The sequence below is a fragment of the Eurosta solidaginis genome, chromosome 1 (genome assembly GCF_040869045.1).
Source record: "Eurosta solidaginis isolate ZX-2024a chromosome 1, ASM4086904v1, whole genome shotgun sequence".
In the NCBI taxonomy this organism is placed as follows: domain Eukaryota; kingdom Metazoa; phylum Arthropoda; class Insecta; order Diptera; family Tephritidae; genus Eurosta; species Eurosta solidaginis.
In genome coordinates this window covers 60,761,715-60,883,610 of record NC_090319.1, presented here as the reverse complement: position 1 = coordinate 60,883,610, position 121,896 = coordinate 60,761,715, and the positions used below count along the sequence as shown (strand labels likewise).

General features: G+C 38.5%; 3 protein-coding genes across 5 annotated transcripts; 1 reads left to right on the top strand and 2 right to left on the bottom strand.

Moving 5' to 3' along the window:
* Positions 1-14,194: 14,194 nt before the first annotated feature.
* beag (IC cytokine homolog beag) lies at positions 14,195-17,003 on the top strand. Its single transcript, XM_067792292.1, has 2 exons — positions 14,195-16,346; positions 16,436-17,003. The coding sequence occupies exons 1-2, from the start codon at positions 14,841-14,843 to the stop codon at positions 16,505-16,507; spliced, it is 1,578 nt and encodes a 525-aa protein (XP_067648393.1). The 5' UTR covers positions 14,195-14,840; the 3' UTR covers positions 16,508-17,003.
* Positions 17,004-20,927: 3,924 nt separating this feature from the next.
* LOC137254533 (uncharacterized) lies at positions 20,928-94,754 on the bottom strand. 2 transcript variants are annotated; one of them, XM_067792274.1, is made up of 8 exons: positions 94,078-94,754; positions 83,992-84,208; positions 83,427-83,934; positions 44,555-46,226; positions 34,869-34,958; positions 28,897-29,364; positions 21,195-21,341; positions 20,928-21,129 (listed from the first exon to the last, which is right to left on the bottom strand). In XM_067792274.1, exons 1-8 carry the CDS (start codon positions 94,727-94,729, stop codon positions 21,098-21,100), a joined length of 3,786 nt encoding a protein of 1,261 aa, XP_067648375.1. In that variant the 5' UTR covers positions 94,730-94,754; the 3' UTR covers positions 20,928-21,097. The 2 variants fall into 2 exon arrangements, with proteins under 2 accessions (XP_067648375.1, XP_067648381.1); XM_067792280.1 differs by lacking the exon at positions 34,869-34,958.
* A 23,337-nt stretch (positions 94,755-118,091) lies between these two features.
* LOC137242200 (uncharacterized) lies at positions 118,092-119,373 on the bottom strand. Of its 2 annotated transcripts, none has more exons than XR_010950178.1 (5): positions 119,249-119,373; positions 119,064-119,199; positions 118,809-118,993; positions 118,578-118,731; positions 118,092-118,508 (listed from the first exon to the last, which is right to left on the bottom strand). XR_010950178.1 is itself a non-coding variant. In XM_067769600.1 (5 exons), exons 2-5 carry the CDS (start codon positions 119,119-119,121, stop codon positions 118,273-118,275), a joined length of 585 nt encoding a protein of 194 aa, XP_067625701.1. In that variant the 5' UTR covers positions 119,122-119,199; positions 119,249-119,373; the 3' UTR covers positions 118,092-118,272. The 2 variants fall into 2 exon arrangements, 1 of the variants encoding a protein (XP_067625701.1); XM_067769600.1 differs by having other exon boundaries at positions 118,857-118,993.
* Between the last annotated feature and the right edge of the window lie 2,523 nt (positions 119,374-121,896).

Below are 121,896 nucleotides of genomic sequence, written 5' to 3'. Positions count from 1 at the left end.
CGTACTATTGTCCTTTGTTCGACTATCGTATCGACAAGGAAATTCAAAGCTGGGAAAAAAAGTAGTTAGTAAAATATACAATATAGGTGGTGATGGGAATGCTGACATCCCATCATTAGAAGGCAGCAGGGCTACAGAAAAAAAAAACACAGATACATTCATGCATGTCCCTAGTGCTCCCAACCGCAATGCGGGGGGTCTTAAGGCCCCCATCCTAGACTGGTTGGGGCCACTAAGGTCCGCTCCAGGCACACACGGGTCGGTCTCAACACGCCCAGCCGCAACGCAGGGGCAGTCTCCAGGGGCTCGCCCCTGGGACTGGTTGGGGGTGTTGAGGCCGCTCGTCCATTCTTACCGGACACCCCTCCTGCCTCCGCCGCAATGGGTGGAGCGGTTTCGGAGCCGCTCCCCCAGTCTGGTGGGCCAGGAAAGGGTGCCGCTGTGGATCCCAGCTCACCCCGTCATAATCCAGGTGGTATTCGGTGCTACCACCTGAGACGTAGGATGAGCTGGGGTCCATGCAATTCAAACACACACCATTCATACTAACGACACAAATTCGGCAAAAAAAAAAAATTTTTAAACATTAAAAAAAAAACCCAATTAGCGGACAAAATTATTCCTAGCCGACTAACGGACCACATTCCGGAAGAAAAAAAACCCCACTTACAAACAAAAAAAATAAAGCGCGTGCAGGACTGCCTCATCGGGTGAATACAAAATCCCGATAACTGACGTTAAGTCACGTGGCTCCGTCAGCCACTGCCCCCGATGACCAGCCCGGACAACCTGATCCGTCTAACCATCCCACCGCAACGTAGGTGGCAGCTTCTGTGGCTGCTCACTCGGACTGGTGGGATGGTCAACTTCACAGGTTGACCCGACTGACCCTCGCGGCCAGCGCCTCAGGCGCCACGTTGGGCGCCATCTGTTATGGCGCCCTCAGCAACTGTCATCGATGATCATTCTGGACAACCTGATCCGTCCAACCATCCCACCGCAACGCAGGTGGCTGCTCCTGCGGCTGCACACCTCGGACTGATGGGATGGTCAACTTCACAAGTTGACCAAAATGACCAGCGCGACAGCGCCTCGGGCACCAAATCACGTTGGGCGCCATCTGTTATTGAGACGCATTTACCGTGGAAGCAGTAAGGAAGGCGGTCGGCATGATGTTGTGGTCCACTGTGCACCACAACATCATGCTGGGGCGGGTCCTTGCCAACCTTACTGTTCCTGCGCCATAAACAGAAAAAAGGTCATATCATGCCTATCAAAACGAGCAGCTGTCAAATTCAAAACAAACTGACAGAAGCGCAGAGACCGACTCAAAACGCTTATAATTCAAACTAAAACAACATCCGGCTGAACCGGATGTCACGGACAGACCGTTAACATTCAAAAAAAATTCAAAAATCTAAAATTCAAAAAAAACTGGCGCAAAAAAAAATTACCGAACCGGGCATGACCGGTTACGAACTCTAAAAACCAAACTCAAAAAAACCTGCTGAAATTAAAATAAAATAACCAAAGGGAAAATAAACATAAAGGGCCGAATATATATAGGGGGCGCCGCGGGTGGTGTTGCGACGCCCGGTGCTTGTCCCACCCTCAATAACCATGGCCACCGACGCACCTGTATTTCGGTGGCCCCTTACCTGTGTGCCCTAAGTGCCTTCTAAACAAGTAAGGAAGTCAGCATTCCCATATTGTCAACAAATTTATTCAATGTTCATTATTACTAAAGCTTTCTTTTTCTGTTCTTACTACAAGGTTTTTGAATATGTTTATGTTTATAAATTCATTGAAAGTAATAATAATCGGTTTGTTTTATAATCTAATATACTATATATGTAATAAAAAAAAATCTTTTTTTTTGTAGAACTTTGGTCAAATGCCCTTTTCTCTTTTTTTTCACAGATCTATCTTAGGGCTGTACAGTTTGGATACAACTTCTGATAATTGGGCCCCCTTACAAAATTAATAGGTTGTTGTATTAGACTTACTTTGAGTTTAACAGAACATCAATTTGGTATTACAGTATATAGTCTGATGACACTAATATGTACTATGCACTAAGAAATTTGTTATAAATGCAACTAGGACTAAACTTGGGGTAAATCCTACCCCTCAAAAAATATTGTTTCACAAGTTCAAGTAAAACGTAAGCTTTAAATTTATTGTAAACTCAACGAAATTGTTTTACAGGTTCAGGTAAAGCATGAACTTTTTAAACTTATAGTACAATTACTGAAATCGTTTTACTTGTTCAAGTGAAACGTAAACTGTTTTACATGTAACAGTCAGGGTTGGTATTGTGTCGGGTTTAGTTCAACTCAGTCACCAAAAAAAAAATGTATTCAAAAGAAAGTCTTGTTTTGATAATGCAAGCTGACCCGCATTACTTGTTATTTGCGTCTCTTAATATAGATTTAATGCATTTTAACTGATAATGCAACGGAACTTGAATTACCAATAAAACTTTATTCCTTACCGGAACAATATCAACACTTTTGCTCATTCCAAAATCTTATTCGCAACGATTGCATCAATAAAAAAAATGTAATAGTAAGATTCTACCGTAACGCAAAGCAAATTTTAATAACTGAAACACTTTTTTTTGTTTCACAGGCCGTATAAATTGCACACCTATGACCATTAAAATATGCTTTGGGTTTTTGTTGGGTAATTTTTCTTTTTTTCAACTATGCAACAATTTTGAACGTACAACAAGAATTGCTTTTTTTCTTTTTAACTTATATCATTTCCTTCGGTCAATGTGCATATTGCATTCGTATTCACATTCGCTTTAATTCTACACTAGGGTGATAGCCTTAAATTGGAGTATGTTGGTATATTAACATTGTATAATGTTGCGGAGTCAAACATATAATTTTAAAAGAAAAGGTTAAGGCTACAAATACATAATTTTAGTTCAGTAGTGGAACGAACTCACCGCTTTTATCGCGATTGGAATGGCCACAGGCCTATATTCGCTGTCCTGTGATTGTCATTGTAGCAAGTTTATTGTAGCCCAATCTGGTCGTAGTTGATAAGGGTTGCGCTAGTATTGTTATAGCCGGTATGGACGCAGCCAATAAGGATAGGCTAGTAGTGTTATTGCCGGTATGGACGCAGCTAATAAGGATGCGCTAGTAGTATTATTGCCGGTATGAACGCAGCTAATGAAGATGCGCTAGTGGTATTATTGCCGGTATGAACGCAGCTAGATCAGATGCGCTAGTATTGGGGTCGGTGGTACCGCCTGTTGTTGGTGTTAACATTAGTGGCCGCAAGCCTATGTACGTGGCCCCGCTACGTGCGTTGCAACTGGTGGGGCGGTACGTCTGGTGGTTGTTGCGCTCGTGGATGGCGCTTATGAAGGAGTTGGGGGAGGTATTGCCGATGGTGATGCCCGTAGTAATAGTAGGTACCGTTGGTGGTGGTTGGCGCTGTGGTCCGAGGTAACCAAATGACCCGGGTGGCGATAAAGCTTCGTACTGGCGTTTACGCCGGTGGTAGTGTCCGTAGTAAACGTAGGGGAAGAGGTTTAACTCGCTAAGTATGCCGCAAACGCCGACCTACTTCCACTGGATCTTGTGTCCACTCAACATAACCTGTATACGTTTATTATCATATTTATTTATATTAATAGCCTTGCACAGCGAGATTTGTCGCAAAGAACTGTTTCGGTACTTTGCGCTACTGACTCTTTCCTCGCTTTTTTTACCGATCCTCGGGTAAATGCGCCGCCGGCGAGGATGTTTCCCGATTTTTCTTAAAAATTTTACGTACCTCCACCTGTTCTGCCGGAAACTTAATTGCTTTTTTTTTTTTTCTCTAGTGATGGCCGGTCTGTCTTTTTCTTGTTTTCGATAATTTTTTATCGCAACTTTCGCCACATCGCTAGGTGTGTTCACGTGAACACGCTCCCAAGTGGGTCGTAGCCGTAGACCGTAGCAGCCGACCGTAACAAAGGATGAACGAGCATCTGAAATATATTAAGAACATCGAACCAAAAAGTGGAATAGCCGAACATGCGCTTGAGAAGAAACATGCCATAAGTGAAGACAATTTCAAATTAATTAAATCGGAAACAAACATTAATAAACTAAATATTTTAGAATCCTTGCATATTTATGTAAATAAAAATGTTGCTGTTAATAGGGATATTGGTCCACTGTACTCTAGCCTTTTTACCGCTTTCCAACAAACTTAAAATTTATTTTGTTATCACAATTATTATTATTGCAAATTCTCTTATTGGTTTTGTTATTGTATTGTTGTGTTATTATTTGTTGTATTGTTTTATGACAGACAGCGGCTAGTTGAACGCTATCGACTGAGGAAGGCACAACGATAGTGCCGAAACAATTGTATTATTTGTTTATTATTTTGAATAATAAAATATAAAAAATATAAGTGACTAATAAGGTGTTTGCGTTTTATTTATTACTATGGTATGGTTGGTTGTTTTTTATAATAAAAAGTAGAAAGTAATAAAAGAAGAGAAAAGCTGTAATTTATTATTTCATTATAAATAATTATTCATTGTAAGTACATACCTATATATATGTATCTAAGGATTCGATTTCCGGGTAAGAAAATTATCATTTCGGTTGAATTCGAGTGTATAAGGTATTCGATTCCCGAGCTCAGTATTCGAGTACCTGACTCTATTATTTTTTTAATGAGTACTGAAGTACTCGAATACCAAAAATTACCGACCCGGCACATCACTAGTTTCGAAACGAGTAACAACTACTCGAGTACTTTGCTCAAGTACACAGTAGCCGTGTTGTTTTTTATTTATTTATATACATCTACATTTGCGGATAAAAAACACACTTATCATCACTTAGATAATGATTAGGAATTTCATCTAGCGGAAATTATTAAAGACTCGCGGCAGTGGTTAAAAACTCGCTTTAAAACGAGTTGTGCTTGATAGCGGGGACACGAACATATAATGTCATAGTGTATAACCATGTAACATATAGCTGAATCGGTTGCGATGAATCGTGGACACACACACTTTTCGGCCTTACAGTGGAGAATAGTTTAGAGATGAAATCATTGTAAATTTTACCAAGTAGCGCAACTAAAGCCGTGGTTACTCACGAACGTACGTAGAAAAAACGTGTCAGCTGACACGACCTATCTTATGAGTGTGCAATGTAAACGAAAACTCACCGACGTGCAACGCCCGTACGTACGTAGCCCGGAACGTAGAAATCAAAACAATTTTGATTTTTTCCGTAAGAACGTGTCAGCTGATCGCTCTCTCACTAGACAGAGTTGCCTAGTAAACTTTTGTACGCTAATTTTTGACGGTTTGCAATTTTATGCAAAAACGCCTAATTAAAGTTTGAAAAATTGTGAAAACAAATCGAAATAATTATGTAAAAGTGCTGATTATAAATATTTTATCTATTTATACTTATTTAATATGTATTCCGGCCTTTTACAATATCAAAAATTTAATTGGAAGAAGTTGATGTTTCCATAAGCATACATGCAAAATGGTCAATGGCAACAGTGCTTATTTGTAAACAATACACACACAAATATGTTATGTACATGTACACAGACGCACACATTGATTCCTACGGGCTTGAGAGTTCAGTCAAACGTGCTTGGTACGACAAACGTCCGTACGTACGGCACACGTCGGTGGGTAACTGCCGCATAACAGCTGATCGGTGAAAATTCGCACATTCACACGCACAGTTCTCGACTCAGTTTCAAAAAAAAACTTTAGATTATTTAATTCAAATTTTAAGGTGAGATAATCCTTACAAATTTATGTATACAGAATATATATGGCGTGTTTGTTGTTATTAAAACAATAGTTTTATTTATATTAAAGCTTTTTTCATTTTTTTTTTTTAACTTTGAAAAAACTCCGAACACCATTCCTTCATTATATGACATTCGACTGCCTAGTCCACTGCCTTCCACTCTATTCGCAACATAACCTCTACTTAAGCTGCCAAACTATATAGTAAACAATGGATGAAATGGAGAGCCACATTTAAGTTGCAACGAAGTATAATGCATACTGAAATGTAGTAGTACTAATAATTTTCTGTGTTCGACAGTCCATATAAAGTTTAGCTGCATTTGTGTATTCATGTAAAAACATACAGTAAGTAGTTTTTTTTTAAACTCGATTACATCGGTCAAGTACATTATTATATATCGAGTACGTGGGCACAGTACCGAGGCATCGATTAGTCATATCAAATAACTTCTCCTACATTTTTATAACTCTGAAAACTCTCATTAAATTTTAATTCTTAACTGCTAATACGCGACCAAAAATATCGAAGGAGGTATCAAACGACGCACCTTGACCTCAGAATTAATTAAAAATTTGAGTCATTCAGAAGATATTAAAGAAAAGCCCAAAAATTACCCCGGGTTCCTCTAAAACCGGGGTGGGATCCATAGAATTTTTGCGCAGACTACCTTAAATCCATTCAAAATCTCCTTGTACACAATTTTTACCCCTATGTACAATAACATTACAACAACCAGATGAAAATTGCCAACTTCAAGAGCAGCGCTGCCAACTGAAGACAGTATATAGTCTAATGACACTAATATGGACTATGCACTAAGAAATTTGTTATAAATGCAACTAGGACTAAACTTGGGGTAAATCCTACCCCTCAAAAAATATTGTTTCACAAGTTCAAGTAAAACGTAAGCTTTAAATTTATTGTAAACTTAACGAAATTGTTTTACAGGTTCAGGTAAAGCATGAACTTTTTAAACTTATAGTACAATTACTGAAATCGTTTTACTTGTTCAAGTGAAACGTAAACTGTTTTACATGTAACAGTCAGGGTTGGTATTGTGTCGGGTTTAGTTCAACTCAGTCACCAAAAAAAAATGTATTCAAAAGAAAGTCTTGTTTTGATAATGCAAGCTGACCCGCATAACTTGTTATTTGCGTCTCTTAATATAGATTTAATGCATTTTAACTGATAATGCAACGGAACTTGAATTACCAATAAAACTTTATTCCTTACCGGAACAATATCAACACTTTTGCTCATTCCAAAATCTTATTCGCAACGATTGCATCAATAAAAAAAATGTAATAGTAAGATTCTACCGTAACGCAAAGCAAATTTTAATAACTGAAACACTTTTTTTTGTTTCACAGGCCGTATAAATTGCACACCTATGACCATTAAAATATGCTTTGGGTTTTTGTTGGGTAATTTTTCTTTATTTCCAGTATGCAACAATTTTGAACGTACAACAAGAATTGCTTTTTTTCTTTTTAACTTATATCATTTCCTTCGGTCAATGTGCATATTGCATTCGTATTCACATTCGCTTTAATTCTACACTAGGGTGATAGCCTTAAATTGGAGTATGTTGGTATATTAACATTGTATAATGTTGCGGAGTCAAACATATAATTTTAAAAGAAAAGGTTAAGGCTACAAATACATAATTTTAGTTCAGTAGTGGAACGAACTCACCGCTTTAACCGCTGATGTTCGTTATCGCGATTGGAATGGCCACAGGCCTATATTCGCTGCCCTGTGATTGTCATTGTAGCAAGTTTATTGTAGCCCAATCTGGTCGTAGTTGATAAGGGTTGCGCTAGTATTGTTACAGCCGGTATGGACGCAGCCAATAAGGATGCGCTAGTAGTGTTATTGCCGGTATGGACGCAGCTAATAAGGATGCGCTAGTAGTATTATTGCCGGTATGAACGCAGCTAATGAAGATGCGCTAGTGGTATTATTGCCGGTATGAACGCAGCTAGATCAGATGCGCTAGTATTGGGGTCGGTGGTACCGCCTGTTGTTGGTGTTAACATTAGTGGCCGCAAGCCTATGTACGTAGCCCCGCTACGTGCGTTGCAACTGGTGGGGCGGTACGTCTGGTGGTTGTTGCGCTCGTGGATGGCGCTTATGAAGGAGTTGGGGGAGGTATTGCCGATGGTGATGCCCGTAGTAATAGTAGGTACCGTTGGTGGTGGTTGGCGCTGTGGTCCGAGGTAACCAAATGACCCGGGTGGCGATAAAGCTTCGTACTGGCGTTTACGCCGGTGGTAGTGTCCGTAGTAAACGTAGGGGAAGAGGTTTAACTCGCTAAGTATGCCGCAAACGCCGACCTACTTCCACTGGATCTTGTGTCCACTCAACATAACCTGTATACGTTTATTATCACCCCAAAATAGCCTTGCACAGCGAGATTTGTCGCAAAGAACTGTTTCGGTACTTTGCGCTACTGACTCTTTCCTCGCTTTTTTTACCGATCCTCGGGTAAATGCACCGCCGGCGAGGATGTTTCCCGATTTTTCTTAAAAATTTTACGTACCTCCACCTGTTCTGCCGGAAACTTAATTGCTTTTTTTTTTTCTCTAGTGATGGCCGGTCTGTCTTTTTCTTGTTTTCGATAATTTTTTATCGCAACTTTCGCCACATCGCTAGGTGTGTTCACGTGAACACGCTCCCAAGTGGGTCGTAGCCGTAGACCGTAGCAGCAGACCGTAACAAAGGATGAACGAGCATCTGAAATATATTAAGAACATCGAACCAAAAAGTGGAATAGCCGAACATGCGCTTGAGAAGAAACATGCCATAAGTGAAGACAATTTCAAATTAATTAAATCGGAAACAAACATTAATAAACTAAATATTTTAGAATCCTTGCATATTTATGTAAATAAAAATGTTGCTGTTAATAGGGATATTGGTCCACTGTACTCTAGCCTTTTTACCGCTTTCCAACAAACTTAAAATTTATTTTGTTATCACAATTATTATTATTGCAAATTCTCTTATTGGTTTTGTTATTGTATTGTTGTGTTATTATTTGTTGTATTGTTTTATGACAGACAGCGGCTAGTTGAACGCTATCGACTGAGGAAGGCACAACGATAGTGCCGAAACAATTGTATTATTTTTTTATTATTTTGAATAATAAAATATAAAAAATATAAGTGACTAATAAGGTGTTTGCGTTTTATTTATTACTATGGTATGGTTGGTTGTTTTTTATAATAAAAAGTAGAAAGTAATAAAAGAAGAGAAAAGCTGTAATTTATTATTTCATCATAAATAATTATTCATTGTAAGTACATACCTATATATATGTATCTAAGGATTCGATTTCCGGGTAAGAAAATTATCATTTCGGTTGAATTCGAGTGTATAAGGTATTCGATTCCCGAGCTCAGTATTCGAGTACCTGACTCTATTATTTTTTTAATGAGTACTAAAGTACTCGAATACCAAAAATTACCGACCCGGCACATCACTAGTTTCGAAACGAGTAACAACTACTCGAGTACTTTGCTCAAGTACACAGTAGCCGTGTTGTTTTTTATTTATTTATATACATCTACATTTGCGGATAAAAAACACACTTATCATCACTTAGATAATGTTTAGGAATTTCATCTAGCGGAAATTATTAAAGACTCGCGGCAGTGGTTAAAAACTCGCTTTAAAACGAGTTGTGCTTGATAGCGGGGACACGAACATATAATGTCATAGTGTATAACCATGTAACATATAGCTGAATCGGTTGCGATGAATCGTGGACACACACACTTTTCGGCCTTACAGTGGAGAATAGTTTAGAGATGAAATCATTGTAAATTTTACCAAGTAGCGCAACTAAAGCCGTGGTTACTCACGAACGTACGTAGAAAAAACGTGTCAGCTGACACGACCTATCTTATGAGTGTGCAATGTAAACGAAAACTCACCGACGTGCAACGCCCGTACGTACGTAGCCCGGAACGTAGAAATCAAAACAATTTTGATTTTTTTCGTAAGAACGTGTCAGCTGATCGCTCTCTCACTAGACAGAGTTGCCTAGTAAACTTTTGTACGCAAATTTTTGACGGTTTGCAATTTTATGCAAAAACGCCTAATTAAAGTTTGAAAAATTGTGAAAACAATTCGAAATAATTATGTAAAAGTGCTGATTATAAATATTTTATCTATTTATACTTATTTAATATGTATTCCGGCCTTTTACAATATCAAAAATTTAATTGGAAAAAGTTGATGTTTCCATAAGCATACATGCAAAATGGTCAATGGCAACAGTGCTTATTTGTAAACAATACACACACAAATATGTTATGTACATGTACACAGACGCACACATTGATTCCTACGGGCTTGAGAGTTCGGTCAAACGTGCTTGGTACGACAAACGTCCGTACGTACGGCACACGTCGGTGGGTAACTGCCGCATAACAGCTGATCGGTGAAAATTCGCACATTCACACGCACAGTTCTCGACTCAGTTTCAAAAAAAAACTTTAGATTATTTAATTCAAATTTTAAAGTGAGATAATCCTTACAAATTTATGTATACAGAATATATATGGCGTGTTTGTTGTTATTAAAACAATAGTTTTATTTATATTAAAACTTTTTTCATTTTTTTTTTTTTAACTTTGAAAAAACTCCGAACACCATTCCTTCATTATATGACATTCGACTGCCTAGTCCACTGCCTTCCACTCTATTCGCAACATAACCTCTACTTAAGCTGCCAAACTATATAGTAAACAATGGATGAAATGGAGAGCCACATTTAAGTTGCAACGAAGTATAATGCATACTGAAATGTAGTAGTACTAATAATTTTCTGTGCAAGTTAGATAAAGTTATGCATTCGGCAGTCCATATAAAGTTTAGCTGCATTTGTGTATTCATGTAAAAACATACAGCAAGTAGTTTTTTTTTAAACTCGATTACATCGGTCAAGTACATTATTATATATCGAGTACGTGGGCACAGTACCGAGGCATCGATTAGTCATATCAAATAACTTCTACATTTTTATAACTCTGAAAACTCTCTTTAAATTTTAATTCTTAACTGCTAATACGCGACCAAAAATATCGAAGGAGGTATCAAACGACGCACCTTGACCTCAGAATTAATTAAAAATTTGAGTCATTCAGAAGATATTAAAGAAAAGCCCAAAAATTACCCCGCGTTCCTCTAAAACCGGGGTGGGATCCATAGAATTTTTGCGCAGACTACCTTCAAAATCTCCTTGTACACAATTTTTACCCCTATGTACAATAACATTACAACAACCAGATGAAAATTGCCAACTTCAAGAGCAGCGCTGCCAAACTAAAGACATGAAATTAACAAATTATCTGACTCACAAATTGAACCAGAGTTCTATCTGGAATTATCTGGCTCTGAACGTTGTTGTTGTATTTAAATGCGAAGTTATTTATTTGGCTGAGATCTTTGAGGCCGAATGATGCTATTGTGGCAATTCGTCGTTCCTATTAACATTTTAACGGTCCGAACCTGAGAGAAAGTAATCGGGGAGCTATCAAAACCGATGAATTACGTGTTGAAGCGATAAATATTTGACATTCTCAAGTATAAGATAATGTTGGCCGATCCCGTGATTTTTGAGGTACAACGTTATATGTGATTGTGACCTCACAGTCACAGCGGTTTTTACTCGTGACTGTGAAACAAAACAAAAATCACAAAGGAAAATTAATGCGAGAGTCTTTGGTCGTATCCCTAACGCAATCAGCTGTTTATCGTTACAACGATAAACCAAAAGCTGGAGACATTGGTGCTTAATCGGTAACCGTACCGGTAACCTTATGACAGCTGATTCGACCAACCTTATGGGAATCAATGCAATCGATTATTGGTGCCGCTAAGGTCGTAACCGTATCGTAGCCAACCAATTGGGTTTTGGTTACCGTCGTAACGATAAACAGCTGATTACGTTGGGGATACGGATACAGCGATACGACATACGGCACCAATGACTCCGGCTAAAAACCAATTGGTTGGCTACGATACGGTTACGACCTTAGCGGGTTACAGATAAGGCACCAATGTCTCCAGCTTAATTTATATTTTTCCCTACAGATTGTTTTGCGAATAAGTAGTAGACGTCGCAGAAAAACTCTATGGAATAGCCTCTACCAACGCACTCACTGGTAGCATATATATTCATACCTAACATTACTATTACTGCGACCATCGATTTAACAGTGGATATACTCTGTTACCGAGGGTGTTTCTATAGCCGCCTCTGTATTATTTTCCGGGACATGTACTGTATTCAGTTGCAGCTTAAATAATACGCTCATTGTATTGGTTCATAGCATAGAAGCGATTTGTTCCTGTGATCATATCTTTATTTTAGTCTATGAGTAAATTTATTGGTAAAGGGCAAATTAATGGTGCTTTATAACCATATAACCGTAACCTGATGAAACAGCTGATCGAACCTACCTTATGGAAATCAATGTAATCGTGATTAATGGTGCCATACCACAACGCTAACGCCATAACCATACCAAAGCCAACCAATTGGTGTTTGGTTTCTCGCCATATCCATAACCTAAAAATATTTGAGTTGGTGAAGTTAATAACTTGTTGTAGATTTTATTAATTTTTTTTGGATACGTTATGACTAATAGCTCTGGCACATAAGCAGTTTTACATATAGATGAGTTTAACATAAGCTTATGCATTATGAGTAGATTGCACGTATTTTTATGGAGAACGGTAGAATGAGCGACACTGGCGCCATCAGATATTGAAAAGTAGCCAACTCCCAAATTTTGTTCCAAGCAAATCATAAGAAGAAGAATTTGACATTTGCTTTGGCTAAGGGTGTTGGCACACTTTGCAAGTGAAATTATTTTTCCCACTGGTTGGTAAAATTTCTAACATTTTTCGCAATTGAAAACTGCAATATAACAATCGAATACGATACAAAATATGTTAGCAAGTATTTTTGTTGTATAGGGAGAATGTTTACAACAATGATTCGCGAAATTTTGTATGTGAATGGGCAAGGCGTAATAAACTTCAATTGCTAAGTCTGAAGTTCCTTCATATTTACAAACGCAACATCCTCGTTGATTGTGGCGATATTATTGGAATGCATAGGCAACGTGCACCCGAGGCTACGCGTCATAGACGCGTACAAGATATTTCATATAGCTACAATTTCTCTACGCCTGAAGATCTGCACACGAAGCTACTTTCGAGCGTCGCTGCAAAAAGCAAACAATTATTGAAAAAAAAATAAAAAATTTAATTTCTTCAGCTATATCCGCCCCCGAAGGAAAATAGGTATTTAACGTTGTTTGCATCCCCGTGCCTTTGTAAAATATGAAAGGCAATTTTAAAGCACCGCGGACTAGAGAAAAGGGTGATTTCTAGTTTCCAACACTTTTTAGCCTTTTAAACGCTTCAACAATGTCTAACAAAGCTGTTGTGGTGTTTAATACTCTTTTTCGCTTTGGTAATATACCTTTCACGCACTTTTATTAACTAAAATAACATTTTTTTTTAACTAATTACACAAATTTGCATACAAAAAATGTAAACAAACATCTTGTTCTTCCTTTTTTTCAAGCGTACATACGCTTAGCGACCAACATTGCTGTACGCTTAGCTACACGAAAATTTCATGCTTTGTCGCTTTCATGCAGCTGACGCCTCGTATGCAGTTCTCCATTCAAATACATGTATTCGGCATCAAAGCGTACAAATTTCGCGTGCAGCGTCTATGACGTGTAGCCTCGTGTGCACCTTGCCATAACGTTTGTCGTATCGCTGTAGTCGTATCCCTAACGTAATCAGCTGTTTATCGTTACGACGGTAACCAAAAACCAATTGGTTGGCTACGATACGGTTACGACCCTAGCGGCACTAATAATCGATTGCATTGAATCTCATAAGGTTGGTCGAATCAGCTGTTAAAAGGTTAGCGATACGATGTCTCCAGCTTATCGGTAAACTTTTAACAGCTGATTCGACCAACCTTATGAGAATCAATGCAATCGATTATTGGTGCCGCTAAGGTCGTGACCGTATCGTAGCCAACCAATTGGTTTTTGGTTTACCGTCGTAACGATAAACAGCTGATTACGTTAGGGATACGGATACAGCGATACGACATACGGCACCAATGACTCCGACTTTAAGGAAGTTTAATTGGCCCTGAAATGTGGTTGGTGAAGGGAAATAAATGCTGTCAGAGGCAATCTGTCACGGTTAATCCTTCTAAGCTGTCGCTGAAATGAACTGTGATATTTCAGTAGCTGTGACAAAATCACAGGTACACAGATATTTGCCAACTCTAGTAGAAGAAGCAATTTCTTTTGGCTTTGTTTTGTATTACTCTCTTAATTTGATTATAATTAATTTTCTGCATAATGCTGGTCTTGCTAATTCACTTTAAAGCTTAAAAAAAAAAAAAAAAACTATAATAATAAACATTAGATGTAAGATTCCTAGGTAGTAGAATATTTGCCCTAATATAAATAAAAACTTTTGACAAAAAGGAGTAAAGATATATGTATATATATATATAGATATGTACAAATCGTAATGTTAAGTAAGAAATGTTAAACAGTAGTAATGAACTTTTAAAAAAAATATATATATCAATCAAAATAACTTGCAAAAATGTATACTTAACTTGTTATTAAAATTATAATAAGTAGGATAAAGGGATGAGATACTTATTATATGCTTATATGTACACAACTTATCAAAATGTAATAAATTTGTAAGCCTACCACCATTTTTTTTTTGAATTAAAAAGTAAAAACAATATAAAATTGAGATAATTAGTACAACTCTGTGAACATGGGAGTAAATGACAGAACGCACAGCTGTCATCTGAGGTTCACATTTCCACATCGCCAAAAATTGTCAAAGAAAGTCATATAAATAAAAACCATTACATTATCAACCTGGTGTATAGAGGAACAGATATAACTCTCACCATTTTAGCTGTATGTGCGACAGCATCAAAGCGCAAAAAAAAATAATTTGATTATGTCCGAATCTGTGCGCTTAACAAATGATGACTTCCGTAAACTGTTGGCAACACCACGGCATCCACCATTATCAGGTGCTACAACGTCGCTAAATGCTACACCAATTGTTTCCTCGTCGACGGAAAAGAAAAAAACTCCAGGTTCAAATAGTGAGCGCACAGATTTACGCCGTAAGAAGAAAAACTTTTATGCCGCACTTAAGAAGCAAGAAGATGGCAAATTGCAACAACTTTCGGAAAAATATCGCGATCGAGCACGTGAACGTCGTGATGGAGCCAATCCAGATTACCAAAATGTTAGTACACCAGGTCATGGCAGCACCAATGCTTATCGTGCTGTTGCACCGGACTTAAAATCTGGTATTGATGCAGCCGAACGTCGTCGTCGTATTATACAAGAATCGAAATTCTTGGGTGGTGATATGCGGCATACTCATTTGGTGAAAGGTCTTGATTATGCGCTCTTGCAAAAAGTACGCTCGGAATTGCAAACAAAAGAGTCGGAGGAACAAGCCATAGCAGCTGCTGAAGCAACTGAGAAGTTAGCTGAAACTGCTGCTGCTGAACAAGCTGAAGCTGAAGCTAGAGATTTTGATGATCAAATGGCAATTAAAGGTGCAATGGCGCGTAATATTTATAGCTTAGTACAAGCACGTCGCTCTAAAGAGATACCACGCGTTGAACTTTTCGCTCCCGGTAGAATGGCTTATGTCATCGATTTAGAAGATGATCTCGGAGGAGAAACCGATATTCCAACAACGTTGATACGTTCAAAATTTGAAGTGCCTGTCAATCGGGATGACATCGCTACATTAACGACCAATGATATTGTTATAAATAAACTTTCACAGATACTATCTTACTTACGCGCGGGTGGCCGTAATAAGAAAAACAAGAAACGTGACAAGGATAAGCCACTGTTCTATGAAAAAGAAGCGGAGCATTCAATGAATATGGATGAAGCAAACGGGAATGATGGTATTGGAGCATCAGATGGAAAACCTTTAGGTGATAGCATATACGATGATATTGGGGATTATAAACCCAGCACCAAAATTGATAACATAAATATCGATAAAAATAACCAAAAAGCATTGCCTGGGTCTTATTTCGGTAGTGGTAAAGGGGTTGAAAGTGTTGAACCATTAATAACAAATATACCACCACCACCTAAAATTACAAAAGCATTAGCTTCGAGATTTACCAACGAACCGGAGGGCTATGCGGAATGCTATCCAGGATTAGAGGAAATGAATGATGCCATCGATGATTCGGATGATGAAGTTGATTATACAAAAATGGATTTGGGTAATAAGAAGGGACCGATTGGACGTTGGGACTTTGATACACAAGAAGAATATTCTGATTATATGAGCACAAAAGAAGCTTTACCAAAAGCCGCCTTTCAGTATGGTGTTAAAATGCAAGATGGAAGACGTACACGCAAGAACAAAACTGAAAAAAGCGAAAAAGCTGAATTGGACCGTGAGTGGCAGAAAATTCAGGTGTGTTTCGAATTAAATTATTTTTACTTTCACAATAATTAAATATGTTGTAATAATAATTTTATTAAATAATTTTTTTTTTTTTACAGAACATCATTCAAAAACGCAAGTTCCCTAAGGGGGGTGCAGATGAACCTGATTATAAAACTGCTAAATATTAAGACACCGTAACAGGATGTATTTATAAATGTTTTCGCCACATCTTATATCAACAATGGGAGTTTTCTGGATTTATTTGTATACTTGTGCGCAAACAAGTCATTTTGGTGTCAATAATAAGTTTTAAAATACCTACATACATATACATATGTATAGAAAGTAGTTGCACATTTAACACCCTGTCGTTAATTTAAAAAGTACATAACATAATATATGTTGTAATGTAGTTAACGAAAGTATGAAAACTCAAATATTTCGCAGGTATGTAGCTAGAATTAAAATGAGGTATCTTTCCATCACATTTAAGGTTCACAATTTTTTTTCCTAAGGCATCTGAATTTAAAATTCATGACCTGATCAATATGATGCTCCTTTACGTATTAAAAACTTGTCTCATCCTATTTTTTTGAGCGTATTTAAAATGACTCGTTCGGATGTTCATAGCTGGAAAATAAATGGCAGAGTGCAAAAGCACACATAGACATATAAAACGTAAAATATTTTTTGGAATATTCAGTTGCACTTCAGAAATATTTCACTGTACTTTTTAAACTGTAACATATTTTTCAATAGACTGGGTCGATTTATTAACCGATATCGCGCCATCGATTTTTCGATAGGATTTGGGCTCAGAAAAAAAAATAATTTTCGAGCCTGCGAAAAAAAAATGGCGAAGGGAATCCTGTTACAAATATGAATGTATCATACACATATTTAGCAGGCGAGGCTCTGGCGACACCAAGTCCCTCATGGAATTAGGGGGTGGGGAGGGCGAAATAGCCTAGAAGGTTTAATGTGGTCATATTAATTGTTCCCGAGAAGGTCGGGCTAATTACTTTAATGGTGCTTTGTTACCGGATCTATATCCGGCAAAAGACCATCAACATCGATAACACTCCCCAAGACCCTCGGGGAGTGTCTGTATCGGTAATACAACAACAACAAGAACGACTACCTTTTCTCGATTCCCAACGCCGGCGGTTCTATGTTCCGGAGCGACTCGGGATTTTTCCCGACCAAGGACTGCCATTTCAGTGTAACCCCATTTAATTTGTTGGGTCCCTCCCACAAATTGTCATCCTCCCAGCAGCTCCTTGCAGCGGGACTGCTCCATATTCTCTTGCTCCGGGAAGGTATCGAACCCAATCCGGGTCCGTCTCCTGACCCTGGTCCTGAGAAATGTTTTTGCTGCATCTGCCAGAAAAGAATCTTTTTTGGACGGTCATACTCTTGTTGTTGTTGTTGTTGTTGTTGTTGTTGTAGCGATTAGTTACTCCCCGAAGGCTTTGGGGAGTGTTATCGATGTGATGGTCCTTTGTCGGATACAGATCCGATACGCTCCGGTAGCACAGCACCATTAAGGTGCTGGCCCGACCATCTCGGGAACGATTTATATGGCCACATTAAACCTTCAGGCCATTCCTCCCTCCCCACCCCCAAGTTCCATGAGGAGCTTGGGGTCGCCAGAGCCTCGTCTGTTAGTGAAACGGGATTCGCCGCTCGAAGGTGAGGTTGACAATTGGGTTGGAGAAGCTATATATTGCGCTACACAACCCCTTGAATCCCCTCTTGTCAGTGTGTCTAGTGTAAGGGATGGTTGCATCGGACAGGTTCTGGGATAGATCCCAAAACCAGACGTCGACGTAACTTCTATAAATCTTTTGTGACTCCTTGCTGTTCACGCCCGTAGTCTGCGCCTTAGCGCTCCCACGCTACCTTCCAGCAGCCCCGCTGCTCAGCAAGCCACAACAAGTACCCGCTGCTGCTCGCGCCCCACGGCGCCACCAACTCATACGGCTGCTCCCATTCATTACTACAACCTCCGTAGTAGAGTTGGGAACAATGCCGAGCATCAGGCCCTGCCCCCGCAGGGACAGTGTCTTAGAACGTCAAGACTTATCTGTCCGATCAGGCGATGCAAACCTAGAAATCATCAACATCTACATCCCTCCTGCCATCTGTTGCCCCAGTGGATACCGCCCTAATATCAGCGCCTTACTCACTGGCAACAATCGCATTATCTTAGGCGATTTCAATGCCCATCACGATCCATGGCATTTAAACTTGTGGTCGGACAGTAGGGGTGAGATGTTGGCGGATCAAATAGAAGAAACGACGTTCTGCACAATAAACGGAGACGCCCCCACACGTATGATAGGAAGCTGTCACAGTTCGTTCGTAAACTGCGTGAACTGGCAGCCGATGGTAACATTGGCATCCGACCACCTGGCTATACTTATTTCGCTCGAGCGTACCGCCGATTTCATCGTCACAGAACAACGAACTTTCATAAATTTTAAAAAAGGAAAGTGGGACGAATACAAATCCTTTACAGACAACCGCTTTGCTGCCCTCCCTATCCCGACTGATGCCCGCCAAGAGGAGCGTGTTTTCCGCAAGGTCATTGAATCCGCCTCGGTACGTTTCATTCCCGCCGGTAGAATTCCCGAAATTCGGCCCCACTTCCCGGCGGAGGCTGCATATTAAGCGAGAGAATGTGACCTTATAAGACAGCTCGATCCGGGCGACCCCCAAATAAGGGATATAAACCAACGCATCAGATTGCTTGTGGATGAACACAAGCGGGCGAAATGGGAGGAGCACCTAAGCGGTTGTAACCTCTTTGCCGGTGTAGGTAAACTTTGGTCCACCGTAAAGTCCCTATCGAATCCGTCTAGGCACAATGACAAAGTTTTCATCGCCTTTGGCGATAAAGTGTTGTCGGATGCCAAAAAAATGCGCGAGCGCTTTCTGCCGACAATATATTATACATTCTACGGTCGACAAAGATAGACGGAGGGCCAACAGACACGCACATAAACATAAATTCAGCGCGTCGGCAATTACCATCACCGCCAAAGAGGTTGAGGATGCCATCGGTCATGCTAAACCATCCAAAGCAGTGGGCCCAAACGGCATAGCCATGCCGATGCTTAAAAGCCTAGGGAAAGAGGGTTTCAAATATTTAGCACATGTCTTCAACCTGTCTCTTTCCACCTTTGTGATACCCGAAAAATGGAAAATGGCCAAGGTGGTCCCGCTACTAAAGCCTGGGATACCAGCTAACATAGGCTAGTCGTATCGCCCGATATCGCTCCTATCGCCAGTAGCCAAGACGCTTGAAGCCATTTTGCTCCCCTACTTCAAAGCAAATTTTCAGCTAGTCTGTCATCAGCATGGCTTCAGAAAACTTCATAGCACAACCAACTCGCTAAATACCATCAACACCCAGCTAAATTGCGATTTAAATCAAAGCCCCAACCATAGAACAGTACTCGTTGCGCTAGACCTATCAAAAGCTTTTGATACGGTCAACCATGGCACGTTACTGCAAGACCTGGAAAGGTATACCCTTACCCATGTCTTAAGAGGTGGACCGCAAATTATCTGGGTGGTTGGCAGGCATCGGCGCAATTTAGAAATGAAACATCAAAACCAAGAAGAATTAAACAAGGGGTGCCACAGGGTGGTGTCCTATCCCCACTTTTGTTTAATTTCTACATATCTAAGCTACCTCCGTCACCAGAAGGAGTTACTATCGTTTCCTACGCCGATGACTGCACAATAATGGCCACAGGCCCAGGCCCACAGATCGACGATTTTTGCAACAGAATAAACGGCTACCTCCCTGATCTCCAGTTTTTTCGCCTCGCGAAACCTGGCATTATCACCGACTAAATCCTCCGCGACCTTATTTACAACATGGACGTCCCAAATATCCGAAAATCCAGAGCCGTAATATAATCCTCAAATCCCTTGCAATTGGCCAGCCGATTGCGTGATACGCGTCCTCTATATGGTCGCCAAGCCTAAAAATTACCCACTGGAAGAAGCTACAGGCCTGCCAAAACACTGCTCTCAGACTCGCCACGGGCTGTCTTCTTATGTCCCCAGAACAATAAAAAAACACAAGCAGGTCGTTGGTGAACTCCACAAACAGGCGTCGGACCTTTATGCCAGGAATTGCCCGGTGAATCCAGTACTCAAAGAACAGTACCCAAAACTTGCGGGAGATGAACGCATACTCCCCAGGGAAACGCGAGTCACTAGCTCAATTTCGTTCTGGGTACTGCAACAGGTTTACCTATCCAGAATCAACCCCGACATACAAAATGTATGCCCCGCTTGCAAGGTGTCCCCACATGACACCAACCATCTTACACCAACCATCTCTTTAATTGTAATGTGGAATCAACGCCTCTAACACCACTTTCATTATGGGCCACCCCTGTTGAAACAGCAAGTATCCTTGGATTCCCATTAGAGGATATTGAAGACAATTTGTGATCGGTCGCAGCTGTTAGGTGGGGCGAAGCACTGCTACTACAACAACAACAGCTACATTTTCTACTCTTTAAAAAGCTGTTGGCATAAATTATGATGCACAATTTTCAAGATAAAGTTTTAATAAATAAATTCAAGTTAAACCTTAAAGATAGAAACTGCATTCGAAATACAGTTAAGCAATATTTATTTTGTATACCTACACGTATACACATGTATCTACATACATGATTTCTAGTAATAATACATATAATATACAAAAATTTCAGCAAATAACTGTACATGCTTCTAGTTATTCTTCCTCGGCATCACTGTATTTGATGATAACGATTTTTGTGTGCTGTTAAAAATAGGTAATTATTTAAAATTATATGTAGGTAAAACCATTGTTCATACACTACTTACTTTTCAATTGCGTTAAGCGTATGTACGATTTATTACAAATATCACAGCTATGACGCATTGTTTTGTGTGATATACGGTGTAAATTCAATGATTTCTCAAATTTGAAACGTTGATCACATTCTGGACAGCGAAAGTTTCTACCCTTGACTAGAAATGAAAAAGAGTAGTAAGAATGTATACATATGTATATGTGTGTGTCGGCCTAAGGGCGACTATCCCGACTGGCACTTCGAAACACTCTACCCAGCCAGCATTTTTTGAAAATTTTGTTAAAAAAATATTTAAATATCATACCCCAAGATGATTAAAAACGTTCAAATTTAAAAGCATTTTCTGTTCGAAAATTAACGTATCGTCGGGAGAAAAATGTACCATAAATGTGATTATTCATAAATAATCATTTATGATTCCTATTTGGAAACGCTTTTTATTCTTATTTGATATCATTATAAAATTGAGCTTTAATAATTTTAGAGTAATATTTGACTGCTTTTCGCAGTCATTTTCTGATCATATTCGTGAATATATTTCAATCGTTTTGGTGAAGATTTTTGAATGCCATTATATGCATTTATTCTTCATATCTCATCCAAAATGGGATACTACATAATAATCTTATTTCATCAGGGGAGGAAAGCATGCGAAAGTGAGCTATTCGAACCACAGCTAACTCGCAAACAAACTTGACCGATATACACCTCGACTACAACATCCAACATCAGCATTATCGTCTGCATCTTAAAATACGGATACGATACGGGATGTTGAAGCCGTATCCAGGTATGTCACGATAGTTTCACTTACCTGAGGTTCAAATAGCTCACAACCTATGTATTGTCCAATCATTATGTATTTTCTGGGAAGCTGAAGGGGAGAAATGGTTGGGAAAATCTTCGTTCACCAGCAGCATTACATTATTTTTGTCTTGAAGAATATCTTTTGCATAAATAATAAAATTTGTATATATTTTTTCTTAGCTTCATGATTGAAAAAATATGTGTATGTGAAAAAAATAAAATTTTTAATGAAAAGTAAAATTTCAACAAGTATAAAATTCATTATTCAGTCAACAAATATATTCATAAAAGATTCAGAAAGCTGAATGAAAAATGATTATAAATTTTTGATCACCTAAAGTAAACACATTTGATTCAAATATGATTCCAAAATGTGATTGAAAACCTATATTCAGTTTTTGATCATCAAAGGTAAGCATATTTGATTATTCTTTTTGTTGGATTTTATGAAATATTAAAATTTAGTCATTAAAGGACTTCAAAAATGATTCCAAAAAGTGATCGAAAAATGCTTTTTAGTTTTTCATCATCAAAAGTATTCATATTTGATTATTTCTATTGTTCAATTGTATGATAACTCATTATTTAGTCAGAAAGAGTAATAAAATTGTATTGATATGTAGGGAAATTCAAAATTGAATCACCTAAATGCTGAGTGGGTTCGATCACGAGCAGCATTGGCATTATACTGTCTTGAATAATATTTTAATCATAAAATTTTTATATACATATTTTTTCTGAACTTCAGATTGAAAAAATGTGTGTATGTGAAGAAAATAAGATTTTCAATGAAAAGTAAAATTTTAGCAAGTATGAAATTCATTATTCAGTCAACAGATATAGTCACAAAAGATTCTGAAAGCTGAATTAAAAATGATTATAAATTTTTGATCACGTAAGTTACACATTTTGATTCCGTAACACCACAAGCCTATGACAGGCCTCTTAGTATTTATTATGAAAATTCATCGGGGCTTAGAACTAAATCTAAGAAGCTTTATGAATTCACTTCTGATTTGAACTACGATGCTCTAGTTTTTGTGGAAACCTGGCTTAATAGTACATTTTATGACTCCGAATTTTTTGATCCTAACCTCTACAATGTCTATCGCAAAGACCGCGACTCGATAAAAACTGGCGCTACTCGGGGTGGTGGAATTTTAATCGCCGTTCAAAGGAAATATGGTTCGTCAATTATATCGCTGCAGAATGGAGACTCACTGTTAGATCAACTATGTGTTTGCATATATGGCTCTTTGCCTCTCTTTGTATGTGCCTCATATATTCCACCAGGAAGTGAAGATCATGTGTACATGGCACATGTAGATAATATTGTAGATTTAGTATCTAAGCGACATGAGAATAATGTTTGTATTTTAGGTGATTTCAACTTAGGGAATGTAGGCTGGGCAGCCGTGGATGATAGTTTAGTTTTGTATCCGAATAACGTTAATAGTGTTTCTGAAACATATGTCGTTGATAACTTACTGAACGCGAATCTTGCCCAGGTAAACACCTTTATTAATAACTTGTCTAGGACGTTGGATCTAATTTTTATTACTGATACCATGACTTTTTCACTTTCCGAATGTCTTGATCCTCTCTCTTGCCCTGGCTTACATCATGTTCCATTAGTTTTGGAATTAGAATCTTATGAGTTTAAACAAATTCGATTAGATATGAACTCAGGAAACTATAATTTTAGAAACTGTGATTTTGATGATATCAACGCCAAAATCAGCATAATTGATTGGGATAGTATATTCTCAGGTGTTGGTGTTAGTGAATGCTTTGATATTTTAGTTTGATCCCTCGAATGCGGAAAAATTGCCATAAAATTCCTTGGTATACGAAGGAGTTAAAAAAACTTAAGAATTTACGAAACAAATTCTTTAAAAAGTACAAATTGTCTAACTCGCCTGCTTTTAAGGAAAAATATGTATATTATTCAAAGCAATTTAAATCCCTAAGAAATCGGCTTCATAAAAAATATGTTGAGAAATTTGAATGCGACATTAAGTCGAATCCGAAATCTTTCTGGCGCTACGTTAGAGCTAAAAAGTCATGCTCTAGCATCCCATCTTATGTTTTTTATAATGAAACCTCTGCATACTCTCTTACTGATGCCGTCAATCTTTTTGCAGATTTCTTCAGCTCTAACTTTGTGTCTGATACTGTTTTGCCTGATGTGGTTGAGCATACTGATGTTAATACTCAAATAAATTTTGGTGAACTTTCCATATCACTTGATGATGTTATTCGGGGAATTTCGGTGTTAAAGTCCTCAAAACAATCTGATGTGGATGGACTGTGTTCATTTTTGCTTAAAAATACTGTTGCAATTGCTTATCCGATGTTATTAATTTTCAATAAATCTCTAAAGCGGGGAGATTTTATTAATGCCTGGAAAGTAACTTCCATTACTCCTATTTTCAAAAGTGGCAATAAGAGCAATATTGCCAACTACCGCCCAATATCAAAACTTTCCACAATATCGAAACTTTTCGAGATTATAATTAAGGAAAAGATATCGTTTGCGGTAAAAAGTATTATTTCACCCAACCAGCATGGTTTTATGTCCGGTAGGTCGACTGTGACTAATCTTGCTGTTTTTACTGAATATTGTCTCTCTGTCTTTAATAATAGAGCACAAGTAGATACCATATACACTGATTTTTCTAAGGCTTTCGATAAAGTTAGCCATAAATTACTACTTTTAAAACTTGCTGATCTGGGATTTCACTCCAATATTCTATCATGGGTGAAGACTTACCTGGCGGATCGGAGTTGTACTGTTGTGGTTGATGGTGTCAGTTCTCGTTCTTTTACCGCGACCTCTGGTGTTCCTCAAGGAAGTGTCCTAGGACCTCTCCTATTCGTAATTTATATTAATGACATACGTCATTGCTTCATTTACTCGAATTTTTTGTTGTACGCAGATGATTTGAAAATTTTTACATCAGTCACAAATCAGGCAGATTCCCTACGGCTGCAGTCAGATTTTGACAGAGTAATAGATTGGTGTAGTAGGAATTGCTTACATTTAAATATTAATAAGTGCTTTCACATCTCATTTTCAAAAACCCGTAATGGTATTAACACCTCGTATCACATCGGTCTTTCTGTTTTGAAAACTGTTGATGAAATATTAGATCTTGGAGTTGTCTTCGATGCTAAATTTCAATGCTTGCGTTCATTCGCCGCTTTAGCTCGGACTTCCATGTTCCCTATACGTTAAAGCTACTATATACATCGCTTGTACGGTCTAAACTGGAATATGCTTCCTTCGTTTGGAGACCATACCACGCTTGTCATATACAGCGACTTGAAATGATCCAGAAAAAATGTTTGCGTTTTGGGCTCCGGTCATTACGTTTTCAGGATCCTTTACCATCTTACTACTCTAGATGTCTACTTATAAGACTAAAGCCTCTGGATAGTAGAAGATCTAATTTAGCGCTGATATTTATTTATGATTTGATAGGGGGCACGATTGACTCACCGTTTCTTTTGGAGCGTATTCGCTTCAATATACCATCTAGAACACTTCGAAATCATGATATTTTTTTATTGGATAGGGCCAGAACGACATATGTCGCTAATTCGCCTATTGCTAGGGCATTGAAGGAATTCAATCTTCTTACTAATGCCAGGGAAATTGATTTTTCAGTAAATAAATCAAAGTTTAAACTTATACTAAATGACTTATATGGTAGATAATATTAAAGCTAATAATGCTTTTCAGTTTTTGATCATCAAAAGTATTCATATTTGATTATTTCTTTTGTTCAATTGTATGATAACTCACTATTTAGTCAGAAAGAGTAATCAAATTGTATTGATATGTAGGGAAATTTAAAATTTAATCGCCTAAATTCTGAGTGGGTATCTTAGCAAACACATTTTATCAATTTCCTTCTTTCATACATTTTTGATAGAATATAATTTAATGAATTCTACAGCAAAAAAATACAAATTTTCGAAAAAATGGGATATTTGAGAAATATTTGAGAATGTCTAAGAAAACTTTTACTTGGTATTGAAAAAAAAGTCGTTTTCGAAAACACGCCAAAGATCTGTGTTTTTGAGAAAGCAATTTCTTAGTCTACCAATTTTACTCACAAATCCCAAACTTGACGATTCCGAAATGTGCATAATTCTATATTTTATATGGAAGATAATCGAAAAAAAATCAAAAGTAAACTCGTTGATGTTGTTGTAGTAACGATAAAGACGCTCCTCGAAGGCTTTGGGGAGTGTTATCGATGTGATGGTCCTTTGCCGGATACAGATACGGTACGCTCCTGTAACACTGCACCATTAAGGTGTTAGCCCGACCATCTCGGGAACGATTTATATGACCACATTAAACCTTCTAGGCCACAATGCCCTCCCCACCTCCTAGTTCCATGAGCAACTTGGGGTGGCCAGAGCCTCGGCTGCTAATGAAACAGGATTCGTCACGGGTAGGTGAGGTTGACAATTGGATTGAGGAAGCTATATATTGCGCTACACAACCCCTTGAATCAATTTGGTATTTTAGTCACCTCTTACGACAGGCCAAGGCTAATCCATACCAGGGGGTGACAAAGCGAATTCAACCAACTCGCTGTGCAGAAGAATGTCAAGTCAAAAGAAAGTTTTCATTGATTTCGATTCACTGACATATTGCAGTACAAGGCGTTGTATTGACAATAATCAATCGATGGCACTACGCTACCGACTGTCCTACACCTCAAAATCTTGGGTGTGACTTTGATCGGGATCTACATTTTGGTGAGCATGCAGCCGCAATTGTACTGAAAAATCCAGAGCTGTAATAAAATCCTCAAATCTCTTGCTGTCAGTACTTTGGGAAAAGACAAAGAAACGTTCATTACCACTTACAAAGCAATTGGCCAGCCGATTGCATGCTTGTTGTTGTTGTTGTTGTAGCGATAAGGTTGCTCCCCGAAGGCTTTGGGGAGTGTTATCGATGTGATGGTCCTTTGCCGGATATAGATCCGGTACGCTCCGGTACCACATCACCATTAAGGTGCTAGCCCGACCATCTCGGGTCCGATTTATGTGGCCACATTAAACCTTCAGGCCATTCCCTCCCTCCCCACCCCCAAGTTCCATGAGGAGCTTGGGGTCGCCAGAGCCTCGTCTGTTAGTGAAACAGGATTCGCCGCGGATAGGTGAGGTTGACAATTGGGTTTGGAGAAGCTATATATTGCGCTGGCAACCTGAAGGGTTGCGCTACACAGCCCCTTGAATCTGTTATTTTAGTCGCCTCTTACGACAGGCATACCTACCGCGGGTATATTCTGATCCCCTAACCCGCGATTGCATGCTACGCGTCCCCTATATATTCGCCAAGCCTAAAAACTACTCACTGGAAGAAGCTACAGGCTGCCAAAATACTGCCCTCAGAACCGCACGGGCTGTCTTCTTATGTCCCCAGAACACCACCTACATAATGAGGCGAGAATACTCCCCATCAGGGGGAGAAATGAGATGCTAACCAAACAGTTCCTGTTGAATACTCAGAAACCTGGGCATCCCAAAAGACATCTGATTGTTGACAATTTGTGATCGGTCGCACCTATTGGATGTGGCGAAGCGCTGCTATAACAACAACAACAACATGAGCCAACACCGCCCAGGGGCTTAAGGAGTAATCTCCGTAAGCATTACGAGGCAATACGGCACCTGAGAACTCAGCCGTATGAAGCCAAAAAGCAGAAGCAGGTCCTAAGTGAACTCCACAAACAGGTGTCGGATCTTTGTGCCAGGAATTGCCCGGTGAATCCAGTACTCAAAGAACAATACCCAAAACTTGCGGAAGAGGAACGCACACTCCCCAGGGAAACGCGAGTCACTCTAGGTCAATTTCGATCTGGATATTGTAACAGGTTAAACTCTTACCTACCCAGAATCAACCCCGACATACAAAATATATGCCCTGCGTGCAATGTGTCCCCACATGACACCAACCATCTCTTTAATTGTAATGTGGAACCAACGCCTCTAACACCACTCTCATTATGGTCTAACCCTGTTGAAACAGCAAGTTTCCTTGGACTCCCGTTAGAGGATATTGATGCCAATTTGTGATCGGTCGCACCTATTGGATGGGGCGAAGCACTGATACAACAACAACAACAAGGTACTAGCCCGACCATCTCGGGAAAGGTTTATCCATACCAGGTGGTGGCAAAGCGAATTCAACCAATTCGCTGTGCAGAAGAATGTCAAGTCAAAAGAAAGTTTTCATTGGTTTCGATTCACTGATATATTGCAATACAAGATGTTGTATTGGAAATAATCAAAAAGAAGCAATCAGCAGTTGGGATAACAACACCTGGTACTGAATTCGCTTTGCGACAGGCATGATGAGGTGGAATCACCAAATCGCTTTATGCTCCATTGCCCAGCTTTTGTCAGAACTAGGCGAAAGTACTTCGGTCGCGACTCACTTGGATCTCCCGTGGATTTATCCAAAGTTGAGATCGGTATCATTCGGAGCTTTATCGTTGCTACCCAAAGATTCTCTAAGTAGCTAGATCTAAGTCACCGTTATTTTTGGTGTATGTGGTATCACAACGGACCTTCGTGTTGTCCAAGTGAGCTATTCTTATCAGGGCAGCTACCACCTAACCTAACCTAACCCGCTGGGGGGAAAGTAAACGCGTACTTTGAGAGAGTAAAAATGATAGAAGTAAACAATGTCATACTCAAGAAGTAAGGAACAAAATCTTTGTCGAAATTCTCTAAAAAAATATTAAATGAAAAAATTGGAAAATTTCTAAAATTGGAAAACTTTTACAATTTTCGAATTTTTTTTTCGAAAATGTTGGTTCGAAAGAAAGTAACTGATAAAATTTATACATAATTTTACAGATATTTGACACAATATTTACCTTCATGTATTTGTCGATGAATTTTAAGTGCTGTTCTTGTAGAGAATCTTTTGGAACATTCATCGCATTTGTACGGACGCACTGTAGCGTGATGTTGTAAATCATGACGATCCAATTCGGAAAAATGTTTAAAATGCATAAAACAATCTGGACATGAATATGGCTTATCTGGCATTTTGGTGTGCACACGTAAATGTTTGATGAGCGCATATTTCGAACGATATTTACGCGGGCAATGCGCGCACATAAAACCTTCATATTGTGGTGTTGCTGAAGCGGCGGCCACTTTCTTCATTAAAACATCAAAGCTACCCTCATTATGATGTTTTTTTATATGTCTTTGAAGATTTACTTCCGTAGAGAATTGTTTATCACATTTTGTGCATGGCACAGTGGTGCGCTTACTTTGTGGCTCATTGGGATGATAGCGCTCTAAATGTGCACGTTTTTGGATATGTTGTGTGAATTCTTTGAAAATATAAAAGAAAAATATATTAGGCATAGTTAAATTTTATATAACCAGTGGTGCTAGCACTCGTTTATTAGCAATTTTTTAACATTAAATGACTGAAACTCAACGGAGTGGAGATTTTGCAGTAGTCCTCGAGAAGGTGTAAAGCGGAAGGATTAAAGGAAACCCGCATATTTTCACAGCTCTTCAGCTCTAATTACTCCACTATACTCTTTTTATACTCAGCTGAGCAGAGCTCACAGAGTATTTTAACTTTGTTCGCATAACGGTCATCCGTAACGGCATAAACTAATCGAGATGATATAGACTTCTATATATCAAAATGATCTGGGCGAAAAAAGAAATTCATTTAGCCATGTCCGTCCGTCCGTCCGTCCGTAAACACGATAACTGGAGTAAATTTTAAGGTATCTTGATGAAATTTAGTATGTAGGTCTTTGGACGCTCATCTCAGACCGCTATTTAAAATGAACAAATTCGGACTACAACCACGCCCACTTTTTCGATATCGAAAATTTCGAAAAACCAAAAAAGTGCGATAATTCATTACCAAAGACGGATAAAGCGATGAATCTTGGGAAGGAGTTGACCTTATCACGCAGAATAGAAAATTAGTAAATTTTTGGACAATGGGCGTGGCACCGCCCACTTTTAAAAGAAGGTAATTTAAAAGTTTTGCAAGCTGTAATTTGGCAGTCGTTGAAGATATCATGATGACTTTTGGCAGAAACGTTACTCCTATTACTATATGTGTGCTAAATAAAAATTAGCAAAATCGGATGACGAACACGCCCACTTAAACATTTTTTTTTTAAGTCAAATTTTAACAAAAAATTGAATATCTTTACAGTATATAGGAAATTATGCCAACCTTCAACTCCAGTATTGATATGGTGCAACAAAATGCAAAAATAAAAGAAATTTTCAAAATGGGCGTGGCTCCGCCCTTTTTCATTTAGTTTGTCTAGAATACTTTTAATGCCATAAGTCGAACAAAAATTTACCAATCCTTGTGAAATTTGGTAAGGGCATATATTCTATGACGATAACTGTTTTCTGTGAAAATGGGCGAAATCGGTTGAAGCCACGCCCAGTTTTTATACACAGTCAACCGTCTGTCCTTCCACATGGCCGTTAACACGATAACTTAAGCACAAATCGATATATCTTTACTTAACTTAGTTCACGTACTTATCTGAACTCACTTTATCTTGGTATAAAAAATGGCCGAAATCGGACTATGACCACGCCCACTTTTTCGATATCGAAAATTACGAAAAATGAAAAAAAAAATGCCATAATTCTATACCAAATACGAAAAAAGGGGTGAAACATGGTAATTGGATTGGTTTATTGACGCAAAATATAACTTTATAAAAAACTTTGTAAAATGGGTTTGACACCTACCATATTAAGTAGAAGAAAATGAAAAAGTTCTACAGGGCGAAATCAAAAGCCCTTGGAATCATGACAGGAATACTGTTCGTGGTATTACATACATATATAAACAAATTAGTGGTACCAGACAGATGATGTTCTGGGTCACCCTGGTTCACATTTTAGTCGAACTATGGCCCACTCCCTTTAAAAATACTCATTAATATCTTTCATTTGATACCCATGTCATACAAACACATTCCAGGGATACCTAGGTTCATTTTCCTACATGGTGATTTTCCCTTATTTTCTCTCCAAAGCTCTCAGCTAAGTATGTAATGTTCGGTTACACCCGAACTTAGCCTTCCCTACTTGTTTTCTTAGAGATTGGCCGCCCAAAAACAAAATATAATATCCCGCTTACCTTTAAAAATTTTGTTTAAGCTGCTCTTTATGCTTTCGTTTCGCTTTCGGTTCCCGTTTATTCTATTACAGTCTAGGGTATGTTTCTGTTTCGGCTTGGGATGTGATTCAGCTCATCATGATACCGAAAAAATCGTGACAACACTCCTAACGTTCTACTAGCTGAAGTCTAATAAATCCGAAGCTATTCTCAAATCTCTCCCATGTAGTCCCGAAATGTGCGAAAGAACTCCGAACACGACCTGCAAAAATTACGAACATGGCCGTGAGTGCGAATGTTCGGACCACATATCGACGGATGAATGGATGATAATTCATCTCGATGTCGGCTAGAAGACGTAATATGTGAGAGTTGTTAAACCACACCCGGTTGTTGTAGCGATAAGGACACTCCCCGAAGGCCTTGGGGAAAGTTGTCGATGTTGACGGTCCTTTTCCGGATGCAGATCCGGTACGTTCCGGTAACAAGCACCATTAAGGTACTACCCCGACCATCTCGGGAACGATTTGGTATACCATATGAAACCTTCTACGCCATACCGCACGCCCACCCTTTATATCCATAAGGATCTTGAGGTTTTCAGAGCCTCGGCGAGCCTACTAAAGGCGGGGAAGATCGGTCACGTGTATCCCAAAGACTATAGACCCATTAGCTTAACATAATTTCTGCTCAAAACCTTTGAGAGGCTGATAGATGTGTACATAAATTAAAACCTGGATGAAAAGCTGCTCTCTACAACACAGCATGCGTACACCAAAGGCAATTCCGTAGACACCACATTGCATAGGGTGGTAATAAGCATAGAGAAAGCCCTGGAATATAAGGAATATGCTCTAGGAGTCTTCTTAGACATTGCCGGGGCTTTCAATAATGTTTCTAAATCGGCGATTATGGGTGGTCTTAATTGCATTAAAGTACATCCAGCCTTAACGAGATGGATCGGCTGCATGTTAAATTGCAGGAAGATTACATCACAATAGGGATTGTACGAGGCCACGAAATCAGGGGACAGGGGCACGCCGCAGGAAGGGGTGCTATCACCTCTGCTGTGGACGCTGGTTATCAACCAACTGCTCAGGCGATTCGATGAGGGGCCCGTAAAACTTACGGCTTACGCCGATGATGTAGCAATTTCGCATATGTGGAAAGTGCTTTCCAACGATTATCTCTGTGATGGATCGGGCGCTTCGGGATATTCATACCTGGGCATCAAATGTCGGGTTGAAAGTCAACGCGGAGAAGACGGATATGGTCTTGTTTACAAAGAGGTACAAGGTCCCGAAGTGGATCAGGCCTAAGTTAGGAGGGGTGACTACAGGAGAAACCTTGCACAAAATATCTTGGAATCATCCTAGACAGTAAGCTTTCATGGAAGGTCAACGTGGAGGAGAGGGTGAAGAAGGCTTCAACGGCACTTTATGCATGTAAAAGAATGCTGGGGTGTACGTGGGGCTTATCGCCCTCTCTTTCTCATTGGGTTTTTACAGTGATTGTAAGCCCTAGTCTATACTATGGAGTTATTGTTTGGGGGAAAGCCAAAAAAAAAACATCCTACCTCAAAAAATTAGAGGGGTATGCAGACTATCAATGCTTAGCATTACGGGAGGCTTGAAAACAACCCCGACGGCTGCACTGTATGCCATTCTGCACATTCCACCTGTAGACCTGGTAGCAAAGAACATAGCGTTAACAACTGCAACAAGGCTAGGCGCCTCGGGTCAGCTTGAACGCCGACAATACGGCCATAGTAGTATAGCGTCATCAACCACAAGGTAGTCTGATTCCCTATCTGCGCTTCGAGGGCGATCTTAAGGCCACAATAGAGGTGGACTGTTGGCGCAAGGGTGCTCAAATGGCGGACGAGGCGATACATGTGTACACAGATGGTTCCAAAGTAGTGGAAGGAGTAGGGTCTGCGGTATACTATGCTGACCCGGAAATAAACAGATCCTACAGGCTGCCGGATTACTGTAGCGTTTTCCATGCGGAAATAGTAGCAGTAACCAAAGCGGTAGAAACCCTGGAAGAGAATAGCTTAAGGTGAACCGTGTTAACTTTTAAATTGACAGTCAAGCAGCAATTAAGGCAATAATCTCGCATAGCACAGCATATAAATGCGTGTTAGAGTGTAAACCGTCCCTGGAGGGAATCGGTACAGGGAGAAGCATACAACTATATTGGCTCCCAGGGCATATGGGAATAGATGGGAATGAAAAAGCGGATGAACTAGCTAAAAAGGGCGCATCCCTTGAAGCTTGCTCCGTAGACGTCTCAATTAGACTGGGCGAGATTAAGCGAAGGCGAGAGGTGCACATGATCGACCAAGCAGGAAAGGCGTGGGTTCAAGCGCGGGGCTGTAAAGTGTCGAAGATTATGTGTAGGTCTTACAACCTAGGACTAACAAAGTGGCTTTTATCATTAAAAAGAGAGGACTGTACACTCATGACGGGTATTCTGACTCGACACTGCCTTCTGGCGTCACATGCCTTTAAATTAGGCTTGGTAAGTGATATCAGATGTATGAAGTGCGGGCAGGAGGGGGAAACGATCGAGCACGTTCTGCGCTCGTGCCTTGCGCTTGCCAGGCTAAGACACCAGCTATTAGGAGTGCTACACCTGTCAGATCTAGAAGCAGCAAGTGGCTTAAATCCTAGGAAGCTTCTAGTATTTGCCAAGAGGACGGAGTTATTTTATAACATAGGTCCTGGTTATTGATAGGGTTTTTCAGTTTGGTCGTTAAAACAAACTTCTGGTAACACTACGGACTCATTCAGTCTATGTGAGGTCCTCATGGACCGGCCTGTGCAACCTAACCTAACCTATACCAAATACAAAACAAGGGATGGGAAATGGTGATTGGATTGGTTTTTTGACGCAAAATGTACATAACTTTAGAAAAAACTTTGTAAATCGGGTGTGACACCTACCATATTAAGTAGAAGAAAATGAAAAAGTTCTGCAAGGCGAAGTCAAAAGCCCTTGGAATCATGACAGGCATACTGTTCGTGGTATTACATATATAAATAAATTTGCGATACCCGACAGATGATGTTCTCGGTCATCCTGGTCCACATTTTAGTCGATATCTCGAAAACGCCTTCACATATACAACTAACGGCCACTCCCTTTTAAAACCCTCGTTAATACCTTTATTTGATACCCATAACGTACAAACACATTCTGGAGTCACCCCTGGTCAACCTTTATAGCGATATTTCGAAAGGCGTCCACCTATAGAACTATGGCCCACTCCCTTCTAAAATACTCTTTAATACCTTTCATTTGATAGCCATGTCATACAAACACATTCCAGGGTTACCCTAGGTTCATTTTCCTACGTGGTGATTTTCCCTTATATGACAAAGGATGAAGGAAAATCGTTTCAAAAAACGTGACCCTTGGTCTACAATTTGGTCGATATTTCCGAAACGTATGTGATATGGAATTAAAAACCACTTATAAACCATCTACGAAACCCTACGAAACCAACGCAGCTAAGCTCTCAGCTGAGTATGTAATGTTCGGTTACACCCGAACTTAGCCTTCCTTATTTGTTTTTTTTTTAAGTTTTCTGAGATTATATGATCCTCCATTCCGTTCATATACAAACACTTTAGTACTGCAGCAATTTTCAATTTTACCAATATAAAGATTTGTTCCTGCCTTTAATTAAGACTTTAAAACTGTTTTCACACTTACTCTCATCACAATAGTTACACTGAAGTGGCGCATCGCCCTCGCCGTGTATGGCATAGAGATGTGTGCGTAACTCCCATTTGCTGCGAGTACCTATAGGAAATAAATTAAGATTACTAATGCGTAATATTTTGTTATTTCTTAAGTAGTTGACCCCTAACTCAGTATCGCTATACGAATGAAATTTTTCGCATTTGGGAAAGAAAAATTAAGTAATTTCGCAGTTTTCAAATCCAGATTTCTTTCACATTGCGATACAGTGTAAGACCTCTGTTGTCACAGGATTTCTAGGCATGTGTCGGCATACCGGGGTTTTGGGATTCAAGATCTAAGCATAGAATAAATTAAAGATCTAAGGACAGAATAAAAGTCAAAAGTAATAATTACAATTTGACTTTTACTGTAAGTGTCGAAAATAATAGTTAAAATTTGCCTTTGTTTATTAGTCAAAACGGGTTTTTAATTTTTCTTTTTATAATAAGAGATAACTCGGGAACGAACGAATATACTCGCATAACATACTGCATAGTTGTTATGCGAGTATATTCGTTTTCTCATACAAAATTACATATTGTAACAAATTTTGGGGAACTCCGCGTATTCTAAACCTTCTGCTAACGTTCGAATCGCTAAACTGTTGACTAAATCACTCCAATATTCAATAATGCGAAATGGTCTTTATTAGACTACTTTGAGGTACTTAACAATAAAACTTATACTTCACTACCAATAGCGTGCTTAAATAAAAACTGATTACTGATTACTCAGCTTCTTTTATACTCTCAGTCGCTTCATTCGCATATTTCTACTAAAGTCTAGACGTTTCGCCTTCTGCTGTATCTCCTGCTTGGTAATTGAGTTACATATATGCGTGTGCATGTGTGAGAACCAACTTCGGCTGATGACTACATGTGTTTGTGAGTATCTCTTCGTTGCCTTGATGTACACAAGAGTGGCTGCTTCATGTTTTTTTTTTATTGTTGTGTATTTACTTAATAACAACTTAGTGATTTTTCGGAATCACTTCATAATCGTTTAGGGATTATCCTAGGCCCGTTTGGATTGTTTTCGGAACATGTTGAAATCAATTCGCCATTTTGCGACTTCTTCTGTATAACTTCCGTTATCGACATCTTTAAATCGGTCTTTAACGCTCAAATTTTAATGTATTAAGTCTGCACAGGGTAGCCTGAACTTGAACCTTTTTCTATGCGCTCGAACATTTGAATTATAAGATATTACCTAATAAGTATAATCTAATCATTGAAAATCAACATGGGTTCATGTCCGGTAGATCAACTGTGATGAATCTAGCAATTTTCTCTGATTTTTGGCTGTCTACTTTTTGTAACCGCCTTCAAGTTTATACTGCTTATACGGATTTCTCAAAAGCATTTGATAATGCAAGTCATTCAGTTCTGCTTTCTTAATTAATTAAAATCACTCAAAACTTTTATGTTGGATAAAAACATATATTATACCAGCGGAATTGTGTTGTTATAATATAACTCAATCAAATTCGTTTACGGCCACCTTGGGCCACAAAGTAGCCATTACTTTTTGTAGTTTTCAATACATTACAATTGCATCTGCTTCCAGCACCATATGACCTAAGAATAGTTTTGATTCGATATTTTCTTTCTCGACTAATTTAAAACACTACCATTGTCAAGTCTTAATCGTTCTGGCTTTTATCCGACGGTCTACCTCAGATTTTCCTCATCCGTAGCCCCTTAAGGTATTGTTCACGGCGCTCGTTCGTTCGAAGCTTGAATGTGCTTACTTTATTTGGAGATCGTACCATGAGCAGGGCCGGCGAAACGAGCAAAATCTGGGTGGGTAGTTTGGATTGGCGATAGGGATTATATTTTTCTACAAATTAGGCATTATCAGTAATTAGTCGACAATGTTGTTTCTATTGTAGTTTTTATCGACTATTTAAGATAATTTTTATCTACTATTTGACATTAAAGCTTGATAATTTTAATTCTGAGCTTTTTTGCAATAAATATGTTGTTTATCGGTGTGATCGTACTTCCAGAGCAGGTGGTGTCCTTATTGCCATGGAATCAAGTATATCATCGGAGTTGTTGTCGTGTGGTAACTCGTCCGATATTGAATTTGTAGCCGTGAAGCTTTCACTGCGTAGCCTCTTTTTATTTATTTGTTGTTGTTATATACCGCCTCGGTCGGATATGAATGTTTATAACAGCCATATTTTAGCTATTCATAGCTTGCATTCTCAAATGCGTGATAATGATCGACTTGTTGTTCTTGGTGACTTTAATTTACCCTTAGTAAAATGGATTAATTCTAGCGAGTCGATATTCTTGACTCCCACCGTTCATCATGATTTTGTTCATTCACTGCTTGATACGTCTCTCTTACAGATAAAGAATGTGGCAAACTGTAACAACAAGTTGTTGAATTTAGTTCTGGTTGGCGAACTTAAGTGTTTTTCCATAAGTCGGGTTTCCCCATTATCTCTTCCTGAGGATTCTCATCACCCTACACTTGAGATAGCATGTGACATTGTTCAGCCTAAGATGCCTGCTAAAGCTAGAAGAATAACTCGTATTCGCTCAAGGTGCTTTCATAAGACCAATTTCATTTTGCTGAATGAATTGATTACTTCTCATGACTGGTCTGAGTTACATGCGTGTAATGACATCGAGTCTGCAACGTCTATTTTCTACAGATCGCTCAACAGCTTCTTTACACATTGTGTTCCGGTTCACTATGCTAGCGTGGAAACTAATAAGCCACCTTGGTTCTCAGGGAACCTTGTGAGACTAAAAAACATTAAATGTAGAGTTTTGGTAAAATCAACCGAAATACGGGTCAATTCAACCGAATTTTCTGTCAATTTTTACCCATCGCAACAAGATGTTGAATCAACTGCGCACAAATCATTGATTCGTAATTGACCGTTTTAGTAGTCAAATGAACAAAAAAAGTTCATGGCAGAAATACACTCGGAGTGCTTGCCGAACAGTGCCGAGGGGCGACCCCGTTAAGAAATTTTTTTTCTAATTGAAAAACCTTATTTTTATTGTTGCTTTGCCCAGGGTCTTCGGTGTGGTAGGCGGAGCACGCTACCATCCTTATGTCCGTTGAATTTAAGTCATATCCTCATAAAACTATTTTACTGTCATCGATCCTTGATACGTGCACAACGTTAATATTGATCTTATGGCCATTTTAGTGGTCATAAGGTCAATTGACCTTGTATCCATTGACCTTATGTCACCTCACCATCAAATTATTGCATTGTCATCGGCCTTTGATAAGTGTACAAAGTTTGAATAAAATTTATGGCCCGTAGTCATAGTCGAAATAAAATAGAGTTTTATTGGTTTAAACATGGTTCTAAATTAAGTATCATTTCAAGTCTGTTATAATCCACTTAAACGCTATTTTATCTCTAAAAAAGTATTTTAAATTTAAAATGACATGAGCGCGATTTTAATTTTTTAAAATAGGTTTTAAGTTGGCAGTCGCTGTCAAAAGTTGCGAGAAATTAAACAATTTGCTATTTAAACGCGATGAACTTAAATGGAAGTGAAAAAAGGCTTCCCCGATTAGCAAATATACGTCAGGAACTAATTTATTATCGGTAGAATGCGTATTAATATGTTTGTTGACGAAAATCACACAATTTTAAAATGTGCGATGGTTACTTGGATTCACATATGCGAAATCTTTAATTAAGATTATTCCGAACTTATAGCTATTTGTGAGTTTTGATATTTTAGTATCTTTTGAGGAAAAAGTAGCATGTCCAAAAATGTCGGGAGAGGTGTCAGATGACGCGTTTTAATTTCGGAAGCAATAATCCGAAGGCGGCAAAGTAATACTTTTATTTTGTCAAGAGATTTTCGCAAAAAAAAAGTTTAAGACTTTCACGTGGTTGATGTAATTTTGGTGATATTTTTGTTCACAGAAAAGAATTAACTAAAAAGGCGTTTTGTGCGGTTACAATTTTCACCAGTTTCGCAGCCGTTTGCGGGTAATTTTTTTAGTTTTTTGCGAATATCTACTAATAAAAGTACAATTTCTTATTTCCGATTTCAATTACTAGAGTGAGATCTCAATTTTAAATAGACGGCTGAATTTTACAAAACATTTGCTAATAACTCTTAAATAGAATTGTATGATAATTATCAGCCACCGGATTATGATTCCTGGGATCAAAACGCGTCTTCAGGTATTCCTTTGACAATTTTTGTGGTATTTTAAGAGTTCTTGGAGTCAAGTAACCACGGTTGTAAGGAACAGGGTGAACTTTTAAAACTTCTAAAAATTTCTTCATAGCGCCAATCAATACCTTTTTCAAGCGGATACCCTGTCCATGCTTATTTTAGCTGAAAACTGTGTTTAATATGACTATGACAGATCAAAATTTTAAATCCCAGTTTTAATTTAGGCAAGATTTTAACTAAACAGCATTTTAGTCAGCGAGTATGATTACGGGCCTATATGTTTAAAGTGTGTCAAAATCGCGTCCAAACTCGTCGGTTAAATACAAACATACAGGTGAAGCTAATATACACACAAACATATGTAAGTGTGTTAAAAAAGGGTAAATATAAAATTTCAGCGAAATCGAGAGACGTTTGCATGTTTTTTCACCGCTGATATCGGGAAGTGGGAGTATGCGGATCTTACATTTTTTTTTTGAAAAACAAAGCAAAAAGCTAAGCATAGAGCTTAATACCGAATTCACACAGAAACCTAATGGAGTCATAATTTCGTATAATGAAATAGTTTATTTTGCCTTTTCACACTGGGCCTCTTGATTCTTTAATGAACATCTGTCAGCAGCCCGAAAACAAATATTATGCTTTTAACAAAAAAAAAAAATGGATAGCAGCTCCTTCCTCTTTAACTTTAAAGCCGACCTGTTAAATTTGAATTAGCATTAGTAATCAATTAATTAGATGTCTATTTTAATGGCCAATAATTATTTCAATTGTTTTCCGAAACAAGCAATTACTAATTGATTACCATTAGAAAAAAAATCATGATTTTTTCCGATTATTGAAAAAAATCAGAAATAATCAAAAGTAATTAGCACTTTTGATTATTTTAGATTTTTGATTACTTTAAATTATTTTCAATAATCGTAAAAAATGATGATTATTTTTTTAATCAATTGAAAAGTAATTTTTAAAAATAGAAAATAATGACAAGTAATCACTAAATGGCGTTTAAAGAAAATAATCAATGGAAGGGCTAATCTTTACCATTAGTAATCATTATTTAACAGGTCTGCTTTAAAGGCGACCAAAATAAAAGGCATGCGTAACAGTTCATAGATGATACTCCTAACCTATGACTGGGAACCCAGTATAGGTGTATGGTCCGGTCTGAGCGAAGTGTTTTCCAATGCTTCTTTGCATTCCTGAAAACTTCTTGATGAAGTACTGTGTGAGATTATTGCCTTTATCGCCGCCTGACTATCAATACATACATATGTATATATATTAACGCGACTGCAGCTTAAGCACCTGTCTGCAAGACGCTGCAGTAATCTGGCAGCCTGTAGGATCTACTTATTTCAGTATCGACACAGTAAACAGCAGACTCGACCCCTTTCATTAATTTGGAAGCATCCGTATACACATGTATAGTATTTTCTGCCATTTCTGCACCCTGGCACCAACCCTCCAACTCAATTGTGGCCCGAATAAATGAAAATAAATAAAAAGATCTCTTTCGAAGCTCAGACACGGGACCATATATTCCGTTTGCCCGATATTAGATGGCGCTACACTGCTTTGGCCATTCGTCTGCACTAAAGCTGCCCCGAGGCCTTAAGCCTTGTTGCAGTTGCTAACGCGATGTTTTAGGTCATTAGGTCTGCAGGCGGGATGTGTAGAATGGCATGCAATGCTGCTGTCGGGGTAGTTTCTAGGGCTCCCGTTATGCTAATTATTGATACTCTACAACTGACTTAGTGACATCGAAAAATATTATGCCAATTTCAGACAGAAATAATTCGTCAGGCTTTCTACATTAAAGCCCTTATTTAAATCGATCTTCCATACAATATTCAAATTTTTAGTTATCTCATTATTACTTTATTGAATGCCTAATAGAGTGGAAATTCTAGTCGGTTTTGTTTGGTGCTCGGATTCTATTATCGATGTAACAAATGACAATCAAAAATAAGTTATTTTCAATAAATTACGAAAAATACAAAATTATTAGAAAAGTGCAAATTTTTATTTTTTCAGCATTTGCTGCAAAAGGTAATATGACTATTTAAAAAAAAGGCCGATGAGTTAACAAAGTCGTCCCAATCCGTTTAAATTAAAAGAAGACAAGAGCTGTATATGATCCATCAAGCAGGAAAGGCGTGGACAAAAGCGCGGAGCTGCAAAAATTCTAAGATCATGTGCGAAGCCTCTCTCCGAGTGGCTCATATATCTGAAAAGAGGAGACTTAAGGCTCACGATGGGCATACTAACTATACACTGCCTTCTGGCGCCAAATGCTTATAAGTTACGTCTCGTTAGTAACGGCAGGTGTAGGAAGTGCGAGCTGCAGAAAGAAAAGGTTGAGCACATTCTGTGTTCGTGTCCTGCGCTCGGCATATCAATCCTCCAATTATTAGGGGCGGCAGAGTTACTAGATATCGAGGCAGCAATTAAGTTAGGTCCTAGAAAACTTCTAGTAAATGCCAAGAAGGCGGAGTTATTCTATAACATAAGTCCTGGTCGTCAAACAAATTCTGGTAACACTGGATACATTCAGTCGATGTAAAGTCTTTATTGACCGGCCAGTTCAACCTAACTCAGTTTTAGAGATATAAAAATAATATATGTATAGTGTGGGTATAAAAGTGGACCCATTCTTCCCATTGAGCTGTCTTACGCATTAAAGGAGCATCAACCCTTGATCCCTTTTTGCACGTAAGTCCTCAATTGTTATCTAGTTTGTATGGTTTGAAATACCGTAGTAGAGGTAGAAAACTATCGATAGTATGTACTATCGATATACGCCAATAGTATCGAAGGGCACTATCGAGATATCGATACTATCGAGAAATTTTCGTAGCGGCAGAGAATCTCTTTGGAGACACCTTAGTTTTACAAAAAGACAAAAGTGAAGATATTTGGGAATTGATGCTGTTATTTTTGTAGTTATCGTCGACTAAAACAAAAAGACAAAAGTGAAGATATTTGGGAATTGATGCTGTTATTTTTGTAGTTATCGTCGACTAAAACAAGAATTCTAAATTTCAAAACAATTCCAAAGTTTCGAGTTACCTGTAAAAATATGTTTTTATATTCAAAAAGATTGACGCAAAGAAATGGGGCGGTTGCAAAAAAAACTTGAAACAAAATGGCATATAGTTGTGTGGACACAAATGTACATACATACGTATTAATTTTTTCAAATATGAAATTCAAGTCATTGCAGGTGTGTGGTCTTTTGGAGGAGTTTGGAAAATTAAGGTTCCTGTTCTAGTCGACGATACCTTCAGAGAAAGCAGTATCATCTTTCCAAAACCGAAAAATAACCATGCGCCCACCGAAACCGGTGGTGGGATCCAGAACACTTTCTGCATTAGCGGTTTTTGTCCGAGCTTATAAAAAATTACACTTGGTTGGACACTTGCCGGTCCAACACCTTTTTGGGATTTAAATTAAATACGTGCAAAACCTTTTTCTACACCAATTTTCTTTCTATGTACAACAACCACATGAAAACTATTAAATTCAACTATAAAAATATCTCCACACAGAGCTTACATCTTGGTGTCAAGACGCGTCGTTTGATACCCATGCCGATATTTTCGGACGCGTATTAGCAGTCGAGCGCTGTTCTAGATTTGTACTAAATTTTTTTGGACGTGTATTAGCACACTTGCTAAAAAGCCAGTCCAGCTTTTGAGGCAGAAGCTTCTTTCCGCCATCATGTTTCTCTTTTGAGCTTGAGTACAAAGCACATCGTGCAGATGATCCCACAAATTGCTTGTGTTGCCGCTTGATTTGAATTCCTTTTTTCAATAGGAAAAAATCGCCGTGGGTTTATTTTTATTCGATTTGGAAAAATTATTCCAAATAGGCATCTTTACTTTCGGTTTGGGGGACATCCGACATTTTGTTCAGAATGTGCAAAAGTTGACGATTTATATAAAGAATCGTGAACTTCTTCTATATAATATTAAATTTATAAGAGTATAACAATACGAAAACTCGTTCCAATTTATACGCGTGTTTTACACGCTTCTATCGCTTCTGAAATTTCCGCTCATATGAAAAAGTCAAAATAAGTGCTACCAAAATGCCAGCATAACATGAATTACCAATGCGTTTTATACCCAGCGTGCTTTGCACACAGAGTATATTAACTTTGATTGGATAACGGTTGGTTGTACATTTATAAAGGAATCGAGATAAATATAGAAATATATCAAAATCATCAGTATCGAAAAAAAGTTTGATTGAGCCATGTCCGTCCGTCCCTCCGTCTGTCCGTTAACACGATAATTTGAGTGAATATTGAGATATCTTCACCAAATTTGGTATACAAGCTTATCTGGATCCAGAATATATTGGTATTGAAAATGAGCGAAATCGGATGATAACCTCGCCCACTTTTTATATATATAACATTTTGGAAAACACAAAAAACTTGATTTTTTAGTAAATAATACACCTAGAATGTTGAAATTTGACATTGAGACTATTTAAAAAAATTTGAAAAAAACTTTTTAAATGGGCGTGGCACCGCCCACTTGTGATAACATCAATTTTACAAATATTATTAATCATAAATCAAAAATCGTTAAACCTGTCGTAGCAAAATTTGGCAGAGATGTTGCCTTTATTATAAGGAATGCTTTGAAGAAAAATTAATGAAATCGGTTAAAGACCACGCCCGCTTTTATATAAATGATTTTTAAAATGGTCGTAGACGAAAGTAATAAGCAATATATTAGCGAAAAAGAGCTTTGTATCAATAGAATTTTACTTTCTAAATTGAGTTATAACATTAAATTGGAAAACAGTAACATTTTTGAAAATGGGCGTGGCACCGCCCCTTTTATGACAAAGCAATTTTCTATGTTTCGGTAGCCATAACTCGAAGAAAAATTTACATATCGTAGCAAAATTGGGTACACATATTTTCCTTATAGCAGAATATTTCTAGGAAAAATGGACGGGATCGGTTAAAGACCACGGCCACAACATAAAACAAGTTTAAAAGGGTCGTAGAATAGAATAATAAGCTATAACTTAGCAAAAAATAATTTTGAATCAATGATATTTCACTTATCAAGTTTTACTGTAAGAGGAAATGTGGAGAAATTTTTTTATTAACGGGCGGTGCCACATGATATGTGAAATGAAATGTACAATTGAAGCTCACGCTGAGTATATAATGTTGGGTTACAACCGAACTAAGACACCTTTACTTGTTATATAAACTTTCAATTCTTTCACTACAATACTTTAAACCAGGCATGCTTAACCAACGAACCGATATCATTTCGTTACGATAATTAACGTTAATAAACGAAGCATGCCTGCTTTAAACGATAGTATCGATAGTCATAAAACGTCGATCGTACCATCGATAGGTAAAAACTATCGATATATCGATACTATCGCCGATAGTTTTCCACCTCTATACCGTAGACTTAAAAATTAATAAATAAATAATTTTTTGCTTACTTTTTCCGCAATGCGTGCATAGAAATTCGCCTTGACGCGTATGTGTCACTTGATGTGCTGTTAAATGTGTGCGCGTCACAAATGCCTTTTCACATAATTTACAACGCCACAATTTACGTTCATCATGCCATCTCTTGTGATACTTAAAATTGTATAATGTAACATTTTTTAATTCTAAATGGCAAATTTCACAAGTATAATTGCCATGCGTATGATTACGTTCGATATGCATACGCATTTGTCCTGAACCACCGGCAACATTTTTATTGCATAATTTACAATTATCAAATTTTTTCAAATGTATAGCATTTATATGTGCTACACAACCGCTGCGTGTACGATAACGTGCCGCACATTGTGAACAATTATATGGACGCTCCTTATCAGCATCGTGAACTGTTGCTATATGTTGATCGAGAAGTTGCGTGGTAGCAAAAATTGGCTGTTCGCTTATTTGCTTATAAACACAAAAACGACAACGTAAAATATTTGTATTTTTGAAATTTTTTTTATTATGCGGCGTATGATCTGCTGCGGCTGCACTGTTACGATGACGCAGACGACGACGATCAAGACACGTGGCTGTTATCGAATTTTTATCCGATTTGTTGATATTATTGTGTGTGTCGCTATTCACAAGTGTTGTTGTTGTTGGTTTAATATTATCAACGGCACTTTTGCTTAAGATTATATTATCAAGAGTTAAGTATTTTTTAATATTTTTATCTAATTCTTTATTAAGTGGCTCATTTTTTATCTGTTTATCCTCTAATGCAAGTGCAATTCCACTGTCATCGTCTGCATATTTTTCTAATGCCTGCACTTCATTCGAAGTTATCAGCTGACTTTGTATTAATTTCTCCTCAAATTGTTCATGTGCATCATTTTGAAAACTAGTTTCCATTACCGGTACATTTATTGTATGTTTTTGGTCCGTTGGTTTGTTAACAGTTCCTGTCTTCGCAACCGAGTACTCTACATTCGGTTTATTTTTAATTTTATTTGTTTGGAACAACGCTGTATTTTTGGTGTCTGCAAATTTTTCTTCAGCACATTTTGGAAAATTTTGTATTTTGTTAGCTTCGTTATTTATTTTGCTCGTTTCTGCCAATTCTAGCGTATTTTGGCCTACTTGCTTGCATTTTAAATATTTTAAAGCGAAATCTTCTACATCTTCAGCTTCATTTACATCTACAACTGGTAATGAGAGTAATGTTTCGAGCTCATCTATTTGTAAATCTTCTTCAACAATATTTACATTAGCATTAATCACTTGTAGAGTTAGATCATTCATGAATATTGATTGTAAATCTAAGTCTAAATGATCATTCGATAAGTTGGAATTGGTTTCTTTATTTGTTTCAAATGTGCTAATCTGTTCGTTTAATGCAACAAATAATGTTTGAAACTCCTTAATTTGCATATGATCATCATTTGTTAGTTTATCATCATTATTTCTTATATGTTTTGGTTGAATTTCGGTTGTTGTTATTTCGTTATGCATCCCTGGCGATTTGTTATTAATAATAGTTGTGTATTTTTCAGAGATACTTTCGTCAGGTGATTGCATTAAACCAAATGTAAAATTTGTCTGCGAATTTATTTGACTTTGTTTTTCTTGTTGTAAGGGCGAAATCACTCTACGAAAGTTTTGACGACTGCTGTCGGCGCACTGTGGAAATTGGAAGAATGAAAGTATATAACAATTTTATTTTCAATGAGTATACATTTATAGAGTTTTTGGCGACCTTTTTGTTCTTTAATTTATTTTGTTTTCCCGGCTTTAAACCACAAATACATATATGCTAAAGATTTGAAAATCACGGGATTTTTCGACTTTTGTCTACATTGGTTATTTTTTAATCTCCTTAGTAGTTTTTTTTTTTGATTTTCGAAAGCGAACAATTAAAAATTTATTAATGAGTTTCAAAAATAACCAATGTAGACAAAAAGCGAAAAATCCCGTGATTTTCAAATCTTTATCATATGTGCCAAAATTGTCAGAGCGGCTAACTGTATCGGACTGCTACGACAAAGATAGAATTAAAATATCACACAAACCTACAAACATTTTAAAACACTTATTTAATAAAACAAAGTCGGAGATACCTATTACGGTGGTACGGAAGTAATGTTGTGTATAGGATTTCCTGCAACGGTAATAATAATGAGCCCTGTGATAGTATTTATGTTGTACAACAACAAAATCAAAATTAAAAACGAGACTAGCACAGCACGAATCTGTTTATAAACAATGCCATAGTAACAGCAACCAAAAAAACAGCACTTATGGCCCACTGTAAAAGCAGCGGCCACTCACCGAATTTCAATAAAACAGAAATCCTCGAACAGGAACAACAATACACAAAGCGCTTTACTCTTGAGATGTTACATATCTTAATCACACCGACAAACATTAAACCAGAGATAACCATTTAGTTGAATAATTATTGGCACCACTTCACACGTATTTGTTATGCTCTTTCGTCTTTAGTTGTCGCCAAAGATGGTTGTCGCTCAACAAGCAGAGTAGCAACATCGATTATTGGTGTCGCTCACGCTCAATTCTCACGGGAATGCTCTGAATCATTGAGAGACTTGAGAAGCAGATGTCGTGAAATTTTCGCGCACGTGTAATGTGATAGGCAGATGCCGCCGCTGTTTTTCATTTAACTCATACGGCGAAAGGCTAAGCAGCGACATCTATTTTTGAAAAAGTAGGTTTATTAAAGGCAGCATTGCCAAACTAAAAAGAAGTAATAAACAAATTATCTGGCTCACAAATTGAACCACACTTCTATCTGGATTTATCTGGCTCGAATCGTTGTTGCATTTATATGCAAAACTATTTATTTGGCTCGGGATTTTGCCACCGGATGATGGCTAGTATACAGTTCCACGTCACACGGCGTAGACGTGTTCAAAATGTATGTGAATTAAATATTGTTTTTTGTAGAAAAATATTTTTGAAAAAAAAAAAATTTTTTTTTTCTGTTTTTGTTTTTAATTTAGATTTTTAATTTGTTAATGTTTTTTATATTTGTAAACAGTGCCCTGAATACGGTTACCGTTGAGTAACCGAAATATATCGGTTGAAAAACAAAATTTGTGGTTTTATTCACCCAGGACCTAAAGCCGGAAAAACAAAAATAAAAAAATGAGTATACATATCGCTCATTTACTTCAATAGTGTCATAACTCAAAAAACATAATTTTGCAGGAGAGCCATTCAAAGATTTTAACTGCCATATGTAGCGCATATAATGGCATGCTTTTATTTTTATAGCACGTGGTAAATTTTTAGCGGATCACAAATATTTTTTTATACAACATAGATCATGTTATTGGGTACGTTTATATATTATTAACTCAAAAGTCATGTTTTTTGAGTTATGGAACTATTGAAGTAAATGAGCGATATATGTATAATGATTTCAATATGTCAACGTTTAGGTGGAATACCTGCATATCTTGTTGTTGTATTAACAGTGCTTCGCTCCATCCAGACAAAATGTCATCAAAGTCCTCTAACGGGAGTCCACGGAAACTAGCTGTTTTAACAGGGGCGGACCATAGGGAGATAGGTGTTAGAGGCGTAGGTTTCACATTACAATTGAAAAGATGGTTGGTGTCTTGTGAGGGGACACATGGCATGCAGGACATACATTACGTATGTCGGGGTTGATTCTGGACAAGTCAGAGTTTAACCTGTTATAGTATCCAGAACGAATTTGGGCCAGGGTGACTCGTGTCTACCTTGGTAATGTGATTTCTTCTTCTGCAAGGGTGGGATATGGCATAATAATAATGGGGTTCACCGGGCGCGTGTTGACGAAGGCGTTTACCGATACTGTGTAGATTTGGCTAAGGGCCTGCTTATGCTTGCCTGTATCAAACGGCTGTGTTGGCAGGTGCCGTATTTCGTCATAGTGCTTTAGATGTACCCTTAATCCCCGCGGAGGCGGTGCTAGATCAAGTAGGGTCATAAGGAGAGATCCGGTGGCAGTTCTGATTGCAGCATTTTGACAGGTCTGCAGCCTTTTCCAGTGTGTATTTTTAAGACCAGGCGACTAAACTGGTGATGCGTAGGTCACAACGGCCGGCCAATTGCTTTGTACGTGGTTAGCAACATTTCTTTATCTTTTCCCCATGTGCTGCCAGCAAGCGACTAGAGGATTTTTTTGCGACTTTGTACGTTAGAAACAATCTCGGTGGCATGAGCCTTGAAGGTTAGAGTATTATCGAACGTTACGCCTAAGATCTTTGGGTGACTGATAGTCGGTAGTGTGACACCATCGACGCGTGCGTCCAATATTTGCGACATCTGTTCCTCCCACGTCGTAAACAGGGTGGCCGTGGATTTTGTCGGTGATAATGGCAAGTTGCGCGAGGTGAAGAAACCGGAAAGATCGGGGAAATAACTGTTTATTTTAGAAACTAATTCATCAAATGAAGGGCCAGGTCCTGTAGCCATAATCGTGCAGTCGTCAGCATAGGAAGTGATTGTGATTCCTTCTGGCGGGGAAGGGAGTTTTGATATGTAGAAAATAAACAGAAGCGGAGAAACGACACCACCCTGTGGAACCCCCTGTTTAATTTTTCTGGATATAGAAATTTCGTTTCTACATTGAACCGACGCCTGCTGACCATTCTGATAATTAGCGGTCCATCTTTTTAGACAAGGGAGAAGGTGTGAGCCTTCTATGTCTTGGAGTAGCGTGCCGTGGTTGACTGTGTCAAAAGCTTCTGACAGGTTAAGTGGCACGAGCACCATCCTATGATGAGGTTTTTCCTGGTTTAATCTGAGTATTAATGGCATTGAGCGCGGTGGTGGTGCTGTGCATTTTACAGAAGCCATGTTGGTGCGTGGCTGGGCGAAGATTTGCCATGAAATGAGTGAGCAAAACGGGTTTCAATGTCTTTGTCACTGACGAAAGCAGAGATATCGGTCGATAAGACTCGTCTTCGTTAGCTGTTTTGACAGGCTTTAGGAGCGGAATTATCCTTGCCATTTTCCATTGTTCGGGAATAACGAAGGATTCCAGTGACAGGTTCAAAACTTGTGTGAGGTATTTTATTCCCTCATCGCCAAGGTGTTTAAGCATTGGCATGGCTATTCCGTGGGGGCCTACCGCCTTGGAGGGTTTGATAATGGTGCGGGTGATGGTAATGGGTGGGACGTCGTGTTTATGTTTATGAGCTCGTCTAAAAGCACAACATCTGGTCTTGTCTACAGAAGAATGCATTATAAATTGTCGGCAAAAGCTGCTTGCGCATTTCTTCGAATCAGATAAAGTTTTGTCGCCGAAGGCTATAGATACTTTATCGTTGTGTTTAGTTGGATTAGAACTGTTATTACAACAACAAACTGCCTATCTTCTTTTTTCAAAAAAGCTCTGTTGAAGAACACGCTTTCTCAGATTTGTTTTTACAAATATCCGAAAGAGATTTTGTTGCCTTCAACAGTTTATAATATACCGGCAGCTAAAATGATTTGATCAGAAAAAAATACAAGAGCCACATTCTGCTTATGGCTTAGAAAAGGGCAACATTTCCAGGTTATGATATCGGATCGTATGGTCTGAACAGTCTTAAACGAGTAGAAAAAATAGTAATGCGCCGGACGCCATCGCCGCCGCCGCGCCGATATTTTTGACATTCGGCAACGGCGTGCGAAAAACGACCCAACTATGTACATTAGGGCGGGTAAAATTGTATGGGGAAAAAAAACTTCAGGTGCACATCCAGTTTCTGAATCTATGGGTCATACTGAGTAATAGTGTCAATGGGACCATAGGTCTGAAATGAATTTCGAGCCTCCCTAATTTTGTTAGAAAATATTTTTTTTTAGAAATTTTTATTATTATTTTTGTTAGAAAATATTTTGGGCTATTTAAAATTGAATTTGAAATATGGAAAAGTAAAATATTCTATATATAACTTCCCGTTCATTCAGTTTTATTAATTGTTTAGGTCGGAGACATAATTCCGTATGCAACACCCTATATCCTTTGGCAATCACCGCTTTTAGCACCTCATCCATTTCGTTTGGTTTACATTTGAAATTAACAGCACCTGTCTCATAATCGATCATTTCAATAGTTTTAGCCTTACAAGCCGCCCCATCCCGTGCTATTGAACACTCAAGATCACAAAAATTTAAAGATTTATGCCGAGAAGCTCGCGAGATTTGCGAGTACTTCGAGACACGAGAATCTCGCGAGAAGTCGACTTCTTGATTTCGTGGGTCTCGAAAATCCCGCTTGTGTTCGAGAAGAAATCGTAAACTCTTAAACAAAAGTTCTGCACTTAACTACGTACATGGCGTATGAATAATTTTTGCTGACATACGAAATTTGTCGCACCACCCAGTGGCGCACGTGAAATTGAAAAAAAAAAATATTTTATTTAAAATTCTTAGTTTGTGTCACATTTTCTACAATTTCACTCCCATCAATTTTTCATAACGCGCTTAAAGAAATATAACATCAAAAATTTAATCAGCCCAATTCTAAACGAAAATTCCGTGCGAGTTTTCTCCCTTCTCCCATTCCTCGTATTCTAAATAAAAATTCCTTGTGAGCTTTTACACTTCTCCCTTTCCTCCTATTCTGAACAATGTTCGAAAAAGCGGAAACCGGTTATGGGAGAAAAGTAGGTATTATGAATGTGAGGGAGAGGGAGATTTCTTTGCCATTTCATAGGAGTTTTTTCACTTTCTAAATTAAAGGGAATGCATCAAAATAGTTAAAGGAAATTCGTTCTTTTAAGAAAGAACACTTATTTGTACAAATTTGTGCTAAAATATGTATGCACATTCTACCACAATATTCTCACTGTTAATACAACAACAACTACAACCACAATATTCTTTATTTTAAGTCGAAAAGTATATCATAAGCAACGGTAGAGCTCTTGGTATACAAATTTGATGTAGCCATCCAGAAATTGCGCAAGGATTTTTTAATAAGGCTTAAATAGATTTTGGCATATGATGAAGGACGAATTCAACTCAACTTGGCCGCCAGAAAATTGCTTTGCTGAATGAAAGCAGGCAACTCCGGAAGATTTGTGTTATGCGGCCGTCTTCTTATGTTCCGCTGTTGATGTTGCTGTGGCACCAATTCATTACTCATTTCAGTGAATACCACATGAAATGCAATAAATACTGTGCAATGTTTATATTTTATTTCTTAATTTCCAACAAATTTGCAACAATAATTAAACTTTTAAATTTTTTAAACAAAATAAGAAATGTGCAACGAAATTTCAATTGACAAAACAGCTGACTTCGAAAACTCGAAATTCCTATTCCCCAATTATTGTTCTCCCTAGGAGAACAGAATTGGAGGAATTTTTCCGCGGGAATAAAAAAATCCGCGAGAACAAAATTCCGCGAGAATATTTAGAATTGGTCTGATTAACTTCATAAAATGGTAAATGCAAAAAACTGCTAACAAGCTAAACAATCAATAACTCACCTACTTAGCCAAAACATTTCAAAACAAAAACTAATAATTGTGAATAAATAAGTGAAGTGCATATGCATGCGTCACATCTTAATTGAATACAACCAAATTTTTTTTTTTTAATCGCAATTATAAACATTTATTTGTAATTATTTGCAATTAATTTCATAGCCATTTATTTATAAAATTTCGAACATTTGCATTATTTATAGTTATATATATAGTCGGATAATAGAGGTTATTAGGGAATATCCTAGCTGATACCACAGCACAAAGTCGTCCAAACACAACCCCCGGTCCACCCGAATCTCCATAACATGTATTAGCTCCATGCGTTGCAGCACAAATCATTGATTCTGTTAAAGTTATGCCTGCCATCGCATAACCACGTGCACATGTCTCCTTCTGCATTACAAAATAGATAGCAGTTTTCAGTATAGATGAAATTTGAATATCGCCTGTAGTCGAACCCCATCCACTAACTCGCATTGCCTGTCCCGTCCGTAGGCGTAATGTAGTATGGCAAAGTGGTATTTCTTTTATTTTACGAGTCTTGGGGAAGGGTTCACTCAATTTAATCACCGCTATATCCATATCATATGCTCCGCAAATATATTCAGGTGGAAAATGTACATCCTGCACATAGCGCAATTCTCCTTCAAAGCTTAAATGACGTAAATCAGACACACCAGCTGCAACAGTGATGTCATTCTTGTCTAAATTTATTACGCAATGCGCAGCTGTAAGCACCGTATCCATACTGATCAAACTACCAACGCAACGATAAGCCCTGGTATCATTTATTGATACCAAATGTGGGCTAAGCTCTATAACCCAATCATTGCCACCCATAACGCGATATTGCGAATGTGCATTAGTCAAAAAGTAGTTAAGGACGACAAAAAGGATGGCGAAAGAATTGCGTGAATTCATTTTAGTGTAAAACTTTCAGTCGATTGTTAAGTTTAAAGTGAAGCAAGTTAAATTTTCTGGCCGCTATTTATACAAAATTTTGCTTTGTGAATAAAAAACAAACAAAAGCCTTTTCCTCTAGATCTCAGAAATAAGAATATGTACTTTTAGTCAAGGTTAAATGAATTGAAGTAAATGCTAATTATTTTATTCATTCGGCGCCTTATAGCTTGAGGAAGTTTTTGGGCAAATTACCTCGTAAAATTTCAATTGAACAAACAGCTTTTACTCGATCTAAAGAAAATTTCCTTGTAATTGTTTATTTTTATATAAGTAAGCATTTGCAGAATTGAGAGAAAAGTGCAAAAGGTATACTTAATTAGTTCTATCTGTTTTCAACCTGCTAATTAGTTCTATTGTATTATTCTGCCACTAAAATTGGAGCAACAACACTGCTCCAAGCTCGAAGCAGTAGTAGTGTATGTCGTTTTTCCAAAAAAAATTAGATACAGAGTATGACGTGTGCTTTTGCGTACATCGAAACACTTGAATAAATAAATTAAAGTAGAGACTAGCGACAATAAGAGAATATGTTGTGTGTCGCAACACGTGTTAAATAAAATACTAAGGAGCTACAAAAATTCAATTCAAACAAGTAGGGAAGGCTAAGTTCGGGTGTAACCGAACATTACATACTCAGCTGAGAGCTTTGGAGACAAAATAAGGGAAAATCGCCATGTAGGAAAATTAACCTAGGGTGACTCCAGAAAGTGTTTGTACGATATGGGTATCAAATTCAAGGAGTTAATGAAGACGTATATGTGAAGACGTTTTCGAGATATCGACCAAAATGTCGACCCGGGTGATCCAGAACATCATCTGTCGGGTACCGCTAATTTATTTATATATGCAATACCACGAACAGTATTCCTCGCATGATTGCAAGTGCTTTTGATTACGCCCTGCAGAACTTTTTAATTTTCTTCTACTTAATATGGTAGGTGTCACACCCATTTGCGACAGAAAACCAATCCAATCACCATGTTTCATCCCTCTTTTCATATTTGGTATAGAATTATGGCACTTTTTAAATTTTTCTAATTTTTCGATATCCAAAAAGTGGGCGTTCGCCCATTTTTAATACCAAGATAAAGTGAGTTCAGATAAGTACGTGAACTAAGTTCAGTAAAGATATATCGATTTTTGCTCAAGTTATCGTGTTAAAAGCCGAGCGGAAAGACAGACGGTCGACTGTGTATAAAAACTGGGCGTGGCTTCAACCGATTTCGCCAATTTTCACAGAAAACAGTTATCGTCATAGAAGCCATGCCCTTACCTAATTATTTACATGGATTTGTAAATTTTTGTTCGACTTATTGCATTAAAAGTATTCTAGACAAATTAATTGAAAAAGGGCGGAGCTACGCCCATTTTGAATTTTTCTTTAATTTTTGTATTTTGTTGCACAATATCATAACTGGAGTTGAATGTTGACATAATTTACTTATTTACTGTAAAGATATTAAATTTTTTGTTAAAATTTGACTTAAACAATTTTTTTTTTTAAGTAGGCGTGTTCGTCATCCGATTTTGCAAATTTTTATTTGGCACATATATAGTAATAGGGGTAATATTCCTGCCAAATTTCATCATGATATCTTTAACGACTGCAAAATTAAAGCTTGCAAAACTTTTAAATTACCTTCTTTTAAAAGTGGGCGGTGCCACGCCCATTGTCCAAGATTTTACTAATTTTCTATTCTGCGTCATAAGGTCAACCCACCTACCAAGTTTCATCGCTCTATCTGTCTTTGGTAATGAATTATCGCACTTTTTAGTTTTTTCGAAATTTTCAATATCGAAAAAGTGGGCGTGGTTATAGTCCGATTTCGTTAATTTTAAATAGCGATCTGTGATGAGTGCCCAGGAACCTACATACCAAATTTTATCATGATACCTCAAAATTTACTCAATTTATTGTGTTTACGGACGGACGGATGGACGGACATGGCTAAATGAATCTCTTTTTTCGCCTAGATCATTTTGATATACAGAAGTGTATATCTATCACGATTAGTTTATGCCGTTACAGGGTACCGTTATGCGAACAAAATTAATATACTCTGTGAGCTCTGCTCAGCTGAGTATAATAATAAGCCCACAATTTTAAAGCTATCCACGAGCAACTTGGCCTGAGCCTCGAAGTTAAATCCATTTAAACTGGCAACCACCTTGGCCATATCTAAAGTTCTTTTACCAAAATTAAGGGAACGAATGTTGTTATATATCTGCGAATGTTATTATATATCGACATATGCCAAGCCAATATAGTGAAAAAAGTCTTCTGGCTCCTGCAAGTTACATACTGTGCAAAGTGGAGATGATATTTTTTAATAGATTCTTGCATTTAGATTCAACAAAACTGCCCGTGCCCGGAGAATCAGACTGATTGCATACGCACTGTGATCATCAGTGAAATACAAACTCTCCAACGGCACTAGGGTCGGATAGAGGTCGTGGGTAGTAGACTACCGAGCCATTTCGAGGCACCTATTTGTATTATACTCAGCTAAGCGTTCTAAGAGCGAGGACGTGAAGTGGCAGTCTCTTCTGATAGAATACGCAGAAGTCTATCATGTGATAGACTAAAGCAACGAGCGATATAGAGCATGTGCAGCCGAAGCGTATGTAAATACACTGAAAGAAAATGAATGGTAAAATCAACCGAACTACGGGTCAATTCAACCGAAATTTCTGTCAATTTTTATCCATCGCAACAATATGTTGAATCAACTGCGCACAAATCGTTGATTGGTAATTGACCGTCTTAGTAGTCATATGAACAAAAAAAGTTGTTGCGACAGCTTTGTATGAAAGTACCTATGTTGCCATATAAATAAATAAATGTAAGGTGCGATAACCTCCGAAGAGATTTTAGGCCGAATTTGTCTTCCAATTTGAGTCGTGCTCCTTTTTTAATTTTTCTTACAAATTGGCGGGACGGGACCTACTTGTTTTATGCCGACTCCGAACGACATCTGCAAGGCATATGAGTTTTCACTGAGAGCATTTCATGGCAGAAATACACTCGGAGTGCTTGCCGAACACTGTCGAGGGGCGACCTCGCTTAGAAAATTGTCTTCTAATTGAAAAAGCTTGTTTCTAAAATTTTGATGTTGCTTTGCCCGGGGTGTGAACCCAGGGTGTTCTGTGTGGTAGGCCAAGCACGCTACCATCACACCACGGCGCACAGTGTTTCGTGTAGAACAAGCTAGCTGGACAAAATTATTTTATGAGATTTTCCGTTTCATATGCAGTCATTTATTACAACTACATAATTTTTTTCAGCCATATGTTCTTTTTTTTATTTTTTTCCAAAATTTTACTTCATATGCATACATTTGCTTATTTCATATACAGTAACTCATGTGAATAAGTGACATAGATCCAAAAAAATTTAAAGGACTTAAGAATATTACTTTATTGTACTCAAATTGAATGGACTACAAATCTCAATACTTTAAAAAATTTTAAAAATTCGGAAAAAAAATTAAAATTTTTTATGAAAATTCGAAAAAAATTGTCAAACAGTTTTTAAATATAATTTAGTTTTTGTTAGTGATCGTGACAAATTTTCGTATGGGAAATTAGTTAAAATAAATTTGAGAAAGCGAAAATTGTAAGAATTGTCGAAAAAGGGGTGTCTATTTATTTATGTGAGTGACTGTACATATATACATACATATTTTGTATTTATTTGAGTATTTATCCTGGCACTACAATTTTTACAAAATTATTTTATAGTACCAGTCAGGAATGTAAAAGTGAATTACAATAATAATAATAATAATGTAAATAATTAAATTAATTATGTGAAAATTACTTATTACAAAAACTTAAAAGTAAAGTATCATACAAAGTAGAAAAGACAATAGATTTAAATTAAATAAAACCTGATCCAACAAAAAGTTATAGGGTAGGTTATCTTTTATAATTATGTTATTATTCGCTATCATCACTTTCATTCGATGAGTCACTTGTGGAATAGTTATGAGCATCAGCAACACTACTGTGAATGCTTGAAACAACTGGGGTATTCATTGACTCCTCAATATTATCGGGGGACAGTAAATTTAAGACTTCTGAGGTCAGACTTTTAAATTTTTTCTTAGGTATCTCCCTAAAACTGGTAACTAAAGGATCCGATGTTATAAGCAACATATTCATAAGATCTCTATTCGTGGATTCACGTGACTGCTTTTGTGTGTTATCATCCCTGAATTGTCTCAAATCTTTGTTACGGGCTTCCTGTGCTTCCTCAGAAAGTTGACCAATAGGTAAAATTGCTGATTTTGTAATATCAGTACTATGCACTAAGATTTTATGAACTGTAACAGGCATATTAAATCATGGATAGAGATCTATGTAATGTTTTTTAGTATCGACCGCAAAATTTTCAAATATTTGGATATTTATATTGTACCCAGATGCTAATGCGCGAAGGAGAGTGTCGAATTTTTTGATAAGCGTTACATCCAATCCCGTTATCTCAACACTAGCCTCATAATTTTCGAAAAACCTACGAGCAGTGTTGCCGTTATTGGTATTGCCGAAACCTAGTTTTGGTTTATCTACTATCAATCCAAGTACACTTTTAAATTTATTCTGGATTTCGTTGGAACGTAGCTTTGCAACTTTTTTACTTCGAGGCGATAACTTATGTGAAGCAAGCATTCAAAACATGTTATACGTACATGGAGAGTAGACAAACCAAAACCAAGATTATCTCAGTTAGACGTAAAGTCCCGTAACTCATTATTCATATCTTTTGGAGTGGCATCACAAATATAACACTTTCGTGTGGAAGAAGTTTCAGTCAAAGCATTGCAAACTTTTCCGTCAATCATTGTTAGAAGCATATTGTGATTTACGGAAACTTCGTATTCTTCGAGCATGGTCTTTATTGGCAACAACGCATTTATTTCCTCTAAAACTTTGTTCGTTTCAAAAACAATAAAATCTTTTGTTTCTTTAGAAAAAATAAATTTAATTGGACGACAATACATGGTAGAAGAAGGTCGAGTATCCTGCCAAACAATGTTACCTTTTTCATCCTGTAATTGAAGAGGAACGAAAGAAAATATAAACAAAAACTCATCAGTGTCAGAACTGCATGTAAACTTTTGCTTATATGTGCTATGGCCAGAGCTTCCATCGCAACCCCACTTTCTGATTAAAGTATACGTCAAGTTTGTAGGTAATAAACTAACAAAGACTTCTTGATTTGCTAAAACTAAATGTTCAACAGTTTTATCTAATACGGACTGGACTTTAATTTCCGCACGTGTTTCACCCACATCTATTTCATTTGGATAGCATTCTGCCTTAGCTTTTCTTAGACTATAAAATGATGGATAAACCTTATGGCCTGCCTTGATGCTCCACTTCCGAGTCGTTTTGTACCCATGAGTCGTCGACTTGCTATCTACGTAGTATGCTAAAGCTTCTACATTGCTCAAGCATCTTGCATCTGGCTCACATGTCATCTTTTTGCCGGATATTTGAGTGGTTTCCTGTAATTTTTTTATAATGTTAGCAACATTTCTGTTGCCGGACATACGCGTTGATACTTCTGCCGCATAAAGTAACTCACTAGGACTTCTAGATTGCAAGCGGTCATCCACTCGATGCCGTTTGGTTTTTTCACTGCAGCTAACAAAGTCCTTCTTTCGTCTTCCGGGGCCGGGGTTACCTGAAGAAGTGGTTGGTTGGTATGATGGCAACTTTGAATCCACCGTTATTGTAAATGTGAAGTCTGGATCCGGAAGCCACTCCGAGTTTTTATTCAAAAATCGCTCCTTATGTCTTCCAGAAGTGTTCCACTTTTGATCCAGCTTCGACGAATGTGCCGATATTTGTAAGCTTAAACTTTTTATCGAATACTCGGCTGCTTCGCTTTAATCGTACATAAGTACAACAAAACTAAATAATTCTTTATATCTGGTTTCCTTCGAATGTTGAACTCAAATGTCAAAAAACTCCGTTCTTGGTACGGTTATAACTAAACTGCTTTGTGTTGTTGATTTTCCGACAGGGTGAAGAGTTGATGATTGTTGTGCCGCCATCTTAAGTGTCGTTGATCGTTCTGGTTTGTTATCAGTTGTGCAGTATTTATATTACATTCAGGTATTGGCGTAGATGCCCAAATGGGGTTGTTTTGTGTAGCGTTCCTGTGTGGTTATACCTGTATTAGGATTGCTTTGTATGTACCTGTTTTTATGCCTTGGTGACTGGTGCGGTGGGTTGTGGCAGGTTGAAGTCAGTGATCTTCGCCTTTTTGCTTTTGGTGTGCTCTTGTTGACCTTGCGCGTTTATTTTTGTGTGTTTTATGGCTACGTGTTTGTTCCCTGTAGCTGGGAATTGGTTTTGCCGTTTGTGGATCAGCTTTAAAGGTTCAAATATCTCGTCGGAGCTGGTACGTACATACATCATATTTTATATGTAGAGAAAACTAAAAAAACTAAAAAAAAAAAAAATTAAAAATAGATGTGCAAAGAATTCGCAATGTTTTTTTCTTTCGACTATTAGATAATACTTGCGACTATAACATATGTAAAATTTAGCCCGGATGTCCGCGGATGTACGTAACTTTTTTTTCCCTAAAGTTAAAAATATAGAGAAAAAATGCCTTTTCTTCTTAATAACGGATTGCTAAATATATTGAAAATACTCAAATTGCGAAAGATTTACTATTAAAAAATTTTACTTACCTTCGAGCTTAGAATATTATTATATATATATATATAAAAGTGTACACATAAAAGAAATATGAAGTTTAATATTCAACAAGAATTTTGCAGATTAACCAATGCATTTTACGGCCGGCCACTCCTGCCTTCTTACTTCAATTACTCAATATATATGAGCAAAAATATCAAAAAAAAAAAGCAAAAATCCCGTTATTTTGTTTGTTTTCTTTCATTTCTCATTACACTTTTCTTGGAATAAGAACTTCCCTCACTAGGGTAGGCACCTTGTCGTTGGTGTGAGGGCTTAGCCGAACTCCATAGCGCCCGACTATGAGGCGGAGCTGGTTAGGACTGACATCTACGCCGTTTCGCCTCATACGAGGGCGGCGGGATGTCGGTGACCAAGAACTACCAACCCCCTAATCTAGGGTGTTATGCGGGCCGTGCCAGGGGATAAATTCGGCTGTATTCGAACGGAGCCTTCCCGATACCGGGCCACCTCGGGAAGTATTAATGGCCTTACCACAGCAAGGGGCGCTGCTGTGGCGGACGGTTCTTTCCCCGTATATAATACTGGACCGCTGAGCCCGCCTTGTCGGGCAGGTGGTCGTACGACCAAGATGAACGACTCATTAGCTGACTGTAATAAGGACGATGTAAAGAGGAGGACTGAGTCGCAATCCAAGGACGACAAATACGAATTAAGCGATGCGTCGGACTCGGGGAGCGAGAGTAGTGCTGATTCAATGAACTCCGTGTTGGAGAAGCACACAAATGAAAACGGAGTAGAAGAGTGGAGAAGGGTACGGAGCAGAGGAAGTAAAAGAGCTCTCTCGCAGTACCGTGCAGCACTAAGAATTGTTCAACGCTTGGAAGCAGTGGTCGACCCAACAGAAGTGGAGCTCGAGCGCTTGGAATGGGCCCATGAAGCGGTAGAAGTAGGTCGAAGGCAGTTCAAAAGGTTTGCTGCGAGAAACCCTCTGTTCTGCAACCGGTACGAGGAGGAAGAAGCGTCGAATGGCAGAATGAAGAGGCAACGTTCGGCGGAAGGCGACAAGCCTGCTTTCAAGGGGCAGAAAGGACCCAGTCCTAGAGCCGCGAGGCAGGGCAGTTGCACAGACAAGACAAGTAGGCCCAAAACTGTAAGACAGATGGGCTCCAATAGCGAGGTAGCAACTACCTCGAAAGCTGCGAGTCAGAGGGAAGTTCCAATTAAGGAAGTAGGAGATAAGCCAAAGGGAGATAACGCTAAGACTCCGGCTTTCTCGGAGGTGCCAAAGGGAGATAACACTAAGACTCCTGCTTTTCCCGAGAAGATGAGTGATGTGGCAAAGCAGTCACTGAATGTGGCGCTGGTTGATCGTAGCAGTCCTTTCGGACAAATGCCTACTGAAAGGTGGAGATCTGTGGAAAGGGAGCTTATTATTATTAGTTAAGGTATGGATACCATGCGTGATGAAGTCGGAGGATACACTGCGACTTCTGCAGAATCAGAATCCGAACATACCGACACAGGATTGGAAGGTACTTACTGTATCTCGGCCTACCGAGGATGGCCAGTTCTACATCTTCCAAATAAACAAGCAGGCGGAGGATATTTTGTACACGCAGCTTGGTAAAATGTCCTTTGGCACTGGCAAAATTTACATGCGACTCAGGAAAAGAAGTCCCGAGGATAAAAACCCTAACACGCTAGAGGTGGGCGAAGTCGAAAAGGACCTCAAAAGCCTAAGGGAAAAAAGACAGGTGGAGGTCCCCGACGTCACCACGAACGTGCTAGAAGAGGACCAACCGCTAAATGGTGCTGTGACTCGCACAGAGGAACACCCTGCACAACAGTCACGAGAGGCTGAAGGGGGTCTCGAATACTCTAAACCAAAAGGGCAAGGGGAGGACGACGACGTCAAGACGAAGGTGCTGGAGGGGGACAAACAGCCCAATGGTGCTGCGAGTCCTACAGATAAACCTCCAACACAGTAAAGTGGCGTCGAGCGAACTCCTCCTAACCCTTGAGGAGGGTTCGTTTGACGTGACGCTGATCCAGGAGCCGTGGCTCTCATCGGGAGGAAAGGTTTCTGGACTTAGCGCGCGCGGGTTTGGCGTTTACTACGCGCAAACGGAAGGACGGGTGCGAGCTGTAGTAATGGTAAGGAAACACTGCATTCATATATGCTGCCTAATTACACCACTGAGGATCTCGTAGCGGTGGCCGTTGAGCAAAAGAATAAGCAGGCATTTATCCTGGCGTCCTGCTACATGGCCCATGCTGCGGAGGTCCCACCGATGGAGTGCAAAAGGCTAGTACAGGAGGAAGGGCGCAAAGGGCGGTTGGTCACAGGCGCAGATGCAAATGCGCACCACAATGCGTGGGGAAGAGCAGATACGAACGAGAGAGGCGAATCTCTGTTTTGTTAAATTCTGCAAACCAATTTGCAGATAGCCAACAGGGGAAATGTCCCTACATACATTGGTCCAACATCCAGCAATGTTCTGGATATTACATTGAGTTCCGAGCGTGATATATCAAGGTATGATTGGATGGTTCTTGATAGACCATCCTTCTCCGACCATGCGTATATCAGCTTCAACATCCCCCTAAAGAGGGTAGAGAAGGGAGGAACCTTTAGAAACCCTAGGTCAACGAACTGGACTAAATTCCAGAAACATGTAGAAACAAAACTGGGACAACCCAAAGAGGTTGCTAATGTAGAGGAACTGGAGGAGTCGAATGAATTCCTAACAAGGACGCTTATGACTGCGTATAACAAAGCTCGCCCTATAAGAAGATTCAGAGGAAAAGCAAAGCCGCCATGGTGGAGCAATGAGCTGAGACCGCGGAAAGCGAAGCGCGTCGGGACGAGTACAGGGAAATTACCAGGGCGAAGAGAAACTCATGGAAAAGTTTCTGTACGGAAATAGAGTGCTCCAGCGAAACAGCACGGTTGAAAAAAGTCCTAGCAAAGGGAAACATAGTCCAGGGACTAATAAAGAAAGAGAACGGGGAATGGTCACGTAATAGTGAGGAATCCCTTGAGGTGCTTCTCGATACACATTTCCCATCGGGAGACGGTTTAGAGGAGCCAGCAGGCATCACTCACACTTCGATCACGGAGCTAGTAGTGCCGGGCTTGGTGACCGATACCAAGATCGAGTGGGCAGTGAAGACGTTTTCTAAGTTTAAATCGCCGGGCCCAGATGGTATATTCCCGGCCATGCTACAAGTCTCAAGTAGGGCGGTCGTGGAATGGCTTAAAATAATATTCGATGGGTGCATACGACTAAATCATGTACCGCACTCTTGGAGAACTGCTCGTGTATCTTTTCTACCAAAGGCGGGGAAGATCGGTCACATGTATTCCAAAGACTATAGACCCATTAGCTTAACATCATTTCTGCTCAAAACCTTTGAGAGGCTGATAGATGTGTACATACAGTCCAACGTGGATGAAAAGCTGCTCTCCACAACACAGCATGCGTACACCAAAGGCAAGTTGGTAGACACCGCATTGCATAGGGTGGTAATAAGCATAGAGAAATCCCTGGAATATAAGGAGTATGCTCTAGGAGTCTTCTTGGACATTGCCGGGGATTTCAATAATGTTGCAAAATGGGCGATTATGGATGGTCTTAATTACATTAAAGTACATCCTGTCTTAATCAGATGGATCGGCTGCATGTTAAATTGCAGAAAGATTACATCACAATGGGGATTGTACGAGGCCACGAAATCAGTGGACAGGGGCACGCCGCAGGGAGGGGTGCTATCACCTCTGCCGTGGACGCTGGTCATCAACCAACTGCTCAGGCAATTCGATGAGGGACCCGTAAAACTTACGGCTTACGCAGATGACGTTGCAATTGTCATAAGTGGAAAGTGCCTTCCAACGATTAGTTCTTTGATGGATCGGGCGCTTCGCGATATTCATACCTGGGCATCTAATGTCGGGTTGAAAGTCAATGCGGAGAAGACGGATATGGTCTTGTTTACAAAGAGGTACAAGGTCCCAAATTGGACCAGGCCTAAGTTAGGAGGGGTGACCTTACAGGAGAAACCTTGCACAAAATATTTAGGAATCATCCTAGACAGCAAGCTGTCATGGAAGCTCAACGTGGAGGAGAGGGTCAAGAAGGCCTCAACGGCACTCCACGCATGTAAAAGAATGCTGGGGTGTACGTGGGGCCTATCGCCCTCTCTTTCTCATTGGGTTTTTACAGCTATGGAGTTCTTGTTTGGTGGAAAGCCACACAAAACAACATACCTCAAAAAATTAGAGGGGGTATGCAGACTATCGATGCTTAGCATTACGGGAGCCCTGAAAACAACCCCGACGGCTGCACTGTATGCCATTTTGCACATCCCACCTGTAGACCTGGTAGCAAAGAACAAAGCGTTAACGACCGCAACCAGGCTCGGTGCTTCGGGGCAGCTTGAGCCCCGACCATATAGACATAGTAGTATAGCCTCATCAATCACAAGACGAACAGACTACATGATTCCCTATCTGCGCTTCGAGGGAGATCTTAAGGCCACAATAGAGGTGGACGGTTGGCGCAAGGGTGCGCAAATGGCGGACGAGGCGATACATGTGTACACCGATGGTTCCAAAGTAGTGGAAGGAGTAGGGTCTGCGGTATACTGCGCTGATCCGGAAATAAGCAGATCCTACAGGCTGCCGGATTACTGTAGCGTTTTCCAAGCGGAAATATTAGCCGTAACCAAAGCAGTAGAAACCCTGGAAGAGAATAGCTTAAGCTGCAATCGTGTTAACTTTTATATTGACAGTCAAGCAGCAATTCAGGCAATAATCTCGCATAGCACAGGATCTAAATGCGTGTTAGAGTGTAAGCAGTCTCTGGAGAGAATCGGGACAGGGAGAAGCATACATCTATATTGGGTCCCAGGGCATATGGGAATAGATGGGAATGAAAAAAAAAGGGCGCATCCCTTAAAGCTTGCTCCGTAGATGTCCCAATTAGATTGGGCGATATTAAGCGAAGGCGAGAGGTGCACATGATCGACCAAGCGGTAAAGGCGTGGGTTCAAGCGCGGGGCTGTAAAGTGTCGAAGATTATGTGTAGGTCTTACAACCTTAGACCAACACAGTTGCTCCTATCATTAAAAAGAGAGGACTGTAGACTCATGACGGGTATTCCGACTGGACACTGCCTTCTGGCGTCACATGCCTTTAAACTAGGCTTGGTCAGTGATAGCAGATGTAGGAAGTGCGGGTTGGAGGAGGAAACGATCGAGCACTTTCTGTGCTCGTGCCCTGCACTTGCCAGGCTAAGACTCCAGCTATTAGGAGTGACACAGCTGTCAGATCTAGAAGCAGCAAGTGACTTAAGTCCTAGGAAGCTTCTAGTATTTGCCAAGAGGACGGAGTTATTTTATAACATAGGTCCTGGTTCTCATAGGGTTTTTCAGTTTGGTCGTTAAAACAAACTTCTGGTAACACTACGGACTCAATCAGTCTATGTGAGGTCCTCATGGACCGGCCAGTTCAACCTACCTACCTGGAATAAGAACTTTGTTTTTGTCCAGCTAGCTTGTTCTACACGAAACACTGTGCGGCGGCCGCCATATAAATACGTAAATATGCGAATACATAAATACGCATGCTTGCTACATATAAATACTTATGAATATAGAAATGAAAATAGTAGTCACAAAACTGATTCTCAATTCTTTCAGTTGCAGCTCAGCTCATTCTCAATTTGTTCTCTCGCATGTAGTTGCCACACTTGATTGTTTCGAAAAAAACTTGTAGTATAAATGTTTGACGTAACATTTTAAAATGAGAACTTGTAAGTTATAGAAAAGTAAAGAATCAAATCGCAGGAAAGTAATTCACCACTGGAGTAACTTTACATGTAATTCGGCAAGTTCAATTTTCGTAACACTTTAAGTTGAAACGATTCTAAAACAACTCAAACTTTTATTTTGTCGGAAACATAAACATTAAAAAAGGATGTTTTTTTATTATCTTATTAGATTCGTTCGCGTGAGTGAAAATTCATAAAAACTTGAACAAAATGTTACTAACTTTGGAAAAATCCTGTTCGTTCAAGCAAAACTTTTGCAACAAGAGGGCACAATTTTGCATTTCGCTTGGACGAGAAGTTGAAAAATTGTACCCGATAAATAGGCGTCCCGGGATCTCATAATTTTTTGCCCAGTAAATTCAAATAAGGGTTTTTTCGTTTTGTATTGATAACTGAAAAACTAGGTTTTTATTGTTTTCCATTTTGTGTGTTTTTTTCGATTTAATGGTTTTCTTATTTTGGTGTTTTTTTTTTTTAACAAGTGACACCATCGTCATAAGTACAAAGTAGAGAGCGCAGTGAGCGTAAAATTCTCTTTGAAATTTGCTCATGTATTGGCAGTTCATCGCCGTTGAAATGACCCGTAAGATCAGTTCTGTTAACAGAAAAATCAGTTAGATTGATTAGGAATCTGCCAATTTTACAAAATTTTGTTAACTTAAGAGCGACAATTTCTCTTCTGTTGAAATGACTAAACTACATAATTTGTTCGCTTGGCAAAGAACTCGGTCGAATTAACCATAATTCGATCAATTTCACCGAATCTCCATTAAAGCGCCAAATATACGACGCGAACATTTCCGCGAACATTCCCGTTATGTCATGTTTCTGCGACCTTTTCTGTCGTGTATGGTGGTGTTCGCCAGTTCGCGCAAATGTTCGCCAAAAATCAAAATATTTTAATTTTTGGCGAACATTTGCGCGAACTGTTCGTGCGTGTATGGCGAAATAGCTCATAATCGTAGTAATTTCTAAACGGAACAGACGTGCGCGGAAAAGTAAAATGGACAATAAAAAATTTCTGAGTGAATTTATTGAAATGTATAAATCTTTGCCATCATTGTGGCAAGTAAAAAGCAAAGATTATAATAATTGAATAGAATTAAAAAGAATAATGATTATGCGACTTTAATCGAAAAATTAAAAGAAGTAGATCCTGATGCCACAAGGGAAACAGTTATAAAAAAATAAGTAGTTTGCGGGCGCAATACCGGCGTGAATCAAAAATAAAGGGAGATAGTTTGAAGTATGGTGCTGGTGCTCCCGGTGCCCCAACACATGCAGAATTATACAATAAGAGTTCCGACTCCTTGTCCATAAACAGTAGTAGAATGTCACCTCAAGTCACACAAAACGGACGAATCGGTGAAGATACATCATCCATTAATTCGAGCTCGGTAGAAAATTTACAAAATTTCTTTGCATCGTTTGAAACGGACGAATAATTTATTTTTATTTTTACTTCAAAAAACCAATAATTTTCAGACACACATATGTACACATGAAACTTTTCTTGTTTAGTCGAAAACAAATAATTTAATCAATAAATAATTACTTTAATAAAATCTTTCAATTGACTTATTATGGCATCACAAGTCTCTGTAACTATTTTCCCAATCGTTTGGGGCGCAATTGCTGTCAAAAATTTTAAGTCTTCAAAGCTATTGCCACTAGCTAGAAAGCGCAAAGTTAAAGCAAGGCGGTGATGAGGGGGAATCGCTTCTCTCATTGTTGTATCCCGTTTCGTTATGAGTGGCAACATTTTTTGTAAAAGTTGGTCAAATGTTGCCTTGCTCATACGAACGTAATTTTTAAAATCATTTTGTGACGTGAATTCCAGTTCTTTAATAAGCTCACTTTGTCCAAGAACTGCTCGTTTTTTAAACCATTCTTTGCACCAAATTCTTTTTTTGCGATCTTCTCTCTTTTTTTTACGCTTAATTGCCACAGCGAGCAATATTGCTGCAGCACAATTGTTGTCCGTATTCATCGCTGTCTGAAAGAGAACTAATGTTCGGCCAAAAGTTCGTATGGTGTATGGCCAAAGCTGCGAACAAGATTGCGGAATGTTCGCGGAAATGTTCGTGTCGTGTATTTGGCGCTTAAGTCTAGAAAAACAGAACCGATTTGTTGATTTTACTAGCACCATTTCTTTCAGTGTATAGGGACTGCAAGCCTGTTTCCAGATGCAATGTATAGTATGGAGTATTAGAGGGAAGAAAGATCAGTTTCTTTGCGAAAAATCTAAGAAGTTTTTAGCATCCATTAGCTTTGAGTCCAAATGTTTATTAAAAGATAGTTGACAAGTGAGAAGCGCACCTAAGTATTTGTATTCGTTAACTACTTCAATAACCTCGCTACCATTGATCTATTTCCATGAGCCGGTGGTTCACCACCTTTCCTAAATACTATGATTTTTGACTTATTGACAGTTAGTGCCCATTGACTACAATAGTTGTAAAGGGAGTTAATCATTTCCTGTAGCTGTTCAGGTAATTCCGCAAGCAAGACCTTTAAACATTAATGTTATTAACCCTGACACCTCCGCACAAATAGTTTATGACCTAAGTACAAAGAGAATAGAACCAGGCTTAAAAGACAGCTTTGGCGAACAACGCGATTAACAGGGAAAGTCTCCGACAGATTGCCATCAAACAGAACTTTGCAAGACGTATTAGCGTAGACTAATCTTAAAATTTCAATCATATGGGTTTAAAGACCATACGAGGCTTCTTTATAAAAGAGCATGTTGCGGGGAATCGTACCAAAAGGCAAAACTTCTTTTATTACGTGAAAAATTGAGTTGGGCATTGCTTGAAAGCACAAAGATATTGTCTATCGTCGAATAGCCTCTGCAAAAACCGGACTGAGACTCACTTAAAATATTGTTACAATCGATCCAAGCGACCAAGTAAAAGTCCAGAAAAGTTTTTAAAAATAGTGTCTAGCAGAGACAGACCTCTGTAATTTGTAGAAGTTAAGTGGGTTGACATAATCAAGATCTAGTGGTCGGTTTTATATGTAGTTGGTGGCCAAAAATACTTCCAGTAGAGCTATCAACGTGAAACTTTGGTCACGGCTTTACAAATATGTGAGAATTATTTTTTCATAAAATTGGTGCGTGTGATACCTTTATAGTGACCCACAACCACCCACTTTCACCGCATGCATACAAAAAGTAAGTAGGGGAGACCGGGGTAACTTCGTCGTTGGGTTACATTCGTCAACGACGTTTTTGGCACAAAAGAGAAATCTGTCATAATCAAATATCGACGCAAACTCACCCACTACAAATAATAATGACCATTTCAAAGTTGCACATCTCTAGCTGTATAACTAATACAAATAAACGTACTTTTGTGTTTTCGCGAGTGCCGAGATTATATTTCAAATCGTTTGTGGAAGTGATTTTCAATATTTGTATGTGTCGTTACACAAATAATTTATTGCAAGTGAAAGGTGAGAATGTGATGTTTTTGGTAAAGTGTAGTTAGTTTTTTTTTTTTTTAAATAATTCATAAGCCATAAAAAAATGTAAAAATAAAATTTCAGGGTCCGGGGTAGATATAGCGTTTTTAATGAGGCACATTCGGTCGCCGAATTTTGGTGAAAGAACTTTAGATATGGCCAAGGTGGTTGCCAGTTTAAATGGATTCATAGCGGAACGATACAAGGTGGCAGCATGGTGACATACCTACAGACATAAATAAAAATCCCATGTACTTTGTTATTGTAAATTCGATGGACAAATGTCAAAATCGTACTGCGCCGGAAGTTGATGTATCAAATCAAATAAAAAAGTTTATAATCAGCTATTCCATGCTGCCACCTTGTATCGTTCCGCCATGAATGGATTTAACTTCGAGGCTCAGGCCACGTTGCTCGCGGATAGCTTTAAAATTAGGGGCTTATTATTTGAATTGAATTTTTGTAGCTCGTTAGTATTTTATTTAACACGTGATGCGACACACAACATATTCTGTTATTGTCGCTGGTCTCTACTTTAATTTATTTATTTAAGTGTTTCGATGTACGCAAAAGCACACGTCATACTCTGTATCTGTTTTTTTTTTTTTTGGAAAAAAAGACATATACTAACTACTGCTTCGAGCTTCGAGCAGTGTTGTTGCTCCAAATTTAGTGGCAGGATAATACAATAGAACTAATTAGCAGGTTGAAAACAGATAGAACTATTTAAGTATACCTTTTGTACTTTTCTCTATTTGTTCATTCAAGGCTGTGTCTGCCCCGGACATTAAATTTTTATTTGAAGTAAAACTTTCTTCCTTCTTTATTGCATTAAAAATGGTTCCATAAGCGAAAGTGACACAAACGTTATATATGCAGATAAATAAATAAATGTAAGGCGCGATAACCTTCGAAGAGATTTTAGGCTCAAAGAGCTTCTCTTCCAATTTGCGTCGTGCTCCTTTTAATTTTTCCTACAAATTGGCCGGGCGGGAACTACTTGTTTTATGCCGACACCGAACGACATCTGCAAGGCAGATGAATTTTCACTGAGAGCTTTACATATACAGTAAACTTTCTTATAATACTTGATATTTCGACATCCATATTTTTCAAGCCCAATGTGGAAGATATTTCTTTGGTTTTGAGTTAAAATTTCCACAGCCCTCAAATTCTGCTCAACATCGCAATGTCGTACAAAGTATATTTTTGAAGTGGATCTAAGCATTTTTAATATAAAGTAAGTTTTTATATCATTAAACTGGCATTAAATGTATTTTTTATTTGTAATATTATATTTAAGAAAACAAATTTTTTTTATTTTAGTTTTGATTAGTTCAGGATGTATTATTTTTTTATCCTGCAACTTTTTGTTTGTAACAATATGTTTGATAAAATGAATTCATATCAAAAATACTTTAAAACATTTTTAATCTCATTTCGGAGCTGTACTACATGCCTGATTAAGGTGCCCCATCAATGCTGCCAGCTACCCCGCCATGGAGCACATTTAGCGAAATTAACTAATTTCATAAAGTGTTAAAAAATTCAGCCTCCATTACTATTTCAAGAAATGTTTATTTAGGATTTTATTCTATATATGTGACCCTGTCTATGAAAAGGTGGCTTATGACTCAAAAAAGAAATTGCGAGAAACAGCTGTTAACAGCTGTTTTGTTTAGGCATAAGCCACCATTTCACAGACATATACTGGGGGATCGAATTAACTTATATCTGGGTCAATTCGTAAAACATTTGCCGAGATATAGGGCTCAAAAAAAAAAAAAAAGAGCCGAAGCTACCCCGGTCTCCCCTAGATGTGGGGGGAAACTGGTAAGATGTGTCTATCGCAAATACAATGTTTAATAGGATTAAATAAAGAAATTAAAGTTATTAAAAGATCTTGCATATGTAACCATAACAAAACAACAAACACACACAAATGTTTACATTTGCATTTCGTCGACTGAATAAAATAATGTCGTATGTTACATATGAGCACATATAACATACGACAATAATTTATCAGGGTGACGCTATCAGAAAACTGTCGCAAAACCTAGTTAGTGGCAGAAAGTTGCAGCTGATATTAACACTTTAGAATCTAAAAACTTTCACTAATAATAAGATATAAGTCCCAATGTGAGGATTGGTGAGGAACCCAACTAAAACGTTAGCTGAAATTGAAATATTTGTGCAAATAAACACTAATAAAGGTACTGGTGAAATTTTAAATAACAAAAAAAAAAAAAAAAACACAAGAAGCTAAAATCACTAAAATTATTTCAAAATAAAGTAAATACCTTTGACTTCAATGCTAATTTTTACTTATTTCAATACAATGACATTTTATGTATTTTTAAATAGCTTAAACTTGCACTTTATTTTTAACTTGCTTACACTGCAAAACCAAATAATAGCATAACCTCACTTTTGAAGCTATTATTAAGGAGTACAGTTGAATACAACAAAAAAGAAAAAAATAAATCTTTTAAAAGGCTGTTCTAATAAGAGATACTAACGACAAATTTGGTGACAAACTTTTCACTTTGATTTTTTTATTTTTGGCCTATGGAACCGACCACTGTGCGATGTAAAAGTCTGTTCATCTGTAACATATTCGTAAAATTGAATGAGCTTAAGACGGCATCTATAGGAAAATGGAAATTGAGTTTTACAAATAAAAAAAAAATTAAAAAAAAAATTTTTAGTTGAACGGTTTTATTGAAAACAATACTTACATTAAGTAATTGATATGTATTTTGCCATCCCTGTCATCATCTTGTTTTATTACATTTCTACAAGAACGCATATTGTTCCTTTCTTAACACTGTTATACTCACTACCACCTATGTACATATATTTGTGAATAAAATAAAATAAATTGGATTGCTAGCTCAACATCTAAATTGTGAAGTCATTATAGTAATAATAATACTAAAAGCTAGAAAATAATTAGGTAGGTCCTATTTTCTAGCTTTTATTATTATGAAGAATATTCACATCACTAAGTGATACTAGCATCCCTAATCCGATACTAAGCAGCCACTTGTATGTACGTAAACAATTCAATCATCATTTACACATGTACATACACGGCAGCAGAGATACTCACCATCAGCCGAAGTAGTACTCACATATACACACGCATATGGCTATGCGAGAGACTATAAACTACAAATACAAATGTACATATATGGCTGCTAACCAAGCATGGAGTTCGCGTAGTTACTAGACTTTAGGAGAAATGGGTGAACGAGGCAACAGAGAGTATAAAAGAAGTGAAAGCTGAGTATTCAGTAAGCAGTTTTGATTTAAGCACGCTATTGGTTGTGAAGTATAAGTGTTACTGTGAAGTACTTTGAAAGTAGTTTAATAAAGACAATTTTGCATTATTGAATATTGGAGTTATTTATTCAACAGTTTAGTGATTCGAACATTAGAAGAAGATTGCAAATAAGAGGATTTGCAAGTAAATTCGTTACAATTGGTGTCAGAAGAGGAATTGTTGAATAAATTCCAGAGGACAACAAGGACATGGCAAAGTTCAGTGAATTGAAGATCCAGCAACTGCAGAAGGAGTTGGAGAGCCGTGGATTGAATACAAGCGACGTTAAACTTGAACTTCAGGCGCGGCTACGAGAGGCAATGGAAGTAGAAGGAATTGACGTGGAAGAGTATGACTTTCATCTTGATGGCGAGGAAACAACAAAAATGGAAGAGACAGTTACGAGCACAGACTTGAACAAGATTTTGGCTGCAATATCTGCTCAAACATCGACAATGGCATCTCAACTGGAATCACAGGAGACACGTATAACATCCAAGATGGAAACTCAACTGGAAGAACAGAAAACATATATGGCATCCAAGATGGAATCACAGGATACACGTATTGCAGAACTGTCGTCAGGAATAACATCGAAGATTGAAGCACAAGAAACGCGTATTTCAAAAATGTCGACACAGATTACATCCAAGATGGAAGCACAAGAGGAGCGCTTATCGGTGGCACAAATGTCTTCGCAGTTAGAAGCACAGAATACAAAAATTGTACAGCTCGAGGACAAAATGGATGCCGAGATAGAAGCTTTGAGAGGTCGTATACAGGAGTTGCAAATAAATCGCCCAACAGTTTCAGCGAGTAATCCGAAGGTAAAAACTCCATCTTTTGACGGCTCTGTTCCTTTCGAGGTATTCAAGCTTCAATTTGAGAAGACGTCAGCAGTGAACAACTGGAATGCTGAAGATAAAGTGGCTGCTCTATTCGTAGCATTGAAGGGGACAGCAGCCGAAATCCTGCAGACGATTCCCGAAGGAGGGCGGAACAACTATGAAGCATTGATGGCCGCTGTCGAGAGACGTGATGGAAGCGAGCATAGAAAACAGCTATACCAAATTGAGTTGGAAAACCGTTACCAAAAAGCAAATGAGACATTACAGAAGTTTGCTTCGGATGTTGAAAGGTTGGCTCATCTTGCAAATGCGGACGCACCCGTGGAATACACTGAAAGGGTAAAGATTCAGAGCTTTATTAACGGCATACGGGACGTCGAAACGAAGCGAGCCACATACGCGAACCCAAAGCCAACATTTGCTGAAACGGCATCCCATGCACTGACTCAGGAAACAGCGTCACTTTTGAGTAAGCCCGCATACAAAGCTCATCGCGTGGAAGTGGAAAGACCAGATTGGGTAGACACAATTTTGGAAGCACTGAAGGGATTACAACAAAACAATGCCGGAGTTATGAAGTGTTTCAAGTGCGGTAACCCAAGTCACATTGCACGTCATTGCAGCACCGGTCATGGTATTTCCAACTTGGCTGGTCGTAAACGCTGGAGGAGATAAACAAGAGCGAGTCAAATGTAAAGATCGAGAACTTGCCCCAGCTATTGAATGTCGTGTGATACCTATCTCGCAAACTGGAAGGAAATCGAGCAGTCTTACCGTCAAAGGAAATGTGGATGGCAAGGAGCGTGTACTGACTGTAGATACGGGCGCATCTCATTCCTTGATCCGATCTGATTTGGTCAACAGGAAAGTAAAGCCATTACCTGGAGCAAGATTGCGTACGATTACTGGCGAGTATAACCAAGTCCAGGGAGAAGTGGTATGTGAAGTCTTAATTGGGGAGGTCATGGTTCTACACAAATTCGTTGATGAAGTCATATTGGGAGTGGATTTCTTAGTTGACTATGACATCAAGATCGATATGCAGAAAAGGGTGATGCGTTATAAGAACCAAGATATACCACTTAACTTCAGTATGCAGAAAGGATTCAGTAGTAAACGAGTACTGGTGGAGAAGACTCGACAAAAACCACGTAAGTCAAAGGCAAAGGTTGATAGATCGAATGGGCCAAATAAAGCAAAATTAAAAGTACCTGCGAGAGAAACACTGGCATTGACAAAACCGAATGGACACACGAAAACGAAGCAACGAATTTCCGAGAAAAAATGCGAGGGTAGTTTCAAGCCGGAGCGCACTACTGTTGTGAAACGTGGGAACGATACTGATTATGAGAAGCCAATCCGTCAAGCGCAAGCTCTACGAAGTAGTTCATTGGCCAAACAACAGAGTATGAGGGAACGGTCTAGGGTAATGAGTAGTGAGATCAGACACTGGCATGACAAGAACTTTAATTCGGAAGGTTTCTTGGAGGGAGATTTGGTACTGGTAAACAACCCTCACCGGCGGAAAGATGTTCCAGCCAAATTTCGGTGCAGTTGGGAAGGCCCGTACAAAGTTGTGAAGAAGATCAGTGATACTATCTACCGCATACAAACCACTGGGAAACCACGGAGTAGAAGAGTGGTACATCTGGAGATGCTAGCGGCGTTTAGATCGGGAGATTTGTCTAATCGGGACGATCAGACTTAGGTGGAGGGCAGTGTTACGAATATTAGCAAAACTAAGGGGTGCTGCTATCTCTAAGCCGATGCTAAAGGGTGATATCATGCACATCCATAGATCAATCATTATGTATCTACATAAACGAAACAATAATTGCGTCTACACATATGTACCATGTACGTATACGAGCAGCGGAGAATCAATGCACAAACACATGCATATATCTGAGAGATTCCTGAAAGTATGCAATGAGAGAAGCTATAAAATCGTGCAATTGTAGTTACAGCTGAGAAGTTTGAGAGCTGATGGCAACTAGTAGATTCTGGAAGCACCTAGAAGATGCGAACGTTGAAATCAGAGAGTATAAAAGGCAGCAAATGTAGAGGCGCTGGAATTCAGTTTGAGTTGAGCTATCAAGCAGTTTCGATTAAGACGCTATCTAGCGAGCCATAGCAGTATTATTTTGAAAGTAGAGTTTCATTTCAGCTATCAATCAGTTTGGTTGTTAAGCAAGCTAGTTGCAAATTTTAAGTGTTATTGTGAACTACTTTAATAAAGGCCATTTTTCCATTATTCAATATTGGAGTTATTTATTCAACAGTTTAGTGATTCGAACGTTAGAAGAAGATTGCAAATAAGAGGATTTGCAAGTAAATTCGTCACAATAGCAAAAAAGTAATCTACAGATGATTCTAAGAAAAATTGTTGAAGACACCATAGCTGAAGTCCGATTTCGAGTCCCCGACTTTTGCAAAATAGATATTTTGCCATATGAATGTATTATTTGGCCAAAAAAATCTTTATAGCTTCTGATAGAATTATAGGAAAAATATCATATTAGGCTTACTTGAAAGGTATTTTTCGTACATTTCAGAATCTGTATTAATATCTATAGTGTTTTTGAATTTTAGTAGAGATATCAGGCTTAAGTTATGAGAAATTAGCCTAAAATGAACTTTTAACTACTATATTGTCATTTTTAACAAATTTGTTATGGACATTTTTTTTTCTTTACAGCTTTTTGTATTTAAATTTAACAATGATGAACCAAATCCTTCTACATCATCTGAACCCACTTTATCACATATACTTGAACACGATATTGGTTAATCAAGTTTATCACGTGAATTAAATAGTCTGAATATACCGTCTAGTCGTGACATTTTAAGATTTTATTTTTTTTAAGTGATCATGGTAAAATTCAAAGTAAAATGTTTTCGCATAAAAATTTAACTCCTCATGTAATTGATAAATTGGTTGAAATTTGGAATAAAGTGAATATTCAATTAATTGACGTAGTATTCAAAGGAAACTAAATGTTTTAATTGAAAAATAACTAACCCCCCAGCGGATTAGGGGATCAGAATATACCCGCTCCTCATGGAACTTGGGGTTGGGGAGGGAGGGAATGGCCTGAAGGTTTAAAGTGGCCACATAAATCGTTCCCGAGATGGTCTGGCTAGCACCTTAATGGTGCTGTGGTACCGGAGCGTACCGGATCTGTATCTGGCAAAGGTCCATCACATCGATAACACTCCCCAAAGCCTTCGGGGAGCAACCTTATCGCTACAACAACAACAACAACAACAAATTGAAAAATATCAGAAAGCATCAAACACAGAAAAAAAGTTCACGACTTTACAGCATTCGTACAATCAACAAATCGTCGCTGCGCCAACGAAAACAGTTATGTGTTTTTTGTTCAATTTATTTTATTGTATATTTTATTATCACTTTATAGAGACCACATTTCTGCATATACCGTTTTTTTTTATATCTCTTTTGGAATAGAAGTGATCGAAAACAGCTATGTGCTTGCAGTACTAGAAGTACTCTGAAAAACGGTTATGTACTGACTTCATGCGCGGTTCCAGGGGGAGGAACTGGGGGAAACAAAATCGTTGTCAAGAGAGTAAAGACTTGAGTATAATTTTTAACTCCAAACTCTCTTTTTCTAGTACCTTTGACTTCGTTGTTTCAAAATTTCTTGCAATGGTTGGGTTCAGTAGACGTAACACCAGTGACTTTAAGGACCCTATGACGTTGAAGGCACTTTATATATCCTTGGTCAGAAGTCGTCTTGAATATTGCTCAATAATATGGAATACTTTCTATGAATATATGTATCTCTTATAAAATTAAGAGAGTTCAAAAATTGTTTACAAAAATTGCTTTACGTATGCTTCACTGGTCAGACGGCCTCCCATCATGTACCAGCAGGTGCAAATTGCTTGGTTGTTGTTGTTGTTGTAGCAATGCTCGCCCCACTTAATAGCCGCGACCGATCACAAATTGTCATCAATATCCTCTAACGGGAGTCCAAGGAAACTTCCCGTTTCAACAGAGGTGGACCATAGGGAAAGGGGTGTTAGAGGCGTTGGTTCCACATTACAATTAAAGAGATGGTTGGTGTCATGTGGGGACACATTGCAAGCGGGGCATACATTTTGTATGTCGGGGTTGATTCTGGATAGGTAAGAGTTTAACCTGTTACAGTATCCAGAACGAAGTTGAGCAAGAGTGACACGCGTTTCCCTGGGGAGTATGCGCTCCTCTTCCGCGAGTTTTGGATACTTTTCTTTAAGTACTGGATTCACCGGGCAATTCCCGGCATAAAGGTCCGACGCCTGTTTATGGAGTTCACCAAGGACCTGCTTGTGTTTTTTCGCTTCATACGGCTGGGTTCTCAGGTGCCGTATTTCCTCAAAATGCTTACGGAGATGACTCCTTAAGCCCCTAGGCGGTGCTGGTTCATCAATCAGATGTCTGTTGGGATGCCCAGGTTTCTGGGTATTCAACAGGAACTGTTTGGTCAGCATCTCATTTCTCTCCCTGATGGGGAGTATTCTCACCTCATTATGCAGATGGTGTTCTCGGGACATAAGAAGACAGCCCGTGGCGACTCTGAGAGCAGTATTTTGGCAGGCCTGTAGTTTCTTCCAGTGGGTAATTTTTAGGCTTGGCGACCATATGGGTGACGCGTAGCACGTAATCGGCTGGCTAATTGCTTTGTATGTAGTCATGAGCGTTTCTTTATCTTTTCCCCAGGTACTGTCAGCGAGGGATTTGAGGATTTTGTTACGGCTCTGAATTCTCGGAACAATTGCGGCTGCGTGCTTTGATCCTGATCAAACGTCACACCCAAGATTTTGGGGTGTAGGACAGTCGGTAGCGTAGTGCCATCGACGTGGATGTTCAAAATAGTCGACATTTTGTCGTCGTCGTCCATGTTGTAAATAAGGTCGCGGAAGATTTAGTCGGTGATAATGCCAGGTTTCGCGAGGCGAAAAAACTGGAGATATCAGGGAGGTAACCGTTTATTTTATTGCATAGCGCATCGATTATTGGGCCTGGGCCTGTGGCCATTATTGTGCAGTCATCGGCGTAGGAAACGATTGTTACTCCTTCCGGTGGTGAAGGTAGCTTAGATATGTAGAAATTAAACAAAAGTGGGGATAGGACACCACCCTGTGGCACCCCTTGTTTAATTCTCCTTGGTTTTGATGTTTCGTTTCTAAATTGCACCGATGCCTGCCTACCACCCAGATAATTTGCGGTCCACCTTTTAAGACATGGGGGAAGGGTACACCCTTCCAGGTCTTGCAGTAACGAGCCATGGTTGGCCGTATCAAAAGCTTTGATAGGTCTAGCGCTACGAGTACTGTTCTATGGTGGGGGTATTGATTTAAACCGCAATTTATCTGGGTGCTAATGGCATTTAGCGCGGTGGTAGTGCTATGGAGTTTTCTGAAGCCATGCTGATGAGGGGCTAGCTGCAAATTTGCTTGGATATAAGGGAGCAAAATGGCTTCAAGCGTCTTTGCCACTGGCGATAGGAGAGATATCGGACGATACCACTCACCTATGTTAGCTGGTTTCCCAGGCTTTAGTGGCGGGACCACCTGGGCCATTTTCCATTTCTCGGGTATGACAAAGGTGGAAAGAGACAGGTTGAAGACATGCGCTAAATATTTGATACCCTCTTTCCCTAGGCTTTTAAGCATCGGCATGGCTATGCCGTCTGGGCCCACTGCTTTGGATGGTTTAGCGCGACCAATGGCGTCTTAAACCTCTTTAGCGATGATGGTGATTGGTGACGCGCTGAATTTGTGTTTATGTGCGAGTCTATTGGCTCTCCGTCTATCTTTGTCGACCGTAAGATGCATTATATATTGTCGGCAGAAAGCGCTCGCGCATTTTTTCGCATCCGACAGCACTTTGTCGCCAAAGGCGATGGAAACTTTGTCTTTGTGCTTAGTCGGATTCGATAGGGACTTTACGGTGGACCAAAGTTTACCCACACCGGTAGAGAGGTTACAACCTCTTAGGTGCTCCTCCCATTTCGCCCGCTTGTGTTCGTCCACAAGCAATCTGATGCGTTGGTTTATATCCCTTATTTGGGGGTCGCCTGGATCAAGCTGTCTTATAAGGTCACGTTCTCCCGCTAATTTTGCGGCCTCCGCCTGGAAGTGGGGCCGGATTTCGGGAATTCTCCCGGCGGGAATGAAACGTGACGAGGCGGATTCAATGACCTTACGGAAGGCACGCTCCGCTTGGCGGGCATCAGTCGGGATAGGGAGGGCAGCAAAGCGGTTGTCTGTAAAAGATTTATATTCTTCCCACTTTCCTTTTTTGAAGTTTATGAAAGTGCGTTTTTCGGTGACGGTGAAGTCGGCGGTACGCTCGAGCGAAATAAGTATGGGCAGGTGGTGTTACCATCGGCTGCCAATTGACGCAGTTTACGAGTTCTGCGCTCACGATTGAAATATCTGGCGAGCTGTGACAGCTTCCTACCATACGTGTGGGGGCGTCTCCGTTTATTGTGCAGAACGTCGTTTCTTCTATTTGATCCGCCAACATCTCACCCCTACTGTTCGCCCGCAAGTTTGAATGCCATAGATCATGATGGGCATTGAAATCGCCTAAGATAATGCGATTGTTGCCAGTGAGTAAGGACCTGATATTAGGGCGGTATCCGCTGGGGCAACATGTGGCAGGAAGGATGTAGATGTTGATGATTTCTAGGTTTGCATCGCCTGACCGGACAGATAGGCCTTGACGTTCTAAGACATTGTCCCTTCGGTCGATGCCAGGATCAAATATATAATATTGCACAGAGTGGTGTATGATATCCGCGAGGCCGCCTCCATTTCCGCTCTCGCGGTCTTTACTGTGGCAAATCGGTTGTGGTTCCCAAGGCAGTCGGTTCTATGTACCGGAGCGACTCGGGATTTTTCCCGACCAAGGACTATCATTTCAGTGTGACCCCATTTAATTTGTTGCGTCCCTCCCACAAATTGCTTGGTCTTCAGGCTTTGCATGCCAGAAAAACTTGAATCTCACTCATGCTTGCCTGATTTATCTAATTTGTTCATTCCATATATTCTAATGCGTGATGTTCGGTATAATATGTATATTATTTATCTAAATAACTAATAAAACGAATTATGCTATGAATGAACCTATAACTAGGACTATACATCTAGCAGATCGATTCAGTAGTGTTTTTAATTTTAATAACAGCTTATATGAGTTTACGCTTGAACTGTTTTCTATTTTTAACTAGTCTGTAAGAAAGCATGTAGTTATCGACATGAAAGACTTGAAGTAGATTATGGTCAGCGCAAAGCATTTATCAAACACCAAAGGCATGTCTCAATTGGGTGAATCCAATTTCAAGGGGTTGTGTAGGCAACCCTCTCAAGGGGTTCCTAGCGCAATATATAGCTTCTCTAACCCAATTGCCAACCTCACCTACCCGTGGCGAATTCTGTTTCATTGACAGCCGAGGCTCTGGCGACCCCAAGTTCCTCATGGAACTAGCGGGTGGGGAGGACGGGATGGCCTAGAAGGTTTAATGTGGTCATATAAATCGTTCCCGAGATGGTCGGAATAGTACCTTAATAGTGCTTTGTTACCGGAACATACCGGATCTATATGTGGCAAAGGACCATCAACATCGGCCCAAAGCCTTCGGGGAGTGTCTTTATCGTTAATAAAACAACTACAACAAAGCATGTACTTTTAGACTGAATGAATTAAATAAGTAAATAAAATGCGCGCACAAAGAAATGACTAGTAATTCAGATTGATATTACTGACTGGTTGACTTAGCACATTTTTTTTGAACAGTTGACGACTTAGCACACATCATTGCAAACAGCACGTAAAAATTAAAATATTTTTTTCTTGTGATCGATGTATTTTGAATTCAGTTTTAAAACTGCATTAAAATACAATTTTTCAAAAAAAAAAAAGTGACTTAGCACATTTTCACATTAAGCTAACGATATATAATACTAATATACATAGTAGTTTCTTATCACAAAACGGATTTTTACTAATTTTTCATTTTTCTTGCTTATTCTACTAATTTACGTTATCACTACATATTTAAAAAAAAAATGTCGCGCCTGACTTACTTGCTTATGGGGAAATTCGCCAAATTTTGGTTTTTTTTGGAGAAAAATTTTTTTAAACATTGTAGCACGCAAATATCTTTTTATTAGGAACATTGAGGGGCAAATTGGAGCTATAGTGCATCGCCGTTACTCCTCTTAAATAATGCCTCAAAAAGATATAGTCAAAAGATCGAGCAAAATATATATAAATTGAGGTCGCAAGGTTAAATATACATTTGTTTCAACTATTCTGTACCGTTTATATCGAAATTTTAAAAAAAATATGGAGATATATACAACTGTTAGTTATGTAAAATTTTTTTGATACACGAGACTCGGTTTTGTAGATATCGGTAACAATATAAAACCGAATAATCGCCAAATATTTTTTACTGCAAAGTTTGCAACACATTTGTTTTAAAAACTTTCTACCGATTCTTTTGAAACTTTAAAAACATATAGATATGTGAACGAAGTATGTTTAAGTAAAAAATTTGTAATACCCCAGATCGGGTTTTGGAGATATTGATAAAAATATAAACCTGGCAAACCTTAAATTTTTTACTTATTTTAACACTTCTTAACCGATTGAAATTTTATCAGGATGTACATATCTCTGTGGGGTATATATAGGTAAAATTTTGTTGATACCCGAAACTCGGTTTTAGAGATATCGGCAAAAATATGAAACCGGGTAACCGTCCAATATTTTTTTACCTGCAATATGGATATCAAACAAAAGTATTTTAAAGACATTTAACTTACTGTAGTTGTCATATCGATATTCCCACATCTTAAGGCTATTACATGAAAAAAGTAATGTAAGTACAGAACTTCATTAAAACATTAATATTGTACAGAGAGCAAAGTTAATTGATTTTTTTTTTGTTGTTTTTTTTTTTTGTACCAAATTGGTGTATATTTTCATTTACTTTTAAATAAAGCCTGGCTTAAAAAAATTTTTTTTCTACACTTTTTGACGATTGCCAATTTTTGTCGAAAATTTCGTATATTTGCTCCATGTACAAACATCAATAACTTTCCTTGCGTGAATATTCCAAGATGAGGCAATTGATGGTGTACTACTGTGGTGTAGAGAAAAAATTAACAAACGGGTATGAAGTGATAAAATTAAAATTGTAGCTGTGCCCACCAAAAAACATGCTCCTGAAAAAAATTTACGCACCCAAGCGCTTCCATTTTTCTGCCTCTACCTTCAAAACTGAAAGGTGCACATCAAATTTGAAGTCCTAGGTATTTTAAGTCCCTGATACGCTATTATCGTGCATAATCTAAATTTCAATACTCAGTCGCCTCAAAAAGCTATAAGCAAACAACTGTCAATATTGAAAATGACAAAAAAAAAAAGTATCGCTACTTTGATTGATGATAGTTTTGAGTATTGGAGAGGGCATATTAATTTTGATCATACTTTTAGAATCTCCGTTTCAAAAACCACATTCAGTTTAAACTTCATAGCGTTTCAGCGATGCCTCAAAATTTTGTCGAAAAAATTCAAAAAACAAATCAAGTGTATCGCTTGAAAATAAAAATCGACGTTTTTTACGTTTCGAAGTTCTGCAAAAACTTACTATTAACTTTCTTGAGTTTTAAAATCATCAGATCGGATAGTCAAAAGGTCAAACTTAATGTCCTTGTACTTTTTTCTGGCCTTAAGTTATTTGCCCGTGTGTAAAACCCGAGTATCCAAAAAAGGAAAAGTTTTTGGGATTTGCCCATATACATATGTAATACTCCTATATTGCTACAAAAGGCTAGGTACATTCCCAAACATCAGAGTGCCGATATATTGCTGTTTAAACCTTTATGGTTTTTGTATTCAATAATCGAATGTACCTAAATTTAATTTTTTTCTTGTCACACTTATGCTTCTACAATCACAAAAATTGTATAGGCTGACTTGTTTTGATTTCGAATTCAAAACACATTGCGAGCATTTTCTATTAGCAATATAGGAGAACTACATATATGATAAAAAGCGTTTCGAAATAGGAATCATAATTTATTATTCAAGAATAATCACATTTAAGGTACATTTTTCTCCCGACGATACATTAATTTTCGAACAGAAAATGCTTTTAAATTTGAACGTTGGTATGATGTTTAAATATTTTTTGATCAACATTTTCAAAAAATGCTGGCTGTGTTAATAGACTTTTATACAAAACATACCTTTATTTCACACTGAGCTGAATCACAATCCCGGACGAAATATGAGTCATGATCGTTAGTTTCACTATGCGTTTGATGTTGTTGTTCTAATGGCCAAATAACTCCCTGAAAGTATTGACTATTACTGTCGGTGTAAGAGTCATCTGCTAGATATGAATCTTGATCATTAATTCCACTATCTTCCTCATCACCATTCAAATAATTTTCATGCTGTGTGATTCCAAGAAATATGTGCTCCGTCTTTGTTTTGGCGTTGTTGTTGTTAATTTCTGTCTCACGCCCTTGTTGCACACAATTTTCATGCTGTGAATTTTCATTTTTAATTATTGTAACAACACCCCCCTGCGCTTGCTTGTTAGAACTATTTTTGGTTACACATTTTTCTGGGCATTCATTGTATGTGGTTGCGTTTGGCTTATTACAAATTGCATTATTTTTGTTTGTATTAATTTGCTTGCCTTCGTACCCTTCTTCGCCTTTCATTAACACATTCTGATTTGCGTCTAGCCTGTGGGTGTTTGTCGAAATATAAGTTTGAAATTTAAAAGTTTGAGCTAAGTTATACTTGTTATTGTTGTTGTCGCCGATAATACATTCTGTTCTTGCAGCTAGACCCATTTCTATTGATGGAATTTCATTATTTCGCATTGGTTTTACCGTCTTGTCTTCAGTTCCGACAAAACTCGGTTCATCTTCTTCGGTTATCCACTCCAAATGCGCTTCTGCGTGCTCTTCAATTAGTACTATCTGAAACTTGGGTGGTCTGCTAGATTCATTTAGACCTGTTAAAAAATTTAATGATTATTAGTTTTAATATATACTAATTATATAAAAATGCTTATATGGGCAATGTTTGTAACGACTAATCTCAAGAAGTACCAATAGGTTAGGTTAGGTTGAACTGGCCTCGAGCTCCATGGAGGACCTCACATAGACTGAATAAGTCCGTAGTGTTACCAGAAGTTTGTTTTAACGACCAAACTGAAAAACCCTATCAAAAACCAGGAACTATCTTATAAAATAACTCCGTCCTCTTGGCAAATACTAGAAGCTTCCTAGAACTTAAGCCACTTGCTGCTTCTAGATCTGACAGCTGTATCACTCCTTATAGCTGGAGTCTTAGCCTGGCAAGCGCAGAGCACGAGCACAAAACGTGCTCGATCGTTTCCTCCTCCAGCGCGCACTTCCTACATCTGTTATCACTGACCAAGCCTAATTTAAAGGCATGTGACGCCAGAAGGTAGTGTCCAGTCAGAATACTCGTCATGAGTCTACAGTCCTCTCTTTTTAATGATACAAGCAACTTTGTTAGTCTAAGGTTGTAAGACCTACACATAATCTTCGACACTTTACAACCCCGCGCTTGAACCCACGCCTTTCCTGCTTGGTCGATCATGTGCACCTCTCGCCTTCGCTTAATTTCGTCCAGTCAAATTGGGACGTCTACGGAGCAAGCTTCAAGGGATGCGCCCTTTTCAGCTATTTCATCTGCTTTTTCATTCCCATCTATTCCCATATGCCCTGGGACCCAATATAGATGTATGCTATGTATGAAGAAGTACCAATAATAATAATAATAAACCCAACGGATTAATACCCTCCAAAGCCCGCCCAACCGACACGAGGGGCGCATCCGCATGACGCACGGATTTTGTTTTTGCCGAGTTGTTGATAGGCGGAGGTTTGTTAAGCGTCGACATCTAAAACTGCTCAGCTACAGAATAAAAATCATCAGCTGAGTATTATATACATAACAGTTGAAAATTATACTTACAGAAATTGTTAAATAAGTTAACGCTTTTAGCATATAAAGATTTTTGTTATATTTTTTTTTTAATTTTGTTACGAGTTGGGATTGGACAGTTTTCCTTATAGTAAAAAGTGAATCCCTTATATCAAATGAATTCGAATGAGAGTTAAAATCATGACACAAACACAGAAAAGGTTCATTTAATTCGAAATTAGCTCTGCACTGCCTCAAAAGAAGAGGTTTGTAATGCATTGACGCTCTTGATGGGACATTGAAGTTTACTTCGTTCAAAAGAAAGGGGCAAGAAATTAGTCCATTCAGTAGTTTAGCCATAAATAATACGTCAAGCATTTCCCTACGACTAGCGAGAGTTGGAAGATTGATAAGCTTTAACCGACTAGTATAAGGTGGAAGGTTATACGCAGAGTCCCAATGAAAATTCCTTAAAGAAAAGAGAAAAAATTCCTTCTGTATTGACTCAAGCCTATCTGCATACACTTGATATCGCGGATTTCAGACTATTGATCCGTATTCTAGTATCGGTCCAACTAATGTGGTAAAAAGGGCTTTGGTTATATAAGGTCATTCAATTCTTTAGACCAGCGATGGACAAAACGAGCCATTTGCTCATACGGGCACGCTTTGCTCATTTAAGTGAGGGTGAGGGACGATCAAGTGCAGGTATGTGGGGCGAAAAACACAGGAAGAGAATAATATACAAACACACATAAGATTGATAATGAGAGAGTATTGCGCCTTAGGGTGGGGCCGTGTGTAGAAGTCCACGAAAGTGGGGAAAGCTTCTGACCGCCATTCACCTGGGAATGGCCAGTGCGATTCTTTTGCATGCGGTTCAAGCAGCTCACTACTGCCGGTCGCTTGCGGCCAAGTATCCTCTGGGTAGCCGCTAAACACCCGTTTAGCGGTGAGTTAATGTGAGAAGGCGACAACCTGGCTAGGCCACTCTGACATAATCGGTTTAAGGGCTAGCCGGGGGAGATTTCATCGGCAGCGTCTGTACACCTCTAGGTGCGGCTGCAAGCGGGCGTCTGTCTTGGAGCAAGCGGCTCGCTATATAAACGTGCCAAGTAATATTTTCACCCCCGCTGAGCGGGTTGTGCGCTGGGCTTGGGACCCGCCACGTAAAACCATACTCCAATGAAATATAACAACAAGCCTCGGATAAATACACTCTCTATTGATGACGACCATGGCAAACGTTTGAAGGACAATGAATTGAGGGCATGCACCTGGAACGTCCGCTCCCTGAATGGGATTGGTGCAGATGCCCGGCTGGTTGATGTCCTCGTCAAAGCAAAATCTGACATCACCGCCATCCAAGAAATGCGTTGGACGAAGCAAGGAAGAAAGAAGATCAAAAATTGTGACATATATTGGAGTGGCCATGCGAATAAGCGCAGTTTCGGCGTCGGATTCGTGGTGGGAGAGAGACTTTGTCGCCAAGTGCTGGCGTTCACGCCTGTGGACGAGCGTCTCGCCGCTATTCGAATAAAAGCAAAATTTTTTAATATATCATTCATCTGCGCCCATGCGCCGACAGAGGAGAAAGACGATGAGGTGAAAGACACTTTTTATGAACAATTAGAACGCACATACGAGCGCTGCCCCCGTCATGATATAAAAGTCGTGCTTGGCGACTTTAACGCCAGGGTGGGCAAAGAAGGTGTTTTTGGCCCTACAGTCGGAAAGTTCAGCCTACACAATGAAACTTCTCCTAACGGACTGAGGCTGATTGACTTTGCCGGTGCTCGAAACATGGTCATATCAAGCACGAGGTTCATACATAAAAAGATACATCAAGCTACATGGCTGTCTCCTGATCGAAATACTCGCAATCAGATCGATCACGTTGTGATAGACGGACGGCATGCCTCCAGTGTTTTAGATGTGCGAACGATCCGAGGACCTAACATCGATTCGGACCATTATCTCGTTGCAGCCAAAATACGCACCCGCCTCAACGCGGCTAAAAACAAGGAACAAAAAACACAAGGAAAGCTAGACGTCGAAAAGCTTCAATCACAACAGACTGCCAATGATTTCGCAACTCGACTCTCACACCTGCTCTCTGAGGGCACAACTCATCCTGAAGGAATACAGGAGCAGTGGGAGCATATCTCCAAAGCACTTCATACTGCCGCCGAGGAAAAAATTGGTTACCGGCGCCCACGAAAAAACAACTGGTATGATGAAGAATGCCGCGTTGCGACCGAAAGAAAGGACGCTGCCTACAGGGCTACGTTAAAAGCGAGCGCGACAAGAGGAGTGTGTGAACGCTATCGTGAGTTGAAAAGGGAAGCGAGACGCCTTTTCAGGAAGAAAAAAGCAGAAGCAGAAAGGCGTGAGTGCGAGGAGCTTGAGCTGCTAGCCACCAGGAATAACGCCCGAAAATTCTACCAAAAAATACGGCGACAGACGGAAGGTTTTAAGACCGGGGCAAACTCCTGTAGGAATGAAAACGGCGACCTTGTAACTGATGTCCAGAGAGTGCTTAGATTATGGAGGGAACACTTCTCTGCTCTCCTAAATGGAGGCAGCAATTCACCGCGCAGAGATGAAGAACCCGATCCCGCAATCGATGATGATGGAATATATGTCCCCCCGCCCGATTATGACGAAGTTAGAATAGCAATAACCAGATTGAAAAACAACAAGGCCGTGGGCGCTGATGGATTTCCTGCGGAGCTATTCAAGTTCGGCGGCGAGGAGTTGGTAAGGCGCATGCAGCAGCTTCTTAGCAAAATATGGGCGGACGAAAGCATGCCCGACGGTTGGAATCTAAGTGTTCTTTGCCCAGTCCACAAGAAGGGGGATACTGCAAAATGCACCAACTATCGTGGAATCAGCCTTCTTAATATCGCATATAAGGTCCTTTCAAGTGTATTGTGCGAAAGATTGAAGCCCACCGTGAACCGGCTGATTGGACCTTATCAGTGCGGCTTCAGACCTGGTAAATCTACCATCGACCAGATTTTCACAATGCGCCAAATCTTGGAAAAAACCCGTGAAAAGAGAATCGACACACACCACCTCTTCGTCGACTTTAAAGCCGCCTTCGACAGCACGAAAAGGAGCTGCCTATATGCCGCTATGTCTGAATTTGGTTTCCCCACAAAACTTATACGGCTGTGCAAAATGACGTTGAGCAACACCATCAGTTCAGTCAGAATTGGGAAGGACCTCTCCGAGCCGTTCGAAACTAAACGAGGTTTCAGACAGGGTGACCCCCTATCGTGCGATTTCTTTAATTTGATGCTGGAGAAAATTATACTAGCTGCAGAACTTAACCGCACTGGAACAATATACTATAAAAGCGTGCAATTACTGGCATATGCTGATGACATTGATATCATCGGCCTAAACACCCGCGCTGTTAGTTCTGCTTACTCCAAGCTGGAAAAAGAAGCGGTAAAGATGGGTTTGATGGTGAATGAGGACAAAACGAAGTACCTGCTGTCATCGAGCAAAGAGTCAGCGCATATGCGCCTTGGCAACCACGCTACTGTTGGCAGCCATAATTTCGAAATAGTAAAAGACTTCGTTTATTTGGGAACCAGCATCAACATTAGCAACAACATCAGCACTGAAATCCAGCGAAGAATCAATCTTGCCAATAAATGCTACTTTGGACTAGGTAGGCAATTGAAAAGTAAAGTCCTCTCTCGGCGAACGAAAATCATACTCTACAAGTCACTTATCGTACCCGTCCTGCTATATGGGGCAGAAGCATGGACCATGACAACAGCAGATGAAGCGGCTTTGGGAGTGTTCGAGAGAAAAGTTCTTCGAAAGATTTATGGACCTCTACGCGTTGGCGATGGCGAGTACCGAAGAAGATTTAATGATGAGCTGTACGAGCTATACGCAGACATCAACATAGTCCAGCGAATTAAAACGCAGCGGCTGCGCTGGCTAGGCCATGTTATGCGAATGAAAGATGATGCTCCGGCCAAGAAAGTGTTTCTATCGGAACCCGCCTATGGAAGCAGAGGTAGAGGGCGGCCCCCACTCCGTTGGAAGGACCAGGTGGAAAACGATTTAAACTCCCTTGGTGTGACCAATTGGCGCCGGTTGGCGGAGCGAAGGAGCGACTGGCGCGCCTTGTTGGACGGCCATAACCGTTTAGACGGTTAAGCGCCAATTAAGTAAGTAAGTACATATGTGGAAAATAGAGCTGCCATCGCTCTTATTATGTTCAAATTATTAAGCGTTTTATGATAAACTAGCCTTTACCGGCGGCTTCGCTCGCACTAAAGGCCAAAAATCTGTATGTCGCTTTTGTGATTCACAACTCGAAATGAATTTTCAGTTGTAATTTTAAAAGTTCCTTCATGATTCAAATCATAAACAAAGCAAGATTTAAAATTAGAAAAATGGTCGCCGTAAATTAAACACACATGCAACACATGCTCCAACAATTTTTGCAGTGTGCATTTAACGATATATGTATGTGAGCTGAAGAAATTTGAAGATTCCTCCATAATTTGAAATTTATAAATGAAAACAGTTATGTTTATAATAAAACTGGTAAAATTAGTCGTTGTTTATGCGATTGGTACTTTTTTATTTGTAAACTGATTCATTTCTTTCTAGGCTCGTGGCAACACTGCCAACAAGTCTGAAAAGGGTTTCGTTTTACCACGATTTTATACTACTACTTTTACTGCTTTTTCTACTACTACTTCCTCTAATGCTACTACTTTAAAAATACTTTTTAAATACTTTTATGTATATATTGCAAAATTAATCGGTTTGCTTATAATTAAATGTATGTGAAGGCGAAATGAATGTCAATAATGCGCTGCTTAACATAAAGTCGACTTCAGTCTATGGTTATTCCGTTTTTCGTATTTCCTGCCAAAAAATGTATGTTTTTGTTTTCGTACTATTGCAACACAGTTTGGGAATTGGTTTTCGAGGTTGAGAGAGAATATTTTCATTTCAGTTTTTTAGTGTTTCCGCAACCTTCTTGCGATAAATATCGTTTAAAACGAAGCGTACGATATTTCCAATGTATTTTTTTACTCCCCTAACTCCCCAAAACACACAAACGTCTCACCTAGTACTTGCTGGCACTGAAACTGATTTAGGAGCCGAAAATAGGCCCATCCCTGCTTTAGACCATCTCTTCACGAATGATAGAACACCTCTACCAAACCGATTTTTATGATTTTTTTTGTTTAAGAAAGTATTGACGCAAATAAACACCCTGCGCTTTTTATTTTTTTAATTTTCACAAACTAAAGCCTTTTATTTTTAGGATAAAGTTGATGAAAACCCCCAAATAATGCAAGCATAAGACTTTTTGATGGCCAAACCCAAGCTACATCGGGCCAACAAAAGCACTAAAGAGACACATATACTCACAGTCAAAGGAGAGTGCGTCATTTCGCGTTTCGCGTTTGGCAAATGCACGAGTTTTTTGCTCGCAACGAGCTGATGTATGTACATTGTATTTATGATTGTATGCTGCAAAACATTGCCTTACTTTTTGCGGCGTAACGAAGTAAGCCGGGTACTTGCTAGTAGCGCCGTAGAGAGAAAATCCGGGCCCGGGACTAAACAATTTACGGGCCCCCTATAAAAATCCACTAATACATTTCATTAAGTTGAATTAATGACGTCTCATTCATGAATCATTATTGATGGATTATATCAAAAAAAATTTTACCACATCAACTAAATGATTTTTGGACTAAGAGCTCACGTTCTTCTTTCTTTTTTCTTTTTTAACAGCCACATATTGTTTCAAATAATCTTTTCTAGTTTTTTGGTAACATTTTAATACATTTCTGATAAATTTAATGATGATTATAATTTTAGTTATTCAATATAGAAAGTTCGGATATCAAAGAGTGGCTTTACTTGCTTTTTTCGCTGCAAAATTTTTATAATAATATCAAAATTTAATTGCCTTGCCAAAACGGATTCAACACAAAGCGTGTCAAGCATGAAACTCGCTCTTGAGATGATCACGATCTATGAAAGTTTTTAATTCTTGAAAGGACGCTGAAGGAACGTTCTGCCTAGCTACAGTGACAGGTATAGTGCAAAAGATACACAAAGCAACACAAATGTTGGGGAAAATTGTATACAGATTTTGAACATAGATAGCATTTCGCTATTCCAGTGGTGCCAGACCTTTATCAAAATTTGCTTCGTAAATGTGTTTCAAGTGAATTATTTCGCATTCTAAGCTTTGAGAAATGTCCGACCTGTATTTTTCGACAAATTTTGCTGCGCTCGCCCTAACCGTAGTTTCATCCATGTCTTCAAATTGCCACAAAAAGGAAAACGTCTCGCTCAAATTTCTTATAGCTGCAAATCATAAACAAATTATTGGTTCATGGCTGCAAATCGTTCAGTAATGCCAGTGATGTATTGTTTTTAAGAACAGACTCTGAATCATCCGTAATCATCTCATTTAATTTATCTTCAGAACGTCTTTTGGGGTTTCTCTTTCGAATGTCCGGAAACTTTGGCGAGGTGTTCAATTGAATAGCAACTGTTTTGCATTCGTTTAAAATTGTTTCCCATTGGTTCCTGATCCACTTCAAATCAGCTAATAAGGTATCAAGATGTCGGACGTCAACATCTATGGTGGCGTCTCTAGCTTGGAGGACCACGTTTCTGTCATTAATGGTAGTCAGTATTTTGAACCAAATTGAGGACAGCAAGATACATTCGAACTTGTAGATATACTTGAGAATGCTCGTAACATCTCCGTATGCTTGCGCAGTCAAATTTGGCTTTTGGCTGAAAGACTATGAAGAGAGCTCGGTACATTTTTTTGAAAATGTCCCATCGTTGTGGAGTGCTGCTGAAAATAGTAAAACTCCGAAGAAAGTAGTTGCAGCCGTACAACATTCTGCAGCATCAACACCACATAAATTGAGACTGTGGGTTGCAGAAGCGAGTAATCAGCATTCGAGTTTTTGTCGAGGATGTGACGTAGTGCTCCGTTCTAAGCTCCTTTCATATTGGCGCCGTTATCGTACCCTTGTGCACGACAATCTTCTATCAAGTATGGCAAATTAGATCAGCGATTTTCTGACCAGTTTTTTGGTTACAATTCACGAAAGCCAAAAACCGTTCTTGAATTGTAAAATTTGTTGCTTTCGAATTGAAATGGAGTTAGCGCAAAATGAACGCAGTCAATGGTAAACTTTTAAGTCATCAGCATAAAGAAGAAACTTACACCTTGAAAAGCAAGATGATATGTCGTTAATAAATATGACAAATAGTAGCGGACCTAAAACGCTGCCCTGGGGGACACCGGAAGTTGGGGCGAATGGAAAAGATGACACATTATCAAGACGAACGACACAACTTCTGTTCTATAAGTAAGAAGAGATCCACTTCAGAAACTCAGAGTGAAAGCCCAAGCATTCAAGTTTTGCCAGTAGTATTCGATGCGATACCTATCGAAAGCCTTATAAAAATTAGTATAGACCGCGTCGATTTGGTAGCCCTTTTGAAAGGAATCGAAACAGTTTTCCGTAAAAACAGCCAGATTAGTTATGGTAGATCTACCCGCAACGAAACCGTGCTGCTGAGGACATAGTAGATGTTTCACGGAGAAGTAAATTTTATTCTTAACTATGCACTCAAATAGCTTTGAAACAGTGGTAAGTTTGGATATCGGCCTATAATTTTCGATATAATTTTTGTTACCACCTTTAAGGATAGACGTAATAAAAGTTAATTTCCATGCATCAATAAAAACTCCAGCAGATAGTGACATACTAAATATGTGCCTTAAAGGAACAATCAAAGATGAACAACTTTTCAACAGGACAGCCGAGAGGCCATCTGCGTCAGTTGTGGTTGACATCTTTAGCTGTTCAATACCGTTAGCTATGTCCAAGTCAGTCAAGCATAGCTTCCTAAAATTGATGGAAGTATATACAATTGGCAGATATTCAGACGACACCCCACTACTATTATCCGTAACGAAATTCGAGGAAAATAATTCAGCGAATAAGTCAGCCGCTTCCGAAATTGAGTTGGCCGAAACACCTCTAAGGTGGACCGATGTCGGAATATCCGAACAATTTTTTTCGACTTAATGTAGCTCCAAAAAAATTTAGGGTTTCATTTAATACTGTTTTCAACATTATGAATGTACCGCCGATACAAAAATCTATTGAGCTTATTAAATTCAGCTCTGTAAAATATGTAGTGCTCACTCATTGGCATTGGTAGAGCGTTTATGCTTTTTATAGAACTTATTCTTTAAATTCCTTAACCGTTTGAGTTCTTTGGAGAACCACGGATGTTTATTTTTTGTTGCTCTATGAACAGGGATGCTAACAACCAGAGGAAATATTTTCAGTAAAGATGGACTAAATCGGTTAGATCGCCGTCTTTTATATAAAAGATTTTGTAAAACTGCGCAGATGCAGGTAATAAGCTATTTCTAGTAAAAGTTGGAAAATTTCGTAATAACCCTGCCCTTTTTTATGTAATAACGCTTTTTAGTACAATGGCTTGTGTGTTTATGTTTATTGTTCTTTTATATCTTTATCTATATCCTTTTTGCTTCTTTTAAACGAAAATTAGTTCAGGATAGAACCATATGTATGTATTTTTGCGCAGCCTTGTAACACTATTAAGCACACAAAACAAACAACAACAGCACTTCAAGTGTACAGCGTGGTATGTAATGTTCGATTTCACCCGAACTTGGACTTCCTTTATTGTTTTTGTTTATTATTGACTGGTTAATTATTAGGGCTGTGTTGCTTTTTTTAGGTCATTTCAGTCAATTAATTCAGTGAATTAAAAAGTTATTAAAATTTAAGAAGCTATCAAAATATTTCAACTAATCGGATTTCGTTTGCACAGATAATATAATATTCTAAATAAAAAATAACTCACCGGTTTGTTCATTGACAACGTTTAGCTCTTCTTTCCGCATACTGCCGTTATCATTACTTAAATTAGTACGATTATTATTATTTAAAGTATATATTAATTTGTTATTCACATTCTCCATTGCTTCATCACACTCAAATGTCACTTTTGGCGGCATCACTTTTTTGCGGCAGCTAAATATGGCTTCCCCATGGTGTGTGCCCGCTCTGTCATAACTCGTTGTTGTTACATCACTGGCATGAAGGTCTTTTTCATTGCTATTAATTTTCATAACTTCTACAACAAGATCCTCAGTTGTCGCTACACAATTTACAATTGAATTTAGACGCCTTCGTAAATATTCCTTAGCTCTTAAGGCTTGCTGCCTAAAATCATCAATGCGTCTTAGCTCCAATTCGCATGTCTCACAAATACATTGCGGTAAACCATCATCCTCCAAAATGTCCAATTGCCATTCCTTTAGTGTACTTAAAAGTTTGTTGATTTGTTTATTTGCAAAAATATCGCTCATTACTTTGGTATTTACGACGACAATGTCGTCGTCTCCTTCAGGTGATGGTGCAGCACAGGTGCGACAGTACACGCTGCCATCCATTGCTATAATGAACTGGCATGTTGTCGCAGTTATTTCGCTCATTTTGATGGAGTCTCGCATGTTTTATATTTATACTCAGCTGAGCAGAGCCCACAGAGTATATTAATTTTGTTCGCATAACGGTACCCTGTAACGGCATAAACTAATCGAGATAGATATGGACTTCTATATATCAAAATGATCTGGGTGAAATAAGAAATTCATTTAGCCATGTCCGTCCGTCCGTTAACACGATAAGTTGAGTAAATTTTGAGGTATCGTGATGAAATTTGGTATGTAAGTTCCTGGGTATTCATCCGAGATCGCTATTTAAAATGAACGAGTCGGATAACCACCCCCACTTTTTCGATATCGAAAATTTCGAAAAACCGAAAAAATGCGGTAATTCATTATCTAAGACGGATAAAGCGATGAAACTTGGTACGTTTGTTGACCTTATGACGCAGAATAGAAAATTAGTAAAATTTTGGACAGTGGGGGTAGCACCGCCCACTTTTAAAAGGAGGTAATTCAAAAGTTTGGCAAGCTGTAATTTGGCAGTCGTTGAAAATGAGCTCCGCCCTTTTTCATTCAATTTGTCTAGAATACTTTTAATGCCATGAGTCGAACAAAAATTTACCAATCCTTCTGAAATTTGGTAAGGGCATAGCTTCTATGCCGATAGCTCTTTTCTATGAAAATGAGCGAAATCGGTTGAAGCCACGCGCAGTTCTTATACACAGTCGACCGTCTGTCCTTCCTCTTGGCCGTTAACACGATAACTTGAGCAAAAATGATATATCTTTACTAAACTTAGTTCACGTATTTATCTGAACTCACTTTATCTTGGTATTAAAAATGTGCGAAATCCGAATACGACCACTTTTTCCGAGGGCTTTGACATATAAAATATATATAATATATGACATATAAAAATAAATTAGCGGTACCCGACAGATGATGTTTGGGTCACCCTGGTCCACATTTTGGTCGATATCTCGAAAACGCCTTCACATATAAAACTAAGGGCAGCTCCCTTTTAAAACCCTAATTAATACCTTTAATTTGATACCCATGTCATACAAACACATTCCAAGGTTACCCTAGGTTTATTTTCCTACATGGTGATTTCCCTTATTTTGTCTCCAAAGCTCTCAGCTGAGTATGTAATATTCGGTTACACCCGAACTTAGCCTTCCTTACTCGTTTAATTTTATAATCGCGCAATGTTTGTCGCACCCGCTATTGCCTCTATTGCCGCTATTACCGCGCCTATGTGTCTACTTCCTAAGCTTCCGTTGCTACTGTCGATCACACATATATGCTTGTTCTTCGCGTGACTGTATTTGTGTTGTTGTTTTAATCTAACAAGAATTATTTTATGTAAATAAAAAATAATAATAAATTGAAGGAGTAAACAAATCTCATTTTACTCAACAGATGTCACTGATCGCATTCATTCATTGAACGAGGAAAACGATTGCAGTCAGTTCAGTATTTTTCTGGCACACAGTGCCGGTATAGATAGTGCTTGGCACATATGCAAGGTATTCTGGGTTCGAATCTACACGCCGAAGTTAGAAAAAGGACAAAGCACAGCTGTGCTATTATTGGTTTGGATATGCAGCCATCTTCTGAATTTCGAATTCAAAACAATTTCTCGATTTCAATTCGAAAAGCTGTTCTGTAGTGGAATTCACTAGCTTATAACGATGTGATTTGTCGAGATTTAAATTTTTTTTACGCTTGCCTTATCGATTGTACTATTCACTAACTTAGTTTTAAATACTCGAAATAAATGACATTTAAATTTTGTTTTAATAGTGGAAAGGTGGCAGCACAGCTTAAAGAAACCTAAACAATGCTAAAAGCACAATAGGAATGCCAAAAATAAAAAAAATTACGTATATAACTGCTTTTAAAAGTCATTATTGTGCAAGGTTTTTTACATATTTTAACAAAAGGTAAGTAAATGCGGTATTAATCTCTTTTTTTCTGTGTTGATATCGTAGTTATTGTTGTAACCTTTAATTGACCATCATGAGCCAAGTCTGGGCCCCCAGCGGGTTAGGGGGTTAGAATATACCCGCGGTAGGTATGCCTGTCATAAGAGCCGACTAAAATACCAGATTCAAGCTTTTTTGTACGGCAACACTGTTTTGTTGTTATCTGGATAACTTGTGGATACAGCAACAGCTGGATTTTGTTTACCCAAAAAACATGGAAAAAATATTTCTCCAACCTTAGAGAAATATATATCTAGTTCCGGAGCTGATATCCAAAATCATACTGTAATTATTCTTAAACCATATAGTTATCAAGTTGTTATCCAACGTCATTCTCGAATTATTTTCCGACCTTTGAGAGATTTTTTAAAATGCACCGCATGTATATCCAATACATTTCTCCAGTTTATATCCTACTTTGAATGTCGAATTGAGGTGGGTTGAAACTATTAAATCTTACATTTGAGATACTACTTGTTATCAACATGAGATACTTTTTGTTATCAACTTAAGCCCAAATGCGTGCTGGGTATATTCGACGCCATTGCCAACGAACGCAAATAACTGATAGGTTAACTAGAGTGTAACCCTGTCAGATCGGCCGCTTAAGCTCAGCTTAAACTTCAGTTCAAATAGACTGAAAAACTGCAGAATAAGTTTAAGTGTAGTTTAACTGACAAACTGCGTTGAACTTGTACTGAAAACCTAACCTTAATAACAAATATAACACCCCGTAGCACAGAGGTTCGTGTCTCCGCTATTAAACACAACTCGTTTTGTAACGACCCTACAAGAAACGCTGATAGTTTACGAATACACTCACACTTGTAATTGACAATGCTGACCCTGCGATGACGTAAACATTGATAGTCAAATTTATGTATGTTCCTTTGTTCGCTCACTCATGTCCGCATGTTCCCAAAGACAGCCTATAATCATGAAAAAGGACTCAAACTGGGAAAGCTTCGGACACCTGGTACAGAACAAAAGAACATACAGCAGATACCATTATGCATGTGAGACAGATACATAACTCTTAACGGAATTTTATGTATGCGAGAACAGTTTATCCGATTTAATCATGTTGTCACTACTGACTGTCATATGACAATTAAATGATTATCACGGTTGTTTTGTTATTTTTTAAATTCCGTAATTTTCAACCGACGAAAACCATATAAAAAATAAGTTTAAAAAATGAAAAAGAGACCATTTCAAAGCTCCATGCTAAAAGAAAAAAAATCGAAAATAATATTAAAAAATACCAAAAGCTGTCGGAATGTATGGGGCGCACTCAAAAAATTGATACGCGAAAAATAATAGTGGTTAGTGGTGAATCATTTTTAAATGTGTTTCCGCATGAGGAAAGCGCTCTTCTGTTGTTTTGTTATTTTCTGAATTTAAATTGAACATTCTGAACTCGGATTCTTATAAAACTATTTATTTTAAACAAATAAGAAACACGTATGCTTTTATCACGTACAAGATTAAAAACGTAATGAAATAAAGTAAATAAAAAGCAAAAAGCATTGTTTCATTTTTGGTGGAATATAAGAATGGTCATTTATGATAGTATAACAGTCAAACCTGATATCTACAGTAAACTATCATTTATGACACTTTTTGATAGTTAGAGTGTCAGCATTGATCCAGGAAAAGGAATGAGAGTGAGCAGTACGGCTATATACTTAATCAGTAGGCCATGTTGGTGTATAAGAAGGAGACAAAAACTCACACGTACACAGTTGTTTACATCACATTTGCGCAATTCCCCTTAAGTTTGTGATAGAAAGTTTGTATGAGACGCTGATCGTTAGGTTGACATTGCTGACAATCAGATGATGGTCATATGAAAGTCAGTATTCTTGTAGGGGAGTTATTTAACCACTGCCGCGAATCTTCAATAATTACCGATAGGCGGGTCTAACTTGCGTTTGCGCGCCTAGCCTAGAGTTACAAACAAGTGAAGTGAAGCTTAAAAGCCTGTTAAAAATATAATGGCTCAGTGATTAGCAGAGAAATCATTGTAGATAAGTATTTTGACTTTGGAGAAGCTGCTTTTAGATTATGTAAGGTTGAACTGGCTGGTAAATGAGGTCCTCACATAGACTGAATGAGTCCATAGTGTTACCAGAAGTTTGCTCAGCGAAGAAACTGAAAAACCCAGCCGAAACTAGGACATAAGTTATAAAATGTCTACGTCCTCTTGGCAAATACTAGATGCTTTCTAAAACCTATGCTACTTGCTGAATCTAAATCTGATAACTGTGCCACTCCCAACAGCTGGAGTCTTAGCCTTCCGAGTGATGCCTTTGTTAAGCTTGCTTTTAACGGCGTAAGTAAGTGAATTCCGAGGACCTACCGCGTTTATAAAAAAACAACCTTTCCGAATGTTTAAAATTAAAAGTGGAAAGTGTTAACTCCAAGGAGCACTTTCATCTTAGGAATGTGAGTTTAGCTTACCTTTGTCTTTGTCTTTGTGATCAATATCAATGTCAATATTTACCCCTATTCTGCATTTCGATTACGTTCCCGTTCTACGCTCCGCTTTAATCGAAGTTCAGTATTCTGCATCATTTTGAATGATGACAAAGTGTTATGTTATCTGTCAACTGCCTGACAGGCTGTTCAATATGGCTACTTTTCAGCGTTTTGACAGGCTGTTCAATATGGCGGCGCCTATCTTCAGCGGGTGATAGAAAGAGATACAGAATGAGACAGCGATAGTCAAATACGAATCAGGTGATCCAATCACTTTGGGATTTTGACGTTTATGCAGAAGATATCACACTTAGTCATCATTCACAATGTTCTGCATTACGACGGAATCGTAACGAGAAGAGGAAGAGCAAATGATTTTTCGAAATCAGCTGTTTGTACGGAATGTGTGAACATTGGAACAAAATAAATTAAATAAAATTTGTAAAAAACACTGAAAAACGTTTATATTTCATTATCCACGCCATTTTGTACAAAAAAAAGCAATAGAATATATTGCCGCAGTGTTATATTTTTTTGAGTAAAGTGCTTTCATAATTGTAAGTGTGTTTTTGTCGATCTTTTGGGCAATCCCCTGCCGTGGCCACCAAGTTTTGTTAAAACGGATTCCTGTACGATTATAGCTGTCATTTTCTGAATTTTATGGATGTTAATTTCATTGCACTGACCTAAAATACTTTATAAAGATTTATTTATTCTCTCCGCAAGGATTGTTTAGGTATTCGCTTCACCTTCCTCTACTCCGGCAGCTTAAAAAAATAAATGTAAGGCGCGATAACCTCCGAAAATATCTAAGGCCGAGCTTCTCTTCCAATTTGCGTCGTGCTCCTCTTGATTTTCCCTACAAATTGGCCAGACGGGACCTACATGTTTTATGCCGACTCCGAACGGCATCTGCAAGGCAGATGAGTTTTCACTGAGAGCTTTTCATAGCAGAAATACACCCGGAGCGCTTGCCAAACACTGCCGAGGGACAACCCCGCTTAGAAAAATTTTCTTCTAATTTAAAAACCTTATTTCTAAAATTTTGATGTTGCTTTTCCCGGGGTGCGAACCGGTGTGGTAGGCGGAGCACGCTACCATCACACCACTCCGGCAGCTTGCTTTGGCATATAACTGGACCCAACGAACATACACAAATTATAGCTGTCTATTATAATGGAATCAATAGCCGCGGCATTTGTGGAGTTGGAAAGCAACGCATACGAAAATGGCCAGGAGAGAATGGAAAGGCAAATATTGCGAGATTTGTGTAATCCATTTGAGATGAGTGACGAATTGTAAGCAATTGAACTTAAAAGTGGTAAAGTTTAATGACTTATTTTCTTATTTAGGTTCAAAAAAAAACTTTCGACTTAATAGGAATGCTTTCAAGTATGTGTTAGATACTTTTGCGGGGCAAATTCGTCCAAGGACTTCGGCATCGACATCTGCCCTTAATATTGTAGTAGCTGCTTTGAGATATTTTGCAGAAGGCAGTTACCAGGATGGAATAAAATGAAAATCAATTTAAGGCGCGATAACCTCCGTAGAGATCTTAGGCCGAGCTTCTCTTCCAATTTGCGTCGTGCTCCTCTTGGTTTTCCCTACAAATTGGCCGGACGGGACCTACATGTTTTATGCCGACTCCGAACGGCATCTCTAAGGCAGATGAATTTTTACTGAGAGCTTTTCATGGCAGAAACACTCGGAGCGCTTGCCAAACACTGCCGAGGGGCGACCCCGCTTAGAAAAATGTTCTTCTAATTGAAAAACCTTACTTCTAAAATTTTGATGTTGCTTTGTCCGGGGTGTGAACCCAGGGCATACCGTGTAGTAGGCGGAGCACGCTACCATCACACCACGGTGGCCACCAGCATGAAATAGGGGCGGATTATAATGTAGGAATGGGAGTCAACAGTGTCAAAGTCACTGTCTATGTTTCTGGATGTAATGCAACCAAAATTATGCCCTCAGTGGATAACATTTGAACAAAGTGAAGAGGATAATATACAAGCGAAGCAAGAATTTTATGCGAAGGCTAGCTCCCCAGGAGTCATCATATCCCGCCTTGTTGCCATTAATTTAGCCAACGTCTCATACTGCACTTGTGTTGGAAACATATAAAAAACAATCACCATGAAGCCTTTTACTTTTCTCAGCAAGTTTTACTACATTTTTGTTAAAATTCTGTTATAAATTAAGAAAAAAATAAAAATAAAATAATTTTCCGCCAACAAATTTGCAACTTAGAAAAACGGAACTACGATCGAAATGCAGAATACACAAAATCGAAAGATTCGAAGTTGGATCGAAAGAGATTGGAACACAGAATACCAAAATTGCCAAATCGAAAAAATTCCAATCCAAGTCGAAATGCAGAATCAGGCTGATTATATGATCTGCACAATCCATATACATATCGAGAAACATGGTTATAGAACGTATACATTATCAGGAGAACCAGAATCAAGTCTACTGTATACTAACTCAGAGCATGTATTACTAGGTTTACGCCTAGTACCAAACGATGTAAAATGTGCAGATTGTCTCAAGTTCCTTAGAGTGCCATAAACTTTGCGCACAATCGAGGTGGTATGGCCTATTCAGCTGAGTGATTAATTGATGGCAAATTACACATTTGGTAACTTTATTGACCAGCTTTAAGGGCTAATTAAACTTCCTTAACCCTAATGCCATAGTCGTAACCATATCCATAACCATCTCCAATGTGATCGATTAATGATGCCTTAACCTAAAAATCGTGAAAATTTCATAAAAAAGAAGAAAACGCAAAAAATTACAAACATATTCCAAAAAAAATCTCTTCGTCATAACGTATCCAAAACAATGAATGAAATCTGCAAAAAGTTATTAAATTCACCAACCCAAATATTTTTAGGTTATGGATATGGCGAGAAACCAAAAACCAATTGGTTGGCTATGGTATGGTTATGGCGTTAGCGTTATGGTATGGTACCCTTAATCGATTACATTGATTTCCATAAGGTAGGTTCGATCAGCTGTTTTATCTGGTCACCATTAATTGGCCCTTTAGTGCATGACTTGACCATCACTTTACGGCTACAGCTCTGAGTAACCCAGTAAAAAATTTAGTATATGTGACCCGATCTATGAAAAGGTGGTTTATGACGCAAAAAAAACAGCTGTTAACAGCTGTTTCTCGCAATTTCTTGTTTGAGTCATAAACCACCTTTTCATAGATCGGGTCACATATACTTATGTTTGTTTAGATTTTCAACAACCACACTAACATTAAGGCCCGGTTTTCAGTACAAATCCAGCGCAGTTTGTCAGTTAAACTACGCTTAAACTTATTCTCCAGTTTTTCCGTCTATTTCAACTGAAGTTTAAGCTGAGCTTAAGCGGCAGAACTGACAGGGTTAAACTCTAGTTAACCTATCAGTAATTTGCGTTCTTTGGCAATGGCGTCGAATATACCCAACGCGCATTTGGGCTTAAGTACCACTACAGCTCATGTTATTTTTAATTAATAGCGCTTCTTTACTGCTATCAACCAGGTGCTTATTTCTCACAATAAACAGCTGTTGGCTTTGGTGGTACCACCTCAACTCGATATCCAAAGTAGGATATAAACTTGAGAAATGTGTTGGATGCATTTGAAAGCTGTACATTTCTCAAATTCTCTCGAAGGTCTGAAAATATTTTGACGTTGGAGACCAACTCGAAAACTTTGTAAATTTTACAAAGGTTGAATAGTGATTGGAAAAGGAGTTGCATATCAACCTGATAACTATCTGGTTTAAGAATAATTAGAGCATGATGTTGGATATCAGCTCCGGAAGTAGATATATATTTCTCTAAGACGGCCACCGTGGTGTGATGGTAACGTGCTCCGCCTACCACACCATATGCCCTGGGTTCACACCCCGGGCAAAGCAACATCAAAATTGTATAAATAAGGTTTTTCAATTAGAAGACAATTTTTCTAAGCGGGGTCGCCCCTCGTCAGTGTTTGGCAAGCGCTTCGGGTGTATTTCTGGCATGAAAAGCTCTCAGTGAAAACTCATCTGCCTTGCAGATGCCGTTCGGAGTCGGCATAAAACATGCAGATCCTGTCCGGCCAATTTGTAGGGAAAATCAAGAGGAGCACGACGCAAATTGAAAGAGAAGCTCGGCCTTAGATCTCTTCGGAGGTTATCGCGCCTTACATTTATTTTTATTTTTTAAGGCTGGAGAAATATTTGTTCCATGTTTGTTGGGTAAACAAAGTCCAGCTGATGCCGTATCTACAAATTATCTAGATAACAAAAAAACAGTGTTGCTGTACAAAAAAGCCTACCCCAAAGGCGGCCTTAAACTGTGACTGGAAATCTGCTCAGTAATTTAACTGTAGTGTAAATTTGACTAGAGTTTAAGCAAACTTATTTTAAGCTTAGCTTAACCAACTACTGAAAACCCGGGCCTAAGAAGGGGACCAGAACGATACAGCTGAATATCGTCAGCATATGCGTGCATAGTTTTGTATTCGTATGTAAACAAGTAAGGACGAGACTGTCCTCGGCTGTGCCGAAGGCTTCATACCTTTCATGAATCGGGCTGAACAATAATCTTATCCCATTCGTAATCTCCGAATAATGTGCTGTATAAGATAAGAAATATATAGTGAACAGATGTACATACCTAAACGATTTTAAGATAGATATAAAAAATGGCAAAAAACCCCCTTATCTGAACGATCGGTTGTATGGGATATATATTATATATAGCTCCGATCGAAATTATTTTTACAGGAAATCTTCTATGATATATACCCACCCAGCATTTTTTTAAATTATTAATCATATTATAGTCTTTTTCAAGTCTCCAGCATCATCAAAATAAGCATATATGCGCTCATTTTCTGATCAGAAAAGACTCCCTCGTCGGGAGAAAATGGTACCCTACACGCGACTACACTTGGTGAGCCTCTTTTATATGGGATCTAATCAGTATTTAGTCTTTTCGAGTCATATTTACCATCATTTATGAGTCTTGTGGGAATAATTTTTAAGTGTGTTTAAAGCTTTTGCGATCAAAAGAAAATTCGAAATCGACTCCCTCTTATGAGTGAAATATAATTTATTGAAAAAGCAACATCAAAATGTAAAGCAGACAAAAATTGTTTACTCAATCATATTTCGATCCCCTATGTGATCAATTTGCGATCGCTTTACATTTTGTTGTAGCTGTTTTAATAAATCATATTTCATCATAAGAGGGAGTCGATTTCGAGTCTTCTTTTGATCGCAGAATTGATTAAACAGTTTTTAGTCGTCAAAAGGAGTCGAAAATGTCTCATTGTGGGATATCACCAAGTTTCACGTTTTTATATTGGAAACTAAGGGAGAAATGGCCAAAAATCTTCCTATCTGAAGGATCGGTTGTATGGGATAGGTATATGCTATTGTAACGAATTTACTGCAAATCCTCTTATTTGCAACCTTCTGCTAAATTCGAATCACTAAACTGTTGAATAAATAACTCCAATATTGAATAATGGAAAAATGGCCTTTATTAAAGTACTTCACAATAACACTTATAGCTTGCTTAATTAAACCAAACTGCTTGATAGCTTAAATGAAGCTGATCTCTCGCCTTCGCTGTTGTCGCCCTTTTATACTCTCCTACCTCCTCGTTGCATATTTCTAGGCTTTTCTAATTCCAGAACTTACTAGATGCTAGATAAGATATCTGCATGTGTTTGTGCATCTCTTCTCCCCTGCGTGTACGTACATAGGTGTAGACAAAATGATTAAATTATTGATGTGCATTCACGTCATTGCTTAGCATCGGCATAGAGATGGCAGTACCCCTTAGTGTTGCTAACATTCGTAATACTGCCCTCTACCTAAGTTTGATCGTCCCGATCAGACAAATCTCTCGATCTAAACGCTGCCAGCCTTTCCAAATGGACCACTTTCGTTTTGGTTCGCGGTTTACCGATGGTTTGTATGCGGTACACTACATCGTTGATCCGTTTTACGACTTTGTATGGGCCTTCCCAATTACACTGCAATTTCGGGGACCCACCCTTTTTCCGTTGTGGGTTGTATAACAGCACCAAATCTCCTTCCTGAAAACCTTCCAAATTAATTGCTTTATCGTATCTGGATTTCATCTTGTCACTCATAATCTTTGTTCGTTGCCTTATCAGATTGTGTATTTCTTTCAGCTCTTCTTCCAAATCACCAGTGGATTTCTTAACATTTCTCTCCGCATCGGCATCTATCCCAAACTTCAAATCAGCTGGCAGCCTAAGGTAATTGCCAAAAATTACTTTTGCAGGGGTTTGGCCCGTTGTCTCATGCACTGCTGATCGGTAAGCCATCAAGAATAATGGTATGCGGGTATCCCACTCTTTATGGAGCTTGTCCACTACTTTCCTTAAGTGCTCCTCCAATGTTCTATTGAATCGTTCCACCATACCATCGGACTGAGGATGCAATGCAGTTGTCCGTGTTTTTCGAATGCCCAATGATTTACACATTTCCTGGAACACAGCTGATTCGAAATTCTTGCCTTGGTCAGAATGTAACTCCATTGGTACACCATACCTTGCAACCCAATTGTTTATAAACACTTCTGCTACTGTTTCCGATTCTTGATTTGGGATTGGGTATACGTCTGGCCATTTGCTGAAATAATCCATAACTACCAGTACATATTTGTTTCCGCCATTGCTAGTAGGAAATGTACCGGCGACATCCATAGCGATCTTTTCAAATGGCGCATCTGAGTTATATTGCTTCATCTGGCCATGACTTCGGGTTTTGGGCCCTTTCGCTCTGCTGCAAACCTCGCAATTCGCAATCCACTCAGTGACCGACTGACGGCAACCAACCCAATAGAACCTCTGTTTAATCTTCTCGAGCGTCTTCGTGATTCCAAGATGACCTCCGCTTGGACCATTGTGCAGCTCGCTGAGCACGTCAGGAATCCTCTTTCTGGGAACAACTATCAGTTTCTTTTTCCTTTGACCATTCTCACTCTCCCATACTCGATGCAAGCAACCGGATATCAATTCTAAACTGTTCCACTGTGCCCAATATAACTTCGCAATGGCACTCTCTGCTGACATCTCCTCTCTGCTTGGTCTTTCGTTTCGCTCGAGCCCTTGCATAACATGTGACAGATCTGTATCTTCTAGCTGACACTTTCTTAGTTGTTCCTTGTCCCATTCATCCGTACACGTTATAGTCATTAGCCGAACATCTATAATGTCTTCTTTAGCCTCGGCCTTTGAACAGTGCTTGCATTCCAAACTACATGGTCTTCGTGACATTGCATCAGCATTTCCATGGGTACTACCTTTTCGATGCTCAATGGAAAAGTCATAGCTTTGTAGTCGCTCGATCCACCGTGCCAATTGTCCTTCCGGATTACGGAACTTCAGAAGCCATTTCAACGCTGCGTGATCTGTGCTGACACGGAATGGCTGGCCGTAGAGTTATTTGTGAAAATATCTAATGCATCGGTGGTAATATGTGCACAGCCCAAGGAAACTTCTCAATTCATGTAGGTTCTGTGGTGTTGGCCAATCTTTTACAGCCTCTATCTTTTCGTTTGCAGTGCAGTTGTCCTCTGTCGTTACCTTGTGACCCAAATAATTTACTTCCTTTTTAAACAGCGCACACCTTTTGGGACTTAACTTCAGACCAGCGCCAGCTATTCTCTGGAAAACTTCCTCCAAGTTCTTAAGATGTTCATCAAAGTTCTTACTCAATACGATGATGTCGTCCAGGTACACCAAGCATGTTTTCCAATGTCGACCTTTCAGTACCTGGTCCATGAGTCTCTCAAAAGTAGCTGGTGCATTACAAAGTCCAAAAGGCATCACTGTAAATTGCCAAAGATCATCACCGACACTGAAGGCTGTTTTCTCTTTATCTTCCTCCTTCACCTCAACTTGCCAGTAGCCGCTTTTCAAGTCCAGTGTGGAAAACCATTTCGTACCAGATAGCGAGTCCAGAGTGTCATCAATTCTTGGCAATGGGTAGCTATCCTTTTTCGTAACGTCATTCAACTTCCGGTAGTCAACGCAAAACCTCATTTTTCCATCCTTCTTCTTTACAAGTACTACCGGTGAGCTCCATGGACTAGCTGATGGTTCGATGACACCGCTGTTGCTCATTTCTTGCACGATTTGACTCACAACTTCCCGTTTCGCCAGTGGAACACTACGAGGAGCTTGACGTATCGGCCTCGCGTCTCCAGTGTCAATTTGATGTTTCACAACATTGGTGCGGCCTGGTTTGGAACCATTCTGGTCAAATATGTTCGCGTAATTTAGGAGCAGTTGTTTTACCTTACTCTGATAGGCTTCCTCTAGCCCCTGTGTACATGCCGTGATGTCATTTGAAAAATCAATATTACTAGATGAAACGTGTTCCTGGAGCTGTTCACAGTTAATAACTACTTCAGCCTCTTGCCATCTTCCCAAAATAGCTCCTTTGGTCAAATTGAATGGTGACTTGAACTCATTGAGTACTCTTACCGGAATACGTCCATCTTGTTTTGTCAATACCAGGGTTTTTCCTACAAGTATGTTCAGTGCTGATTTGTTTGCTGCTTCGACAACCCACAATTTGTTTGTCCCACAATCCCCATCAACCTTTGCCCAGATGACTGCTTTGGATTTTGGTGGTATTTGCTGGCTCTCTTCCACCAGCACTCGTTTACTGCTGTAGCCTCTCTCGTAGCCGAAATTAAGTGGCACATCCATGTTCTTATATCGCATCGTCTTGCTTTGCATATCGTTCTTGATGCCTTGGTTGATTAAGAAGTCCACTCCAATTATGATTTCATCAACAATATCTGCCACTATAAAATTGTGTAGTACCGTGACGTTCCCAATTGCTACTTCACATTCTACTTCTCCAATTACCTGGGTGTCCTCTTCCGTGGCTGTACGTAATCTTGCTCCAAGCAATGGTTTTATCTTTTTGTTGACTAGATCCGCTCGAATGATGGAATGAGATGCACCCGTATCTATAGTCAGTAAACGTTCCTTTCCATCCACATGTCCTCCAATAGTAAGATTGCTCGATCTTCTTCCAATCTGCGAGATAGAGATTATGGGGCATTCAATTGCGGGAGCCCCTTGCGGCTGGCTCGATTTAGTTTAACGATTGAGTGGTCTTGGAGATTTGACCATCTCCTTCTGCTCTGCGTTTACGACCACCCACATTGTTGGAACTGTTAGGGTTGGTGTTGCAATAACGCGCAATATGCCCTGGCTTTCCACATTTAAAGCATTTGACTGCATCATTATTCTTCTGCTGTGTACCCTTCAATGCTTCCAAAATTGCGTCTACCCAGTGTGGCCTTTCCACTTCCACGCGATGAGCTTTGTATGCTGGCTTACTCAAAAGTGAGGCTGTTTCCTGAGTCGCATGCGATACCGTTTCAACAAATGTTAGTTTTGGATTCGCATATGTAGCCCGCTTCGTTTCCACCTCTCGTATGCCATTTATGAAGCTCTGGATTTTTACCCTTTCAGTGTATTCCACGGGTGCGTCCGCATTTGCCAAATGAGCCAACCTTACAACATCCGAAGCAAACTCTTGCAAAGTCTCATTAGCTTTTTGGTAACGGTTTTGCAATTCTATTTGAAATATTTTTTTCTTGTGTTCGCTTCCGTATCGCCGTTCTACAGCAGCCATCAATGCGTCATAACTGTTCCGTTCGTACTCTGGAATAGTCTGTAAGATTTCGGCAGCTGGTCCTTTCAATGCTTCGAAGAGTGCAGCAACTTTTTCTTCCGCATTCCAGTTGTTCACTGCCGCGGTCTTCTCAAACTGTAGCTTAAAGACCTCGAAAGAACAGAACCGTCAAAGAATGGTGTTTTTACCTTTGGATTACTCGTTGAAACTGCTGGGCGATTTATTTGCAACTGCTCGATACGTCCTCTCAAAGCATCCACCTCGGCCTCGATTTTTTCTTCAAACTGTAAAATTGTTGTATCTTGCGCCTCCAACTTTGAGGAAATACGTCCTTCTTGCTCTTCCAGGTGAGCAGAGATCTGCGGTGATATCTGTGCTGAAATTTGCGCCGATATTTCGGATATACGCGTTTCTTGTGCTTCAATCTGCGATGTTATTTCAGATGACATTTCTGCAATACGTGTCTCCTGTGATTCCATCTTGGATGCCATATATATCTTCTGTGATTCCAGTTGAGATGACATGTTGGTGGATATTTGTGATGACATTTCGGTCATTTGTGCCGATATTGCAGCCAATATCATGTTCAGGTCTGTGTTCGCCATTGTCTGTGGTGTTTCTTCCATTTTTGTTGTTTCCTCGCCATCAAGATGAAAGTCATACTCCTCCACGTCAATTCCTTCTAATTCCATTGCCTGTCGTAGTCGTTCCTGAAGTTCTAGTTTAATGCCGGTTGTATTCAACCTACGACTCTCCAACTCCTTCTTCAGTGGCTGGATCTTCAATTCACTTAACTTTGGCATGTCCAAGTTGTATTCGAAGTCTTCGGAATTTATTCAACTATTCCTCTTCTGACACCAATTGTAACGAATTTACTGCAAATCCTCTTATTTGCAACCTTCTCCTAAGTTCGAATCACTAAACTGTTGAATAAATAACTCCAATATTGAATAATAGAAAATGGCCTTTATTAAAGTACTTCACAATATCACTTATAGCTTGCTTAAATGTAGCTTAAATGAAACTGATCTCTCGCCTCCACTGTTGTCGCCCTTTTATACTGTCCGACCTCTTCGTTGCATATTTCTAGGCTTTTCTAATTCCAGAACTTACTAGTTAGTTATAAATTTCTCAGCTATAACTACAGATGTATAATTTTTATAGCTTCCCTCATACCCCATGCGCTTGTATGTGTGAGCGACACTTCCACAATCACAATTGCATACCTTTAGAAGCATCTCAGATAAGATATCTGCATGTGTTTGTGCATCTCTTCTCCGCTGCGTGTACGTACATAGGTGTAGACAAAATGATTAACGTCACTGCTTAGCATCGGCATAGAGATAGCAGTACTCCTTAGTGTTGCTAACATTCGTAACACTATATACATATAGTTCCGATCAAAGTGATTTTTTCAGGAAATCTTCTATGATATATTAGAATAAAACCAAGTTTAACGTTTTTATATTGAAAATTAAGGGAGAAATTGCCAAAAATCTTTCTATCTGAATCATCGGTTGTATTGGATATATACTATATGTAGCTCCGATCAAAGTATTTTTTGCAGAAAATCTTCTATGATATATTAAAATACGTTATTCCCGTTTATACTTTCTAAATTTAGGGAGAAATGGCCAAAAATCTCTATCTGAACGATCGGTTGTATGGGATATAACTATATATAGCTCCGATCAAAGTGATTTTTTCAGGATATCTTCTATGATATTGTGAGGAATATTAGCAACACTAAGGGAGACTATCATCTCTAAGCCGATGCTAAGCAGTGAATTGTATACACATCATTAAATCAATCATAATGTCTACCCATATGTCCATACGAGCAGCGGAGAAGAGACGCGCAAACACGTGCATATATCTTATCTGAGATGCTCACAAAAGAAGGCAATAATTTGTGCAAGTATTACTCACGTATACACGTGCATATGAGAAGCTATAAACGTAGTTGTAGACGTAGAAGTATGCAACGAGGAAACCAGCAGCAACAGTAGAGGCAAGTCAATCGGTTTTGATTAAGCACCCTATCTGTCGAGCAATAGAAGTGTTATTTTGAAAGTAGTCTAATAAAGGCTATTTTGCATTATTGAATAGCGGAGTTATTTATTCAACAGTTTAGTGATTTGAACGTTAAACGAAGGTTGCAAATAAACGGAATTGCAGTAAATTCGTTACAATATATTAGAATATATATCACCTAGTTCCACGTTTATACTTTCTAAATTGCGGCAGGAATGACCAAAATCGTCTTATCTGAACGATCGGTTGTATGGGAGATATATGTTATAGTGGCCCGATCCTACCGGATCCGACAAATGTCTAATATAATACAAAAATACATCTTTGTGCCAAATTTCATTGAGATATCTCAAAAGTTGAGGGACTAGTTTGCGTTCAAACAGACAGACGGACGGACGGATAGACGGACATGGCTATATCAACTCAGTTCATCGCCCTGATCAATTCGGTATACTTAATGGTGAGTCAATCTTCTATATTTCTCAACGTTACAAACATCGGACGCAAGTTAATATATAATTTCATGTTCATGAAAGGTATAAAAATACGTCATTCACAAATATACTAAATAGCAAGATACTCAAAATAGAGGCCTGAGACATAAGGGCTTAAGTTATGAGGCCCTGATCCGATTTTTACTTTTGAAAACGACCTGATAAATAGTCCTTTAAAGGCGATAAAGCTGTTTCACAAAACCCAAAATAAGATTTTGAGCTTAGATCAACTTTATAGGTATGCCATCATCGCCAACAGTATCCGGTTTTATTTTGAAGCCGCATCAGCTTCATTTACGGTTAAAAATTCGAAAGGAGCTCCAGAGTACATAGCGCCTTGACATGAAATTAAGTTAGGATAGAGGGTAGTCGTTGACACAATATTTAGAAAGGTACTATTCAAGGACCATCAACGCCTAAAGTAATTATGATTTGTCCTTTGACCAAACTCGAAGGTTTCTAATCTAACGCTAAAAAGTATCAGAAGGTAGAGCGGGCTTAATCTTTGCAGAATATTACCTCAGTTCCTCACACTTTATTATTTGGGTAGCTGAATTCCGAGCCATGCTAAAAACATCCCAGTTAGCACTACTCCTGTTGAACTTCCCGATACGATTTGATTTACTGCCGGTTTTATGTTCGGAACATTATTTTTGCTCCAGGGGCATCAATTCATTTCATTGTGTCGTATTGGAACGTTAACCGCCGTGGTGTGGTGGTGGCGTGCTCTGCCTACCACACCGAAGATCCCGATTTAAAGTCCGGATAAAAGCAATATCAAACAATTAGAAACAAGTTTTTTCAATGTAGAAATAAGTTTTTTGAAGTGGGCAACAACTCCAGCGTGTATTTTTGCCATGAAAAGCTTCTCAACGAAAACGCATCTGCCTTGCAAATGCCGATCGGAGTCGACGTAAAACATGTAAGTCGGGACCCCGCCAATTTTTTGTAGGAAAAATTAAAATGAGCACGACGCGAATTGGAGGAGAAGTCCTTCGGAGGTATATAGCGCTTTGTATTTATTTAATTTATTTATTGGGATTGGAAGTACCTGTTGACAGCAAGCAAAGAATCGGCGCATTTGCGTCTTGGCGACCACGTTACTATTGGCTGCCATAACTTCGAAATAATAAAATACTTTGTTTATTTGAGCACCAGTATCACAAATAACAACGTCCTAATATATGTTGCAGAAGTATGGACACTGACAACATCTGATTGGAAGATTTAATGATGAGCCGTACGAGCTTTACGCAGACGTTAACATAGTCCAACGAATTAAAACACAACGCGGATAAGCTGTTATGCGAATGAAAGATAATGCTCCGGCTAAGAAATTATTTTTAACGGAACCCGCCAATGGAAGCAGAGGAAGAGAGCGGCCCCACTCCCTGGAAGAAGCACGTGGAAAACAATTTAAACTCCCCTGGTGTGAACAATTGGCGCCAGTTAATCTAACGAAGAAGCGACTTGCGCGTTTTGTTAGACGGTATCTTATAACTGTAAACGAACAATCATTGTATATTTGTATAGCCCAGCGATCTCGGGAACGGCGCAACCGATTTAAATGAAATCTGGCACAGAGATAATGTATCACCTTCTAAGACTTTCTACCTAGGTGTTGCCACTCAGAATGTTTTTTTAGGATGATATTCCACTTAGCATCCCTACAAGAATACTGACTATCATATGACTATCATCTGATTGTCAGCAATGTCAACCTAACGATCAGCGCCTCATACAAACTTTCTATCACAAACTTAAAGGGACTTGCGCAAATGTGATGTAAACAACTGTGTACGTGTGAGTTTTTGTCTCCTTCTTATACACCAACATGGCCTACTGATTAAGTATATAGCCGTACTGCTCACTCTCATTCCTTTTCCTGGATCAATGCTGACACTCTAACTATCAAAAAGTGTCATAAATGATAGTTTACTGTAGATATCAGGTTTGACTGTTATACTATCATAAATGACCATTGTTATATTCCACCAAAAATGAAACAATGCTTTTTGCTTTTTATTTACTTTATTTCATTACGTTTTTAATTTTGTACGTGATAAAAGCATACGTGTTTCTTATTTGTTTAAAATAAATAGTTTTATAAGAATTCAAGTTCAGAATGTTGAATTTAAATTCAGAAAATAACAAAACAACAGAAGAGTGCTTTCCTCATGCGGAAACATTTAAAAATGAATCACCACTAACCACTATTATTTTTCGCATATCAATTTTTTGAGTGCGCCCCATACATTCCGACAGCTTTTGGTATTTTTTAATATTATTTTCGATTTTTTTCTTTTAGCATGGATCTTTGAAATGCTCTCTTTTTCATTTTTAAGCTTATTTTTTATATGGTTTTCGTCGGTTGAAAATGGCAGAATTTAAAAAATAGCAAAACAACCGTGATAATCTTTTGATTGTCATATGACAACATGATTAAATCGGATAAACTGTTCTCGCATACAAAAAATTCCGTTGAGAATTATGTATCTGTCTCACATGCATAATGGTATCTGCTGTATGTTCTTTTGTTCTGTACCAGGTGTCCGAAGCTTTCCCAGTTTGAGTCCTTTATCATGATTATAGGCTGTCGTTGGGAACATGCGGACATGCGTGAGCGAACAAAGGAACATACATAAACTTGAGTATCAATGTTTACGTCATCGCAGGATCAGCATTGTCAACTACAAGTGTGAGTGTATTAGTAAAACTATCAGCGTTTCTTGTAGGGCAGTCCATACAATAAATTTGCGGTAAATAAAGTTCGACCTAAAAGTCGTCAAAGCTAAATGCTCGTCACTTTGTAATTATTATTACCTATTTTTATATCCGCGTACATTTATTTATTTATTTACACATAAAGCGTAGGTACTTATACCTTAATACAAACATATGTACGTTTGTATATAAATATGCATTACAAAGTTTTCCTACCCTGTGCACGTGCTTGCTAATATACCCAACAAACAAAAGTCATGCGAATGATAGAATGAAGCATTCCGTTATGTGGAACTTTTGATTTTGATTGATATATGTATATATATCGAAACGATTTTCCGTGATCCTTTGTCAAAATTAGTTTGGATACAAACCGGTTTCGGCGTTGTGTCATCTTCAGTGCCATTTTCATCATATAATCATTGCGTATTTCTTTCAACATTTTATCGTAGAAAAAGACCTAGATACCTACCTACATTAGCCAAGATGTTTACTTTTAGATGTTTATTTAAGAGTTCTACTTTTGAAAAACGTGTTTGTACTGTCTTTAATTAAAAGCCACGTGAACAGCTGCACTGAAAAGAGCATTTCAGTTTGAATTAATTATACTCAACCTGCTTTTCATACAGAGTATATTAACTTTGATTGGATAACGGTTGGTTGTACAGGTATAAAGGAAACGAGATAGATATAGACTTCCATATATCAAAATCATCAGTGTCGAAAAAAATTTGATTGAGCCATGTCCGCCCGTCTGTCCGTTAACACGATAACTTGCGTAAATATTGAGATATCCTCACCAAATTTGGTACACGTGCTTATCTGGACCCAGAATAGATTGGTATTGAAAATGAGCGAAATCAGATGATAACCACGCCCACTTTTTATATATATAACATTTTGGAAAACACAAAATCCTGATTATTTAGTAAATAATACACCTAGAATGTTGAAACTCGACGTGTGGACTGATATTGACTCTTGATAAAAATCTGAAAAAAAAAAATTTTAATGGGCGTGGCACCGCCCACTTGTGATAAAATCAATTTTACAAATATTATTAATCATAAATCAAAAATTGTTAAACCTATCGTAACAAAATTCGGCAGAGAGGTTGTCCTTACTATAGGGAATGCTTTGAAGAAAAATTAACGAAATCGGTTTAGGAACACGCCCACTTTTATATAAAAGATTTTTAAAAGGGTCGTGGACGAATAAAACAAGCTGTATCCTTGCGAAAAATAGCTTTTTATCAATGGTATTTCATTTCCGAAGTGGATTTGTAATAATAAATAGGAAAAACTTAAAATTAAAAAAAATGGGCGTGTCACCGCTCCTTTTATGACTAAGCAATTTTCTATGTTTCGGGCGCCATAACTCGAAGAAAAATTAACGGATCGTAATAAAATTATGTACACATATATTTCTTATAGCAGAAAATATTTCTAGTAAGAATGGACGGGATCGGTTAAAGACCACGGCAACTTAGATATAAAACAAGTTTAAAAGGGTCGTAGACTAGAATAATTAGCTATAACTTAGCAAAAAATAGTTTTGAATCAATGATATTTCACTTATCAAGTTTTACTGTAAGAGGAAATGGGGAGACATTTTTTTTAACGGGCGGTGCCATGTGTTATGTAGAAAAGTAATTTATCTGAAATGAAATGTACAATTAAAGCTCACGCTGAGTATATAATGTTCGGTTACACCCGAACTTAGATACCTTTACTTGTTTTTAATGTAAGATATTGTTGAACTATTTTAAATTTTATTATCTTACTCTCACAAAATAAAAATCAAAAACCAAATCTTAAATAAATAAATGTAAGGCGCGATAACCTCCGAAGGGATTCTAGGCGGAGCTTCTCTTCCAATATGCGTCGTGCTCCTCTTGATTTTCCCTACAAATTGGCCGGACGGGACCTACATGTTTTATGCCGACTCCGAACGCCATCTGCAAGGCAGATGAGTTTTCACTAAGAGCTTTTCATGGCAGAAATACACTCGGGGTGCTTGCCAAACACTGCCGAGGAGCGACCCCGCTCAGAAAAATTTTCTTCTAATTGAAAAAACTTGTGTCAAAAATGTTTATGTTGCTTTTCCCGGGGCTTGAACCCCGGATCTTCGGTGTGGATGGCGGAGTACGCTACCATCACGCCACGGTGGCCGCCACTGAAGTGAAATAGCTTTATTGGCCGCCTTGTTGACGCTATTTTGTTGGCCACATCTGTGTAAAATGTGTATAAACATCAAACCGAAATGTCAGGCAGAGCAAAAATTGGAAATCGGGTAAGCTTTTAACGTAGTAATCGAAATTTCGGCTACTCTAATCTACTTCCTATTTGGTACTTTATGTCTAGTTCTGAACCAGAAATTTGTATCACTTGTTACTGACTTCCCTACAGAATCACGACAAATAGTATTTAAAGAAATATATTGTGGCGAATGTTGACATCACTAGGCTGTTAGTAAATAATCACGCAACAACAAAAACATTAAAGCAAGGAACACTTATGTAGAAAGCGACGAAAAGCTATCTCACACACACAGATGTAGTCATCAGCCGAAGTATTTACTCACACATACACACGTATGTGGCTATAAACTAGAAATATACATGTACTTATATAGCTGGTAACTAACTAAGCATGAGCTACAACTGTTCGCGAAATTACTAGACTTTAGGAGAAACGGGTGAACGATGAAACGAAGAGTAGAGAAAATGCAGTGCAAGCTGAGTAATAACGAGTCAGTTTTGATTTAAGCACGCTATTGGTTGTGAAGTATAATTGTGAAGTACTACTCCCAAAGTAATCTAAATAAAGGCCAGTTTGCAATACTGAATATTGGAGTGATTTATTCAACAGTTGAGCGATTCGAACTTTAGCAGAAGGTTTCGAATAAGCGGAATTTCTCCAAATTCGTTACAATATTCTTAATAATACCAAGACAAGGGGCTCCCAGGGGCTTAAGGGGTCATCTCCATAAGCATTATGAGGAAATACGGCTCCTGATAACTCAGCCGTATGAAGCAAAAAAGCACAAGCAGGTCCTCAGTGATATCCACAAACAGGCGTCGGTCCTCTATGTGAGGAATTACCCGACGAATCCAGTTCGTAAAGAAAAATACCCAGAACTTGCAGAAGAGGAACACACTCTTCCTAGGGAAACACGCGTCACTCTAGCTCAACTTAGAACTGGATACTGTAACAGGTTAAACTCTTATCTATCCAGAATCAACCCCGACATACAAAATGTATGTTCTACTTGCAATGTGTCCCCACATGACACCAACCATCTCTTCAATTGTAATGTGGAACCAACGCCTCTAACACCCCTCTCACTATGGTCTACCCCTGTTGAAACTGCAAGTTTCTTTGGACTTCCGTTAGAGGACATTGATGACAATTTGAGATCGCTCACACCTTATGGCTGGGGCAAAGCACTGCTACAACAACAACAACAATATGACTAAAGTCATGTCATAAATAGCTTGTTGCTAGTAAATAGTAATAATGCAACACTGAACCAAAAAGGTACGTAATATCAATAAAAAAGTACATTGTCACAATTAAAATTTTATTAAAAATGAGCTAATAAATTATTTAATTGTTACAATACACATCGATGACTAAATTTAATAAAACTATTTATTAAATTTATTTTTTGAATTCTATTACGTATTTATTGGCAGGACGTACAATTTATTAATTTTAATAAATTAATTAATTCATTTTTCACACAGATTCAATAAAAAGTTCGCTACTCCTATTAATATGTCATTGAATTTAATTAATTTCTGTTATTAAATTTAATAATTTTTAGTAAAAAGTTCGCTACGCCTATTAATATTTTATTGAATTCAATAAATTTTTTATTAATTATTGTTAAAATTTTTTGTAGAATATAAATAAAAAGACTGCGTTTTCGACTATGTTATTATTTGTATTTGTATTAATTTTTATTACATTATTTATTAATTTTAATTGCATTACATAAAATGTTTACTTTCGGAAAGTTTGACTTTACAGGCATTTCAAAATAACACATTTTTATGAAGGTCCAAAATGTTTCGCATGATTTTGGGTATTCCAAATTAAAATCATGAAATATTTTAAAACATATGTCAGTAGCTCTTACTATACTTTTAAAAGGAAATTTTATACCGTCGAAATAGACAAATATCTCATTCACATTCTTTATATCCTTGTCGATAATGATAATGAAGGGCTGAATAGGGGTTTTCCTTCAGTTAAAACTCTGATGGCCTCTTCAAGAGCCTCGATTGATGGACGTATCATAACAAACGCATTTTGCGAATCTTTTATTGTAAATCGCGTTATTTGTTTTTTGCCGTCTACTCCTTTTCTAAAAATTGTTTGCCACGGCACAAGGCAACCGTGCAGCGCCCAGAGTAGGCAGGCCTCTTGGCTAGCTGAAAATAAAAGAGAAAATAAAAACAATTAATAAGATGTAGATTTTTTTGTTTTTTCATATTTTTTACTTTTATTCAAGTTTTCAATGTCGCTCAGCATATCTTTGATATTCTTGTTATTTAAATGACCCTCTGACATCAATACGGTATACAACTTTTGTTGGTCCCAAGAATTTAAAATCGAAGATGCTGCCGGAAAAAGGACTGTAAAGTCTATTTCAATCTATAATATGAAACAAAATAAATTATTAGAAAAATATTCATTCAATGACAAGGAAATAATATAATAAAAACAGCTACAAGTCTATATCCGGATGGCAATTTTTATTCCGGCCAACTTTCAAACACCTCCATCGTTGTTGCTGCAGTTTTAATATTGCACAGCCTATGTTTGCTGCATGCCTTCCAATATCTCACAAATTCTTCGGCAGATAGAGTGTCGTGCTTTATTGTGTTTATTACAATTTCTGCATTTTCTTCAGGTTCTAAAAAGTTATGCATATCAGTTTCAGTATTACAAAAACAAAATACCATTAATGATAGTTTATAATTTACCTAACATTTTGCAGCGACCATCACCTTTACTACTCTCTGCAGGAATTTTGGTAGTCATATACAGCTGCTTTGCGTTAGCCTTAACATTTGCGTGCTTATTATAAATTCTTCCGCGTTTACCAGTTCGATAAAAATCCTACGAAAAAAAATTATTAACTGTATTTAATACTGAATGATTTCCATACCAGTTTCTCAGATGGAAATTTTTGTATTATTTACTGCTCCAGAATATATGTAGCCGATAAGGAGAGGTGTCTGTTTTGCTGATCGAAAAAGAAAAGCACATGAACTAAATTTTTTTGCACATTTCAAACAAATCATTTTATCAACAATGTTCTAGGAAACAAATGTTTTTTTATTAATATTTTTTTATTTATTATTATAATTAAAATTATTGCTTCAATTTTAATTTAACTGCAAACTTTTTTATTTAATTTGTCACTTTAATTTCACTTTTTTTCATTACTGCTGCTTCGTTCGCTTTTCATTGAAGAATTATTCCTATTGTTCGTCATTACCGCGTGTTAATTTGATTTAATAAGGAAATTAATTACATTTAATAAACTATTTATTGTCACAATTATACAATTTATATTCACAATTAAAGATTTATTGGAATACTTATACTTACGCTATTTATGATAACAATAAATATATTAATTGTATTCAATAAATATTTAATTCTGACAATAAATTGTTTATTAAAACGTATTTCAACCGACAGACAGTTAGATAATACGTCACAGAAATGTTTAATACACTTTTTTAATAACCGTTTATTAAAAATAATAAATGCATTTATAGATATTTAATAAATATTTAATACAGACAATAAAATGTTAATTGTGACTATGTACAATCAATCAATAAATCATTTTTATTAATATAGCGTGCGATTTTTGGTTCAGTGAATATGAGAAATATAGTAAGTGGTTGATCCTATACAAGTTTAAAACCCCATGGGTTTATTGGGTATAATATGCATATCGCTAAATACGGTACGGTTAAGAACAATTCCAATCAAAATTTTGGGAAAATAAACTTATGTTTGGTTTTCTCTAGGTCAAATTTGACCACAAACTTGGCGATATCAATGAAAACGGCTTGTCGTACAATTTCATAGACGTACGTCGCGGCGTTTCATCCTTCAGCTCACAAAAACTAAAGTTGTGAGTAACGGATATTATTATCTTACTTAGGTCATACCGTATACTAAAGTGTCCCGTATAGTACCCAGTACTGAGTTCACAAGCCCTCTCTGGTTAAATTATTGAGTTTGGCCTCTCTTTGCTCTGGACATTCTACCCACTGTTGTCTAAAATGCTTTGTTTCCCACTTACTAATGCTTTCCCTGGTGTGCGCCTTTGTGATTTCAAAAAAGGCCCTGGACCATAGAGTGCTGATTTAACACCCCTGCTCCGGACGTCCCAATTAAATTTGGCGAGACTAAGAGAATACGAGAATTGCACATGATCGACCAAGCGGGAAAGGCGCTGGGCTGTAAAGCATCGAAGATCATGTGTAGGTCTTACAACTTTAGACTAACAAAGCTATCATCAACAAATAAGGAAAGCTAAGTTCGGGTGTAACCGAACGTTACATACTCAGCTGAGAGCTTTGGGGACTAAATAAGGGAAAATCACCATTTAGCAAAATGAACCTAAGGTAACCCTGGAATGTGTTTGTATGACATGGGTTTCAAATGGAAGGTATTAAAGAGTATTTTAAAAGGGAGTGGGTCATAGTTCTATAGGTGGACGCAATTTCGGGATATCGCCATAAAGGTGGACCAGCGGTGACTCTAGAATGTGCTTGTACGATATGGGTATCAAATGAAAGGTGTTAATGAGTATTTTAAAAGGGAGTGGGCCTTAGCTCTATAGTTGAACGCCTTTTCGAGATATCGCCATAAGGGTGGGCCAGGGGTTACTCTAGAATGTGTTTGTACGATATGGGTATCAAATTAAAAGTATTAATGAGGGTTTTAAAAGGGAGTGACCCTTAGTTGTATATGTGAAGGCGTTTTCGAGATATCGACCAAAATGTGGACCAGGGTGACACAGAACATCATCTGTCGGGTACCGCTAATTTATTTATATATGTAATACCACGATACCGGCCACCGTGGTGTGATGGTAGCGTGCTCCGCCTATCACACCGTATGCCCTGGGTTCGCACCCCGGGCAAAGCAACTTCAAAATTTTAGAAATAAGGTTTTTCAATTAGAAGAAAATTTTTCTAAGCGGGGTCGCCCCTCGGCAGTGTTTGGCAAGCGCTCCGGGTGTATTTCTGCCATGAAAAGCTCTCAGTGAAAACTCATCTGCTTTTCAGATGCCGTTCGGAGTCGGCATAAAACATGTAGGTCCCGTCCGGCCAATTTGTAGGGAAAAGCAAGAGGAGCACGATGCAAATTGGAAGAGAAGCTCGGCCTTAGATCTCTTCGGAGGTTATCGCGCCTTACATTTATTTTATTTTTTAATACCACGAGCAGTATTCCTGCCAAGATTCCAAGGGCTTTTGATTTCGACCTGCAGAACTTTTGCATTTTCTTCTACTTAATGTAGTAGGTGTCACACCCATTTCACACAGTTTTTTCTAAAGTTACATTTTGCGTCAATAAACCAACCCAATCACCATGTTTCATCTCTTTTTCATATTTAGTATAGAATTATGGCATTTTTTTAATTTTTCGTAATTTTTGATATCGAAAAAGTGGGCGTGTTTCGGATTTCAGCCATTTTTTATACCAATACAAAGTGAGTTCAGATAAGTACGTGAACTGAGTATAATAAAGATATATCGATTTTTGGTCAAGTTATCATGTTAACGGCCG

Bases quoted from the DNA above. Each gene is read 5' to 3' on its own strand.
- beag (XM_067792292.1), top strand. From the start codon at position 14,841: ATGTCCGAATCTGTGCGCTTAACAAATGATGACTTCCGTAAACTGTTG. The intron at 16,347-16,435 runs GTGTGTTTCGAA...TTTTTTTTACAG, and splicing joins GTGAGTGGCAGAAAATTCAG to AACATCATTCAAAAACGCAA.
- LOC137254533 (XM_067792274.1), bottom strand. From the start codon at position 94,729: ATGCGAGACTCCATCAAAATGAGCGAAATAACTGCGACAACATGCCAG. The intron at 34,959-44,554 runs GTAAGCAAAAAA...TATTTCCTATAG, and splicing joins ATGCACGCATTGCGGAAAAA to GTACTCGCAGCAAATGGGAG. The intron at 21,342-28,896 runs GTAAATATTGTG...TTTCATTTCTAG, and splicing joins TCATCGACAAATACATGAAG to TCAAGGGTAGAAACTTTCGC.
- LOC137242200 (XM_067769600.1), bottom strand. From the start codon at position 119,121: ATGACTACCAAAATTCCTGCAGAGAGTAGTAAAGGTGATGGTCGCTGC. The intron at 118,732-118,856 runs GTGTTTGAAAGT...TTCATATTATAG, and splicing joins CTGCAGCAACAACGATGGAG to ATTGAAATAGACTTTACAGT. The intron at 118,509-118,577 runs GTAAAAAATATG...TTTTATTTTCAG, and splicing joins CATTGAAAACTTGAATAAAA to CTAGCCAAGAGGCCTGCCTA.